We start from the raw sequence: 141,092 nt of genomic DNA, 5'->3' as shown, positions 1-141,092 counted from the left end.
ATAATAAGGCAGGACCCCGGAGAAATTGCTACGATGAGACTTATTGATAGTGCTCCGGGTTAAATATAAAACTGTCAAATAGAAATCGAGTAGTAATAAATAATAGAATGAAAATAACCTCTTATTATATTGAAAAATTAAACCCACGTGTGGCGTTCAAAAAAATAACATTTGAAACATAATAGGACTAAAATAGGTTAAAAAATTATGTTTACAGGGTAATTGGAAGCTCATTTGTCGGTAAAAAGCTTTAAAGCTTTTACAACTATTTTCAAATACCCTGAATAAAGTAGTTACTCTGAAATAAATTACATTAAATTATTTTTGTCGTTAGAATTCGTCAGAATAATAACTACTGGCAGTACAGTCTGCAGGGACAGATAGTAAACAATAGTTAATTTAAATATGTACTTTTCCATATTTAAAAACGGTTTTTTTACTTTATCATCATTACGTTTTTTAATATTTCTGAAACCATTTATTTTTGAATAGGGTGTCATAGTCGTCTATTCAATTCAGCTTATAGGCGTTCATTACAAGGTATAGGCCTCCCCAAAAGGTATCTATGGGGTGTATAACATATTCACTACGTGTGATGGGTGGCGTGGCGATCGCAGTATGGTATTATGGTACACGGAGGGCGCTGCTGTCCATCCCCAGGAAATTTGTTTGTGAACAGTGGCAATCTATAATGAATGCACAAAGTGTTATGTAAGGGTGTATCCCGTGAACAGAACCTGCGACCTACGATTGCAAGCCTCAGTCCTCTACTACTGCTCTAGGATAGGGTGAATATACATTGACAGTAAATGAGTAGACATTCATTCCTTTAAAGCTTTTACAAATTTAGATCTATGAGTATTATAATTTAATCATTTTTAGTAGCTTATAAAATGACCAACTTGACCAGCTTCGATCATCCTATATGTTATGGTGGAATTATGGTTTACGGAACAAAAGACTAAACCTGCTAGCAAAAATCGCCTTGAACTTATGCAAATACGTCGTCAAAAACTAAATTAAAACATAAGAGCCTAAAAGAATGTAACATCTACCGATGCATAATGGCCCCAGACCAGGTGGAGAAACATTTTGTTTGATCTGATCGCGAAAAATTTCAACTAATAATCTTGTGACGTGGTAAATAGGTTCATTTTGTGTGGTTATGATGTTTTGGCGGGCTTTATTTTAATAAAAATAAGATTCAAATTCATATAATATATGATTCACCTCTAAAACTAAACAAAGAAAGAAGTCTCAAGGATAAGTTTGTTATCTTTTTTGCTCAAGACGTCTTACCGCGGGGGGTAGTGTGGCGGCATTTCATTGATGTTATTTTAGTAGAAAAAGAAAAGAGCGTCTAACATTAACACGGCGTCCAAGAGATCTATTGGGGGATAAAATTAGCGTTGGCGAAAATATCCGAAACTTCTCCTAAAAAGACAAGATAATAAATATTTGTTTAAAAAACAATCAAAAAACATAAATGGTATAAGATGCAGCAAATTGATGTTAGAAGAGTGACTTCATAGATTTTAAATAATGTTACTAATGGTTTTAAAATCAATACTTGACAGGCTTAATCTCGGTTATTTTATTTTCATGTTTCGACGTTCCAGTCCTACGGCATTAGAATAATCTGGTAAATATAAAGTTCTTTATTTTGTTTTTGCTATCAAATGTATGATATCGATTTTTATATTTTCAAATTACGAATATAAAAACATGAATCGTGTTAGCTTATACAAATTAATAGCTTGATTATGAATACCATAAACCCATACTCATGTTACAAGAATGCAATAGAAAAGACAAATTGTAATTTTTAATGCCACAGTCGATTTCTTAATACAATACATTAACTAATGTTATGAATATGCAATTCCCGGTGACGAAGGCTGGTTATCAGTAATAATTAAGTAATGCTTATTAATTTAAGTCTATTAATTTATACATATACGTAATACTCTATCTCGCCAAAAAACGCGTCTGAGTTTATGGGTATCTTCTCAGACCAGAGTGAGTTTTGAATACTCGTATCAAGTTGAAAGACGGGATTATGGAATAATTAAACTGATTCTAGTTTTTATCAAATTTAGCTCTACTGGTATTCTTCTTATTACATACAGAAGCGGTAATTGTAAATGATCCTATGTAAATAATATTACGAATAAATGAATGAATGTCATGTTTATAAATAATAACTTTTTAGCATTTTGAATAAAAATTATTGAAATTAGGTACAAGATCATTTTTAAAACAAGGCCGCTTGTAGAGTAGGCCAGGACAATTTTTATGGTTAGAGCAAATAATTTTTATTACAAATTTTTAAATCTTAGAGGATGATTGGTAATAGGTGTAAAAACTTTAAAGGTGTGAATAGATTGCTCACTTGTCATCAAAAATATTTAAAGCTTTCTTCCAATTTAGCTTATTTCCAATCACGTATATACAATGATTACTTTTAAATATGTTAAATTAATTGGTTTCTTCTATTGGAATGCGTCGAAGAACATCTGTCAGTACTAAGTCTTTAGGGACAGAAAGTAAAAAATAATCTAGTTTAATACGCTTATTGCATTCCAAATTTTAGAAACTGCTTTTCTTACCAAATTTTCAGTATGTTTTTGATAATTTCTGAAGCTATTGAATTTTGGATAGGATATACCACACGTTAATTGACAGCAAATGATCTATACATTCGCCCCTTTAGAGGTATTATACCTGTAAACAATCACCCTGTTACTTTATATCCTTATTATATTTTCACTGCAAAAGACTTTAATTCAAGTCACTACTTTATCTCCCTTAGGTTTCATTTTTCACCAAAATATTGTAAGACGTAATAAATTTTTCTTATAGCGTGTTGTACATTCTTAGTGATATCTACAAGACTATCACACTAACGCTGATTCACTCTGATTCATGTTGGCATGGTTTACCCGTTGCTCACCCTCGATTCTTTCTTCGAGCGACCTGAATCATTACGCGTTTATAAAAGGAGTTATTATGATTAATCTGATTATAAATAATAATTCTAATATTTCTTTCATCTTAGATATAATTTAAAAAAATCATAAATTATTATAGCCATAGGACCTCCACAGTTGGACATAAGCTTCTCACATAGACGTTCTAAAGAACCGGTCTGAAGCGGCCTTCATAAAGCGTCTTCCGATGACCTTAAAGTGGTTGTCTGCCTATTTTTTGGGTTCCTGCGCTGCGCTTGCCAATTGTCTTAAGTCTTTGTGTACATTTTTTGTGTTTTTACGCTCAAAAATGTTTATTAAATTATAGAAATAAACTTTTCTGTTCAATAGGCCTATATACATTTTTTAAAATACTCGGTTGACTAAAGTACGCGCATTAGGAAGAATAATAAAAGAAGAATAAAGTCTTTTTTATAAGGAAACATAAAATTTCGAGATATAAATAGTTTACTATGTTTATAAACAACACTTTTTTGCCCATATAAATACACGTAGTAAATTAAAAACGTATTAGTGCACATTTAAAAGGTATATTAGGATTATTAATTTTATATACAAAATTATTATAAACTTAAAAAAGAGACTTATTTGTCAATAATTGTTGTCCTATATGAATCTATAAATACATGTTTCTATAGAAATCTATAAATACATGTTTTTTCATCGGACTGCGACTACACAAAATCTGTCAAGCCAGATGGTTGAAATTAAAATATAAAATGGCCTCTAGAAGTTTAATAAAACTGTTCAGTATTTCCTAAAGAGCCCTCGCTTGTTCCTTTACATGATTTCATGTTTATATCATAGGGAATACTACATAAATTTAGGAGTCCCAGGTGAACATTAACTTAAAGACGGCAAAAAATAGAAGACATCTTTCTTGTTACTACGTCAATATCGTGTGTGTGTATCTCTACAAACAAAGATTTTTTTTCCCATAAACTATACAACGTCATTTCATAACGTAAACTTCTTAAATATAGTCATTACTCTAATACAATAAAAATCTTGTGAAAATATATTTTTACATAAATAGATTAACTTTATTTCGGTAAGACAGACTTTTATGAAATATTCTTTTGTTGTGTTTCTTAATTTAGTAGTTTAGTAAGATTTTTATAATAGTGGTTTTACTCTAATAAAAAATAGCGCCAATTTTTTTAGTGTAACGAAATTTAATACCGTTGATTGTTAATAATCTTATTAACGCTTGTCGCTTTCGGTTTTCGTGAAAAATTGAGACCATAAATTATTACCTTTTAAAGTAAATTTATTAATTTTATTATGCAAGTTGTTAGGTTTCTTTATATTTTATTCAAATTCAAGTATGTTCAAGGCAGTAGAGATTTTTTTGTTTACTCGTTGTCCATGTTTGAAAGATAAATGAATAAATTCAATATTTTTGATAATACTTTTGTTTTAATAAAAAATTTCAATAAATAAGTATTTAAAAAATTAAGAATTGTGCAATAAATTATTGTCCCTCCTTGCAATTGACGCGAGTGGCGTCAACGCAGCGGTTGACTTCAGGGTCGAAGGCGAAGCCGCGGTCGCAGACCAGCAGGCGCGCCACGTTCTCCATGCACGAGAAGAAGTAGCTGCAGCTGCCCTTGATGCTGCGGACAGCGAAGACGCGTTAATGACAGTTTTACCAGTAACACAACCCCAAGTGTAATTCGCATACAAGGCGATATTTACCTGAAGTTCACGACGTACGCCTTGCCGAACTCGTCGTAGGTCGCTGGGGGACACTTGAATCCGAGGAATTCTAGAACAAGAAATCTTCCAATTTATTATCCGCTAATGGCTTGTACTATTGATTAAGTGGTAAAGGAGAATGAGCACGCACCCTCAGCGTTGCAACTGGGCACTAGGTCGGGCCAGTCGCAGCGGCCGGACTCGGGGTTGAAGGCCAGGCCCATCGCGCACTCCATTTCGAAAGCTTTGCCCTCCACGCACATGCGGTACTTGCCGCAGTCGGAGCGGCTCGCCAAGGGCGACGCGAAGAAGCCGTATTGGTGCTTGCACTCCTGCGACGATATGGCGCGCTCTGTCGGAGATAACACAATAAGACAATGGCAGTTCGATATGCAGCTACAAGTGACGTGTGAAGTGTGGAGACGTGAGATGTGCAAGGATCACGTACGCGGCGCATCGTTGCCTTCGCACTGCGCGTCGGACGGGTACGCGCACGGGTAGGCGGGCCACTCCACGTCGCGCACGAAGTACAGACCGTCCGGGCAGCTCTTGTATGTCGCCTTGTAAGCCTGGAAGAGATTATTTATCCTGTATTTAATATAACACATCGACGTACAAGTTGTGTTCAATTTTCCTTACATCTGTAAGGTACAAAAATCTATGTAAACCGTGTGTACTTACGTTACATTCTATGTAGGAATCGCAGCTGCCCTGTATTTTGTAGTAAGTGTTGTATTCCCTGCAGACCTCGTCACCAACAGCTCCATTGAGCTGAATCTCTCCGGCGCCTTGAAAGAAAGTAATATTCAGATGATTTTTTATATCAAAGAATATAAAACACTGTGTTTAATAAATTTAATCACTTACAGGAAACTGCGAACAAAGCAGCAAAGAAAATAACGGAAACCATTTTTGTTAGTGACCTCTTTGCTGTCTCTGAAAGCAACTTGAATAATGATAGATATGTAATACTTCGTGTATTATTTATACCGATCCATTAATTAGTTTTAATGTAATGATATTCACGTAACGGTCCTAAAATCTATTGAACAATTAGAAAGCATTATCATTTTAAGTAATATCATTAATACTACTTACTCGTGTGACGTAATAATTGCAATTTATTCTACTGAGAAGAACAGTTGGAATAACTCAACAGGACTATAATAAAAAAAACTTTTCCTTTAAATTACATTTTTGTAACCTGCAAAGATGTGCTATCTTCGATAAAGACATTTACAGTATAGTAATCCGTAGTATGGGTACGGATAGCCCTCTGGTAAAGATTGAAGTTTCAGTGCGATTACAGATTTCAGGTTCAGTTCCTAACATACAATCTAATTCACAATTTTTTGCAAATTACGAGTATACATGACGCGACACATATGCTACTGCTCACAAACAAACACATATTCAGAGGATGTGCAACAGCGTCCTTTGCATGCCATAATACCGCACAGTGCCAACCCGCCTGCCAAGCGTGGTAATTATGGTATATTTCCCAATGGGAATCCAGGCTGGAACTATGAATCCGTAGCACACAAACATTCTTTGAGTTTTTTTTAATCATAGGTACTTTTGACTTTAAATTGGGTCCGATTGTAAAAGGTTTTACACTACTACGGATAATGTAAATAAAGAACAATTAATTATTCAATGAAATCGCACAAAATACAAAATACGTTTTCGCTATTGGTTTTTATATTGCATATACACTTTCTTCTTTCGTTTACTAGGAAACAGTAAAAGGTAGAAGAAATAAAAGCTGTAATATTTTTTTATGAGCATATGATATTTTTTCTTATACCCATGAGAAGTAACGGTCAATATTTTAATTTATGTAATTTTTTCTCTTAAAAATACGTTACGACCAAAATTATAATAACCGTACATCTTTTGTTTTATTAAAAAATAAAATAAAATGTAACATTATCATTTCCCGTGACTCCCCGATTGTTTTGTGTTAAATATATATTAGATAATCTGTACACGAATCTTTACCCTCCATCATACAATCAATATTGACAACATTGTGTGAATTATTCTTTTATACTTTTATACAAATATAAGATAGAATACGTATAGTCGATCTAAAAATATCAACATAAAGTATAACTTTAAGTTTTTGAATAATAAAATTTTACTATAATATTACAAAAATTCATCATGATAATTTCAGCCGAGAGACGTCCACAGCTGGACATTGGACTCCACCAAAAATTTCGAAGAGTACCGGTAGAAAGCCACCTGCATATAACGTCTCACTACTCGCAGATAAACTCAGCTCGGTCGTTTTTGCCATTAAAAAAAGTTAGACAATTAACAGACATTTCATACGGCTTGAGTTGTTTATTTTAGTTATTTCCATAGCATTTTGTTTTATTGTGTTTTGTTATGGGACAGCGGCCATCTTTTCTTTGCGCTATGTGGCCTGCCACTTTAACTTCCCACTCTTTTCTGTATCGATCTCGTAGAGAAATTACGAGTATAGCTGTCTCCATAATTGTTACCGTTGTATTATATTACCTGCATAATATTGAATTGTGTAAACTAAGGTATTATATTAAACGTTATGTTAATGGACGCCATTGTATTTGACCCTGGAACGGGCTATCCAAAATAACAGAAAAAATAAAATCTTCTAATGAAGTTACATGAGTTCATTCCTCACACCGCGCAAAGTCATTGTCCACTAAGAGAGTTTGATCGGGACCCCATATACAGAGTAACATGTGGTAAGAAGCAGAGTATCTTGAACATGCAGACAATAGATATTCTCCAGGGAACTCCGAAACCAAAAAAGTAAAACATATAGTTTTTATTTCAGGCGTGGAAAGACCTTTTTGTACTCTTTCTGGAGAGAGCAAGGACGGGTTATGAAGAATTTGCTGAGGCTAAATTGCAATGTTCCTATTTCATTGCTGTACGGCAGCGCGACAGGATTGCTTGAATATATGTAAGTACACACAAGGCCATGTCTATTGATATTGTCGCAAAAAATCAAAGACGTAGCGACTTACCCAGATTGCTTTGCAAATACGACAAAAATCAGCGAATGTTTTAGCTTTGAATGGAATAGGTCTCATAACTGTATAATTAAACAACGATTTTAAGATTTTCACAAGTTGAGTGTAAGTAAGAAATAAACTATGGGTCGCAGGTAACTAGAGTAAGTAGAGTTGCGATTGTAGGTCGCGGGTTTGACTCCCAGGATACAGACTTATATATAATTGACGCTATATGCATTAATTATATCGGATTTCGTGAGCAGTGCATAAACAAGTTTTTCATGATGGGCACCAACCAACCAGCGTTTTCTGTGTACAATTCCACACTGCGTTGGCCAAATCGCCTATTAAGCGTGGCGATTATGGTATATCCTCCTATAGATACCATTGAGGAAGGCCTAAGCCTTGCAGTAGACGTCTATGGGCCAAAAACAAACCAGTGATTTTTCATAGTTTTTAATTACCTCAAATGTATGCTAGTAAAAATCATTTTTAATCCGCTAGGTTCTCGAGTGGTGACCACGTGTCAGAATATCCGGTGTGGTTAGGCTCCTTCCAGGGGTATAGGCAACATAATCAAGGTTGCGGGAAATGCGGTGGGGCGTCTATGGGCTTACATGGTTGAATGAATTATAAACGTGGTTTACGTTGCTTACATAAAATATAAATGAAATGAGTTTTTTCGCTGTGGTAAAAAAAAACATGTGACACCGCCTAAGGGTTAACTGGTAAAGAATGCCTTCGGCATTGAGTTCGCCGTTATACATAATATGTATAAAAAGTGTTTTAAATAAAATATAACATAAAAACACGGTTTTGTTTTGAGTAAAATGTGGCTCATTTGTTTTTCTATATAACTTGAATAATATTGTATAGTCATGTGTTTGGATCATATTGTGTAAGCGTATGTAAAGAAAACATAGCGATAGACAGTAAAGCTTTTTTCATATCCTTAATTATTTTTACATTTATTAACAACCATATATCCCTCGCGCATATAATTGATACAGTAAACTTTAAGTTTCCCTTTTTTTGGTAATATTTAATTTATTTATTTTCCTCATATTTAGTCTACATTACTAAAATTATTTAAAAGCTTTACTTTTATCGTTATTTTTTTAAATAATGGTAAATTATGTTTCTGTGTTTTTTGAACATAAAAATGATTAAAAATTTAGCATCTTGAACACGTTCTAAATAGATATTGCAATAGCTTACCCACTAATAGATAAGTTATAATTGTAGTGACAGTTATAATTATAATTAATCTCTCATTAGTTTATTACACCTAATCAATTTGTTGAGTATAAAATGGGCACTGAAATTAATTCAATTATCACTTTCCATCTTTCTTTCAAAGAAAGCAGGTCACTAACGAAAATGGTTTCCTTCATTTATTTTGCTGCTTTGTTCGCAGTTTCCTGTGAGTAATTAAATTTTAAACACAGTATTTTATATTCTTCGATATAAAAAATCACCGAAATATTACTTTCTTTCAAGGCGCCGGAGAGATTCAGCTCAATGGAGCCGTTGGTGACGAGGTCTGCAGGGAATACAACACTTACTACAAAATACAGGGCAGCTGCGATTCCTACATAGAATGCAACGTAAGTACACACGGCTTACTCAGATTTTTGTAGCTCACAGATGAAAATTGAACACAACGTGAACGTTGGTGTGTTATATTTAATACTGGATAAATAATCGCTTCCAGGCTTACAAGGCGACATACAAGAGCTGCCCGGACGGACTGTACTTCGTGCGCGACGTGGAGTGGCCCGCCTACCCGTGCGCGTACCCGTCCGACGCGCAGTGCGAAGGCAACGACGCGCCGCGTACGTGACCCTTGCACATCTCACGTCTCCTGCGCACTTGTAGCTGCATATCGAACTGCCATTGTCTTATTGTGTTATCTCCGACAGAGCGCGCCATATCGTCGCAGGAGTGCAAGCACCAATACGGCTTCTTCGCGTCGCCCTTGGCGAGCCGCTCCGACTGCGGAAAGTACCGCATGTGCGTGGAGGGCAAAGCTTTTGAAATGGAGTGCGCGATGGGCCTGGCCTTCAACCCCGAGTCCGGCCGCTGCGACTGGCCCGACCTAGTGCCCAGCTGCAACGCTGAGGGTGCGTGCTCATTCTCCTTTACCACTTACTCAATAGTACAAGCCATTAGCGGATAATAAATTGGAAGATTTCTTGTTTTAGAATTCCTCGGATTCAAGTGTCCCCCAGCGACCTACGACGAGTTCGGCAAGGCGTACGTCGTGAACTTCAGGTAAATATCGTATTGTATGTGAGCTACACTTGTGGTTGTGATATTGGTAACACTGTCATTAACGCGTCTTTGCCGTCCGCAGCATCAAGGGCAGCTGCAGCTACTTCTTCTCGTGTATGGAGAACGTGGCGCGCCTGCTGGTCTGCGACCGCGGTTTCGCCTTCGACCCTGAGGTCAACCGCTGCGTTGACGCCACCCGCGTCAATTGCAAGGAGGGACAATAATTTATTATACAATTTTCAATGAATTTAAATGTAATATTTATTTATTAAAAATGTTTACGTCAAGTATTAAATTTTTATGTATCAAAAATTTGCTTTTTATTGATCGTTAAAATAGACGAATTGTTCTTTGATTTTAAATATCCTCAGTAGTCAAAATAAAACGTACTACACCATTAAACATTTTTAGCAATCAAAATAACGATTCTTTAATAGTATTATTAATCTCTGTTAAAACAAAAGAATTTCCTACAATGTCCAAAGAGTTTTACGTAAACAATAAGTATCGAAACGTATGGTAAGTTAAACCTTCATGATATAATATATGATAAATACTGTTATTATATGTCAGAAATAGGATCACATCCGAATACGTATCTTCTAATTGTTCTACACAAACCATGTTATTTATTCAAAAGAATTCGCGCTATTCAAAAATACCATCATGCTAATACGTGAGCTCAACATGACCCATCAGTTTTTGCTATGTGTATTTTATTAGGTCCTAAAAAGTAGGTAGCGCCTTATATCACCACGGTTTCGAAAGTTACATCTTATGTTAAAAGTACAATTTAAATCATTTGGACTGTGCGATCACATTAAAAAGTTTCATTGTAAATCAGATCCAAAATCAAAAACGTTTACACTGCCTATCTTTTTTGACAGTGAATTAAAGTGGGAAACTGGATTAAATTTAATAAATACATTAAAATAGAATCAATAAACAATTTATTTAACAATAACTAATATAATCGTACATTATACATATTCATTATGTATCATTACACTTTAGATCGTATATACATTGGACTAAATTGTAACGTGAGTTGGATGAACTCCGATCTAGTTATCTAAACTTAAAAATTTTCCTCGACTTCTGACGGCTCGTACGCTGTGGGTGAAACGTACTCTCCGTATAGCTCCGGAGTGACTGTGCTGAAAAGCCTTTCATACTTGGCGGGTGTGGATTCATATCTTTCATAGCGTGGCGGGATTGTGCTGATGATCGGTTGACCATTCAGCCACTTCTGATTGAGTAATTCCTCAGCGGCCTGCCGTTTCAGTTCAGCGGCTCTTGATTCTGCAGCGACTGTCCGCAGTTCAATTGGGCAAGCCTCAATCTCGTCAGCGGATACACAAGATGCTGTGACTTCGTCGTAGGCCGAATGACCACCGCAAGTTAAACTACGGGGCTTACCATCGATGCAAAGGAAATACCTCTGACAGTCTAATGGTGACCTGAAAATTAAAGCAATAAAAACAATTAATACTTGTACTTGCATCGTACGCTTATAACAGTTTTTCAGAGGATTGTGTCCCTCAGAGTGGCTGAAACTAGATCTTGAACAAGTTAATTAACAGCGGTTTATCATTCGACGTTAATGATATTTGAATACATAGTATACACTGTATATTGTTTTACCAAAGTATGATTATAGTTATAAAAGTTTTAAAGTTGAGTATAAATAATGTATTTATACTCAACTTTAAAACTTTTTGTTTGCTATCTTTTAAAGTATGTGCACCGTATACATAGAATCAATTATTTAAAATACAATAATTAAAGTAATGATAATATAGTATGAAAGTGCGTATTCAAAATTCGGATCACTATATTTTAAAAATAATTATTGTATGTTATTATTATGTATACTAATAGCAACCAGTATAAAGGAGTCAGTCTTGAAACTAACAGTTTTTAGACTGATCCCTTTATAATGGTTTATTCAAAATATAATAGATATAAAAGCTTTAAAACTTTTTACTGACAAACGAATTATAAATTCAAATAAATTATAAATTCAATCATTTAAAACTTTCACACCTATAATAAATCGCCTTGTATATTGAGTTTTAGTTTATCGTAAGAAAAACAAAAAGATAAAAGGTATTATTATTTGTAATATTTTGCGATAAACCAATAAATTTTTCGCATAACCAGTTTGCCTCTAATATAGTATTTAATTTTTGATAATAATATTACATAATAAATTATATTTAAGGATTCAAATGCGCACACATTTTAATCATAAATTTAAATAAATTAATGAAGTCCAAGATCGACATAATTGATTTTTACATAAATTGATCTTCATGGTTAAGTATTAAATATGCTATTAATTTTTCCTACTAATTTTTTTTACTACCAATTTACCTTAGGACCTACTTTTGAATTAAGATTTCCACATTGTAACAAATAAACATTTGTCACAAGCTGTAATGTGTGATGGGCTCCTTACATGATGCAAAATACCGGAATCTTATGCAAACATACAGCCCCTGGTATTTCTAACAGCGTGGTTACATAACCACAAGGTCGATTCTCATCCGTTGACATTTAGCGACGACTTGACACCGTCGCCAGTTGGGCAACCAGTTCTTATTGTTCAATAACATCGTTTTAATCAGCACCGAACATTTTGCGATGTTAATTACGGCATTTACATGCGTAAAATTTTGACACTGGTGTTATAATGTTTAAATAATCTTTTAGTACAGTAAATATATACAAAATGTATTTCCGGAAATCGGACGTATTTAAATACTGTAATTTTAAATCATTGGCATTTCGTAGTATAAACTAATGATTATTCGTAAAGATTATTAAATTTTTATGATAGATATATGCGCACATCTTAACCCTCAATCATCTTTCCTTGACATTTTAATTTACACATTTATTAAAATGTAAATATTTTGCTTTGTTAATAATGAACATCTTATCTTGTTTTACGCTTTGACGTAGTAATTATTTTGAGATGCAATTTTTTTTTTTTAATAAACTACGTAACGTTTGTTGTGTAAATCAATGAAAACCGCTACAACCTAAGTGTACGTTATTTTTTATTCAAATTTGGTAGTTGTTATAAACGAAGTCGATAAATTCTTCGTAAACAAATATTGTACAAGTATGACACTGTAATACATACAACGTTGTATGAGGCAAGTACTTTTGACTATTTTGAAATCTTTGACTCTAACATCTTATATTTATGATACTGACATTATGTTGACTTCACTAGCTTACCTGTAAAATCTGAATCCAGCAGGGGGTCCCAGTTCCTTTGTTTCTGGTACAACAGGACACTTGAATCCGAGGAATGCTGAAAAGATATAAATGTTTAGAAAAGAAAACTGACGAATTCTAGATTTGTGTTTTAAACCTTCCTATCTAGTTTATTCATCCTACGACGTTTTTGGAACAGTGAAACATTTTATGCATATATCTCTTTGGACGTTATTGATCCCCTGCTTTGTTTACAGTGGAATAACAGAAATTAATAGAAATTGTACCAATTTATACAAAGTTTACATAAAAATGAATTGCTATGCCATGGTTACGCCTTAAAAAGAATTTTCCGATTTCATTTATAATTTTTGTAAAAAAACAATTAACAAAACTGGCCAGAAACAAAAATACAGATTTTCGTTTGTGGTATATTTAATAAGTAAAATAATCACTCTGATGTACGCAGTTTAATTATTTTTTTTATACAGGAACGCGACAGGCCAATAACGTCAGGCAGTAAAAGTCTGTCGATACAAGTATTCTAATTAAACATATTTAAATTACTTAAAATACATGGCTTTGATGGTTTCTAAAGCAACCTACTCCGAGAATAGTCGCAAAAAAGGCAGTCGGATATTTTGTGATTTGTTTCATATATATATACTAGCTGATCCCGTAAACGTTGTTTTGCAAAAAAATTAAAGGGTTGATCGTAGAGGGGTGAAAATTTAGGGTTGTATGTATTTTTAATGCCACATTATAAAAAAATAAAAACCAAAAATTTCTTCACAAAACTAAAAAAAAGTTCAAGGGTGAACAACCCTTATCACTTAGGGGTATGGAAAAAAGATAGTAGCCGTCTCAGACCTACTGAATACGCATATAAAATTTGATAAAAATCGGTCAAGCCGTTTCGGAGGAGTACGATAACTAACGTTGTGACATGGAAATTTTATATATTAGATATACCGTAGTAAGAGCAATTCATTTCGAGCCTGTTATATCACTTGAAAAATCTTTTACACTACTGTAGGGATTATTTTACTAGTCTTTGTTTGATGAACAACTTAATATTTAACTAAAGTTTGAATGATCATTCATAAAGTAGGGTGAGAGCTCCAGTTTTACTCTAAGACTCTCCTAATGTCCTGGGCCATAGCAACCAATTCCGAAATTTTAGTAAAGTGCTACAGTCATCGTTGTGTTTCATTCTATGATAGAAAAACTTGACACTTTCATTGCTTTCGTAACGAATGAGTATTTCGAATATTTCTGCACGAGTATTCTTCAATATATCAATCCCAATAACCACAGATATCTACGTGTAATGGTAAAATTCACCACATATGTATATTAAACGTAATATGTGTTCACGTCTAGACCGAGATCAAATATCAAACATTGAAATTATTCGAGTTTTAAATTATAATTCTCCAATCTATTTTTACATACGACAGTAAGAACTCTACGCATTTGAATAATAGAGTTTTTCAAACCAAATAGATTAAAACTAATAGGTCAGTAGGATGTTATTTGTATTGAGCAGAAAGTTTTTTTTTTATGTAAATTTTAAATGTCATAGTGTGAATCCGGGTTATTTTAAATAAATACTTTTTAATTAATGTATTTAATTTCGCGATTTGATGTGACCGTATAGTTTATGGGGACTGCTTTAACGGCCTTATTAATAAATCGATAAAATTTGAATATTACGCATTAAAAATTTAAAGATTTTACCTTCGACATCGCAGTCGGCTACCTGGTCGGGCCACTCGCACCTGTACGTTTCTGAGCTAAATGCTAGACCTTCTGGACAGGTGAAGTCGAAGCCAACGCCGTTAACACAGTTTCGGAAGCTGCTGCAATTCTTTGCATCTCCGATCTTGAAGTAGCCGAACTGATGAGGACAGTCCTCCGTTGGTTGTGCGGGCTCTGTAATGTTTTATCAATTGTTTGTTAAAAAGTTCCTTTTTGACGCAAAAGAATATTATATTCTTTTCTTTTCAAATTTCGGAGAAGTAACCTGATCTTCATCACCGTATCGGCCGATGGACGCTTATTGCAAGACATAGGCCTCTCCTAAAAATTGCCAAGACGGCAGTCCTTGCGTTACTCAGTTCATACCGCCGGTCCACCTAGAGAGAGGTGTACTCGTGCCACCGGTTTCTGGTCGACACTTGTAAACTTTTCGACTCCAATAGCCTTCGGTTGAACGAGTGAGGTGCTCTTCCTACTGCCACTTTAAACGAGCATTTCTCTAACGAGAAATTGTAAAAGCTTAGTCGGAGATCTTAGTTTTCTCCATTTTTCCTTTTGCATATCTCCTTATTCCTAATTAGAGCTCGAAGTTTCGCTGCGAGCTTTATCCCTCTCCATTGCTCTCTGGGTGACCTTGAGCTTTCTTATAGGGCTTTACTAATAGTTTTTTTTTAAGTTTTATTGTCATCACTAACAAAATTCTTGTAATTACCACAAACTTAAAATACAAAATAATTTGCAAATTATGCAATTGGCCGCTTGAATTATTTCAGGAAAGAATGAACGTTATTGTAAGAAATAAGTAAATAATATTAGCCAAATATGAAACTGAGTCCTCTTCTAACTTGTTGTGTGAGACATTTTTTATCATGCTTTATAATTCATAAGACTTTAAAGTTTATTTTCAAGAACAAAGGCTGAATAGTCCAGAACTTCGCAAGATGAAGTGCCAACGGACATGCAACTTAACGCACAGAATAGATGGCTACTGGAGTTTTAAGGTTCTGGTTTAGAGACCACGGACCAGGAAGCGCAGCGTAAAACGTCCACCCACAAGGTTGATAGACGACCTTGTTAAGGTTGTCGGAAGATGCTGGATGTAAGCCATGTGAAACTGGTCCTGTTGGAAATGTCTGGGGTAGTCCATGTCCAACAGTAGGCGTCTGAAGGTTGAAATCAAGATGATTTGATGGATTTTCAAAACAAGTACTGCATTTGTAAATACTGTACTATGGAGTCTGTGAATTCCGTCTGTGAAATACATTCTTTATGCATTTTTTGTGAAGGAGACTGTGCATTTTGAATAAAAGGATGATACATGAGAATTACACAAATACTACTCGTGTACATTACGGTGTGAAAATCGATACTATAATACTACTAATGTTATTGAAGAAACCATGTAACTACTGCGCTAATCGAACCATCGATGTGTATGTATGATAGTTATGCAAATGTCTATCGTATAAATTATTTCACATAGTAATTAATTTAAAACACGATGTATGCCAATGAAAAATATTTAATCGTTTTGTATTTTAATTTTTTAAACACGTTTCGTATTCTTAATTCTAAAACATTAAAAAATAACTTAATGAGGATGCAGGCTTTAGAACGTATAATCAAATTGTACTTCTTGGAACACGAAACTCGAGATATTATTTTTTTGTTTTAATTCGTGTTTAGGTTCGTGATCATAGCACTATGTATTGGTTTTTTATTTCATTAAATATTCACCACTAAGCGTCTATCTATTCACAACATCTATTTAGTTATTTTTAAAATAATATTTTATTTCTCTTTTAGCTGCATAGTCAGGAATAATGAACTGTTAATTATTTGCAAAATAAAAAGACCAGAATATCGCAGCCGATACATTATCGGAATTCAAATGTTTCTATTTTGTTTATAAGAACTTTATGTTTTTAGATGGTCTATGGTTTATCTCAATTGTCCCTTACATAAGTTTTACGTGGACAAGGTAGTTTAACTAATTAGTCTTGAATATAATCATGTAATCATTGTCACAGTAACTTACAAAATACCATTTTGGTGTTATTTCTTTATATAATAAAATGTACTGTTAATCGAAGAATATTATGAGAAATTAAAACAATTAATCTCAAAAAAAATAGATAAAACGTAAACATAATTAATCCTAATATTCATTAAAATATAGCAAAGAGCTAAGTTGACTCGTATTACTTGAATACTATGATTTTATCTTATAAATATTGGAACGTTTAGTCTAAACAGTGAGACCACGATTATTGAAAGAATTTCAACGTGAGAACCACAACTGTTATTTTAATTCCGTGTACAAAACTATCTGTTGTTATAAATGCAGTCGTGTAAAACAAATAATCATTTTTATAAATATTATTACATTATTATGTTATTATTCGATGTTCACGCATTAGCCGGGTATTTTTAAGAAAATTAATGTGATCATTATGAAATATTATGAAAAATATTGTCATCAGATAAATGTTAAATTATCTATACTTACGGAGTGATGAACGTGCTAGACAGGGCACATCATTGGGATACTGGCAAGGGTACACGTTGAATCTGACATTAGGGTTGAAGCGAAGACCATCAGGGCAGAGTTTTTCTTCTGCTGTACCGTTCTAAGAAAATAATAAAACTAAAGTTTGACATGTTTTTGTCAAATGTTAATTTTTAAATAAATTAGGATGTATTTTTTAAAAAATAGCGACCTTTGGAGTAATCCCCAAAAGCTAAAATCAGGGCTTCAAAGAGAAAAACTATCTACATATGTTTTTAGTATGATATTATGAAATGAAGAAAATTAAGGAGATGTATAGAAACCTTACCAAGCATTCGATGTATCTGTCACAGCTTCCGGATACTGGGTATCGTTCATTTTTCTCAAGACATTTAAAGTTTGATGGCCTTGGCGCTGATTGTGACTCGTATTGGTCAGGCGACGCTTGTACGTAAGGTTGCGAAAGTCCACTATTTACAATACTACTATCGGTTACGCCGGTTATGACCTCACTGTCTTCGTCATAGTTTCTACCAGCGGCATCATATTTAGCTTCGTTTACGTCTTCTAGATTTGATTTGCTGCCAGCACCTTCATCTGTATTACTAACTTCGCTAAAACTTGCATCTCCGCGTGCCGGGTCGGGAATGTTATCGAAGCTTTCTTCAAGGGCTACTCTCTGTTCTTCTTCATTCGTAAGTTGAGCATTTACTGCTGCAAAGATATTTAGTTACATTAGATTGACTTTCTGTGATCATTATTATAAACGATTTTTTGAAGCTTTATATTATAAAGTTTATTTTACACAAACATCAAAAAATTACCATAAAATTGCATAACTATAATGTCAGTTAAACGAAAGAGAAAGCTGCGGGAATCATTGTGCAAGACTAAGGATTAAATAATGTTTACCGTTTAAACAGCGTCAGTACTTCAAGGACTGTTGTTATTTATTTCGAGCTTTTTCGTTTCAGTACTTGTTAAAGTTTTAAGGAAAATAATCTTTATTACTACTGAACTTGTGAAGTTGCAGTAACAATAATATTAACGCGAAACTTGTAAAGTTATGTAATGAATTTGAACAAGCAATATTTAGGATAATTTCTATTTCAATTGATGTACAATGAACAAATTGTCATCTATTTAATCTGAATATTTATATGGGAACACAACTTGCTGAAGAATATGTATTAAGAATAATTCACTTATCTGAGTTGATAGAAAAATATGTACGATGTAAGTTGCTAATAACATATTTTTAAAAAATTCACGTTAACGTAAAAATGCTCTCTAAACGTTATAAAATTGTGATTAATAAAATCCTAAAATCACGGCTTAATATATGTTAATTATATATGAATCAGGCATGTATTTTTTGCGTTAATTTTATAATTTTTATGTTTTAAGTATTATTTTAACTCGCAAAAATCTATTTCAAGCCCCCTTTGGGAGTTTTTTTTATTAATAACAAAAATATTTCTCTTCTTAACATTTTTATTATTATTAAATATTTTTTCCAATATCAATAATAAATCCTGTCCTATTATAAATCTTTGAGCAGTGGAAACTCATACGTCTAAGAATATGATGATAGTATTAGAAATCTTATTTCAAATTTTGATTGCACTATTTTGCATTATTATACATATCGACGGTAAACGTACATACAAAGAAGGAAAGAATTATGTGTTTAATATTTGGAAACTAATAAAATCATATTTCGATGGTTATAAGAAGAAATTATGTACTATTTAGTTTTTTACTTTTCTTTTCTCTGCTTTTTATACTCTATTAAACATTTTAACATGTATACTCAATTTAACTTTAATAGCAATGCTATACGAACGCGGTAATATAAATATATTGATTTAATAATATTGAATCGAGCGATGTTTATCTAAAAATAAATGTTAAAGATTGCGGCCATTACGTGTTTATGCAGATTTTACATCTGTCTTTTAGAATTCAAGGTTGTTTAACAAAAACATTTTTATTTTTGAATTAAATTTAAAATAGAATTTAAGTTTTTAAGTAAATATGGTTTGATGTAAAATTAATAAGTACATAACTATAAATAAATCCTGATGTTTATTAACAGATACCTAATTTTGAACGCATAATTTGAAATACTATTCAGGGATATGAATTACATATTCTTTTTTATGTATTATCTGATATTATTCAAATTATATAAACCGCAATTTATTTTTGTTGCCTTCACATGACGTTTAATTCGCCTAATTACAATGTCAATTATTTAATAAAGCTATTGTTTACAAATATCGCGTGTACTCAGTTTGTTTAAAAAATTATTTATGCTGTCTTAACTTCTTAATCTTCCTGTTAAGTTAAGTAACAATTTTAACTAGCGTATTATTTCTAAAACAGTTAAAGAATAAAAGTTTAATAAGAAATTCAAGTATTTAATTGAACATTCATGATATTCTATTATTTATTTTTTAAATTCAATAGGTGTTGTATTTTAAAAATAATACAACATTTTCTGAAGAAATAAACTATCAAAAAGGCTGGCAAACATAGTAACACTGTTGTTTGGGATAAAGTTCAGTCGCTTTACTTACCCGCTGCGCAGACGCAAAAAAATATCACAAAGGCGGTCTTCATCTCGACCACTCGGCTCACACGTTCGCGATGAGCTTCGAACTGGCTATGAATGGCGTCTCAATGGACTCAAGAAGATGCGACCTTGGGGACAGACCGACTTATTGTGAAACCTGGTCTCATCATTGGCCACACCCGATTACATCAGTCGCTAACACTTAAAGTTATATATTTACGATACATGAAGGAAAATGTAAGAAAAAAAGGGGGAATTAATTCGATGAATAACGTCATTATACAAATTAATTTATTATTCATTTACTCAATTCATTAGTTCGCGGTGATCCGGTTACAAATGACATTGAATATTATAATCAGTTCCTGGCAAAATTTGAGCACCATCTTCGCAAATGAGGCTCCAACTCGTATGTTAATATTGTAATTTTTTTCTTAAATTAACTTTTAAGTATCATATCAGCTTAGTGGTTAAAGATTGCGATTAACGATCGTAAATCATAGGTTTGTGACCCGGGTGGCACTTATTCTGTATTGTGTATACATATTGTCATTGCTAAAAAAGAATTTTTTGAATTATCATGTATGGTTATGGCCTGTGTACTTTCGTAAAATTTTCATGTTTTTTAATCAAATAAAATATTGAAAACTTAAAGTAAACTTAGTTTGTAGAAAGTCCCTAAATTTTATCATAGAAACATTTGTAGTTGAAAATAGAAATTCCTAAGGTGCATGCACCACATGTTTATCTGAAGTAATTGGAGTCCCATTGTAATCTCAAAATTACGTTAGTAACACAGGAAATATTAAAAATTTAAAGTAGGTAAAATAGTAAAATTGTTAAACATTATTATAATGTATTAAGTATACAGTGCGTCTCCATACATCTAATACGTTCGTGAAACTCTTTAACGAAATACCATGGAGACGAATTAAAAAATGTCAGGTACGAGGAAATGGAAGAGAAAGGAGAATGACAGGAGCAAGAAAGGAGGCAGAAGAACCAATGGAAGAGTAACGACCATGATACCTGACCTGTCGAAGAAAATAGATCTCCAAAAGTGGAGAAAGACATGTTTTAAGATCAAGAAAGGTGGAGCTTATTTATAACACAGTGTTATCCGACAGTTGGGAAGCGACGTCAAAAGCGACAACAATGTGCTAGAATGATGAGCTAGAACTAACTGAGCGATAGTAAAAGAGTTGCTCAAGATAGGAAACAATGGAAGCTTAAGGATGAGGCATTTGCCAATAGGCGCATTGAGAGACACTAACAGCTGGAATATATCTTATGACACATTTTATTAGTCACTAAAGCCACCAATTAATTTGCAAGACTAAATAAATAGCGGAATAAATCAGATAAGTCTAAATATAAATAAAATATAAGAAATTAAATGAATTTCAAAATGACGTAACTCATAAATTACAACACTGCTGTTAGACTATGGCAGTTGAGTTGGTAAAATACATACATATAATTCATAGTTACAAATGCAATCGTTAGTAATTGTAATTAAATTGTAAAATAATTGGCTGTGTAAGCGACTACTGTGCGAATTGAATTTCGACACAATGTAAAATAACATCAAGTTTAAGATTAATGTAATGAAATTAATATAAATTTTTAATGTATCCGATCATAAAAACCTAACTTTTCAGAATTCCATACATTCACCCACTTTGCGAGTTCTGAATTCATCGCGTTTAAGGAGGCCTCTTTATAGTTGTCGTCATTATCAATTCAGCCGTTGGATGTCCACCCGTGGACATAGCAACCCCCTCCCCCATATACATATCCAATAGGCTTGGTATGAAACGGCCGGCATTCAGAGTCGTCAAATAACCTCAAGACGTCGGCCCTCCTTGTCCATGGACCGTTTTTAATTATCTTACTAACGCTGCTTCGGAAGGCCGTTTCGTGAATATTTTTTATCGAAATTCAGTATAAAAGTATGTACCGTATCACTAACGATTATTAGAATATAATTTTCTTGAATATATTTATGAATGTTAAAATGATAACGCAATATATTTTTTTTATTTACATCTTCTACTCTTGCTGTTACTGACAATAAATCGTAAATATCTAAAGACTACTAGATATATTTTAAAGTTAAGTTTGACAGTAGAATCTTAAGAGAAAGGAGATATTTTAAAATGTAACGAAAATGTTTTATTATGGGGTACCAGAACGAAAATATATTGTCAAGTACTGGTAAGCAACGATGACATAGTCAATTGTACAGAGTGGTTATGGGTATAAAAGTTATAAAGAAGTGAATGTATAGCTCACTTGCTGTCAATTTATGTATTGATACATGTAAAAATCAATAATTTTAAAAATAATAATATATTAAGTAGTATAGTAAGAAGAAGCGTTTAAAAATTTGAATAACTGAATATTAAAAATATTTTCGGTTAACAATCTGCCCCGAAATATTTTGTTCTAGCAATAATTGCTTGTCGCATTCCAATATCAAAAATAAATTAAGATAATATTTTTGAGAGAAATCGCTTTATATATAGTTATTGGATATTGGTGTATAAGCTTTTAAACTCTTGATAAAAAAGCTACACATTCACTCCTTTAAAGCATTTACACATATTTCTAATCACTATGTATAGAGAGTGACTAGAGACAGAGACAGAACATCGATGTTTAAAGTACAATCGTGGTCCTCTCTAGGAGTTTACATTTCATAATGACGGGTGTCATGGTATTTTTATCAGACGTGCATCGTCCTCCATGGTCTGGAAGACTTGTTTGAATATTGTTTTTAACTATAGCACAAGTTATATTAAAGATTGCATGTGTTATTGTACCGTTCTTTTTTTATGAACATATAACAGACCCGTATACTTATAAAGAAACGATATTACCTTTATAACAAAGGTCAATGTCGCGTCATATAGAATTTTCTAGAACTATTCAACCTTGATTAATGACCTACATGTTCCTATAATTAGTTTTAGAACGAAAATTTATAAATGCGCTCTTGAACTTTAGATTTATTGGTTAAGTTTACGTTGCTTGAAGATGAGGCATTAATTTTAATAAGTTATAGGCTCTATGAGTGGATGACTTGATGACTTGATAAGGATAATAAAATCTTGATCAACTTAACAGCTTAGTCATCCATGGATAGGTAGGCTTTAGTATAATAAATAATTTACCAATTACGTGTCACGGAAATTGTCATAAAACTTATTTTCCTGAAGCAAAGCTGTCATTATCACCGGTTTTTAAATTTACTCACTCGTGTTGTTTAGTTATTAATAATCATTAACGATTTAAAATATTAAATAACATTGCATGCATAATCTAAGAGTCTTTGAAGTTTGTTTTGATTTCAAAATTATATATGATGATTTATAAACAATTAATGTTTGAATAAGATTGTAAATAGAAATAATTAAATAATAAATAGATGAAATAACATTTAACAAGTGTAACATCGCTGCCTCGATTTTTACCACTTCATCATTATCATCATCTTTTTAGATGCAGGTCATCATCTGCTACACATAGGTATCCCTCATAAATTTCATATAAGTCTGGTTGAAAGTGGCTCGCGTGCAGTGTCCTCCGACGATACAAGGTCGTATCTTGTAGGCTCCATTCTAGAACCTTAAGGTCTATTGTCTATTCTTATTCTGCGCGCTACATGGCCTGTCCATTTCCACTACAAATCCTAATCTGCTGTGCTAAGTCCGTTATATTGGTTCGTGTACGAATCTTTTAACTTCTGTTAAGAACTTCCTTATAGTTATAAGCTCACATTAACAAAAAAACTGAATTACTTTTGCGCTGAAGAGGCTTTTAACTTAAGGATTAACAGTTTCCCTTATTCCTTTTCTATAATAGTGCTGATTACTATGCTTTGAACTGAATATTTAAATGTAAATTTGAATTTGATGGAAATAAAAACGAATAATGTAACGATATGTCTTAAGTACATTTGCAAGTTAACGTATTGAATACAAAGTATTTAGTTAATACACATTTTTTGACAGAACGTTTTTCGTGCGTAATCTTTATAAATTTTTAATAATTGTTCTGTATTTAATAAAAAACAAACATAGTATCGATTTCTGATGTAAAACATAATATATAGGCATTAAAACTTTCTTAATTAGAAAGGTGAAACATTTGTTTCAGAACTTTTTTTAACATGAATTAAATCATATTTTGGTCAACATTACTGATGACGTAAAAATATACGTATAAATTTCTCGTCAAAAATATTTTTGGTAATTATACATTTATGTATTGCCGAAACGACTATTTTTTATTTATCCTTCCTCCTTACCTTACCTTAAATTATAATGTATTTTTGGCACCTATTATTATAGTAATAAAATCGAGGATAATTTTTAACATACAACGCAGAAATATGCGGATGTTGAAATGTCCAATAATTTGGAATTTTGATTCACAATTTTTACTTTCAATGACTACTATGCCGGATGTATATTGAATAACATGAATCAGTGACGAATGTGTGCCAGGGTATGAGTATGTTTTTACGGCGTTTCGTTAATTGGTGTGATCCAAAATAGACCGCTCAGATAAATTTACTTTTTATTGTACGAGTTATGTAAATTAAATTGTTGATTGAAATGGTAATTTCGCTACAATCTTCGCATCTCCATCACTGATTTTTTATTATATAGACATTTTAAGTCCTTTAGCGTGACTTCCGCCTCTCAAAATTATTTAGTTTTATTTCTTTACCATTTTGCTAAAACATTTTGAGCGAAAAAATATAAAAGAGGATTGGGCATAAATTAAGTGCGTAGTTTTGTAGTAATTAGACTGCAGAACCCCACTAGGAGATCTCGGCTTGGGCCGTCACTTGTCCATAATACTTGGTTAAATTCCGGGGTTTAAACAGTTTTTCATGACTACTACGGTGTGACGAATATAGCGTTCCACGCTTTGTAAATTTAAATCGTCGAATTGTTGCATGTGTTAAATTTGGTATCAGTTTCATGTTTGATATAGTTCATTTCTAAGTTATGGTGATCAAATCGTACTTAATTCACATAATTTGTCAAAGGTACTTCAAACAATTTTATGATTTTATATTTTTCTATAATTTTTACAATGCTGAATTTGTTGTTAATAAAACATTAGGAGCAGACGATGTTGATGATGTTTGATCTCAATGCCACGATACACATCACATATCGGATTCCCGTCGAATGCGATGCACCGAACACGCATCACAGTAGTACTTCAAGCGGGGCGGTCAGGAGAGGCCTGTGTTGCCTAGATTCGCAACTTTCGCTCCACTACATTCACAACACGATAGACATACACGGGTATATTCGATCTTTGTGCAAACGTCTTCGTTGTAACTGGAGTACTGGAGCGTAAAATTTTTAGGTCGCGGACCTTATATTTCGGCAAACTCGAAATCGATAAAGCTGTACTAAGCCTAAACCGGCTAGCAGCACAAATTCCGTCAAATAACATAGTAATGATGATGAATGTTAACGCGGTGTTTTGTTACGGTGGCGGATTCTATGTAGTTTATCGAGAGTGGCAGCTACAAGATCTATTTCAAGAAAAATTCTGTATATGTACTTGGCGATTGTAAATTCGTCAGAATTAGAAGGTTACTATGTTTTAAACTACACGTGACGCATATGAATAATAATTCCCTGTCAAAGTAGGTGTAGCAAATTCTCCGAAAATGATTCAGTTGCAGTTCTTACTGTTTTCATAAAGGTTATTGTTCGCAAAACTTTAATGAAGAATAAATGGCTCATTATTCCAAAATTTTACTATTTATTTTCGTAAAGTAGATTATGTTATATATTAGTATATTATATATTCTGCAGTAATTTTTTTTAATATTAATTTCAATGAAATTTCGTCTATTAATAAAAAGAAATTAAAAAGAAATGGTATTTATCATTCATTGACGCTATTATAGCAGAAAAAAGATCTTCTGAGCCAGCTACTAAATAGCGCTGGCGACCACATCCGGTAAAAGTGCAGATTTTACTAGTCACATAAATTCCTTTATGTAAATAAAAAAATCATAACTTTAATAATCGATCTATATAAAATATTGAATAACGAGTAACCGATTTTTTTCGTTGTGTATTATAAACCTTATAAACCTACTTTATTAATCGTAAAATCAAAGGGCAATATATTCTTAAGAAGGTTGATGTATACACGGGCTTTGCCAACAATTTATGGAAAAACAATGTTCAAACATTTAGCCAAATAGGAAAAACCGTTGCCATGTGATCAAGCTAACAAAACACGTACCGACCGGAGATCAGCTTCCTTATCTCGGTCCGCTAACTGATTGATATTCATTCGGCGTTTGGTTGCCATGTTCGTATAATTTGGGATTTCGCCTTTGTTGATTCATGCTGTGAGTTTGTATTGAAAATCTGATTTCTCAATTTTTTTTTATATCGTAATATTCTGTTTTTATGTAAGTACAAAAACTCTAATCTGATGGCATATGATAGGTCCTCCTCATTTTAATGCATTGTTACTCAGATTTTTACATACACAATTCTACATATCATCACGATTTTGTCAATTTATATTCCGATAGCAGCAATTGATTGCGCCGTGATTCAGTTGTTCCTTCTTGTGTACCTTCAAATCGGTGTACTATATGCGTTTTTAGTGACACTAAAAGCACAAATCTTTTCTCAGGAACCCTTAAATCCAGTCACACTATGAAGATCATCTAAACCACCTAGGAATGGCCTTTCTATTAGAAAGAACATTAATTGAAAAGGCTCGAGAAAAAACTCTCACATAGGAAGACCTCGATATTAGTTACTTGTAGCGGTTTACGCTAAGCGCCTTCGACGTTTTGCCTCCTGGTTAAGCTATAAATGCAATAGCGTTATTCATAGCCTATAGTCTTGATATCTTAAGCACGTCGTTATGCAGGTTCATATAGCGCGCAGAACTATAACTCTCCAGCGGCCTTTAAATTCTGAAGTGGATACGACAAACCACCGAGATGAAAATACTACTATTATATCCTTACTCCAAATCTGTTTTATTCTAATTACTATACTGTGTCAAAAATTATTATACATAATAATATTACTTTAAATAAGCAGGGAGTATCTTCCTAAAACAAGGAGTCGGCTTCGCCACGCTTTACCATCATCTGATGAACTCACCCCGAATGAGTCACTATATAGACTAGACATGTACACGCACAAATGGCCTCCAGAAAGAATAAGTCTAAGAAAGAAGAGAACTTCAATATTAAGAGTTACAGAAGCAGACAAAACGATGGCAACGGTTGCGGAATATAGACTGCTTTCTCCTACATCATCCGGAGGGACGAAGGAACAGTGTATTCGAGTCACATAGACATCCAAGTAGTGCACGACGGGCAACGGGCAGAACTAATAGTAGACGAAGTTGCAACAGCCCCACATGGATACCAGCACCGATATTTAACAGAAACAAGGTGCAGGAGACTCAGAATTTGTAGATTATAACGTATTTTAATGTATGTGCTACTGGTGTCCTTATTGTGAATATAATTTATAAAACGTTTCTGTGGTAAAAAGGTCATAAACCAAACTACGTTACATTAACACACTACTCTTTAGGAGCAGAAATGAATGCCGTGGTAGTAACCCACTGGAAGGGTTTTTGTAAAAGTAATCTGATCATCACCGTCACTATCATTTAAGTCGTAGATCATCCACTGCTGGACTTAGCGTCCATGCAGATTTTCAATAGGACTGGTTGGAAACATCCTGCGACGTCCTTTACGCTCTATGACACCTGTCCACTGTCGCTTCAACTTATAGTATATATATATATATATATATATATATATATATATATATATATATATATATATATATATGTATATATATATATATATGTATATATATATATATATACACATACATACATACATATATATAAATCTTTGTCAAAGCACAGTGACATTCAGCACCACCTGTTACATATGATTCATTAAAAAAAGATCGTAGTATGTAGTTACTTGACATGTTACGTATGTTGAGGATATTTTAAAAATGAAATCACGATGCCACGTACCTTAATTAAAAATTTAAAAAATTCTTTTGATCTTTGATAGTAGTTATTATAGAATACTAGTTCTGGCGCGCGACTTTCGTATTACATGTAATTCTATTTCCGACAAAAAAATCTTTGATTTTTAAATTGATGATTGAATTTTTTAGAAACACTACCAACGTAAACGCATATATATAAGAAAACATATTAGCAAATCTTAAACACAAATATAATAGGAACAACACAATACATAAACAATAGAAATTATATTATAATATATTGATATCTTTTTCTTAATTTCGTGCTCCGGTCTTGAAAGATAAAGATTAATTGTAGAGCTGGCTATTTTTTGTTCCAAGTTAGACGATAATATCGATACAAATAAAATCCAATATTCTTTATTGACTCTTTTTAATTTTTAGAAATATTCATTTGTACAATAGTTATAAACACTTTTTAAACACAGCTAAAAGTAAAAAGCAAACAAAGACCGCAGTATAACCTTTTAAGAATTTTACATGTTCTGCTTCAACATACAGATAAGCCTTCATAATGTTGTAATAAATATCATAGATAACAGGAAACACAATTGTTATATTGCGGTGTAGTGATCATGTGTCAGTCTTAGCGTACAGTTTCATGTTAAGGCTAAGTAACGTATCTAATTTCTTGTATTGTCTGCGTGGTTATCAATTACTTGTCCACAAATACACAGGCTGATTACAAATGTTGGTTGCGTTTTGTCATAGGTCAAATGCCGTTTGCCCATCCGCATTTTATTCATATTATTATTACTCGCTAAGGATCATTCATAGCGATCACTTGGGAACATCGAAAAGGAAACCAAAAGAATCCAATTAAACAGTAACTAGAATTATTTTGAACTTATCTATAATGGCATCTTTCAACTTAGATGATGATTTGAATTCGGACGCCATCAGTGATGTACTCGTTGCCGTTGCGTTAGAGTCGTATAAAATGTAAATAATCTGTATATATGTGAATACAGGATTTCGATCAATCTTGGCTATCACTTTTCTTCTTATCGTGTTCGAGTGGCAAATCAATTTCACCCAATAAAACATCATGGAAAGAAGATCAGAAGCGCTCTCGGAAGATAACTCACCTCCGCTCGTTAAAAGTGTACATGCCTTAAAAAACTTACGGTTATTTGTCAGTTTGAGAACTTGAAGGGATGTAACCCGATTACAATCATTATGGCAGCTGATAGATGCCCTCTACCAGACATAAGCCACCCCGTAATACGATACCGGTCTTGCTCTGCCCGTATTCAACGACTTACCACGACCTTGACATTTATTTATAATCTTATTAAATCCTTTGTAATAAACCTGAGACAGTCACAATCTATTATTTATGGTATCTATTTATAAGTGTGCATATATGACTTTTGCATATAAGAATTTTAAACTAAAGTATGTTTATATGTAACTGTTAAGTTTATCAAGTATTAATTCCTAGTTGACCTGACAAAAGTTGTCCTGTCTTAGTTATGAACAATAAATTCGAACCTGAAAGCAAACTGGTAAAAGCGCGAAGTTCATAACGTACTGTAAATTGCGCGAAATATAAGTCATTACTTTTTCTGAATTTGAAGTTTCGGCGTATTTTTCTTTTCCTTAAATTATTCCAAAATATATTAAGAAAAGTAAAAAAAGATCAATGAAATGGGTGAAGTCTGTCTCAAGTTATGGCGTGACCAAGGGAAATAGAGATTTAGCTTGTTTGTGACCACTCAGCTTATATATCCACAAAATTATTTACGATTTTTTAAATACGCGCCCTAATAATATGACCACGACTGTTTGTTACTTTAATTTTAAGAAATAACTATTTTAACAGAGAATTATAATAACAACCTAAATATAACCTTATTAGTTGTTTACTGGCTGTAAATATCAATGTTTGTAAACATAGAATACGTAATTATAAAAAGAAAGGTATACTTGACAATTGCAGTAGATAATGAAGGAAGAATTGTTCTCACTGTTCACCTTATTGGTTTTTATTTCAACTTTACGAAACAATATTATTCTTTATCATAGATCATATAGAGTTATTAACCAGTTTATATTGAATGAAGCGAATCAAATGTGGACAATGAATGTGATTTCTTCCGCCTCACACGCAACTTGCGACAGTGGAATAAAATTAAACTTTGCAACTAATAGAATAATAGATATTCGTGAAAGTAGTCGCCATTATTCAAACGGTAACAATAATAGCGAACAAAGTTCGGAAGAAAAAAATGAACCTGAGAAACAAGATGAAGAAACACAGAAAGCAAACGCAGCTACACAAACTGAGACACCTGAGGAGAAAGTAGAAACAGAGACACCGGAGAAGGTAGAAACACAGCCACAACCTGCCCAGCACCATAGTCGCATCGAGACTTACAATGAATTCGCTCGTTTCAGAGATTTAAATCGGCCTCCTGATACTCACTACCCTCCAGGTCCACTACCCGGGTACAGGAGATCCTACAGTAATTACCGGATACCGTTTAGTTCTTTAACTTTAGTAACTACATTGTTTTGCCAGTATATTAATAGGTAAATCTATCGAAGAGGCATATGTCCAACAGTGGGCGACCTACGGCTCAAATGATATTTATGATAATAAGGTCGATAAATACTCTCATATAACTATAAGCTTAGTTGTAAACATTTAAGCCGTATAATAAAGTCCTAAAATAGACGTCTTCAAATGCAGAATTTAATAAAAAAAGTAATAATTACAACCTTTATTATATAAGATGTTAAGTTTATCCAATACTATTTATAAAAGAACAAATTTTGATTATATACGTTAGACTTAATTGCTGTCATATATACAAAACTTTGAATAAATAAAAATGCATTGTTTTTTGAAAATAAAATATGTGAAAATTGGACATGTTTTTCGTTATGTCGTTTCCTTTGTTACAACAATAGTTGTAATATTTCCCCTTGAAAGTTACAGTTAATATTATTTCTTAAGTCGCAGAACAGACAGTCGCTAAGAACTAGAGAATTCTGGATTGGAGTTCACGGATGTCAAGTGCAGCTTAGGATGTTCGACGTCCAGATGGAGACGAATTTGTTGAGGCTGTCAAACGGCGCTGGCTGTGAGCCGCTTCCTACCGGTCCTAAAGAAAATCTGAGGCCTATGTCAAGCAGTGAACCTTCTATGACTGAAAAGGTTATGATAATAAGTTGTATGCCATCATACGGATTTTCAATTACTACACACAATTTTATTTACTGCTGTGGTAGTAGTGATGTGTTTATATTTTTAAACAGTGTCAGTATGTCGTGAATCGTAAATAATAAATAAAAAAAACTTAATTTGTTTCCATTTTTATTTCAGATTACACTTGTATACTCGTATGAAAATTTTACGTACAAGGTAAAATACTTAAGACGCTATTACATGTCGATAAATACATTTTCGTAAACGATCACATTGAGAGACTCTTCAATAGGTATTGTATTTAAAATTAGGTGGCACTTAATGCCTTAAGTGAAAACTCACCACATGCGTTTACCATAACCAAACCCCTTTGATATAACTAAAATAGTCTAAACGCTAAACATATACCATTAATTAGAAACACTATAATTAATCTTAAAATTAGGATTCGAACGTGGTGAGTTTAAGCACTTTACATTTCACTATCACCATAAATGTCGTTAGGCTTATCACATATCTTAAATAAGTATATAATCTAATTAGGCTGGATACAGATCGCTTAGCTTGATTATAAAATTTTGAAAATTCGATTTCTCAAAATATTGTAATATTTCATAGAATTCGTAATGATTACACCAGTATTTTAAAATTGCTTAAAACTAAGATACAAGGTTACTTTACATTTCTTTTATGAAAACAGTACCTTCATCGGCTAAGGCAATACAATAGATGTATGTAGGCAAAATGCAAAATAGGAATTTAGCTCACACGTCATCCTTAAACTATGTTTAATAATCGTATATAATTATAACTAAAAATAAGCATCACATTGTAATGACAATATTTATATCAATCATGATTTGAAATCATCCGAATAATAAATCAATGCAGTCACGATATTTTTAAGATTACAGCGGTTACTATCAAGAAGTACGCACTTAAATACAATGAGTCAAGTACATTCTTAACTTGCTTTATTCGCTGTTGTCGTGAAAAAAGTGACGCAAAATATATTTACATTAACATAAAGCAAACTTCAATCAAGTTTAGAAATGAAGAATTATTTAAATTGAATCCCATTTGATGTCATTTACGCTAAATTTAACCTAAATAATAAGTAGCCGGGTATAACTGGCACCCTAGTAATGTTGTACATATTATTAATCTGGACAGAAATGTAAGTATATACTTAGTATTAGACGGGAATTTCGCATAAGTCAGAATATAAGGAAGTCACATTATTGGTCATTTTTGCATGTCGCTACCTCAGGCACTTTATAATGAATATACAAGATACATTAATAAAAAACCTTAATTATAAACAGCACTACAGGGTACAGTTTAAGCAATACATATCCGTTAAAAGTTACAATATATGATATGTTTCGTTTCGATAAGTAATATCTTTTATATCTTTTTTTAAAAAAAAATACAAACTGCACCAGTATAAGTCAATCAAGTAAAGAGTCATGGTATTAAATAGTGCATGATTTACTTGTGCGTTTGTATATTTTAAATATGTATACAGGTCACAGTGCACAGCCATTCCTGTTTCCGTAAAGCTTCTTCAGTTCGGGCATGATGACTGTTTTGACGAAATTCGACTGTCGTGCTGCGATTGTATCTCTCTTTGGATTCTTCACGTAATGTTTGATGCCGGGCTTGTGTATAAGGAACGCATTATTCAATATCATGAAGTCGTAGTCCTTCACGCAGAGAATGTAACCCTGAAATAGATAAAAATAAATATTTATAACATGACTGTAATGGTTATTAATATTAGTTTAACTTTGTTCTTGTAAGAGAATTCCATAGTAGCCTATTAATTTCTGGCATGCACTCAGCGCGCTTTCCTTGTTAATGGTATAAGACAACATCATAAAAACATGAATATTGGGGAAAACGTAAAAACTACATGAGATATCTGCTCTTTTGCATAAAAAAACTCTCGAACTCGAAAACAGCAATAGGAATAATATTCAACGATATTATCTCCATAATTTTAACTGCTGGTTAAATAACTCTTAAAAATAAGACTTTTTTTCTCTACTTTTCCTTTAATTCAGTGGAGATCTATCTATGATAGTATCATTGGAAAAGACTACAAAAAAAGTTAAATTGAAATGGTTATTATACCATAAATTCTTTACAGTACGTACTTCGCCCATTTCTAGTGCCTGCCTTCTTTTGCACTTTCTTATTCGGGTGTAATTACATAACAGCCATTCTTGGTAATTTTTAACATGTCAAATATATTCTTGCCAAGTTCTAGATATCGTGATGCGTCAATATGTGCGGTGGAAATCTATTATATACATGTATAAAGACTTACATTTTTGCCATTGTATTCGGCGGTTAATAAATCGTCATCATTTCAACCGTTGGCCGCTTACAACTGAACAAAGAGCTTCCCTATAGGTTACCAATAAGACCAGATAGAAGCGGCCTGGTTGCCTTCCGACGACTTTAACAAGGTAGACGACCTTGTCCGCCTTATTGGTCTGCAAGTCGTTTGTCGGTCTCTAGTCTCCAATTCAACACGGCGCCAGCGGCTATATGTACTGAGCGCTATGTTCCTATTGCCATATAATATATAAGTATAATAATCTTTTATACCTGTGTCATTTTATCTTTCTTGCCTTCCCAGCTTAGTCTTTCGTCATAGTAGGGATCTTGGTGAGTGCCGATGAAGATTGGCTCCCAGTGAACGTATTTGCCTCGTCGTTTACCCACGTGGAACACGTCCATTTCTGCGAAGAAGAAACGTTTTTTTAACATTGATTATCAAAGAAAAGCACTAATAGATTTTTGTGCATTGTTTGATAAAGACTAGCATTTTATGTAAATTAAAAAAAAAACCATCGCTAAGCATTTCGCCCAACTGGAGAATAGTACGATCAATTCAATTTTTTTTCAGATTTTCGTTAAGACATGAGAAGAGTATGTATAGAAAAGACAATGGGAAATATTGCGTGAAAATATTAAAAATATCACATTTTTTTGTATACTATTCACCAGTAAAACAACTATAATTTTCTCTTGTTGTCAACCACCGCTAGCCCGAAAATGTTCAGGTAGGATTTAATAAAATAAAAAATATATATTATAATAAAGCATTACAATGGAAATATAATTGCATTAATACAAAGCATTGTATATATGTATTAATTAAGCAAAAAATAATATTTTTATAAGTAATCTTTACTTATTAAGTCATAAAATTAATCAAAAAATTGGTCTCCAGAATTACGCTTTATTTGTTTTTTTTTTCTTTTCATCTGTGACAGGTCAATAAACTTTGAATGTACGAAGTCCGGCCCAAGCAGTGTTAAAATTAATTTTGTTTTGAGCCTTTTGCTAAAATTTAAGTTATGAAACAGAAATTGATTAAAAGGAAGAATAAAAAAACCTATCCCGCTATGTTGAGTTTATTTCGCCTGTTCTTCTCAAGTCTGAACAATTTATAATCTGAACAGTAATGTGAACAGATCAACTTGACATCAATAAGATACGTATTCCATGCAGTTTATATTTTTGGCTGACTTAAAATTGAACAACTTTATTGTACTCGAGTCTATTTATTTTAAGACGTTGACATTTACATATTTTTTTAATGATGAAGGTAATTTGTAATCATTATCTGGGTTTAAAAAAATTGAATTAAGAATTTCAAGTTCTTTGGCAAAGAAAACAACGAAATCGTTGAACTTTTGGATTTTATGCTGTCGTTTGTACTTATTTGTGATGTAATTATCGCAGGAATTTGGTACTGTATGCGTAAGATTTTGCAAATTGGCATAAATGTATGTGCCGAACGTCTGGAAAACGCGAGCGAGGTGAGTTCGTTGAACCATAATACGCAATTAGAATGCCCCATACGACGACCATGGCTTGTTCCAGCTGGCATAAATAGCTCACGACGCTAACTGAACGAGATTAATTACTGCTCCATCGTAATTGTCAGTGATTAACAACAATGCTTCATGTCACAATACACTTGAGATTACTATTCGATGAAACTTCAATAATGGATTGCGAGGCTGACCGTTGTTAATAAGTACATGAAAGATATTAGTAAGCCTATCTGGTATATCTTATTCGAATCTCTATAATCTTTGACGCCTGAGAACGAATATAAAATCTAAGTTAACGTACGGAGGAAAATAGATATGAAACGATTACCGTAATTTATTTAATGGTCGCATAACATGTAAGTTTGTTACTTTGTATAAGTTAGTTTTATAACTTAGTGAATATATATTTACACAATTTATCTTATACGACAGATATCGTATAACAGATAACTGTCTACTTGTGTAAAAGTTTTAAATTGGCGAACGTATAATGTTTGCTGTCAGTCAAAAAATGGTACAAACTTCAAAACAATGGTTTCAAAAGTGATAAATAACGTAATAAATAGTAAGAAAAAGTTTTTCAATATTCGGATTACTATGTATTAAAAGTTATTGTTTACTATGTGTCCCTGCAGACTTTCAGGAGTTATTAGCCTATCGAATCCCAAAAGACAAATATATTAATGTAACATATTTTCGATCACTATACAAAGTGATTAGAAATAGGTGTAAAACCTTTTTGCTGATAAATGAGCTATACATTCACCCTTTTAACGCTTTTACACCTGTAACCAATTTTTCTGTATATGTTTTATTCGTCAATTTCGTATAGTACTGAAAACTAAGACTAACATTGCATTGAATAAAAATCTTAAAGTAATTTTTTTAATTAGTGCGTTTGCTTTATTTATCTGGGTTTCGGTTGGTGTTAATATCCTTCGTGAAGGTAATAACGATCTCCGTGGCCTACGTGTAAGGCTTACAAGGGGGTGCCAGTCTGGTTGGGCTCGGTGCCCACTTTAAGCGGAAAACGGGCTGCAGATTCGAGCTGTTACCTACCTTTCCTTCGACTGCGAAAGAGATTACGAAAAATCACTGCCTATCGAGGTGGTAAAAAAAAACATAACTTTAAAATAGTCTAAAAATGTATTTATTGTTAGATGCATCTTTTGTTTTTTTTTCTGTCAATAATTTTTCTTTTACTTTATTATGGAAATATAATTGAAGGGATGTATGAAATGAAATGAAGGAATTTTTATACACTGATTCGTTTAGGCAAAAACCTATTTCGAGTTTACTTAGAGTTCGTAAAATGAACTTTGAGATTAACTTACTTAAATTTACATTTTTTAACTAAACTTTGTTATTTATTTTTTTCACTAACAATTTTATTTAGACACATTTGTAGTGTTTTGTAGTTGTAGTTTTACACAATTGGCAGTAAAGAAAATCCTTAACTATTTATATATTATTTCCATTTCAATGACAGCCAACTACAATGTGCATTAAGATTTAAAAAAATAAATAAAAATAAAAATGTTATCAGCTAAGTTGTTAAAACATTAATTCGGAGTTTTTTAACAACTCGTAAAGTTTATACAAAGTTTTTTATGTATTTTTTCTGCTTGTTTTTAAGAGGTCAATAATCGCGATCCGTCATTAAGATAACAAATTAAAGCGTTCGAAGTGGTTGTTCGAAATATATGAGTAAAAAAAAATTGGTGCCAATCCGTTCCAAGAACAAAACAGGACTCGTTTATTTGTTGCAATTTAGGATTGAGCTCGTATTTATCCGGGTTCTATATTGATTTGTAGTGAATATTCAACACGGGTCCGTGCTTTGGAAGGCATTAAGCCCCTGTTCCGGCTTCTCGATACTAAATCGTAGTCATTAAGTCAGGTCGATAACCCGCGGAAGCCTTGATTACACTGACGTATGAGCGGACTAAAGGCTAAAGCTAATCCTGAAAATGGATAAGTATTTAGTAAAACAGCCTTAATAAGGGATTATCTATTTAAATCTTACTACGTTTTTCCCAGATCAGGACAAGTTTGAAACCCACGTAGCTTTATTTTAATTAGAAAAATGTTTCTAATTTGAATCAAATTTTTGTCTTTTGATATTCTTCTTTCGATTTTTGAGCACTATAAAGACTCAGAGTAGAATCTAATATAAATAAATTAGAATATAATTTGTAAAATGAACGTGTAAAATGTTTGTAACATTACATATTAGATGTCTGATATTCCACTGAGGCCTCTTCCATTAATTTCTAATAATATCAGCTACAAACGGCCTGAATATAGAGTCATTCGATGACCTTAATAAGGTCACCTCTTCACCTTGTGAGAGGACATTGTTTTTGAAGGTCCACTGACCACCAAAACCAGTTAAAATGATAAGACACACCCAGGCTGGAAGGCCGCCCGAAAGAAGAACAAATACGAGAAGAACCTAAAAGCTCTAAAAGAAACGGAGAGCGACGGCAGTAGCAAGGTCTACCGAGGTCTACTCCTCAATACCCGGAGGAATAAAGTACCTAGGCGCACAATAACACTCTCAGTAGCGCAAGATAACGTTAACATACAAATGTTAGTAGGAACTTTAATTTATAGCTTGCCGTGAGCAATGTGACCGACAAAGCTACGACATCCACGCAAGACTAACAGCAACAACCAGGAACCAGTTATAGACGGTTCGTGGTCTCCACTCTAGAACCTCAGAATTCTAGTGGAGATTTAAATTTTCGTTCATCTACAAATCTACTCAATCCTGATTCGATCTAAACGATCGTAATCTTTCCTTTGCGACCCAGAGTACATTTTTGTAGAACAAAAAACCACAAATATTTTATTTAAAGTGTATAGTAGTCTTAGGATATTGTCAGGACTTATTTTAGCAAAGTTTTGTAATAAGTTGCATTAGATTTGGATGTTTAATTCTAGAACGTTTAATTTAAGTATATAACTATAATACTTACGGTTAGTTTCAGTTGCATTCATCCACTGCTGACCTTGTGGTATATTGTGACAGTTTGGACACACGTACTTGTGGAACGGTATCGCCGTCTTTTTCGCCAACATCGCTTGTAACTCCGTTTTAGTTGATGGTACCTGAAACAGTGGATAATTTAAAATGACGGCATTTTTAAGTGAATATTATAGCGAATTATTAAGGAAGATATTTATAATGATAATCTCGAAGATCCACTAGGTTTTTTTTCCGCTGGACTTTAAGTTTTGTTCGACATTTATTGCCAATGCTCATTCATGACACGTCTACGTGGATGACAAAAATTTTTAAGTTTAAAAAAGGAACTGCATGTTATTTTTTATAATATTTTTTTGAACTAACTATTAGGACCTTGAATAAGTTCTCGCTGTTTTTTGAAAGATGGCGTTGCGGCACTCTGTGCCTGGAATTTCGTACGGTAACAAATCACCAAAGTAGTGCTATATGTAACCTCAAATTATAGTAGAATAGAGTTTACCACAGTGTCAACTACATATTTATTTGCCTTTTGTGAAAATGTGTACTTTTGTGCCAAATAAAGTGTTTTTGCGGGGAATTTTATTGCACTGCTTTATACAGAAAAAATCTGCAGCAGAAGCACACAGAATTCTCGTTGAGACATATGGTGACAATGCTTTGTCGAATACAACGTGCAGAGATTGGTTTAGGCGCTTCAAAAGTAATGATTTTGACCTTGAAGACAAAGAGCGTTCTGGAGCACCGATAAAATTTGATGACAAAGAATTGGAGGCATTGCTTGAAGAAGATCCATGTCAGACGTTAGTAGAGCTTGGGAAAACCTTACAAATAGATGCGACAACAGTTTCAAACGTTTAAAGCGTTAGGAATGATCCAAAAGCAAGGGCATTGGGTGCCGTATGAGTTGAAGCCGAGATACGAAGAGCGTCGTTTTCTCATGTGTGAATTATTGCTTCAACGACAAAAGAGAAAAGGTTTTCTGCACCGTATCGTCACTGGGGATGAAAAGTGGATTCACTACGACAATCCAAAGCGAAAAAATCGTGGGGTATGCCGGGTCACGCATCAACATCGTCGCCTAAACCAAATATCCATGGTTCTAAGCTTCTTCTCTGCATTTGGTAGGATCAGCGGGGCGTAATTTATTATGAGCTGCTTAAACCTAATGAAACTATCACGGGAGCTCGCTATCGACTTCAGTTGATGCGTTTGAGTTGCGCTCTGAAAGAAAAGCGGCCACTATACGAGCAGAGACACGACAAAGTGATTTTATTACATGATAATGCTCGGCCACATGTGGCAAAACCAGTCAAAACTTACCTGGAAACACTTCAATGGGAAGTTCTACCCCACCCGCCGTATTCACCGGACATAGCCCCCTCCGATTACCACTTGTTTCGGTCGATGGTGCACGGTTTAAGCGAGCAGCGCTTCCATTTTTTTGAATAAGCCGAAAAATGGCTTGATTCATGGATTGCCTCGAAAGATGAGTCATTTTTCCGACGGGGGATTCAATTGCTACCAGAGAGATGGGAGAAAGTGGTCTCTAATGATGGACAATACTTTGAGTAATGTCATTGTAAACATTGTATTTTTAATAATTTTTTTTGAAAAAAAAAAAAACAGCGAGAACTTATTCAAGGTCCTAATAATATGTCTTTATAACCGTTTGTTAAAAAGAAATGTTTTTTAGCACTTTTAAAAATACCTACGGACATTAAAGTTTACACAGAATTTATTATTAAATTTCACAATGAAAAGTTACAGGATTAACATAGTTTTGTGATGTTTGTTTTTTTTTCTAAGTAATTATCTCTACTGAGTTGGAAATTTTTATTATACAATTATTAATATTATATAAGATCTCCATGTAGAACTTCAAGACATATTTCGGTTATAATAATACGACAAATGTGTATTCATTTCGCAGAAGTTAACTTATAATGTATAACCTTGTAACATATTTGGATATACAAGTGTCCTTGGTAAACAGTTTGAAAATTAATAGTGAAAGTTTTATTGACTTACATGAACTTTAGCGTCCACTTCGAAAATACTTATTGGAAAGACCCTGGGTTTCGTGGAAGTATTTAACGGCTTCGTGTTTCTGGCAATCATGTTCAAGAACCGTGGTATTAGGTTTGGGCTCGGATACAGCTCTATATCAGATGGTAGGATGAAGTGTGTAAGAGCAGAATCACGGGCAACATTCCTCGCTACGTTCACCGGATATAAAAGATTTTTCGTCTTCATATAAGTCTTTGCCGGATTCACGTTGTATGGAGGCTGAGCTGTACAATTGTATGGAGTCGAAAGAAAGTTTTCTGGATCTGGAATCTAAAGAAAAATACTAAATAAGTACTTGAACACGAAATTGAAAATGATAATACTATTATTTATTTTAATAATCTAGCTGTCTCAACAGACTTAGGACTCGTTCCATAGCCTTCCTCAACGATATCTATTGGGCATGTACAAAAATATCATCATTATGCTATTATGGTACACAGAGGACGTTGCTACTTATCCTCCAGAAACTTGTTTGTGAGCAGTGGCAATCTTATACAATTAATTCATAAAGTGTAAATTATATAATATTGTATTCCGGGATTCAAACCCGCGACCTACGTTCTCAAGTCTCAGTCCGAGCTACCACTGATCTGTTGGCACTGAGTTTTTAGTGCCAAGAATTAATTTAAATGCAGTATCATTTTCCGATTGATGCATCAAACGCTAAGACGCAAAATTTACAAGATTACTGTCACAGATTACGTACTGTTCAAAGATATTGGCCTTTCGCATTCATTTTTATAAAAAATATATTAGTGTAACGTTTGTCTGAGTGTTTACTTTATTTATTGATTAAATTTGAAGCAAATTAATTATTTCGTGATCGAATAATACAAAATAACACATCTGTTAAAAGACAATATAAATCTACAGCATATGAACTGATAAACGTGTTATGTTTAAACTAACTTGCCAAACGCAAAAACTTTATAGATAATTACAATATTTTCTGAAATAACTCAAGCGTCTATGAAGTTTATAAATTTTTGTTTTATAAAAGAACCTTCGTATAAAGTATAAGGAAATTAGAAAATATCAATGAAATCGGTGAAGTCGTTCTTAAGTTATGGCCTCACCAAGGGAAATAAGGATTCATTTTTATATATGTTTGTCACTGTAATCGATAAACGATTTCTCCGTTGTCTCATTTCTGAAGATCGTATCCGCATTGAAACGCCTTGAGGGAATCGATGATCTTTTCATACTATCCTATCCTATTTCCTGCTTACTGTTACGATCAGACCAACGGGTAGGTGATCGATCGCCTGCGTGATCTTTCGCAGACGTATTTATATATGTATACATCTCTATAAATATTTAAAAAAGTAAAAATTTGTAAATAGAACACCACTAACCTTTAATTAAAAAAAAAGAATACAAAATGCACGTATATACAATTTAGAAAGTTGTTTCCCAACAATTTAATAACAAATATTACTAACCTTACTGGGTATATGTTTGTTTGAGAAGAACACGTGAAAGGTGACATATTGACGGATGAGATCGTTTCCGAGACAATCACGTAGATACCGAATACTGTCGACGGTTGGTGACATATCAGCTCCCGGGGCGTGTATGGCCAAACTCACAGGAGCCATCCATCTGATAACAAAAGAGGAAATTAAAACATAATTACGTAATTGAATTAAACGTCCCCGGTTAATATAATGGTTACAGTGTTCTGGGAACGAGTTTGCGTGACCAACGATGTTTACGTCTCCGCCGTAGGTTTATAGGATATCGTTGACACTAATGTAATTCTAACACGCATGATCGAATCGACACTCTTACAATTGAACTAACATGATATAAGTTTTAAATTGTTGCCGTGTTTACTTCTTGCATTGGAGTACATATATATTTATGATGAACATAATATTGTTACATTATTGTAAGGCTTTATGACTTGTTTGCTTCTCACAAATATTAAATATTTATTGAATAATATATAGGATGATTTACAATAGGTGTAAAGCTTTAAAAGAGTACATCAATAGCCCATTTTATATCAATTAATTCATGATTCCTGAAATTATAAACAAAGTAATGATCGCTATATATTAAAATTAATTATTGTTTACTATCTGTCCCGGCAGTTATTGTACTGCCATAAGTTATTGGTCTGTAGAATTTGTATAGAAAATAAATTACTGCGGCCCTGAAGTGATCACATTACATTGTACAGATGATTAGCATTAGATTTAAAGTTTTTTTTTAACAAATGAGCTATATATTTACCTCTTTAAAACTTTTACAACCATAACCAATCATGCTGTATATGCATGTGGACAATAAACAACTTTTGAAACTTGAAGCCTTGTCTGTTTCTCGTAAATATTAAATATTTGTGGAAAAATAAATACGTCATTAAGAGCATAAGTTTCTTCTTAATTGCTTTAACACTTGAACGCGATTGAATACATTCCTTTCTTTGTTCAATACGTTTGTATATATTTTACTAATATTGATTGTCGTAAATATTTATTTCAACAAACGAACCAAAGTTGCTTTGTTGATTTCCAGGGACTGGCCTTGGTAAAAAATCAACACTTCCCTGACACCTATAATTCAGACTCGGTTCTATTTAGAACAGAATTAATCTCTGTACTGTGTATTTGAATCAACTTGTAGCCCTGTGAGTCATTACAAGCCGCAAACGTTTGGACCTTTCCATAATTATAGTTAATTTTGCCGGCAGTTTTTTAAATCCAATTGGTGAATGTACACACCGTTCGTTTGATAGTACTCTACTATTATTATTTCATCAATTACTTTAATTCGAAACCTTACGTATCAAATATAAGGTAGTATACCTGCTTGAGTTAAACTATTATCGGTACAATTTCAACTGGAACACAACAACGATAACATACTAATGGTAAGAAGTGGAAAAGGTGCCCCGATAACATCGAAAGCAGGTCAAAATAGACCAACCATCAAAACAATCATCAGGACTTCTTTATATATTCACGAATAGTGAAGTACTGATGTCCTACTTGAATATAATTGAATGTTAGTAATAAAATATACTACTAAATATAATATACTACTTGTTTTTTTTTTTGGCTGATGCTTTATTTATGTATTTGAAATTGAATCGATTTATATATAAATTACGCTTTTTTGAAATAGATGGTTTGCAGATTTAAAATTTGTGCTAAAAAGATCTATTCAAGTTAGGGAGTAGTTTTTTATGAAAAAAAAAGACAATTGCTATATTTAAATAAAATAATATGGATCTGTTTTTGTCGGCATTGTAATCAACAACGATACATATCGTAAAAGAGTTTAGCAAACTCTGTTTGAAAAGCAAAATAAATTTTACGAAAATAAGGTTTAATACACATTCTCATTTCATGTTAGGAACATTTTTAGAAATTAATTTTCCTTTACGTTAAATCGTTTGAAATTATTAAAATTAAATTATGAGTAGCATCAGAGATTTTACGCAAGAGTTTACCCTTCTCGTCACACATTCAGCAGTGGGAAGTACAGTGCTGGACTTCCTCCCCCGTATATTTGCAATAAGACCGCTTGGAAACGGCCCTTTATTTCTTCTATATACATAGTTAAAATTGATAACGTTTTTGTAAAATATTGAATGGCTAAATAAAAAGGAAAGCATTAAAATGCAAAATAAACAAAACAGACTGTATACCAATGAATACCTTAAGGCAAGTTACTATTGTTCTAGTTTATGGTAAAAGTATTTGTTTTTATAAAAACGGGTACCTAGCAACAGACGCCATCGATAATGGACGAAGTACAAAGGAGGAAAAAGGCGCTCGTTGGTATGTTTTGCGGTTATGAATTTCACAGTTGTTCTCACTTTACATTTTGTTAGCGATGCTGTTCACGCTCCACTTTATGCTTTGGGCCCGACGTCTGTTCAAAAGGGGTCATCATTTATCCGTATCGATTCGGATAGCGGTTTCTTTTCAAATATTTTCCACTAGCATTATAAAAATCGCAAGCACACCTATTATTCTATGAATTGTTTAACTGGATTTATGTTATCGGCATGTATATTATGCTCATTAACACTTTAATGTATGGTAATAAATTTAATTAGGAAGTATTTTTTATATTTTAAATAATAAATTGTTACTGCCACACAAATATCTGCTATGCGGATATTAAAGCCATTCCCACTGTTATTACTGGTTTATTAGACTAATTTTGTTTAAAAGACTGATTTATCCACACGGTTAGCTATACCTGTGTAATTTTTAAATGTATTTTTTTTGGACAGTCTTTTCATTGTGTTACATAATTTTTTCACGTTCCTGTTTTTAATTGTCTTTCTCTCCGTACATTCTTTCACAATTTCATTCATTCGTCATCTATTTTTCGTCATAATCTCTTACACTCTCTTGGCTTACTTGTTTCCTTATACACACAACCTTCCTTCCTTCTCTTTCGCTCCTAAAATACTACAATAAATTATTTCTTTCTATCACTATACAGTTTAATCAATTATATTTTTTCTCCTTTTTATCTAATTTATCTGTTCTATTTAAATACATTTTTAATCTCATCATCTTTAATATAATGTTTACCTTCTAAAATACAAATACAGTATAAATTTTTGCAGTCTTGTAGGTCGTTGGGAATAAGTTGTGTTATCGATTGAACTCACATTTATTTATCTAAACTATATATTATATATAGCCATACCGGCAAGTGCAGCGTCCACCAAATGACTGACGATCTTATTATGACTGTATACAGGTCGCTTCCAATCGGTCGTATTGGAAATCTTTGGCCAGCAGTGAATATCCAATGGCAGAAATTTTAATAGTGATATACATTGTGTAATGTCTGTCTAAAAGGTGTTCCCTTGTTAACTCAGAATGGTGCAGTACACGTAGACAGATGTACTTTAGAATAAACTCCTACTCGGATCAATTTTTAATTAATTTGTTACTCACACATATTATATATACCGCTAATTTTACGAAATATATTAAAACAACATCTACACAAATTGTTTGAGAATAAAGTTCAATGGCATATGACATGAAAACAATTTTAATATTAATAATAGTAAAAAAAAATGATTATGTAGAAAATAAGCCGCAGAAAAAAAATTAAATAACTTATTATCTATTGTATTTTGAGTTGGTGAACTTTATAGCTGTTGTTAATTAGGAATATCTTATTATTAACAGTTTCAAAAAAATAATTATTTGTAACAAAAAATAGTTAGGTACCATTAATATAACAAAATTAAATCTTTATACAAATAGGCATTTATGTAGACTTTTGAATCGTTGATTATTTTAACACTATAAGTAGTAAACTACCATTGGAACGCTGTTTTGTTGAGAAGAGTTGGCCAGAAACTTAACAGTTTGAACTTCACTTTTATATTATGTAAATCAGTCAACAAACCAAGATACATACATCGATCAGCTAGGAAATCTAGAATGCTGTAATAAGATTTATTTAATAATGTACTCTTAATTATGGAAATAAAACTAAGATACGGAAAGTCTAAGATATTTTGTGGAGCCTTTTATATATGCGTACGCACACCCAGACCCATGAATTAAATTACATGAATATTCGATACTATGACATACGCCAAAGTTCAACAAAGATCGAAAACTAAATGCATTGCAATTACACAAAACCGTTACACGTAAAAAATTACTTTCGTTTATTTACGTAACAAACGTTTGGGTTATGTATAAACTTGAAAGTTTTGATATTTAATTCGATATTGAATAAAGTTTTGTAGTAAAAACTTTGTGAGTAATCTATTTGTCGCATTTCTATTTGTTCGTGCAGACGCTTCACTTGGCTTAGCATTAGGAGGGCGCCGACGGCAACAGCTGTTAGATCAATATTCTACACCTTCGCAACTTGCTCCTTACCCACTCCCTCATCGTCTGTGTGCCAAGGCTTACTGCAGGGACTTTGTTTTGACTGTGTAATGTTCGCAGTATCGATTCTTTGATTTCTTTTAACTCATTTTTATTTTAACCTATTCTCATGTATATTTTGAAGTACCTAGTGTTCCTAGGTAAGTCACCCTGGCTAAATTGATCTAAGTTAATTATTGTTAAAATAAGGAGAAAATTTAATCATACCTCATATAATTATTAGTTAAACCATTATTAAGCTAATAAAACTAGTTTAACTATAGCCGAGTGAATAAATTGTAAATAATAATTAAAATTGGTATTTTATTATATTAAAAATGCTTCAGGTGAAGTCCAATAATCCGGTATTGAGCCGTGTATTGGAATTACGTCCTACTACCCTCTATGTTGAACAGGGCGTTGCCCGGCTGTGGAATGTAGTTAAATAAGTTGTTACTTCACATTGTTTTTGGTTTTAACACGCTAAGGTGAAATAAAGAGGTTAAAGAAAAAATAAGTTTTTATTGATATCATTGCATCAATTTTACTTTATACTTTCAAAAATTATTACACCATTGGAGGCTGGTTATAAAAACAAATGAAACATATTAAAGAACCTTTGCTTTATCTTTATAATGCTTGATGTTGAATTATATTTGTTGTTTGAATAAAAGTTAACACGGCTTTTTTGATTTGATCCACGTTAATTGTCGTCTAGGGACAAGTGTTTTAATTTACTTTGTGGTTTGCTTTTTTGTAATTTTCTGTACTCATAAAACTTTTGTTTTTAGTATTCTTTCTGTACAAATTTTTCATTTTTCGTTTCTTAAATTTACTCGAACTGTACTGTCGAGTCCTACTCAAGCGAATCGTGTATGTTTCATATTCAGCTAATTATTTTTATTTATGCAAATAAATAAATGAAGCAGCGATAAAATAGAATAAAATATAGAAAAACGAATATTTTATAAGTGCACCATTTAACCAATAGGAAGAACCGCAGAATTTTTTAATTATGAAGAATGAAGGTACTGTGGGGACCTATAAAATGTGTAATATATTAGAAAAATCGTTTATTTGATTTTTGTATTCATATTGTTATTCGTAAAGTATCAATTATGTCAAAAAAGCTCAATTTGACATAATCAGATTGATCTCTCTTAAGTTGCCATGAAATTATGTTCACGTAAAAGTAATATGACGACCGTGGAGGTATTTTATTTGAACGTTTTCAATAGCTAGTTGGAACTACGCGACATGCCCTTAGGTCGGATTTTAAGAGAGGTTAATCAGAATGAGTTCACACGGGCGTGCGTCAGCGTGCGTGGCACCCGTGAGATCGATTGTAAAGTCAACACAAGGCTAGACGTGTTTGTAAAGGGTCGAGCCCTCGACGTTGTGCTTATACTGCTGTAGTGACGGCCTCAGCTAGGGTCGGACTGATCGATGCTTTGTTACCGGCACGTGCAACGAGACGTCTGATTGGAATTTAATTGCGTTACTTCAAACTGAAATGGCGAAGCAAAAATCAATTTTACGTTACCATACTGCTATTTTTTCTATTCGAATTTCAGCGCACATTTGTTGTCTGAGATTTAAAACTAAGGCAAGCATATTGCCTTAGTTTTAAATATAAGTTTATATTTATATTTCATTCAAGAGTTCTTTTAATTGTTAATCAAAATGCATGATACTTAGTTTGTGAAACATTTGTAGAGTTGGATATTAAAATATATATAAAATAATAATATATATAAACCATTCATTGTTTAATTTCATTAAAAAAGAGCAACTGTTTAGTATCTTGCTGGCTCTTCTCATTAGATCAGCATTCCGAGCCGGTGGTACATTACTCACTGACTGACTACACCGACTTTTTATAAAGTTAAAAATATTTGACGATTCAAAAGTACATTCAAATGTGCCTTCTGAACGAAGATAATTTGAATTTAAAGCATTAAATTCACGATTTTTGTTTATAAATAGTTAAATTTTTCATTTGTGTGTTCGAAAGAGAATGCTCCATATTACTAACTAACTACTACGGTTATCAAACCTTTACAGTGTTAATTTATTGTTGCACGTTCGAATTTAGAACGCCGATTTGAATTCGGACACTGGCTGTTACATAGATGCAGCCATTTTGTTTGAGTCAAACATGATTGTAAATATTCTCCGTAGAATATATCACATAAATCACAACTGGCTTTCATTTCGCCAACGAAGAAGGAAAAAATATGTGCATTTCTCCCTGCCACCCGCAAAAGGCGTATATATACTTTTAATATTTTACGTTAAAACGTTTGAATTAAATATCATATTAAACAAACTAATTGCTTTATTTAAGCTTTAAATACATGCGAGGAACTGCTTTAATTTATTCAATTGAAAAAAATCGATAATTCCGAATGCCGATTGCATACAACACTAGCCGTACATACTATTTTACATTGTTTTGTGCAGGTAAAACATTCCAACTAGTATGTAGAGGTGTTTAAGTGATTAGATAGTGTAAGCTCCTTCATTTGTTTTTATGAAAGGTTTTAACATCACGCACTTGGGACCTGACGATCCAAGATATGCAGAAAAAATGAAAAAAATGGTCATTTAAAAGCGCACAAATTACAAACCTCGCAGGATAAACGTATCTTTTTTTAGTTTTATTTATTTTTGTGGCAAAAAGATATCGCTCGCAATTTTAGGTCATAAATATTTATGTGGTTTACGTCAAGGAATGTATTTTAACATCGCAATCGGAACCACAGTATGTTTTATGAGCACGACGTTTTTTGCGCGTCGCGTCGTCTAAATTGAACAATTGAATGACTGGATGATTTCATACGTTGGCGACTCAAGAATGTACGCTTACTATCCCCGCCAACGCTGTTTCCTGTGCTCTTGTGGTTTTAAAAAACAATCGCTGGGATTCAGCGCTTATTATATTTTGTTTTATGGTCATTTTATAAATCACATTGGGTGAACTTATGTCTTACTAACCACGACTTGGTAAAATTTTTAGAAATACGTAGTGTACAAATATATTTAAAAATTGTTAAATATTATATAAACTTCTACATAAACAGGTTTTCTTTTTATCAGATAATAACATCTGGTTTATTTTCCAATAAACCGTAATTTGAATAGTTTAGAAACATTTATTATTAAGATGTCAATAATGTAGATATTAAAGATGAAGTCAATATTATTGGTTCATACTTAACGTGGTCGTAACAAACCCGTATTAAATATGCGAGATATTATGACCCCAAAGTAGCGTTAAAGTATATTTTGCTGAAGATGTTGTAAACATATATATGAATAATTTTGCTAATGGCAAAGTTAGTTTTTTTTTTTTTAAATCTGTGAAAACAGTCAAAAATGACTTTTATTTAACCATTACCTAAGTATTAAATAAAATAGTACACTTAGGTTTGTATGGTAAAAGATATTATGATGATGGTAATGGATTGTCAGGATGTAAGAAAATGTCGTGTACAGTACCATTAGAAAGAAAATATAATAGTAAAATATAATATTACTAAAATCTTGTCGTATACGAAACAGGATACTCAATTTTGTAATCAATCAAGAAATGGGTGTTTATCATTAATTATTAAAAAAAAAATCGTCACTGATGGACTAAGGATGCTGGCAGCGCAATTTTGAGCGTGGTTTATGTATTCCTGTGTACGTCTGTTTGTTGAAAAGAAGAAATTCATCACTTTGAAATACGTTTTACTCGTTTCATTTTTCACCTAAACTGCGACAAGCTTATAATTTTTGGCAGCACGAAGTCTGTCGAGACAGTTATCTTATATATTTCATTTGCGTCTTATCGTTCCGTGTCAAAAACTGCATTTAAATTAACGATCATAGCCTCCAGATAAAGTCTCTGAGCCAGATTTTTAACAAAACTTTGCCGGCAGTTTTTTGTATGAGATTAAAAGGAAGTTGTGAGTTGTTAGCGTGAATTTAAAAACATTTAATTAATTGAAAGAAAACAACAAAACTCTTTTGTATGTTCCAGTCGTACTTAAGAGGTGAATATTCATTCGTTTTAAAGAAATATAACATCAATTTTTTTTTTATAAAAGTAGTGTTTATTCAGCTAAAATCATATACATTTTTAATGTGTAAACAACAAAAACCTTGAGTTGTAATGTTTAATCATATCGTTTGTTTTAGCATATAAATGTGTGCATTGATTTAATTATATTAATTAATATTGCATGTTCGTTTAATCAACAATATAGCGTTTTTAATTATCGAGAATGATTAACTACAACGATAGTTTCGATTGTTTGTTTAGTGTTATATTTAAAAAAAAAAGAAAAAACTATATTAATCAAGTTAAATTTTTCGTCACGAAAATTATATAAATGTATTCTTTATGTGTAGTGGATCTTAGTCGTTTATTTCGAAAAAAAAATTGCAATACCCTGATAGATGGATCAAAATGGATTGCTTCTATTAATGATGAACGAGGGCTATTCCCCGTGGGGCGCGTTCATCGATCCATAGAAATATAAAGGTTGGGGACCTACATTGAAATGTCTACACTATAATAATAGAAATTCTCTATTATTAATCTATCTTTAGGTAATTGAGCTTTTCTCTTATGTACTGCCTCATCACTATATCTCTGGAGCCATAAGGTTCAAAGATTTCTAATTTGGTAGACATATTTCTATTACTGACTATAAGTCAACTAAGAAAGGATTTTACGAAATTGCACCCGCAAGAGTTGAGGGGGCGATCATTGTACCACAGTAAGAAAAAGACGACAAATATTGTGAAAATTGGCATTGAAACAAAAAGACTTACTTGCTAGATTCTTCTCTATAGAATCAACATTACAATACATAATAATCGAACCTGGCAATATTATATGGAGAATAATAATTGGGGACTAAGTTAAATATGTATTTTAACGTACTTTATGTCAATATCTTGACGTTTAGAATGTGTTATATATAATAGATTATTGTACACTTCCAACGTCTTTGTATTCAATTTCATAAGGCTATAGTGCAATAATAACAATCCATCGAACCGAGGCATCTTCGATTCGGAATGTTAAACGCATTTCGAGGGAAGTCCACAACCGAGGTTCCTTCTCGGGATTCCTTATTGCCTCCACACGGAGCCTCCGCCTAAGCTAACTAAAATCTTTACTGTTTTTCAACTTGATGAAAAATCATACGAAACTAACTTTTGCAATATACACGTCAACTATCCGGTATCTATCCTTTTTATTCTTGTACTATGGTTGTCTGTTAGATATTTCCTCTAGTAACAAAAAGGCACATTGTACGTTTTTGTTATTATATTGTTTGTTTTTTCGATGTTAAATGTACAATAAAGAGCATTAAATTAAAAAAAATAACGTAAAGAACAGCGGGCAGCGCACGACTGGTCATCGCGGCGGTCTTCGGGGTAACTTTATGCCTTGCAGTGGGTGTCAGTCGGCTAATGTGATGCTGATGATGTAACAAATCGAGCGGAGACTACAAAAGGAGCCGCCGAGTTTATCGTATGTTTGCGTTAAGAAAATAAGTGTATCTTTAAACTAATTAAAATAAAAAACTGTATTCACATTGACCAGTTGAATTACCCTTTATAGAAAAAATATTTTTTTATAATAAGTGAAGGGTAGTGAACCCTGAGATATTGAAGCATTGGGTCACTGCACGTTTTGACAGGTATCAACGAAGACCGTAGGGTTTAGGCAGAAAGAGTTCGACACAATACTTTCGCTGCCTCTGCAATGGAAGAATATTCCATGCAGAATTTTTTCCTAAATATAAAAGGTCCTTATGGTCGAGTCTCTAATTTACTACAATTCAATTCATCGTTCGTCAGCTGAGAGAGACATTGAGCTACTATTATCTTAATGAGATAGGCTACAGTAACTGGTATAAAATCAGTGAATCGCCTCCTTAAAAATGGCGCAGTTATCAATGCCGGACGAATAGAATTTTTCAACAAAAAAAAAACTTTTATAGCCGTTAACCAAAATGTACTTACTGTATTAAATTAAAAAGACACGAACAAAATTACATTAACGTACTAAATGAAATCGTCTCGGCAATTTAAAAATGGGAGCACCGAAACAAAATTTGGTTTGGAGTACTTACACACGATAAATTTAATTTCACGTTCAAGTGTTCGACCTACATGAACGACCGCGGTCGCTATGCGGATAACAGTACAGAGATGTTGATTCCGTAATGGGAGACTGCACTTGGCTGCGACTCATCTGGGTTGACCGCAACGCCTCACGCGACCGGCCCCCGCATCTACCTGTACTGGTGCACCCGTTAAACTTCGTCGCCTCTTAATATGTATGTTAAAATTCTTCTTTCCTTTTCTTTTTACTTTCGTACATTAATTACGTAAATAAGTAAAATGTTTATAACAGACATTGTTATGACGTAGTATATTGTTAACTTTGTAATAATATATTATTGATACCCATATTGTTAAACATAATCCTGATGTTTTAAATAACAAATTAAATTTGACTTTATTGTTTCTCTTGAGTGTAATGTAGTTGTGTTGAAAATTATGTTGTGTTTAAAATAATATATAATGTTCAAACTAGCGACACACTCAAGGTTTACGCCAAGGTCTCTCTTGTATAAAACGAATCATTTATATATTCTTCACAATCCGGCACGTATAACAGGTTAAATATAAATAAAAAGGTTTTGCGATTGATTGGAGCGGAAAAAAGTTTCGCATGTCTGTTACAATATATAGTTTTACACCTCTAATGGTTTCCTGCGTTCTAGAATCAATCGAGCATTGTTTTCAGGTAAGGTTGCGTCATTAGTAATCGGTTATGGCACGTACAACGGTTGGCCTACATCGGTGGTTCATTAAAATAAAACATACTTCAATTTCGTGCCATCTCGTCGCTTCTCATTATTCAATGTCGGCACGCGAACCGCACCTTAGTTTTCCGTACCGCCGTTTCAACCGCTTTTTACCATGCTCTTTCCCACGTAAATTCTTCGTTTTTAAGGACATTGAACTTGAAGGTTGCGTCACGTAAGTGTATCGTTCTTCGAACTGTAATAAATGTTAAAGTGTTGCGAATCGGAAGACGGTCGCATAAACGTATTTCACTTTTGTCCGAGGTCGAGACTGGTGTATGAATTAGTTCGCCCGCTCACGTCGCGAGACGATCTGAATTTTATTTAGACAGAACAGTATCGTCATTGCGACGGGCGTGACGTGCAATCATGATTCCAGATGGGTGTAGCGGCATAATAACACGCTTACTCGTAAGTCGCAGCCTTGTGGTATTTCTGCATACAATAACATATCAATTGAGTTGCTTCGGAGAAACGACGTCGTAATTAAGAAATAAAATCAGCTTTTTATTGTGCCTACATGTCCCTGGCGAAATATTCAATAAACTCACAACTACTGAATGCAATCAATTTATAAAAATCTGTATTGGTAAAAATTGTAGCCGAAGATGTATTTATATTTGTTGTTTAGCTTCGACGTTTGCCACCGTTGTTATATAGTCGCTCTTAAACCATTACATATTTGTCAATTAAGTATTGCTTTGAGATGTAAAAAAAAATATTTAAAAAGTTTTCGGAGCACTTGCTATACATAATTAGACTGAAGAAATTTTTATATTTATAAACTGCTAGTATGAAGCGATGTCTAATACTGTACCGAGACTCGATTCTATGAATGACTCAAGATAATTTGTACAATCACATAATATTAATGTCGTAAATGGACTCTTGAATTCTTTTCAAAATTATTAATGATGTCCGAATTCCCATATACTCTATAACAGACACGTTTAAACCTCTTCCATTTTACCTCTTCCACAGAATGAATTAAAGGCCCAATTATTTTTCGAGACAGTTTCACATACAATACTATATTCAATTTAATTGACGCGAAGAATCCTTTTCATGAAACAGTGATAAAAACAAATATTGTTGAAGCATTTTAGTTTTTAGCTTTTCGGCTCTGTCTTTGTTGAATATTTTTTTTTGTTTGTCAAGTACTTCAATTTTGTTACTAAGTAAAATTATTATAATAATGTCTGTCTTAATTTTAGTTATATTCATATTTTAGTTTTCATTACAATTGTAGTACCAAAGTGAAATTAATTATATTTGCGTCACTTTCATGAAAGACTTGTGCTTCTCTAAATGGGTTGTGTATCAGAGGACTATTTGTTAATAAATAAAATAAATATGTAATTCGGTCTGATCTGTACAACCAATGTAGTGTCAGTGAGAGTTCAGGGAAAGTGGTTTCGCTACGATACTTACACAATTATGCATCGCAAAGTAACTTCTTATAACAACTAAGCGTCATTGTAAACATCAATGACATATCAATAATCAAGGGCATTTTAGTTCAATTTAAAGATTTGCTTTATTCAAGTAAATCTATTTTAAATAAATAAATATACTTTAAAACAAAAAATTCTACGGCTTCATCAATCCGAATAACTTTATTAAATATTTTTGTTTAAGTCATTTTAAACTGACGACAATAAAAATAAACACTAAAATATATTATAATAAAATAAAACTTCAATTTTTTTATGAAATTTATCAAACATTTAATGTTAATCACAATAAGTTAAGGCTTATATGCCGGATATAAGGAAAAAATATCGTGTACCATAAAACATTACGAGAAAAATAAAATCATTACTTTTAAATACCTTGCAGTATACTCAATAAATAACTAAAACATAAATAATTTACTAAGTAGTCGTTGTTTATTATTCAGACAAATAGAGAAATCAACAAATAAAGTGATCATTCTGGAATACAATTTATTTCCGTCGTAGCAAATAAATTTAAACTCCCTATAGCCTTGGAATTTGGTCAGAAATGTATATAGAATAAACAACACGAGCACTCTTCGGTATTCAAGAAGTAAACGCATTCCGTTACCAAGACTTGTAAGTATGAAAATTTATTCAGAGCCTCCTCTGAACATAACTGGAACTACCTATTTTAATATATGTAATTTTCGCTTAACTGCCGCTCTATGCATGAATATGGAAAAGCCATTTTGTACCCTTTTGCCAGTTGGTTTAAAGGGACAAACAATTACAACATATTTATTATATTCTATACAATCAGTTTCATAATTTCAGCCGTATGACATGCACTGTTGGATGTATGCTTTGCACAAAGATTCAAAAGAAGACCGATTAGATCAAGCTTGTAAGTCGTTTATCCACCTTGTAGACAGATAAAGGTTGCGCGGATGAACGAACCCTAAGGTAAACCTCACTGGCCTGCCCAATATCACTTCAAGTAGATAATCTGCTGGGCTATCTCAGTTACGTCTACGGATATCCTCATTCCTGATTAATCTCGTAGAGAAATTCCACCATTTCCATGGCTTGTTAAGCGATTGTGAGCTTGCAAATGAGAAACGAAGTAGGAGACCACATCGATCATAGATCTTTACTTGAGGAACTAAGGAATTTTGGAAGATATCCATTTTAGCAGAATTTAAATCGTCAGTTCTTTATCAAGTTGTACTTACCTACTTTCATTTGTTTAAAATAATAGTATTATACTAAATGATTTTCTGTGCGTGAGCAACGTGTTTCATCCATTTTGTAATATAATGCACGATAACCAAAACTTTGTTACTACATATGTACACATCGCATTTTGACACAAACCTCTCTAAAAATGTAAACAAGGCCGTAGCCCTTAGTAGCAGAATTTACACGAGACAGAAAATTTCAGTTAATTGGTTAGATAAATGGGTTTCAGGCGACCTTTTTATTTAATGGCAATTACAACATCGATACTTCAAAAACATTTATTGTCATCATCATTTCAGGTATAATCAGTATATAGGCCGATTACAGGTATCTCCCATAGACTTCCAACAGGATCACGGAAGCGGCATACATCCGGCGTCTTCGGACGAACTTAAAGGCCTTCTATTTATGAATAGCTTTCTATATTAAAAAAAATAATACAGGATTAAAATACTTCGTAAAGATCAATACATAAAGTATTGAAATCCAACAAATACGTTGCGTAAAATGATGCTTACTTAAGTTAAATAAAACTACGGTAATATTTGTTTAGAAGTTTCACAAAGTTACACAACCGTCTGTGTATAGTCGTGCAACAACAACATAAAAGGAAAAGGCATTTCGATGGAATGGAATGCCGCCGTCGACGCTAATCATTTGTCGTACAGATCATTTAGCTCTTCTTTGCTTCAATAGAGCACAGCTAGTTACGCTATTTTCACTTTTCTCAGCGAAACTATGAATCATATCGAACGATGGACTGGTTTTAATTTACATAGTTATTTCATTATAATGTTATTGATGATTATTACAGACTCAACAATGATACCATCATCGTCATCTTTCCAATCCTAGAATGTCCCCTGCTGAACATGGGCGTCCCCTATTGATTGCCAAATAAACTGGTCGAGAGTGGCCTGCATCCAGCAACTTTCGACGAGATTAAAAAAGTCGTCTGTCCACCTTTTAGACTGACGTCGAACTCTGCGCTTGCCAGTCTGTTGTCTCCATTCCAGAAATTTGTGACCCCAACAATGGTCTGTTTTGCGCAATATGTAGCTTGCACACTGCCGATTCAACTTGCCAACCCCTACTATGGTATCGGTCATTTCGTTATAATCAAACATATAATATATATTTGGAAATTAATGGTGACAATTTTTACTTTTTATATTGGATTGGTTCAAATTTTTCTTGAATTTTATTCACCGTTCCGTTAAAAAAAATGTAGCATGACATGAGAAGTGAGTCTGGCAGCGAAATTGGAAACTATTTCATTCGAATATGTGCTTATTCATCCATAAATCCGCAGAGACTGCAACGTAGCAACGAAAGGGGGGCAGCGAGCGTGTTGGCGAGTGAATTGGTGAGAGCTTCGGCATATCGGACCGTACCACGCAACCGCGTTCATATCCGCTGATACCAATCACGGACAAGCGTCGGTGGAAATAGGGTGGCAACACTTTTGTTAAATTGGCTGGATAAATTGTTAAAAGAATATTTTGTAACACTAATAATTATTACTCTTTTATTAATCACGCAAATATGCTTATACTAGAGATATTTATTAAGAATTTATAATTTTGTGAAAAGTTTCAGAGTAGCAAAACTGACATGATTTTATATTAATGGTGTTCTGTCTTTCTGTCTTGTACAGAACTTCTTGAAATTATTTCTCGGCTGCTCTTATTCGATCAACTCGTGTGATGAAAACGGTTTATCTATTTTTAGGTCCATTTCGGGTGATTATATTTCTACATTAACATGCATCTGGATTGTAAACTGCTAAAGTATTCGAAGGTGTTCCTACCAAAGGTATTTTCGCAAAAAATAAAGAAGACCGTAGGGATTTAGCAAGTAGAAGTCCGAGATAACCCTTTGGTTACTAAAGATAACAAATATAAAATTTGCCTTCGAAACAATAAAAGGGATGTCGTGATCCAGACAAGAACTAATTTTATGTAATATAACTTAAAAGAATATGCATAGAAAGTCCATAAAAGCCGTAATAAATTGCCATCTCTAAGAGACCCTTGTACCGCTTGCGTAATTACATCGGCTGTACCATTTTTGACCACTATAATTTAAACGTGCAACGAATGACTGACGGCAACCTTGACTTTCATATTTAAGAACCTATTAATTCGTCGCTTGCTTGTAACTTAATAACTTCGATAAAAATCTAATCGGCTAATTTAACGGATTTGGATTGTACGTGAAAAATGTTATGTAATAAGCGTTTGAAACACTCAACAATATTATTTTCACAGTAAATATATTAATGTCTTATTTTAAGATATTCAAAGGATAATGAATTTATAAAATTGTCATTAAACGCAAGTTATTGTACCATAATTTTCTAACAAGATAAATGGTGTCAGTGTTTTTATTCATCAGCTAGCTGTCCCCCGCCCGCTTTGCTTGGCGTAAAATATAGAGAAATATTAAACAAACATAACAGGTACACTGACCAAGTTTTAAAAGACCAAGAGCTATAGTTTAAAAATATGCATTTAAATGAATACTCTTTCAAATGCTTTTGTAAAATTTGTAAAATCATAGCTGATCTCTACTAGGCGGGAGGAATATTCTATCAAATCTTAATTTCTAAGCCTTATAGCTCCAGAGAAATCGTGATAAGGTATATAGGTGGGAACCTCATATACATGGACTGGAAGTTACGAGACTATTTTTTAAAAAAAAATTTCAGTGTAATTAAACCGAAATTTAAAAATTACTAACTTAATACGAATTTTTTCATTTCTTTTGAAACAACTTGAATAAGCTCAAGGTTGTTTTGTTTAATGAAATAATAACGGTATTATTTCTGGCATTACAATCATCGCTTTCGTAATAAATTCCTCCTTTTTCTTCTTTCACATTCCGTTATACGAGATTTGTTTTATTTATTACCGTTTCTTTTTTTTACTGAATATAAGTCTTTTTTTCCTCACTGTACAAGTACAGCATCGGTGGCTGTATAATTTTACCGACATTTTACATCCTGCAACGGTGTATGCACCGTTAACAGCAATTTATGGTATTAAAAGGATAACCTGACTCATATTACGTTAATCCTTGATCGGAAATGTTCTTATAAAGGTCGTGTGCGTATCGTGAAAGAATTCAGACGAACGTGGCAATTACCTCATTAATATCAAAAAAAAGTTGAAGATTATGCCAAAATGCTTTTGCATCGGTCACAAGAAACGATTCTGCGGTACTGCTCTGCATTTATTTTAAAAGACGAATATATTTTTTTAAAAGTAAACCATGTAAAAAGAACAATTTTTTTAATATGTTAAAATATACAATTTTGGTGTCAATATAATTAATAAATAGAAAACAATAAGTACACATTTGGGTCTTAGAGAAAAACACTTAAAGAGTAGATAAACGAAGAGCTAAAACTTTTTTAGCTATGAAAGCAGCTTTATAGTTACTACGTTCCATATTACTGGCGACCACAGTCACCGATATTTTTGAATATAGATTTATCATTGCCAGTTTTATTCAAAATTCGAACGTTAAGCTAACTGTCAGATAGCGGCTGCTATTTTGTTTGGGTCTATCATATTCAAATTCTATAACTGTCACCCGAAAAATGCGTATTGAAAATGTTATTTATTTTAGGGATTGAAATAATAAAAATTTTAAATATTTTATTTCCATTTTTATCAAATTAATAAGATCGCAAAATGATTAACTAGTTTTATATCGTAATTAATCTGCTCCAAACGTAGTTGTGCCAACTATAAACTAGTATATATTAGATATTTTCAATCAACGCCCAGTTCTGTAATTAAATTTAATTAATTTGCCCGTCAACACCCATAAATTAATCTAATCAGTAAATACCAGTAGCTATGTATGTTAACTAATTTAAGTTCAAATATCGAATTGTGGACTAAAACGTAAAAAAAATTTCAGTCATTATTAAAAAGTTAAAAACAGATATTTCATCTAAATGATACTGATAGATATAAAAGGGTAAGATACATTTTTGTAGCAAAGTACTTCATCATCATTAATAATTCAGCCGTAGGACATTTAGTGCTAGATATAGGCCACTCTCTATATTTTTCGAACTGGACCGGTTAGAGGCGGACTGCAACCATCTACTTCCAACGACCTTAACAATGTATTTAATTGTTAATAAATATGTAAACTTTGAATTCACAGAGAACTCATTGTACATGCAACATAATTTTGTTAGCCAATTACTGTCTACATTGTAAAACCTACTCATATGCAATCATATTTGATTATTATATATGGGAGCCTTTGTTACTAGTAATAATTATTCAAAATTAGAACAGTACTTAAAACAACTTTTAAAGTTCAAGTTTGATAAAGCCTTTATAATAAAATACCGTGCACTTATTCTAAATGTTTCAAATTTTGTAAATTCCCAATAAATCACTTACTCTTTGTGTCTTGTAACACTTTTATATATTTAATTTATTTGATTACAAACAAGTAAATTGCTTATGCATTAACAAGTAAACGTAATATAAAACGAACAATGAAAAAAACCTGTTGTAATTCGGTATCGTCATATTCTCTCGCCTTTGTTTGTATTGCAAAAGTGACCGCCACCGCAATCGCACTCCTAATTAACAAACCGCCAAATCTAAGATGAGAGGCATACCATAGACACAAGAGATAGATAAAAACATTTTCGTCTTACAAAATTTCGACTCATTGTTTTCGGAATTGTACAAAAATGGTTTATTTAGTAATATATATATACTAGTTGATTGTTTATAAAGGCTTTGAAGGAATGAATAATTAGCTCGTTTGATGTCAATTAACATGTGATACAACGTTATGGTAACATAATAAAAACAGCCCTTTCAAAATTCTGATTACAATATATACTAAACTAAAATGCCACTAACAATTGGCTTCTCGCATTCTTATGGAAAAAATTTAATGTAATACAGGCATTTCAGGGTGATCACTTACTACAGGATGATTGGAAATCGGAGTAAAAGTATTAGGCGTTTTGCTGACAAATGAACTGTTAATTCGCCTTCTTTTAAGCTTTTACCTATAACTAAACATGCTATATATTAAGGTAAAGGGAAAAAAATGATTTACGTAGGTTTCATATCATTTTACGATCTTGATTAATACTCAACTCATAATACAGATTCTAGAATAGTTTTTTATGAAATAGAATATGCAAAATAAAGTTCTAGTTTATTATACAACCATCTATAATAACATTAATTTATTAACTATTTTTTCTTCCAAATTAACTCAAATTAATTCTTCCACCGGAAAAGGAACTGGTACTTCTGATTAATAGTTCAATAAGATTTTTAATTAAAACAAACAAATATATAAACGAATAATTGAAATGAATGATTATATAAATGGAACAATTGATTATAAATAGGTGTAATTGCTTTTAAGGGGTAAATAACGACATTTGTTATCAATTAATTTTTGGTTGCACCCTGTCTTTAAATTAATGTTTTCAGAAATAATAAATAACGTTATAATATTGTAAGGCATTTTGATGTTTCAGATAATTACATAAAAATATAACTATTGTTTAGTGTCAGAAATTATGGTCCTGTCCTATCCCAATAAAAAATAAAGTAATGAAACCTATTTCACAGTATTCAGAATGATAGGTGTAAAAGTTTTGAAAAGTTTTTGATGACATATTAGCTATCTATTGACCTTTTCTAAGTTTTTGCATCTATAAACAATCAGCCTGCTTAGTTACCCTATCAAGGATGTATTTTAATCATGTAAGAGTTTTATGAATATAGAACACGGTGAGTTCATAACAAATTATCAGGCTGCATATATAGGTATAAATAAAATATATGTAAAAAGAGTTACTGTAATATGTTTTTACTGATGCACTAGAATATTCTAAGACAGCCGTAATTCGCTCATTGAAAGTAAACGCACGTAGAGCCAGATGTCATTAAACCAGTCTGCGTACCCACGCGTTACGGGATTTAAAAAGTTACAGCAATGGCCACACCGGGTGGACAAATTGCAATTACGTAGCGCGTAATCTCCGACAGTCAGGGTCAGTCGGGGAACGGCGGATACTGCACTAACTGTCCGCCATCTTGCATTCGTGTAAAATTGATTTGACATCAATTTAAAAAGTTACTATAAACGAAAAATCTTCATAATCAGCTACGTCAATATTTTTTTTTTTTGGAACGTGGGTCACAGAAAACACTCCTTGGATCCAAACCTATTTGATGGCCGCTAAACGTCATAAAGAATAATAATATTTATAACGGATATCCTGATTTTTCAAGGTTTAAGAGTAGCGGTTGTGAATTAACATATAATTTATTACTAGACCCACCAGGAATTTATTATTTTAAATTATTAAGAGTTTTTTTTACATTCCAATTGTATTTAAAACGTCAGATAATAAACTATAAAAATATGCATAGTATCAAGTTACATTAAACTATGCTATATTATTTCATTTGTTTTCTCCTCGTGAATATTATAAATGACAGCTCAATTTATGTGGATGTTATTTCAGGGCCGTTTTGATAAGCATAGTTGAAAAATTATCCCGATAGAAAATAAAACATTAACCGTTTATATGACTTCATAGACTTAATTTCTGCATGATCTTATGTATCATCGGAAGCGAATATTAATAAGTCATTTGACAACATACGAGTTTTTGTAAGAAAAAATATTGAATTCTAGTAATGATACTCAAACATAATAAAATACTATCGACGAAAAAAATCGATTGGATTATACATGTGTGTAATTTCTGTAACGTAATATGTGTTTGCATCGTATTTTCCTCTGAACTGCCCGCAAAGCATGTGCCCTATACTCACGGGTTTCTTTTATGGCATTAAGGTTAGACGAAAAGAGGTCGCAGTAGTGACCCAAACGTGAAACTTTCCAATACATTAGTAATGACAGGTGTAAGAAGCACGTACATACAATATCTCCGTAATTCCAATGCACTCGCATCATAACGCTAGAGTACTTACTACCCACTGAGTAGTTTATAGATATATACAGGGTGATTGTGTAGTATAGGGTGATAGTTTGTTGTATAGCTTATTTGGTGTCAATAAATACATGGTACATCCTATGCGAAAATTAATAGTTTCAGAAATAAAAAATAACGTGATCTTAACATAAGTTAAAAAGTAGGAATACTACATATTAAAAAGTATTGATTCTTGCAGAGTTTGTACCGCAAGAAGTTATTGATCAATCGCAATCGAATAGAAAAAAAAAATTAAAATATATGTACAAGCCCAAAAGATTTTTGATTATAAATAATTTATACATTCATCCCTTAAGCGCTTTTATACCTATATCTTGTCCTTCTGTATTTAAAATTCTATTTACTTTATCTAATATAACAATAGTTTCTACTTTTTACAGATTTTTACCGAAATGCAAGGTTATACGATACAATGAACAATTATGTCTTGAATTTGAAACAAAAGTTAAAAGAAAAAAATTTGATCAACGAAATGATAAATTCAAGAACATGCTGTTTCATTTTAAATATATTTAATTTTACACTATGTTATTCATAATACAAAAATTAATAGAATAATTGATGTTTTTTCATAAAAACATCAAACCATGTTTTTATTTTAATAAAAGTACAATATTTATTTTAAAGTTTATATATCATTCGAACAACTAAAGTAAACAGATAATTAAAAACAAATGTAAACGTTTTTAATAAATGTTTGCGAAAACACTTTTTCGCTGCACCGATACTTATAGTATGCAATTCAAGTGATTGTAACATACATGGCCGGTTGGTCTAGTCTAGAACCTGGCTAGCATTGTGACAGGTGAAGGTCAGGCCGGACGGAGAGCAAATTGGAGCCATTTGAAACGCTTTATTATAGGGTGCGCTAAGAAATTGAACGGTTTGCTGCCCACGATGGAATCGACGCGTTACATAAAAGAAAAAAAAAGAATCTTAATAGTACCTTTGTACAGGTTTTTGATGCATATAATTTATTGAAAAAGATTTGAAAAGGATATTTTAACCTATCATGGTTCTTTGCGCTTTTGAGAGTTATAAGATTTTACTATTAACTGTATAAATTTATAATTAATTAAAAAAGATCGGAAACTAATAAACCCTTCATAATATTGTTTTCAAAAGATGCCTACTGCAAGATGCCTACTACCTTGGCCAAATTATCTACGCGGAAATATACCGTAACCGCTTAACAGCACGTTTGGTAGGCTGGTTCGAGATCTGCGTGGTATAAAAGTGCGTACATAGCACAGAGGAAGCTGCTGCCCCTTCATCTGGTAACTTATTTGTTAGCAATGGTAATCCTATATAATCAATACACACATTGTGAATTACGTATGATTGTATCCAGAGAATTGAACCCGCGACCTACGATCGCAAATCTCAGTACGCTACCGCTGCCTAATGTAGCATATTAGTTTAATTACAGCAGTTTTGCTGTTTTCGTAAGATGTATAATTGGACAAACATTAAAATAGTTACAACTATACCTTACAAATAGGCTATATTTTTTAAGTAGACACGCTAACAGCAAAACGATATAAGAAAACATTAGTCTCGTTTAACATAATAAAATGTGTCTGGCCATAATTATCTAATATATATCTAAACGTTAATAAATGAATAAAACAGAAAAACAATATTAACCGGCTCTCTAAATTATATTTAAACAAGAATCACGAACAATCTCTTTTAAATTATAGCCTAGATTTTATACTTTCGTTACAATATTACAATGATTAACACAAAGTGTTAAAGCATTTTATCCCCGAAGAGTCTAAAAAATTATCCAACTCGGATATTATTGCATTAAATCTATTTAAATAGTTATGTTTATTTAGTTTTATATAAGACGTCCATGTTAGACGGGAAAGGAAACCACAAATGTGAAAACAAATAACAAGCATCAAGAAACCCCAAAGCAATCGATGTTTTCGTAACACCTTTATAAGAGTGGTTCGTCGCTACTGTGCCGCGTCGTGTGGGGCAAGTCAACGCCGAGATGCCGTGCAATTTGCGCTCGATTGTTACCCAATTGACTGTCGACAGGCTTATTTGTGTCTGTATTTACTAGTTTCCTACCGTTCGATATTTAAAAATTACAATTATTTAGGAGAAGTAATATATATATATTTTTAGGTGACATTCCTAATTTTATACGAGGTGATAGGTTACAGGTGTAAAAGCTATAAAGGGGGAAAAAAAGCTTTGAAGCTTTTACACTTATTTCTAATGAACCTAGATTAAATGATAACATTGAAATACGACAAAGAAGTTCTGTCAGCGCTAGTTTTGTAAGGACACGTAGTAAACTATAAATAAACGTTGTTATCCTAGTGTTGAAAACGCTTTTTCTAACATAATTCATTATTCATAATGTTTACACCTATTTTCCCTCTTTCTTTTTTTAATACTTTTGTGTTCTTATTATCTTTTGAATTCTTTAATACTATTTATTGTGTTTTTCCTTAACAAAATATCTAATATGTATGTAGTTTATTATTAAATATTTGTGACATTTTTATAAATATTATCATATTAGGGGGTCCGGAAAGTAATGTCGTTTCTGTCGACATATTTTACAGAAAAACCGATTAATTTTTACCGCTCCGGCATTGAAAATTTGTATACTAAATGGGGAAAGGTTGTTGATAACGTACGTGAATATTTTGTTGATTAGAAATAAAAAGCGATATTACTTTCCGGTCCCCCTTATAGAAGGGACTTTATTATATTTTATATTATATTTTTTAAATAACTTGCAACTTTTTAAATAACACACCACAAGCATATATATATATATATATATATATATATATATATATATATATATATATATATATATATATATATATATATATATTGTATAATTTTGAAAAACCCTATACGGTAGTTTTAAATCCATTTTGAAGACATTTTTTTTAAAAGCCAACAATGACAAAACTGTGCAAATTGAATTAGAGTTATTCGCACAATATTATTTGAGTAAAGATGACCTTAATTTCGTCACCATACGGATCATTTGACAATGATGACATACACCAAACGTTGTACTAAAGGTCGCAGTAGTGTCTTGCAATTGTTACAGCTTGTCATGACATAATAGAGCAACATTGCAAAATCTGTTCAAAATCAAACGTAACACTATGACATAATAAGGACAAATACATCTCAGAAAAATTGATCGACACAATTATTGCATAAATACACATATTGATTAATTTTTATATGACTGTAAACTTTCACTGTGATAAAATATACTCTTGTATCGTTTGATTTTTCACTACATGTTGTTGAAAAATAGACTTGTATTATTCTATAACATTGGAATTACCACGTTGCCGAACAGATTTAGGTTTGAAATATATATAGAATGCTCCATTTAACTGTGTACGTAAATATCTTGATTTTTTTCGTGACTCAGTAGCGTCAATGAGGAAACAATAAAATAAAAGTGTAAATGCTTATTGTGGTTTATACTGATGTTATTTTAAGTATTGTTAAGGAAAGACACATAATAATATGTAAATTGTATTTCCATCGACTTCGTGAGATTAATTGTGAAAATAAGTTATTTACATACATACGTCCCATGTTAAGCTATTTTTTAATATTAAAAAAGTCAAAGTAATTCATTGTGTCTAGTTTTATATTAAATTCGTCTAAGTACTAGAATCTAACCTAAGTAAAACACATAACGAGTTTATAAACAGAACCTACAATTGACTACCAGCAAATTAGATATTGCCGAGGAGTTGCTCAACAAAGAATTCTAGAGTGTCGTGACGACATTTTGATTACGGCCTATTAACATGCTAATGCTATTTGCCGTGCCATTCGAGTTTAGCGTAAAGAAATATTTACTGCAAATATTCGTGCCCTCTGATGTTTATTTTTCTTAATAGCATAACAAACGTATTTTCATTGAAATGATTCGATTTATGAAGGTCAACAATTTCAACAGTCTTTTCTGTGACCTAAAGTGATGACATCATTTTCCTCGTTAGATTCAGAGAAACATGTATCGTAGTTTCCCTAACGAAATTAGTTTCAATATATATATAAAACTTAAGCTTCAGTTATATGTATTGATTTTACAAGTCTGCTTTAGTCAAAGGATAACTTTTAGTATTCAGTTTCCTCCGCTTAAACATTGTAAAGGATTTTTAAACAATAAATCAAGTTACCGCTTACCTTTCAACAAGGGGCTGAACGTTGTCCAAGAATTCAAAACCTGCGTGAGTTGTGTAGGTAATTGTTTCGTGGCATAAAATAATTCCGTGATCTGCGCGCACAAAATTTTTTAACACCCAAAAGTCACCTCTTTGTATTGTTTGAGGAAGGAAATCTTTTTCGTTACACCCAAGGAGCGTGCGAAGTCGCACCAAAGTCGCGTCTGTCAAGGCGTTTTCATCGACAATGTCTAGCATTGTTTCATTCGTTGTATCAGGTTCCGATGGCACTACGCTAAGTATTTTCTTTTCCAACTCAGCAATGGATGCGGTGCTGGAGGCTGTTTTATTTGTCGTAGCGACCGTGGAAGGAGTTTTTTGAGACGTAGATTCTTCTATGTTTTTAACACTCGAATCGATTGAACGCGTTTCTGTTTCGTTCCTAACATCCTCTCTGTTTATGTACCGGAATTCAGCGTTCCTTTCCGATCCGTCCACTGTTAGTGGCACCCACTCAACGCCAGGTGCACTGTTCCCAGAGAGGTGCATAGCCGCGTACAATAGCACTGCTATATTGATGACGATACTGACCCTAAAGATAAAATTACGACGATTTCCCAACATTATAAATGGTTTAGGCACTTGATATTTAATATGTAACTAGCGGTTGTTGTGTTACAACGTCCTTCGTCGTCCTCTAGGACGCAATTTCCTATAGGGTCCTGTTCGTGTCAGCATCACAATTTATTGTGTCATCAGCGAGCGTGTGGAGGTGGGCGCCACGCCGGCGCCGCAAACTTGCACTGCCTCTGTAACAACGAAAACATTCATATTTATTTACGATACAAAAGATATACATAATCTAAAATAAATATACAACAAATAATTACCAATTTACTCATATTTTGCCAGATGATTCAACAACTACTTCTAATTAAAAATATTTTAATAGTGTTAAGGAGCGTTAATAATTTGGCTTATACGTTTTACATAAAAAAATAAAAAACAGGAAAATAACACCAGAATTCCGTTTAATCACCCGAAAGTCGCAAGCAAAGAACCTTATTATGTACTCCCTATACTATATCCGAAACCAGAACTTTTTCAAAAAAGCATTTTCAAAATTCGAATCACTATAAAAAAGTTATCGCTTACTGTCCGTCTCTGCAAACTTTATACTGCCATAGGCTTGCCGAAATCCAACAGAAAAAATAAATATTTCAGAATGATCACCTAAGCAGTATTTTAACTTTAGTCTTTTTTTAGACTTAGCTTATTTTATTAGTGGTTAAGAGAGTTAATTTAGAAGAATTTATTACTACTATAATAAAAATAAAAAGACTAACGTATTTATATATAAAGAATGCAATAGAATAGTTTGAAAAACGCAGCGGTTGAACACAAATATAATTTAACGTTAACACAGTCCTTTATTAAGCATTCTAAGCGCGTTACTAGATGCTTAGTCCGGTGTTGCAACGGGTTTCCAGTTACTGGTTAGTTTTTAATTAGCAAGCAGTGTCCTGATTAGCGTTATCAGCGCGAGATCGTACTTGTTTAGATAGACATCTCCGCGACGCCGACGGTTTCAAGTCTGAAATTATTTATGTACTAATGACGTATCAACTTCGTTCCTGCTGGGATACGGTCGCTCGCGGGCTAGCTTTAAATCAAGTTTATGCCTGTATGTATTTATAGTTTTTAATTCATACGGTTTTTCTTAGCAAAATACTCATTCATCATTTCAAAATAGCTCTATACATACCGAACTAAATTATCGAAAATAGCTGTTAATATCTCTATAGTTAGTCATGATTATCATAATTATTAGCTTGCAATATCTAAGCACTACCAGTATGCCCATCCTTGACGTAAGGCTTGCGAAAATCTTTGCACCATTACCAAGAGCCATCCTCGTGAACTACCGATTTCATAACTATCGATAATATTTTTAAATTTATGTGTAAAGTATTCAAATTCAAACTCTGCAATAGAATGTCAAATAGTGATAATAACAGAATATTTTAATAAGTTATTTTTTTTTCTCATAAACCGTCTAGGTAATCGGACTGTAAAGTCTATTTCCGCCGAAATGTAACGTCTAATAAAATGCACCTTTTATTATTAAGTGCATAGAAATATATAATACTGCATTTTTATGTGTGGTATGTTTTTATCTATTTAATTTGTCGAATTTAAATACTGGCAAATTTCACATAATTGTGGATCGAAATTCGGAATTCAAATTTATTTAATATTAAACGTGACAAAATGCATCAAAATTTGGTATCCGTTAGATTTTACGTTCTTCTATTTTGTGTATCGTTATGTTTGCTGTGGATAAAATAAAATAAAGCGTTAATTGGTAAATATGAGTAATGGAATGATGGCAGAAATGCTTTGTTACTAATTTATTCGAAACTTGCAATTTCACGTTAACTAAAAATACGAATTTCATATATTTTTTAAGTTCGACAAAAATCATGAAGAACATCAAGAAAGAACGTTATTGTTATTCGTTATAAAGCTCTACCCGTAACTATATTTCCAAGGATTTAAAAAGGTACTGTATACTAAGACGAGACAGACAATATAAAAAAGCCATAAAGGCATCCGTGAGAAATGTTAAAAAGAAGTATCACGTACAAAATCCCTTATTAAGTCGTTAACATTTGCATTTTAAAATTTGCCGTAAACGGCTTAAGAATCAACCGCCGACTTTAACTAGAAAATTATCTATTCGAGCTACCTTATCAGCTATTAAGGATTATAGATATTATAAAAACCGGTATAAAAATACTTTAACACCTCTCTTTATAGCAAGCTATCTTTTTTTCTTTATTTTTACAATGGTTGTCATAAAAAATTTAAGTCGGTTTGGTTTTTAACATAAATAATTTTTATTTTCAATTATGAATAATTTTAATTAGTAATATTAATTAGTAACTCAGGATTTAATTTTTTTCGTTGTGATCGAAAAGTTTTATTATCATTAAATAACTTATTATTATTTGGTTTTACTTACAATGTTTAATATATTAAAATGGGTTCAGAATTTTTTGTAAATATTTTTCCATTTACCCTGTATATTTACCTACAGAGCCTTTTAACAATTTTTAGTTAAACCGACTGCCAGGATGCACGTCCTTATTCCATACAAGGTAGAGGTTTAAGAATTAACGACCTGATATAAGATTTATGTGCAAGCTTAGAGAAAGAACCGCGCTCAGGGAATCGACGAGAGGATACGAGTTCTTTTTTTTTTATTCAAACAGTTTAAGAATCCACAGCTTTTATCCACCTTTAAACGTTTTCTATGTGATGGCAACATTTTTATATTTTACCGACGTGCTTAGTAATATTTTTTTTATGTCAATTTGTATGCTTCTTAAAGTAATAAATATTACTAAATGTTTCTCAAGTCTATTAATAAATCTCTCTAATAAAATGATATAAAGGTACTTTAAAAAGAATACGAAAAAGTAATTAATATTACTTAATTGCATGTGAATTATGTAGAAAAAATATTTATGGGATCATTTATAAATTCGATCTCCGACATATTATTTTTATACGCATATATACATATTGTATTTATTAATACCGATATTAAAGCTCTCGGACGGTAAAGAGAATTATCATGTGAAAATCGAAAGTTGAAATCCCTTATTTCAACATAGAGAAAATAACAAATATACTAGTTAAAAAAAAATATTACTCTTGCTAATTCCTTAGTATTTAAACAGATCTTACGTTATGCAAATTTTTTGTATTTACTATTATAATTATATCTTATTTTAATCGGTAAAGAAATAATGAAAATAAATGCTATCAGCTAATTAGCATCGCTTAAATCCGCCGATTCTAAAACCATTGAGTATCTTTTTTTATCTAGGTACTTTTTTATCTTCGGAGCGGTGAGATGTAACGCTGGCCATCATTAAATACTAGCCTTGACTGCACTAGCACCGAGGTAATAGCAGTCAAGCGTGGAGCCACCGTTGTCGGTATAATAATTATTAGATTAGATGACCACAAGTTAGCGGTTAGAAGTAACGAAGTAACCGTGTCATAATCTAGCCGATATTACCTTACATCACATATACGTGAGACAAGTGCAGTAGTTTCAGACGATACGTTATATTGATCTATTTGCGTCAAGTTCATTTATTTATTCTTATTATTATCAAAATGGAATCAGATGGAGAAGAACGCCAAAAGAGACCAATTTGGGCCCCTCTATAATTGCATCTTTTGGCTAAAAACGTAAAGCATTCTAAATGCTTATTAATCAGAGAAAAACCCATGACTGAAACGGTGTTTTAATACAGTAGTAGATGAATTTATCCCAATCTTTATTATCATTTTAAAAACCTTATACACCATAAAAGATTTTTTAACACTACTTATTACATGATAATTTAGATATACAGGAGTGTATTGCAAATGTTCGATTAAAAGAATAACGCTTATAGTTGTATGTTTTTTACAAACTATAAAACTATTAATGAAACAATTTGAAACACGAATAGAAGTCAAAAGCTATTGTTAGAATATTTTAATTCAATACTCGTTTAATTAAATATTATTACAGGTGATAATGTTTCTAAATTACGATATATCAGTCATGTTTAAAACCAAAACATTTTAAAAGCAAGCAAAACCATTTTGATCGAACAATGAATATTTTTTTATATCTACTGTATCTTCACTACTTAAATTATACCTATGTTAACTTGCGTTCAGTTTTTTAAAGCTATTCTATGACTCAATTCTTATTAATATAACGGTACGCGTAGAGACTATTATAGACTTAAATCTAAGTATATGTTTAATTTCACCTAAAATTTACTGGCTCTATTTTACCCCATGTTATCTTAATCAATAATTATCCGTAGCTTATATCTTTTAAGTCCACTAGGACCATAGCGTTCATGCCTTCATATGTTTAGTGTATGTTCGGACTATTAGGTAAACTTGCATTAAAAAAAATTACATTTGGAACTTAAGATCCATATTTGCGTATAAAAATGTGTTTTTAGTCTGAAATGTACGGTATGTGCAACATAAGATTTGCTACAAATTTCCGTTAAATTATAATTTCATAAACTCTGCATACAATAGCCCTTTAGCGGTCAACAAATAAAGGGGCGGCGGGCCTTCCTACTTCCCGGGGTTACTTTGTCGCGTATGGCCAGTACAATGGGTCGTAAGGCGTTCGCCAGGAATTTGCCTAGAGTGAATTCAACTATTCAGTTTTCTCAACAACGTAAATGTATGTAAACGTTTGCGGTTTCACTGCAAGGGGGTTATGCTAACTGTATAGACTTTTAAACTAAAGAGAAATGTGCCATTTTGAAATACCTAGGTCAGTGCACTGAATTAAGGATTTCCGGTGGACTTTACTCTATTTATAAATTACATAAGGTTAGTACTAGAGATAAAGATAGACTGTTATACCTTTTCCTAGGCTTCATAAAACTAATACTTCCTTTGTGGTCATAAAGTTATATATCTAAAAACATTATTAAACTAAAACTCATAGCGCGTAGAATTCAAGTGTTAATAAAGCTTGGAATTGGATTGTTCAACGGCTGTATTAAGGATGTATAAGTGTACACTAATAACTCCGTTAGAGTTTCTTGTGGGCTATTATCAGATCAGAGTGCGTTCGAAAACTTCATAACTTTGAGCTGAAGTATATATGAGTTCAATCTAATTCTATATTCCTACAAACAGGGTCTCCTTACATTTTTTTCCAAGCGATACTGTAAATGATTTTAATTGGATAATACATTATTTAATAAATTAATAATAACATTTTTTTGAGTCAGATGTTTTTATATTCTTTATATTGTACACGCTAGAAAATATTTAGCTAGTTTCATAATAATAAACAAAAAAGTGCAATGAGCGGTCTCATCACACGAGGTAATTTCTTCCGAACAACCATGTACAAAGCATACATATATACAAACATACATACTTATGTATATAGCATATACACTTATATTTAATAAGGTATAATACATATTACGGTATAAAACATATTATTATTATAATAACATTATAAATAAAAACATCGAACTGACTTGATCGCAATTACCACAGAAGTAATAAAAAAATGAATGAAAAAGAAATTAGCTCAAGGATAAATAACAATAGCTCTATATCTTAGCCATTTTCTTAAAAATAGGTAGTGAATCAGCGCGTCTTATATTTAGCTGTAAATTGTTCCACAATCAAATGGCCAGTGTTTGAATTGAACCTTTTTATTTTCACAAATAAATAACGTAAATTCAGATTATTATTCATTTGTAACGCCAGTGACTAAGTTCTTATTTAATATTAATAGGTTAAATTAAATGTTTTTATCTGCCTTAGTATCCCAATCGTTAGTTCTTGATCATCTGAGAAAAGGATAAATAAAATATATAATTTGTACAAAAGTAAAAAAAGTATTACAAGTTTGTACAGAAATTATAGAAGTGGTTTCAATGTATCATTATTACAATTATACGACATCCTCTACTGGACATAGGATTCCCACGTTTATTTTCAACAGAACCGGTGGCGAATACAGCATCGTAAACAAGGTCGTCTATACGCCTAGTGGGTGGATGTCCTACGCTGTGCCTAACAATCTGAGGTCTCCACTGCGAAACCTTAATGCCCCAACGGCCTCACTGCCACTTCCACTTGCCAACGTGTCACTAAAAGGAGAATTTTCCCTGAATACCCCCACGGAAGCAGGAAAACTTTTTTTTTTCTCAAAACAAAAGTTGTTATAAATATTTTTTTTGATTTAAAGGTCATTTTCATAATAATCCAACACTTCAACTTTCGAAAAACCTCCAACAAAATATTCTATCTTTGTTAAATACAACACCAACCTGGTGATACCATTTAAATAGCTTGTTAGTGTAGTTTGTTAAATATTTATTTTTCCTTATCATTTATTAGCATTTAATATTAGCATTAATAGCACTGATTAATAATACGCTATTATCTAAGAATGTAAGAACAGAGACGTGATTACATAACTGAAATAGTACAAACAGTTGTACTTTAATATCAGCGCAATATAATCTGAAAGGACACCGTTCGTCTCTATTTAACACACTCGATCTAATTGTGGTCTGTGACTACACAAACATACGTTCACCTGAACACTTGCTAGCTTCGTTATTACATTGTGAATATGTATTAATGTATTCATTTTGGCGTATTCTATAAATGTATTAAAATCGAACTTATATGAATACCAAATGTATAACGTGTAGTCAAACTATCTAAATATTTAACTGGTCACTTATATATACTCTTATGTTATTTTTAACAGCATAATTGTTTGGATTTCCCCATGCGTGTCGCGTTGCGTTTTCTTTGCCTTGTCGATTGTTCGTGGTAATTTGTTTTTTTTTTTTTTTTAATGTAAGTATATTAAACAATGTGCTGAGATATAAGACATTGTTAAAAATCACTTTTATACAATGTACAGAAAATATCTGTAATTACATAATAATATAAAACAAAAATCCATAAAAATTAGAATATTATGTACGAGTAGATAAGTGCAGGACATTTATTTACACGCCTGCAAGAGGCATTAATTTGAATTTATTATTAAAATTATTTAAATATTTTTCATAAATCGTAGATGGGTGTATTTTTATAATATAATTTTAAACATTATTTGTTTGCTACTAACCACGCTAAAATAGTAGAACAATTTCAAATTTAAATTGAATATAATCATTTTGGAGCATAGACATATATATAATAATCAATATTTATAATGACGGCTTTCAGATATTAACGAGATTTAAACATTGCATCCTCAAGTACCACGGAATAACATTAAAAACTTGTGGTTGTTGCATACACAACTGCCATTGGATGAAACTATCCGGTTCCGCAGCTTCACCTGTTGTTAATTTAGTGGTCGTATGGATATTTTTGCTGATAAACAGATTTCAGAAAGCTCTGATTAGACAAGATATACAAGTACCTTAATTTATTTCGTATTATAATTTATTTTCATAAATTTCATTCGATATATATGTGTGTGTGTGTATGTATATATATATATATGAGTGTTATTATACATGTGTATTTTTAAATAATCAAAACGAGTGTTGTATTTGCATCACAGTTACACCATTCGCTGTCAGCGATGTATTCGAGTCGAGTCAACCTTCAAGAAGGGAAAGTGTAAGCTTTACTCCCAATAAAAATATTGTCTGATAATTATCGACTACATACTAGAATACCCTAAACAGAATTGTTACTTATGATAATGAACAGATGGATCCGAATAAATATTTTTGTTAATATTTACGCTATTATTAATGAAGCTAGATAAGTACATAAAAATAATACTGTTTCCTTTCGTCACATATAACTTGAGGACGATTTTCTGATGTCATCCACCTTTAAGTCTCTTAATAACTTTTTTGAAAATTCTTTTAGAAAATAACACATAAAATAGCAATGAAACTTGAATAACTTCCGAAAATATAATAACTATTGAAGCTTTCTGTATTTGACAGTTTGATATGAAACTCGTGCGTTTAGTACTTCACTCACTGAAAATTTATTTTTTTACTTTGGTCTGTATTTATCGACTAAACTTTAATCAATTTCGTCAATGAATAAGGTTATCACTCTGGAATACATTAGAATTATTTAATCTATAGAAATGCGGCAGCTTAACTTCTCATAGTATAGTTTAAGTAAATATTCATTTATTCACGAATTAGCATAGCGTATTTTTTTCTGAATAGATTTTCTTTTTTCCATATACTGTGACTTATTTGTATCACACCATTTTCACTCGCTTTTAATACGTATATTAAATGTATAATCTGTGAACAACGTTGTGAGCTATGCATTTTTTTGTAATTTTTATTGTGTGCCTGTTTGTTTGTTTCACAAATAAATAGACGTTAAATGAGGTACATTTCTAATTTCAAATGATTAAAAAATATTAAATATGTGTTGTATATGACCGTTTACATATCTTTACTTTTTATTAGTTCATTCCGTATTAAACTCATCAAAGCTCTGAAAATGGTGCCAAATACAAGTATAAACCAACCACGATCCATTTCCTCCCAACATAGCCATTAATCTATTATCGGTACGCACTATTCTGGGTTTCTGGGACAAATCTGTTTATCACAAAACAATTGCGTGTATTTAGAACTTTCAAGAACATACTGAAATTATGATTAGATTTCTATGTTAGATAAAATTTTAATAATTATAAAATAATTTAACTTGTGATTATAATAAACGCATAACAATAAAATAACGAGTAATGATAACTTTTGGCCTTTTTTTAAATTATTCGTGATTTGACATATATAACTAAATAATAAAACTTCTAATTCGAATAAGCGATTGTTAAGGGCGTTGTATGGAAGCTCGTGCAATTTTTTTTAATAGAATAAAAGTGATAACAGCTAGTAACACCGGACGGTGTCATGGTCGCAGAGATAAGGAAATCATAACTTTAAATACATTTATTTAAGCAGTAATGTCTCTAATAGTAATTGCGGGCACTGACATAGCACGTCAAAACAATTGAATTGTCTTAGCCCTAGAAGGATGCAAGCTACATCTTGAACACTAAGTTAAATTCGTTTTTTTATCTTAATAATTTTTTTCCTTTCTATTTTTTAAAACTACAATGTTAGCTTATTGAACCTATCTTAATATATTACTGCAACGCCTAAACGGTTAGCTGGTCGGAAATGCCTTCTGCATTAAATTTGCCATTATATTTTGTATAATGAATGTTGAATAATAATAAATGAATTTAAATTAATGATTGTATATACCACGATCACAGCCGCAAAACCGATGGTACAAAACTGCTGTTGATTTCAATTTATCAATGCAAACTTTTACTGCCAGAAGTTATTGGCCTGTCACAATCCAATAGAAATTATAAATATTTTAGAATGATCAATTTATACAGGTGATTCTAAATAAGGGAGAGCGTATTGCTGTCATCTGTCAGCAAAAAGATTTTAAACCTTTATATCTAAAACCAATCATCCTGTATATAGCTAAAATCGTTTAAACCATATTTGAAACAATGGGCACATGTCGATGACTAATAAACTTTTCTATAAAAGTTTCAAGAATGCAATAAAAACATCATACAAAAATACAAGAAAAGGTCTCCTTTGATTATTTCTTAGAGTTAACAATTAATCTTACTTCGATTAAAGCAGGATAAAGGCTGCAATGGAGATAAATTAAAATAAAAAATGCGTCTATGAATCACGTCATCTTTTTAAGCCTGATAATCCTTTGAATGTCACCACGGCCGACTTATCCCGTCGCTTATTATCTTTAAACGATTTTTAATTAATTTTTTACATCGAAAATTTAACACACGAAGAACGAAGACGGATTAATTTTTTATTGTATAAAAAGGGCAAAGAGAATTCACATAATTGTGATATCACAGATCATAGTGGACATCTATATTTGATGATAAAACATACGAGTAACAAATAGGATTATTCAATGAATATCGACGACCAGGAAGACTATTAGAGAAAGTTAGCGTGGTTTTATTACAGCCAATTCCGACACAAAATGAGCGCAATGTCGCATAGCGGAAATCAACCCGTTATTACATACAAGTTACAGAAGATCATATTTGCTGTAAACTATATAATTAGTAGTGAGCGGTAATAAGTGACGGCGTTAAAACGTGGTCTCTCATTCTGGGTTTACAGCTTACGGTCGGCCAACGAGCTATGGAAAGCCATTTCTCTACGAGAATTAAGAGTTCTGCAGACGAAAGAAAGTAACCAAAATAACCAATCGAATTATTAACTGGAAGTGGCACTGGGCAGGACATAAGTACGCACGGCAGTCGCTGGAATTTTAAGGTTCTGGAATGGAGATTACGGAAGCGCAGGACATCCATCCACGTAATGGACAGACAACTTGTAAAGGTCGTCGAATGACACCGGATGTAGATCGCTTCCAACTGGTTTTATCGTAAATCTCTCAAGAAGGCCTATGTTCCGAGCATTGGACGACTCACAGCTGGAATGATTATAATTACTAAAATAAAAAATTAATAAAGTTGTCAACAATTACCACTATACTACAAATTACCTTTTAAATGCCTTATTGTTGCTAATTGTCAAAGTCCTGACGTATTTTAATTTATTAAAAATCTCAGTGTTCATTTCTTAACGCTTTTTGATATCTATAGTAAATCATGTATGTAATAGTTTTTTTTATTTAACTCTAGTAACTCTTTCCTATTTTATTTTACACTACAATTAAAAATAAATAATTATGCATGTAAGAGTTAAAATTCTCTTTGTCGCACTTAGATCGAATGAAAAGCTTATCGAAGCCCAACAGTTGTTGAGACATCGACAAGATCGCTTTACACGTACTTAACAATGATCATTATCGATTACTTTACGAAACGTAAACAGAGGTGTCGGCTTCGTCGATTGAAAATTGTTCACTCATTGAATCGAAAGACAAATGAAATCTGAACGCGGCTACGCGGTTTAAATGGAACTGATTTAATAGTTGAACGAATTTCCCTGGTGCTCAATTCTCAATCTGCTACTATTTCCAAAACCATTTTTTGTTCTTTTTTCCAAATACTATTTTACTACATGCGTATGATTATTATTTTTTACCATACACTCTACTAAAGTGACTTTAATAGTGTGTTAGTGACTTTAATTATTATTTGTTAAAATTGCCAGTAGATGGGGCACATTGTTAGTGCAACCGACCATTGGGGCTGAGAGGTTCTCGAATGATGACCACCAGTTGGTTGATGTAAGTGAAAGCCTCCCAATAGGTGGAACGCCGTACTATGGAGTTAACGTCGCGGACAGTCGTTGGATGCGAGCAGCGCATGACCAGGCCTTTTTCATGAAATGATGTAGAGGCTCTCCTACATCATTCCATGAAAAAGGACTACTACATAGATTTTAAATAGGACCGGTTGGAAGCGAACTGCATCAAGAGACTTCCGACAATATTAACAAAATCTTTCACTAACTAATAATACGAAATAAAATGTCTGTACTACATTTAAATTTATCATATCGACTATATATGTATAAAAAAGCAAATAATCAGTGAAAATAAAAGAGAAATGGTACAGAGGGGATAATAATCTAATTTAGCAGACGCGGCGGCTTGATTTGGCTATAAGGCACGGCATCGGCTAGACAGGGGCACCATTAACAGGAAGCGACAGACACGCCGTGCATGCGCAATATCACGCCAGCCACCATGTGGATACAGCGAGTCACGATCCGAGACGCACTCGGGAACAAATAGTTTAAAACTCACGAGCTCATTTGAAACGTTTAAAGATAATTAAAAGAATAAACAATCGTTTTACATCGATTCCTCGAAGTTGAGTCAATTGGTATATACGTAAATGATTCCACAGTCTGCAACGATTAATGTACCGTCTTAAAAACCGCATTCGAATAACAAAGTTGTGTAATAAAATCGTGTTTGTCTAATTAATTTTTTATATCCTTTAATTTACATTTATCGCTTATTTCCAATTACTACTATATATTTGTATAATTTAAAAGTCATACTTTGGTAAAGTTGATGGAAGTGGCAGTGAGTAAATCATATAGCGTGCTATTGGAGGTCTCTCGTACCCCTAACTTATTTATGGGTTAGAGACTTATGCCTTTTTAATAATTTTATCAATTATATTTTTGCGCTCTTCTGCCATGCATCTTAAGATCTTTCATTCTTTCCTTACATTCTACATTTTATCTGTCTTGTCCTTTCATTCCATTTTCCCTCTTTTTCGATGCCTTTCATCCATCACCTCGTTTTTCGGTTTTTTACAAATTTTTTTATTCTTTTACATAATTTATTTATATACATATTATTTTGCTCACATTCGTTTTATTTTATTTACTTTTTTCTTAGATTATTCATTGCTTTTTATTTCTTTTATCACAATTTTTCTACATAGCCTAAGAAACTCTGGTCGCATCTCATTATTATCGATAAGCGAGGCTATAGCGTCCTCGCAGATCTTAGTGCCTATCTGGCATTCGGAGCCGGCTCGGAGACCACAGTCTGGCCCACGGCCGGTTCACAGAAGCGAGGCTTGAGGTTCTGAAGTAAAGAACACGGACCACCATCCGGACAAGGTAGACAGACTACGGAAAACTATAGAGTAGGCTTTAGATCAATCAGTGGATATCCTACAGAATCCTACCGAAATGATGATGATAATCATGATTTTGGTAAGCCGTAGTTTCGATAATGCATCAATGATTTTGATTTATCATAGATTCACTAGATTTAAGGTGACATAGAGCTAAAGGTGATTTGTATAAACTTTTTAAAAATAACTATAGTTTAGGACTCTCTCAGGAATGTCGTATACTTATTAAATCGGTATGGGAAGCCATCTAGCTCTTAGGTCGCATTAGCGGACGCTCCCCCAAGTAGGAACCTCGGCTTAGAGAGGCCCGAGGGAGCCGAACCTCGTCTAGATCGGATATTATTATCAGAATATCCAATGAACGTTGTGAGGATGTTACAGAAGAAACTCCAGCCACGTTTATGACTTTAATATGAGAGTATTTACATTAAAAAACCGCTATAGTTTTGAGGAAAACTAACTATACTTAACATGTTTATAGACTAAACTTTTACATATACAAAAGCTTCTACGCTGTAATATTATGGGAAACATTTAAAATAGATTTTTAATCTGTTTACGTGATGAAGTCATAGACATTATCTAAAATATTAGAAAAAACCACTTAGGTGAATCAATTTGTAATGGATTGTAATTCACAGTGATTATTTCATCTTTTTTAATTATTCAATTACGTAAGGAGCATACGTTTAATTATAGAATATTAACTAATATTGGTGTTATTGGTAGGTTAAAAATTTCACGGCAATTTTAATGTTCTTAATTGTTAAAACAGTGTTAAATATTAAATATTTGTAGTCAATATTTGAAGTATAGCTTCAATATTGTTTTGTAGGAGTATTTTATGGATAATTTAATTTAAAAAAATATATTTTAACATTTATATACACATATATAAAAACGATCAAAAACAAACAAATAATAATTTAAATTACAATGATTTCATAAAGTTTATACAGTTTGGTTTTTGTGCGATAGTTTAAGTTAAAAATTAAAATGTCTCTAGGGCCAGATCAGACTCTTGATGCACGAGAATAAAGTTGTACAAGCTTTAGCTTCGTAATATTGAAGCATGACGATAATAAAATATGGCAGCGATGTGAACATATGAACGGCATAAAACGGATAAGAAGAAACTCGAGTCACGACAGCAAGGACAAGTCCATTGTCTCAGGGAGGATGTACTATGAGTACTCATATAAGTATTAGACACGTTTTTATGTGATGTGGAAGTGCTTTAGATAATAGACGATTTCTTTAGTCATTCATGACAACGGAACCCTGTACAAATTACTCGTTTTTAAACTTTGTAATATTTTTACGTAACGTAATAAGTATTAAACAATTTATTTAAATAGAAATCTTCGTGTTTATGATAGTAGTTGATATATAGGTAATCCTCCGAAACGGCTTGATCGACTTTTATTAAATTTCGTATGTATATTTAATTAATCTGAAAATATAGACCTTAAACTATATTTCTAACCCCTAAATGGTTAGAGGGGCCACTCCATTATTTTAATATTTACAACAATTTTTGTTATATTTATTGTATTTATCATTAAAAATACAATCTCAAATTTTAACCCTTCAACTATCATACCCTATTTTAAACAGTAATGTTTATATGTCTCCACATGCCTACATTACGTTAGTTATTATTCTCTACTCCAGAAGTAATTTATATGGCACAACATTTGTCGGGTCAGTTAGTTAATATACTCGTATTATTTGAACTTTAAAGGTTGCTTTTAGCGTTGTTCTAGTATTGAATAATTGTTACCAGTTACAATGGCTCTCATGCGTAATAATGAAATTTGATCGTATTTATTGAGTTCTCCATTCTAGAGAATAATAGAGAGAGAGAGAGAGAGAGAGAGTATAATTCTGCTAAGGGTACAACATAATATTAATTCTCCATAAATTCAAAGTTTACATATTTATTAACAATTAAAAACATTATTAAGGTTGTCGCAAGACGCTGGATACATGCCGCTTCCAGTCATATTGGAAATCTTTGGGCTTTCCCCATCATCATCCACCAACCCACGTACTATGGCTGAAATGATGACGATGAACATTTCCTTAATTTAGAGAAAATTTTTTATCTATTTTTTTATTTGTTCACCATAAGAAATTGTCATATATGAATATATATAATTTAAACAAGAAACTGAGTTCTTGTTTTATTTCTTCGCGTTTTAATAAAACCCATATTTCTACATCAAAATCACATAAGAATCCAATGATAAGTTACATTATTCGTCCATTATGGTGTTTATTATTAAAGCTGAATTCCAATGATTGTGGCAGGTGTTTTAACTCATCCCATAAGCAACGCAGTTTGATTTATATGTGTGCGTAAATCACCAGTCACGCATGCCTTTATAGCCATAATCGTTAACCCAGAATAAATGAATTTCGACACAAGATTCTCTTCCTGAATATTATCAAAAGCCACTTTTTCGGTTGCGATAGAGTTGCACACCGAAGTTCAAAGACCCGATGTCATCTAGATTGAGACACAGAATGGGCGCCACGATCGAACACCGAAATCACGTAGTCGTGAGCGATCAATCATAACGAAACATTCTATTATCCGACGATACGACTTCCGTCAATTTATTTCAATCACCAATCGGTCTCGACCATCAGTACCTTGTCACCACTCACCAGTTTCATCGTTACTGGAGACTGATCACAATTTTCTTATATTGATAATAGGTGAAAAAACTTTAAAGAGCTGAATACATAGAAGAGTAGAACATTTGTTGTCAAATATATATATATATATATATATATATATATATATATATATATATATTAGCCTGCTATTAAATAAATATTAGGGGGACCGAAAAATAATGTCGTTTCTGTCGTCGTATTTTACAGAATAATCGATTGATTTTTACAACTCCGGCATTGAAAATTTGTATACTAGATGGCAAAAGGTTGTTGGTAACGAAAGTGAATATATTGATGATAAGAAAAAAAAAACTTGTTGAAAAAGTCATCGTGTGAATTTAACTTAAAAAAGGGACATTACTTTCCGGTCCTGTTAAAAAAACTTATTTCACAGTGATCACTTTACTTATGCTGATTCGAAATAGCTTTTACAGCTTACCAATCACCCTGCTGCAATCACTATGTCGTTGTAAAACTAATATGTATTATGTGCAATTTTTACAAAGATTATTTCACTAATAATATATTAGTATGGCGATAAAATACAATTTTTTTCCGTGACAGCGCGTCATTATTTGCCTCAGTTAGTGCCATTTATGTGTTATTTCAATCATTTATATACCTTTTTTTTCATTTATTTCAAATGAGTTGTGTACATGAGATATTATACTGAAGTTACAAAAGGACGCTTTTATTTAATATGCTTAAGGTTAATTCAGTATTGGTCTTATAATTAAGACTCATTACATTCAAATTAAAAAATCTTTATTTCAAAGTCCAGCTTTCTACCACTGTGTTAGGGAGGCAGGTATGCGTTAGGAAGCGGCTAAAACTGACACTTGCTATTTTTAAAAAGCTAAGAATATTTAAATCAATTTGAATTAATGTTGCATCAATTTTCATTACAAGATTTATTTTGAATTTTAGCAGATTGCAGCGGAGCCGATTGTCTTCAAGAATTGTTTCCTCAAAATGTTAAACTTAAAAAAACGTTCCACAAATAATAGAGGCAGTAAAAAAGGGCCTGAAATCGGAAAAGTGTTGTGATTTTACTATAATGTCATCAAATATGTTAAAGGTTTCAAGAATGGAACCAAACATAATTTTGCTTCAACCGCAACACTGACTCCGTCCCAACATTGTATCACTCATTTCCATTTACTGAGTACGTTACTGATTTTAAGTACATTTTCACCAGGAAACCGAGAACTTAATGTGTGGGTGCGAAATAATTTTCGAAAGCATGCGGGTCATTTATGCTTTGAAAATTTATAACAACGTTGTTACATAAAAAGTATACTAAAATTTATAATGAATTTAAAAATGTTCTTCTATTTGGCTCTGGTCGATGTAATAAAGTTTTCTTTATAATTCAGTAACCTTTAAGCACCTTTATCTATTACATGGTAGACTTATGATGATTTCCCTCCCTCTAGAGGCTGTTTCTTTTTGAGGGCACAAAGTTATTCATTTGCAAGAAGAATGTTAATATAAAGCTTTTTCATGCACACTTCTACAACCTAACAAAAGAGCGACGAAATGTGTTACATATCGGGGTTTAAATTATTTGATGTTTAATATGACATCAGTTGTAAATGGGGTTAGTAATACGTATAAAAATACTTGCTAAAATAAAGAACAATAGGTTAAATATATTTCATAATTGGGTATTCTCCATAGTTAACATAAGTATTCCTGAGTTTGTACTTATTAAAATTCTGTTTTTAATGAAAAAGTTTTTAAATTAGTTGAGAAGTTATGATTGGATAAACGTATATTGAAATGGACAAATGAAAAATGTTTAAATGTATTCGTTCTTGACACTTCTCACTTCTTTCTACATTCTGTAACACGTAAAGCGCTCGACAACGGGTCACAAAGGTTGCGTGCATATAATTTGTTGCCCACGCATTTTCAACTGCTGTCTTATCCAGCTTGTCAGTTTTTACGGCTGCCGCCTTGTAATATTAAGCTATGTGACATGATAAACGGAATGCATACTTTCATTTCTCTCTCGAAAATTTGAGCAGGAATATTTAAATGTCAGCTGTTATAGCGGTATTAATTGCGGTCGACCGGCATTATAATTTTAAATGTTTAATAAGATGAATGTTACATATTTTTTTGTTGATTATAGGTGTCTAAAATTAATTTGTACAGATAATTATATTATTATTAATTCCTAAAAATGTATAAATTTAAAGTATGAAAATTGATTATGTATGTTATTTTTACAAGAAATCGACGTTATAAATTTAAAAACTAAAACATATTCTTTAATATCTTTGAGTTTATATTTGCGGTAAAATAGATGAAACGTAAATATTAATAGCCTTATTTTATTTACATATATGATAACTTTGTCTTAACTGCTATGTAAAAACTAATAAATAACATGGTTTAAGAAGCTTTATAAATAATATCAAGGATAGTAAATAAACTAACCGATGATTATGTTTGTGCGTATTTAATACTTAGTAAGATCAGTAAGAAAATTCAATTGGACATTTAAAATTGATTATATATATTTATTTATGTTCGTGTACATGTGAGAATTGAAGATTAATACTGAACATTATTAAAGTCTAATCACAGCACTCGGTGAGTTATACGATTGTGGATACTAGATGAAACTTCCTGTAAAAACACTAATTTGACGCGGCATCGCCACATAAACGGAGGCAGGCCAACGACCTTCAGCACGATGAATCATTTGTGCTGCGATTAAGTTAAGTTCTCGGAAACAATAATCGGACAATGGTGAGCTTAGCGTGATGGCCGACATGGTGTCGATCGTTTGGCAACTACCGAGAACATCACCCCAATAAAAAAACTCCCGGATGCTCACTAATTTATTGCTAAAAAATAAATACAGGATGATTAGTGTAAGTGTTCTCGTAGTCTTCTTAAATTGAAGCACATCTATGTTCAACACTGGACAATGAAATAGCTATTATTACAATAAGCTTTGTTTATTTCTCACAAATGTTAAATATTTATAGAATAATACAAATTTAACTGTAATCTTTATATGAGATTACAGTCGTAAACGTTTTAAAAGGGTTAATGTAAAGCTTATTTACTGTTAATTTATGTATTGTACCATACCCAAAAAATTAATGGTTTCAGAGATAACACCTAAAGTAATAATAATATAAGTAATAAAGAAAAAGCGATTGCGAAATTCGGATTGCTATATAATAATTATTGTTTACGACGACCAGGAGCTGATAGACGTGGCTTGGGTAAGCCGACCACTTTGTGAACCGTCGACATAGTAAAAAGAGTTAGGGTGCTGGCAACGCAATACCGATCATGTTAAGAAAAGGCCTATTCTTTGCAGTTGGCGTCTATATACAACACTATGATGATGAATTATTATTTACTATATGTACCTAAAAACTCTGTCTACTAGAATTTATTGTAATTATGTTTCACAATAATGTCTGATTGACCTATTCATACAAGTGATTGGAAAGAGATGTAAAATCTTTACATCTTTTTGCTGACAAATGAGGTATAAATTCATACCTTTAAATCATTTCCACCTATATCCAATCACCTGTATTTTAGGCTCTAAATTCAAAAAACGTAAGTATCGGATTCCATTAATGCCGAGATTTAGTAAATAATGCTTAAAATGTTCAAAGGTTTTCCGACTACGATTTCTAAATTTGCATATTTTAAAACTGTACTATACTGCTACTGGTAGTATAAATATTTTTTTTTCTGGAACTATATGTCGCGATCACTTGTGACCGTTCAGTCATTAACATTTTCTATATCTAATTTTAAAAATGTTTTATCAACAGTTACTTATTTAAATTTTCATAATTAAAAGGCACTGCATTTTATTAGTGTTTACGATTTAAAATTAAAGAACTTAATTAATAATTCAGATCCGTATTGCTTTTGACTTTATCTATTTGGGAAACATAATTAATTTTATAAATTATTATCATACTCGGTAATTACTGTAAAAACTGTAGTTGAGTAATAGATTGTTTTTGCTTACATATATAACATACTTATGCGTAAATTTTCAATTACATTGATTTGCATTGCGGCGTATTTTTGCTTTATTTTGCAACATCGTTCCATCGTTCAATCCTGTGTAAGCAACTTCGCAATAACTAACTCGTGTTTAATAACGGTCAAATAAATTAATACCATGTTGATAAATTTTGCATACATTATATTAAACATCGACAGTTTAGTGGTATTAAAAATAATAATTATTAATATATTTTTCACTGACAATAATAGTGAGATATTGTATGCGATACAAGTATGACAGAAGAGTCATAGTTTCAAAGGTATTATTTAATAAAGATCCCATTTAATGATAACCTTCAACTTTAAAATACGTGGTTAACGCAAAACTTTATTAAACATCCATTAAGACGAAGGTATTTGAAATACATGACATTAATGAACCCACAATAAGTAAGGTGGAATTTGCTTTGTATCATGACAGTGGGTATATGTCGTGGTACATATATTTAAAGTCATAAGTTAATACTCATGACCTGCGTAAAACAAATATTTACAGTTTCTAAGAATCTCTGAAGCTGATTGATTTTACATTTTAAATGCACTATGTACTATAAAAAAAAAACAAAAGCTGTCCGGACAGACTGTATTGCCAGAAGTCATTGACCATTAGCGAAAAAAAAAAACGAAAAAATGGAATAATGGACAGTATTTCAGCTTTATCACTTTATATTTGATCAGATATCGTCGTGGTCGAAGTTTCCGCCCATAGACGCCCACTGCAAGGCATGGGGGAGGCCTATGCAAAGATACCTATGGTATGATATACCTTAATTGCTTGGCAGGCGGGTTTGCGATCGCAGTGTGGTATTATGGTATGCAGAGGACGCTGTTGCTCTTCTTCTGGAAACTTCTTTATATATAATACATAAGAGTTAAATATACAGGATTGTATGTCTAAAATCGACCTGCGATCGCAAGTTTCCGTTCACAAGTTCAAAGGGAACTGTCAAAAGTGTAATGTTTCAATGGTTCTGCACGATTTTCTATTTTTTTCCGCAATTTATATAAAAATATGTATATAATAGACAAATTACTTCTCAAGTTATGGCGTGACTAAAGGTAAAAAGGGATTCGTTTTTATACTCATAAATGATAGAGGTAACTAGCGAGTTTCTGGTCGTTTTACGGATGACTGATTCTCACCCAAGGCATGGTGCATAATAAAATCGTTGGAGCTACAGAATAAAAACGTACAAGAATAAAAAGAAACACAGTTCTAGTTTACCCGGTTTTAAATATGCAGGGTAAAACAAGAAGAGGTTTATTTAAAAATGACTCATAATTTTCGTTAAATAATTTTAAAAAAGTGACGGCCGACGTCGATCTTGACAGAGAAGCCGTATGAAGAAATAAAATTTTGCTTTCTACGTAAATACAAAAATTAGCTATAATATTAACAAAGAATCACATACAGTACACTACTTATGTGACCTTTTGTCAGTCGTGCGATAGAGATAACGACTACGAAATTAGCCGATTGTCTCTTTCCAAAGATCGATGTGCAATATTTATCGCCGGGTATTGTACACAGGTAAAAGTTGTTCTGTTTTTAGGATTTGCCTAATCCGTGTAAGTATTCATTTCAACATCATCATTTCAACCATAGAACATCCATAGGACATACTGGACTTGGACCTCACCCAAATAAATTTCTGATAAAACCGGCTGAAGGCGTTCATCCAACATCTTCAACCTTAAGGTGGTCTGTCCAGCTTATGGGAGGACGTCCTAGCCGTGGTTTCCAACTCCAGAAAAATTAGGCCCCCGAACATCTGTTTTGCACGCTATGTGGCCTGCAGTATCCATTTACATATATAAAAAACATTTGAATTAATTTCGATATTGGTATTATTAATGCGTATAACACATTTTTTAATGTTTTATTCATAAGTATTGGTAATATACTGCAATGCGAACTGATGACGCATCGAAAGAACTGCGCGGAAAGCGCCGCAACGCAATTCCCAGCAAGCAGAGGATATATTAAAAAAAGCAATATCTAATTCATAAACCTCTTTACATTAACTTAAGATCAAAAACTTCTTCAGAAGCCTTTCTTACACCGAATTGGTAAGAGGTAAAGTTCAATGATCGCTTAGGAGTATTCTCCGTGTTGTAACTAGGCGCATGTGCCCCTAAGACGCAACCTGAACTTGAATTGTCCGTTTGTTCCAACTTATAGGTTACTATTGCAGGACTAACATTGCTACCACTTTATAAAGCGTTAGTGCTGGGAGAAATGGCGAAAGAAACTCAAGCAATGTATCTATCTGATATGATTAGAAGTTAATAAAAAGCGTAATCCTTTTCAATTTCAGGGTTTCTGATGGCTGAATCAGAATTAGATTATAGACTGTTAATGCGCATTCTTTTACATTTTCAAACTGCGATAAAAAGTAATAACTCTTAATAGGTTTTTCTTTTAAAACCTATAAAATGGATTCAGGTCCTTGATAAAATAGCAACAATAGCAAATTACTTTACGGTACACTAAGTGCTACATTGTTACACCTTTCTACAATAGTTTGTTAGTTTGTTTACTATCTTTCATACTACGATTAAAATAACTGATTTTTGGTGATTTTAAGTGATGTGGTCCAAATGTAGTTTGCTTTGTTACTTTTACGTCTTTCTTATACATCCTCGTGTTACTTTGTTTTCATTGTCTACGTACATTGATTTAAAAATTATTTGTCTTAATTTCACATTTCCGAATATGTATAATTTACAGGGTGATTGAAAATATGTGTAAAATTTTTAAAGGTGTGAAAGTAAAGCTTACTTGCTAAAAAATTAAAATAATGGCTTCCGAAATAATTATATAATGTAATAATATTATAGTAAGAAACCACGGTACAGCTTTTCAAAATTCGAATAGCTAAATATTAAAACCAATGGTTGTTTACCCATACCTTCCAACTTTATACTGTCAAAATTTATTTACCTGTTCAATTCCAACAGAAAAAAATAATGTAACATATACCATAGTGATCATTTTATTCATATATCCCTTAGAAGTTTTAACCCCAATAACAAATAAACGTATATATAACTCATTATTTACTTAATCAAATACACTAATGGTACTTCTATTTAAAGGTTTACAACCTAAACGCAAGGTAACGCGATACAATGAACAAGAAGTCTTGAATTCGGAATAGACGACATTGATTACGATTTCACCGGAATAATTGATAGAATTAATCAAATACAATACGTGTATATAATTTCCAGGTAGAAACTCAATACGACATTGTCTGCCTGTGGTATCATCGTACCATTCTATTGTTAAATCTTATTTGGTAACAGGTATGACAATGACTAACAACTGGTATTGTACTTTTAAACCTGTACTTAAACGCAAATCAAAAAATTAAACATTCATTTTAAAAATAGTGAAAGTTTTTAAAATAAATTGGTATACATTATGGAATTAGTTTGAGTGTTTCTTCTTCTACCACACGGTTGCTTTCTTTCAGTCAAAAATAGTCCACAAAGCGTAGCATAAAAATGTTATGACTTCAATTTTCTTTATCTAGGAATGGGTAAATACATAAAAAAATGCCTTACGGAACTAAAGATCGTGGAGATTTTATATCCGAAATTGTCCTCGAGTTTTTCATGTTGTTTTTGATATTAGATAAGATTTCTAACGGAAACCCTTTTTTTTAAATTTAAATATCAAAAAGGTCTAAAATTAGTTAAGTTATTTGATTGCTTCATTAATAAAGTTCGAGCCCAAGCATTTGTTTTCGTTTTAACACTTAACAACTGATGTGTGAATGATTTCGCAATTTCATTCATGAAATGCAGCGTACACTTATAAACTGCAATTGTTTTCAAATGAATAACGATAGGGAGTTTACAATACATTCGACTACCCACACATTGTAAATTTGGAACACAGGCATATCAAATATCGACATGTTTTATAAACAGTGTTACTCCATACACTTATCATGTTTCAGCGTCCATTAACGTCTCTTGTGTGCATGATACAAAATAATATCGAGGCAATTGCGTCAATTGAAATACGTCACTACTTTGAAATCCATGCAAATATATTCAAGGACAATAATCGCCTAGTGTTGGATCCCTCTCGATTCGTTGGGCCAACAACGAACTCTTTAGCTTTAGAATATTATAAAAATACCTATTTAAAGCCTTATACTTACTTCCTATATGTCTAAATCAAAATATTAATGTAAAAAAATCCTTCCAATTCCTCGCTGCGACTAAATTAAATGAAAATTAATATTTTTACGCAGTAAAGGATAAAAACAGTTTAACGATATCCGATGAATTCATGCCTTATTTGGTTCCACTGTTGTGATTGACCTATGTCATTATTTATGTATCAAAAATGTATTTACTATAATAAAATAAGATGACTATACCATATTCGGCAAACGTAATTATTACAACGCTCATTTGCACATTCGCTAACGTAAGCAAGTGAAAGGGACAGATGTTGTTAGTAGTCGTCAACAATAAAAAAATTAAAGGAGAGTTTACATATGCGTAATTTTTCAGAGCAATTCAAATAACATTTTTTTTTAAATAAAAAACAACAATTTATCATTATCTGAATCCTGGCAGTTTATGTTTCTTCGATACAAATTATATTTCAATTCAAAATCAAATAAAAATCAGTCCAAAAACATGTCAAATCATAAAGTAGGCAGCAGCAGTTGTTCTTAATGGGTTCAAGTAAAAAAAACATGGGGAAGAAAATGATTACAATATAATTGAGCGAAGACCATTTCTAAAAAAAATACATTTGCTTTTAAATGTCATAAATAAAAATTATTTAAAAATGGTAATTCGAATGAAGCTTCTACTGCGCAAGTGTAGCGCTAGTTGTACATTTGGTTATCACACTGCCTGTATTATACTTGAATGATATGTAACTCCATAAAAACACCGTTAATCTTCAAAAAAACTTGTCAAAAACTTGAGGCGGGTCAACTACCACGCGGAAGATGGTCTAGATGGCTATCTCCATAGCAACTGTTACAGGTAAAAGTCCACAAACTTAGGTTTGTTTCAATTTAAAGAACGTCGGTGCCTGTGATCTGGTTTCTGAGATATACCATCTCGTAGAGAGGTCGCAGAAGCATATTTCTTTAAATAAGACAAAATTTTCAAACGGAAATTTTGCGAGTCATTGTATATGTCGTCTGATAACAAAAGTTTTTAGGTTCGGCACAAACCAACTCCAAACTACAGCACCCGATTGCTAGTGTGTGCAACACTATACAACAATCGATATAATTCAGAAATATCAAAGTTTTAAAAGTTTCTAGGAAGTGCTTTCAAGTAAAATAGTTAAGCCCTCTTGATGATGATATTTAACAACAATTTCGTTGTAATGTATGTAAAAAATGATTTAACTTACATTATCTTTTTTATAATGATTTTTTATAGATTATTTGTATCCGGTCATATTATTATTATATTAATTTATAAACGTTTAGTTAAACGGTAACATAAAAGGTCTGTGTACGACTGTAATATTAAACATTAAAAATTTATGCAAAATTAAAATATATGGAACCGTGTGCCGTATTAGAAAAAAATACTTACATACCAGCTACTACCAGCGGGCAAAAAATTTAACAGTAGCCATGTACTCTGATGCCATAGCCACAAAAGTTTGGACTACAGACAAAAGACAATGTGATATTTTGACTGTATTATTAATGATAATTCCTTTTTTGTAACATTTATATACCTTAATAATTTTGATGTTCTTTTACATAAGAATTAAATGTAACAGTTATACTAAATCTTACATATCTTACATATCTTTTATAAAATTTTTGTCATGCAGTCTGAACACCGTTTTATGATATGACATTATTGCTAAAAAAAATTACAGCTAAAAAGTTATGTTAATATAGCGTATAACAGTGAAAATGTATATTTATAAAAAATAAGTGAAAAGGCTTTTCATTGTTGTCTGTGTAATATTTAGGAGATTTATTGAAGGTGGAGTCCAATTCTAGGGGTTCAATGAACGCCTCGTCTATATCAATAATGTATACTTTTAAAAAATAGCGTTGCGATAAAGTTTTGACAATAGTACATTTGAAGTATACCACTAGACAGAAGCTATTTATTACAAAGAGTTTCTTAAACAAAGTCTGTCTGGCTAAAGCCCAACCCTCACCTGCACTCTCATATCAATATTTGACATTTTACGTATATGAATAGGTGTGGCTTCAATAGGCACATTCTTGACCTTTGTATAGTTAAGGGCGCGTTCCACTTTTAATATCTTGACTTTTTTTGACGACAAAACCATATAAGAAAATATAATAATTTTTACTCAAAAAAATTAAGGTTTTAGATCGTTAATTTATTCAAGTAACTTAGCAGTACATATATAAGCTGCCATATAAAAATGATTGCGTTGTGTTCCTTTATGTATGGAACATATGGTTTACTATAAGCATTATTATAAAATGTAAAAATAACATCAAATGCCGAGAGAAATGTCGTCGCACGTAAAAGGAAACATGGCTTAAGACTCATTTACAACGGTTAGGAACTAAATTATTCGAAATTTAAAATTAAATTTTTCGTCATTACAACAGATGTAACATATTAATAAAAGCTATAATTGCAGCAGACATTGTTCAGTATAATCTTTAACAATGTTATAGAAAAAATAGTCCATTATTCCTAATTACGACATAAGTCCAACCACAAATTATGATAACCCTTTTTCTTTCGTAAAAAGAATCTAAATGGTTAAATTAACACATCAAAATTTCTTTTTAGTACATCGAAATGTATTTAAAATGTTCTTAAATAATGTTGAACGCTTTTTGCCAATTGTTACCGTTTAACATTGACTAAATAAATTATTGCATAATAAACACTATAATTGCATTGTTCTTAAACGTACACAAATAACACAAACAATAATTAGTTTGTAAATATATGTGTTACGAACACGTTGACGTCAATTTGGCATCTGTACTTACCCGCAAATAGACATGCTTTTCATATAAACTTCTTTTAAAAAACTAAAGATAAATCGTGGAGGAAGACAGAAAAAGGTGGCAAGGTAACGTCCGCGACCTTTCCTGTGTCAATAGCATCAAGGTAATCACGTTTTTTATGGTCAATAAACGTTGAAACTTTGTGACAATCCGGTATTCAGAACTGATCCGCCCTGGTCAGATTCGAATTAACTAATTTTACCTTGACATATCTATAATGTAACATTATCTCAACCAATTTAATTCTAATTTGCTACTAATTATAAACAGGAAAGAATTGATGTCAAAAGTGATTTATTTATCGTTCCGTTTAACAAGTTTTTTAATTTTTTTATTCAATAGGTATAATGCGGCCTCTTTAGCTGTATAAGGCTATAACAAAACCTTAACTAGAAATATAAATATGTACTGATCATTTTAAAAGGCCTAACGCCCTTGTGATCAATGATTGAATCGCTGCCTTGAGTACCATTGTCGATTAAATTGTATCAGTATTCTATGTCATGACATGGTTGGAAACAAATTTAAATTAACATTTTTTCGAGGCCGTTGCTTTGGTACCACAGCTTTACGAGTCTTCTTCTAAATTAATAAACAGTACACATTCCGCGAAGGCGAAGACGTGGCCGCCCAAAGCAAACCTGGCGGCGGACGATCACTGCAGAAGTGAAGACAGTTGGAATGACGTGGAGCGTAATAAAGCGCGAAGCTCAAGACCGCTTGGGATGGCGACGTAATGGGGACCCCTTCTGCCTCATTTTGGAGAAAGGAATAAATGACACATTCCGTAATTTAACTTAAAATTCTAAATTACGAAATGTTTTTAAAGTTGCAATTTGTAAAAAGTAAACGTAGTTAATTCGAGATAAAATTTCACGTGACAGTTTGCACAACCGATTTTTTAATTACACTTCTCTAGGCTCAAGGATAACTGGTTGAAACTTTAAGCTTCCTTCTTGTTTTTTTATTAAAATGCGAATATGATACGTCTTGGCTCATTTTGCGGTTGTTAGCTTCAAATTATAGGCACCGATGATCAATACTTATATAAAAGAAGTCTGAAACTTTTATTAATTTTATATTGCGTGTTATACAATTTTGTTTCGTATGATGCTGTACTTAGATCGAAGCTCACCTGTTCATTTGCCGTAGGTAATTTAACTTTTTTAGTAATGCTACCTGCACATTCCCAGGTCTTACCAATGACGCATTTCTTAACCATTATTGGCGTGGTTAAATATGAATCACATTTTTTTAATTTACCCAGGGAATTTCCAAGACTCGAACGTGAGGGGTCGATTGAAAGTTTTTTTTTTTAATTATACTCTGTAATCATTTTAGTAACATATTTAATGTGTGCGGGTAAAAAAAAACCGTAACAGGAAGTCGATAGATACGTGACGTATTAATTATCTGTTCCGGAGGCTTGATAATAAATGTACTATTTTATTAAATGTAAATTATTCGCTCGAATAACCTTTCCGAGCATGACAAATTAGAATCGTCAGAGAGTATCGAATTTTGTAATTTTTGTTAATCGTTTTTACAATCCGTATTTCGACGAAAATAACAAAATTTTAAAAATTATTTACCGAAACTGTTTACAATTTGGACAGGAAAACAAATGTTATTGAAAATAAAGAGCAATGTGTAATAAACATCCTTCTTCAACCTACTTACACAGCTGCACCATTCAATAATCATAATAATTGTGTTAAGGAAATAAAGGCGTAAACATTACAAATATAAATCATAAGCTCCATCCTTGTGTGCACTTCTTCCTTATAAAAGAAAAAAAATATTTTACCTATCCACATTAACGGCGATATATATTTTAAATTATTTACCGGAAATATCACACGAATGCTTTTTAAGGATAAACAACCCAGACAAGCTATGGTACATCTTTCTTTTAAACGTCGCTCCGTTTGCCTGAGGCAGTAAATTTACCTATTTTAAGATCTTTTACACTGTAAATCCATCTTTTCTTCATTTTAACTCTAGAGAGCTCTAGACAAGTATACCCATAGATAAGTCATTGATCCTATATAAGGACTCGTTGCACGACAGACAGACGTTCATGGTTTTTATATATTATTATAGAACTTTGGATACTTTTTAGTTATAAGTAGTGCAAATATTTTTACATTAATTCTATTCGCAAGAAAATGGTTAAATGTAGCAATTTTCCAAAAAAAAAGGTTCGTGAGGATAATAGTTTATTTTTAAAATATATTTATGGAGGAAGAAATATACAAGTTATGTATCTACAATACACTTTATGCCAGTTCGGAAATTCAAATAGCGTTATTGCCGCAAAACGCACATTAACATGGAGAAATGATAGGAAAAATATATCCAGAAGTGCGATACCAATGCATGTTTATGGACTGTGCTGTCGTTGTATCCGAACAGGCGAGGGACGATGCAGTAAAATTCGTATTTCTTGGATCGCATCCAATAGTCACAGCAAACGTTTTTAAGACTCAACATGGGTTTATATATAATATGTACTACAAAAACAATAATTTTGGATAGAAAATTATATTTGAAAATCAGTAAGAGTTGAACATAAGTAAGAGAAAAAAATCCTTTCTTAATTTAATAACAAACGCAGGACTTTCTGTCAATATTGTCGGTAAAATTTTATACACTTCATATTATAAATGTCGTAAAGTATCATCGTAATAAATCCTTAAGTTATGGGAATCGTTGAAAAAAAATGGCGTTATATCCTTTTAATATTTGAACGGTATAGCATAATTGCTTTTGTTAGTACATCTTGGTTTTAAGAATGTAACACCGGACATGTATTACAAATGAAAATGCATTTATAATTTTAGTTTTGATACATTTCGTCGTTTTATTCCATAAACGCCCACTGCAAGATGTAAGCCTCTCCCAAAGATATCTATGAGGGAATATACCGTAATCGCCTTACTTGGTTGGCGAGTTGACGATCGCAGTTTGGTATTATGATACGCAGAGGACGGTGATCCACACCCTCGCGAAACTTGTTATTGAGCATTGTCAATCTTGAATAATTAATGCATGAAGTTTGAATAATATTTGATTACTGATAATATTTCATAATTTTATTGTATCCCGGGAATCGAACTGGCAACCTATGATCGCAAGTTTCAATTCTCTACCACTGGGATATCACTGCTAATATAAATGCTACAGTTAAAGTTGTATTTTTGAAACAGTTTACTATGGCCTCAAAGTACAAATAAGAATCATTCATACAGATAGTAAATGTTTTGCAGAATTGGTGCTATTAAAAATCATGAATAATGAATGTCAATCTGCCTACTAAAAGTTAACTCATAAGCTTACCTTTGTGTTAAGAACCTAGTACTCAAACTTAATGACCTAACAGTTACCTGTGTCAAGCACCTCAATGGTACCGTTAATTTTAATTAAGTTTTGAAACTGCAATAAAAATGTGAATGCTTTTACGCTCTGCTTTAGTACATTAAGCAAACATTACTTGTAATGGATATCGGTACGGTCGATTATTATTTGCAATAACTTTAATTGTAAATGAGACTTAACAAATTTTATTGTTTTTCACTTCTGTCTAATATTTACTTCATTCCTTATAGAATATTACGATCAACTAATTTATAAACTAGCAAAGAAGAATATTTAATAACGTGTTAAAGCGTTTACTCACTTTTTATTATATTTCTTGACTTATTACAGTGCTAATAAGGATAGAGAATGATGGCCGATATTAGGTTTCCAATCAAATTAAATTATTTATTACATGAAATATATGTCAAATATGCTGATAAAAAAGAGAATAAATAGTCCAAAAGTGTTCTCTCTAGTGGCGTACAAATTTTATGTACATGTGAAAAAAAAAAAAAAAGAATGTCAATAATTTGTTCAAAATTAAATTTACATTCACAATAGAATAAATGAATATGTTATTAACAATAATATGCGATTGGTGTTTTCAAATAAGTTGTAAAAACTCTCTGTGTACATCTTGCTCACTACTCTTTGGTTTTGGTAATCGACGTAACAATGTTTCTTATCTACACGGTCCCTTAAAACTATGAATTATACTACGAGATAAGGAACATAATCACCAATCCATATTTTATATATCCAGATTAAATCCTAAATATAAGTGAGTCCTATTTCACTCACACCGACAATTGTACACGGTCATGAGTATCAACCCTCCCCGGGCATCTTTACAGGGTAATGCTAAAGATATGTGACAGTCAGAGCCCCGTTTACGTTCGTATAAAGTCCTTTGCGTACAGTCTTTGAGTTTAGTTTCTGTATCAGAGATTTAATCTAAGCGCGTTTACAGTAATGCCAATCCGTAGAAACTAAATGCAACTAAGGTAAACAGTGGCTTTCTGTTATGAAAAGCGTAAACTAAATGAACGGTTATAAACATTTTGTAAATATTAAATAGTAATTACGTGTGCCAGTGTTAAACTCTTTCGGGTGAAACCGGAAATTATTAGACGATTAAAAAATACATGTTCTGTAATTTAAAAAAGTTGAAGTTGACGCGTGAAATTTGTTTATCAGATAAATGGTTGAAAATTATAAAACTAAACTGGCTTTAAACGACAATGTCTGAGTAGCAATTCGCGATACGCTAAGAACAGCATTATAAAACTTTTACACTGCCTTCATATAACACTGAAACTGTTGTTTTACGACATTGTTCGCGAACTATCTCATCATAGATAAATTGTTTTCGCCATTTTATCACCAGAGTAACGTCGTAATGGCTGGAACTCATCATCAGATCCAACTGCGGATCCAACTCGAAACTTAAACATTATTTTTAATGTTCCCATAAAAAGTTTAACAGAACAGTGTATATATAACTTAATATTAGCATCTTAATTTGGAAGACGTAATTTATATGGACTCTTATGTTCATGCATATATTAAAAAAATATAAGATAGAGGTAACCTACATATTATTCATCTCAATTAAAATACTAGATTAATGACGTAAGTGTTAGAATTTATGATATCTTCGTAAGACACCGATTTCATGTAATAAATTTATAAAGCCCAATATAAATTGTGATTGTTTGTATATATAAATGATTGAGTTGTCAATCAATGCTTTAGAAATAATAAGTAACATAGTAAAATTACGTTTTCATAATTTTGATAACAACATATTAAAATTAATTATTGCTTACAATCTGTCCCTGCAGACATTGTACTGCCAGAAGTTATTGGTGTATTGCATTCAAACAGAAAATATAAAACTTTCATCTGTTTATACAGGGTCATCACTTTATATAGGTGATTGGAAAGCTTTTACACTTATAAAGAATCATCCTGTTTACTTACAATTAGCCAGTAAGCAATTGAAAAAAAGTTCTTGTTACCATCTGCTTAATGCGAGTAAAATAAAGAAATCCATTTTGAACGGAACCATCTTTGAACATAAACCAATAATGTACAACACGCTTTTACATTTGTAAGAAGCTATGTGTATGAAAGCATTAGGTAATTAACTTATCCACTTACGTCACCACATGTAACTTGAACCTGCGCATACTTACCCGCGTTTCATAACCTTTGTTGCGAGCGCAACGATCGGCCCCATAGCGACTCATTCTAGAGGTTTACTCAAAGAGAATTCTCCGTATATGTATTATTAACTGTCTTACGTTTAACGTACTCCTTATGAGCATATATTAAAGTCATAATAACTTATATGGTTATTATTGTTTAATTTTATTACTGAGCAATTTAATAAATGAGCGTAATACGTATGAGCAAGCTTAAATAAATCAACAAGTCACGGGGAAGAATATGCTAAGGAGTTCTCTAATCGGATAAAAGATGAGGGGATCCGTAAACCACCGAAAGTAACCAACACAGTTCGCTGGAGCCTTAAATTTCTGAAGTGGAGGCCAAGGACCGGCTACCGCGGACCAGAGTGTCCACCTATAATATGTTGAATATAGACCATGCTTATTTTCAAGCTATAAGAATAACCTATGTCCGTGAATGTCCTACGGCCGAAATGTTAAAGGATAATGAACTTGTCCTCTTTCTTGAACGCCATGCAAGTTGGTTCTGATTAATTCGTTGAAGATTATTTTACCTTATTTTTTTTCTAATAACTCACTAGCAAAGTTTCCTAAAAGAGCGAAGGCTACTATTATAAGTAATACCATATATATTGTATAAAATAAATGTAAACTATGCTAGTTAACGAAATAAATTTTTCTTATTTTTTCACGGTTAAAACCGTGATAACTTAATCGAAAGATCTTAACTACTGCAATCAATTTTTTTTTAAATTTTGTGTTTGTATTATGTAACATGAAATCAAAACATTGATACGTATTATGGCCAGAATATATACCGTTGAACCAACTCACTCAGCTAATCATCGGGTTATTAAATTTTTTTCACGATAAAAAATTAACTACAAAGTGTTTAAAACACTGAGTATTTAAATATATATCGTCAAATGATTTTTTAAGTGTTGATTTATTAAGTCATAAGAATAATAGATTTAAGAAAGTTATTGCCCCTTTTCTTTTTTTTTTAAATGGTTAAATGACAAACGTCAAAACAACTGCGAAAATTAATTATGAAAAAAATTATTAAATTAGCTCATATAGAAAAAAGAATTGGGAGTGATAAACATTCTCATTAAGAATATATTTGTCCATTGCCATTGGAAGTAATAATTAAATTCGTGTAAGATGCAGAAACACTTCACAACTAATTCCCGGGCCAGCCAGATGGCTTGGAATGCAGTCTGGCGCATTGTGTTCAGTTATCTAAACACCTCGCCTCAAACCCGCCACGATTGCCATTAAATACTATTGACTCGTGTACCTCTTGGAGACTAAGCCACCTTAATTACCGACCATACGTGCATACCTCCATATCCACACGGACGTTTACCTTCAACACAATCGTTTTTATACATTTCCCTATTTGCATTTTGATTTTACGTCATTCCATTTGCATATTCTAATACAAGATATAATATGATACAAACGATAAGTTCATTTAAAAATCTTTTAACATGGTTGTTTGTATATAGGTGTAAAAATTTTATCAGTATTGTTCTGTAGAAAGTTCAAATGAAGATTAAGTGAATTTCATTTTTACCATATCTTTTTTGAAGAGATGAATATATAGTTCATTTGTCATCAAAATGCTTTTATAATTACTTTTAATTATCCTTTAAAAGGTTGGTCACTTTGAAAATATTACGTTTTTTTTCTATTGAAATGCAACAGTTCAGTAACTTCTGGCAGTACAGTCTACAGGATCAGATAAAAAGCAATTATTAATATTAATTTGTAGTAATTAGAATTACTACAAATTAATATTAATTGTAGTAATTGTAGTAATTAATATTAATTTTTAGTAATTAATTTTGATAATGCATTTTCTTGCTACATTATCACAACGTTTCTGAAAATATTGATTTTTGGACAGTATATACAAAATGATCATTTACCTGTATAAAGCTTTCTACCGGTGTACTATAATCAATCATCCTTTATAATTGAAAATGAATTTAAAAAATATCTTTTACATAAAAGTTACATTCTTTTATGTAAAAGATATATATTCTTTTACATAATTCTATTTTTTCTATACTAATCCAACATAAGCTTACCTGATTGAATTAATAAATATGTAATTTATTTAAATTTTTATTAATGTTTTCATGCTCCCAATTACATTGACTTCCGAGCGACTTATATAATTAAACACAATCTAGAATTTATGTCATAAAAAATAGAAGTTAAGAAATAATACTATAATAATAAAAATCATATAAGTATAAACTTGACGTCTCTTATGAATGTTTGTGTTTGGTATTTTAAACAAGTAAATGTAAAAAAAAACGTAAAATGTTTGTTATAGCAATTGTACGTTATGTATTTCAATTTAAGTAATCTTGATCGAACCGCAAAAGCGAAAGGCAACGACGTACTTTGTCTGGAAGCAGGGGTTCTACGGGGCAAATCATATTAAGTATTCCCCCTAAGCCCTCCTTGTTACGGACCCCTGAGTCTTTGTGCATTTCCAAAGCAATTTAGCGCACTCATAACACATGTTTAGGTATAAACATCTTTCAAACAGGGAAGAGTTTATTAAAAATAACCGTTGATTTTTATTAAAACGTTTACCGACCTTTATTCACATGTTTACTCGTTTATTTATCAATATTAATATCCAATATTAATCATTTTTAGTAATCAGTTGTGGACGTTAGAAAAGAACGCCAGAAGATCCCAACGTATGGTGACTGGCAATATGGCGACAGTAGGTAGGTCACACGGTGCGCAGAACATATGACCGCTGAGGCCTTAAAATTATAGAAAGAAGACAATAAACAGCCAAGCACAGCGTTGGACATCCACCCGAAAGGTCGACAGATATCGGTAGACGACATCCTTGGGCTGAAACGTTGATGATTAAAATAATAGTGAAAAACGTCAATTTCAAATACGTGTCTGAAATGCTTCCAAACTCGTCTTGTTTTAAGAAATGCCTACAAACTAAGTCGACTCGACGAACGAAGTAGCTGTGCAGCTTAAACATATTCCAGTTTTTAGACCAAAACTTTAACAATTATCTTTAATTAGACAAGATACGTAAAGATCGTTAACTCCACGATTATGTAAGCAGCCGTCTCATCAGGGTTGCCATATAAAAACTAATAAGTAAATTAAAAATCATGTACATTATTCTCGATAACTACAAAACTTACATTTATTTTAGGATTAAAAAGTTTTACAGCTGTTATAATGTTACCAAGTTAGGAAAGAAAAGAGTTTACGTGGGTGTCCACATAACCGCTTGTTTATCACGTCCTTTAATGAAGGGTAAAAGGGATGGAAAACATAGGATAGGATAGTATGAAAAAAGCTTATCATCGATTTCGTCCATGCGCTTCAAGACCGACATGATCTTAAGCAATGAAGGAACGACTTAAAAGAGAATAATATTAGAAACAGTTTATAATACTATACAAGACATGCCAGTATTATATGTTTTATGGACGTAAAACTACTACTCATAAGCAAACATTTACGAGCATCCGGTTAAATTAAAATACACGTTCAAATGAAAGATCGTAATAGGGAAAACAAAATAATACTAATATAATGATACACAAGATATACGGAGATAATACGGAAAAAAACGCTATATCAACTATATTCCCGTTTATGTTTTATTACGATGTATAATTATAAAAAAAAATAATGAAAATACTATAAATTATGTGTTATTAGTAACATTATTAATATATTAAAATAACATTTTATTTATAGTAAATAATGAAACAAATTAAAGTTTAAAATTTGCTGTAATTTCCGTCAGAAACAGAACTGAATATATTCTGAAGAGCGCAAAAGCAATTAGTGGCATAGTTTAGACGTAACGATAGTAAAAGCGACGATGCGCTTTTGTTTGGCAACTTTTTCGAGTGAAACTTCATTATAATGTTAATAGAGTGAAAGATCTTCTATTATCGGAGAGTGTCAGTCTAAGCAGAGGTCCTCTTGCAAAAGCCCCTGAACCTAATCACACCATGTAGCGGTAAGACGGTCTTTCCGTGCGGTGAAATAGTGGTGTATATCGACCTGATCCGCGACTTTCCAAGCTCAAATTTACCACCTCAAAAGAAGTTTTAAGCTAAGCGTCCTCTGCGTTAAAGGGGGCAGCCTTTAACCTGCAATTTGCAAATGTCATTTTGACAGCAGAGGAAAAAAAATGACGTATCAAACTTTTTGGTATAAAATATAAATCAAGACATTTTTTCGTTAGATATACGCAAGCGTATAAACGCATATTGTAATGCATAATTCGGAGGCGGACGTTGTTTTGACATTTGTATAATAAAATAACTATTAGTTATTAAATTTCGAAATATAATGAGAGCAACCATATTTGAGTTAATCAGGTTCGGTTAGTTTTTATTTTTATATTAGTATGACAAGGTAAACGTATAATCACAAATTCAATTTCAAATTAAATATGTAAACAAATATGTAGAAACATAATTTAAATTGCTAACCAAGGTAATGTTCCTACAATCTTGGTCTAGAATTATATACATTTTATTGCTTTTTCAATGTATGAAACCAAGCGATACCTAATAAACCGCAATTCAATTATTGCGTCCATTGGACTGTTTTATTATAATTACTACCATTTTATAACTGCGAATGAAGCGGTAATCGAATCATTTTCACGGGGTTTTACTAATCAATCAATCTAAAATGTTTTACAATGTTAGTATTTTAAAAAAGTTAAAAGGTTCCTTTCTAAGTTATAAGGTTTTCAAACTAATTTTAGATCAAGATGTTGAACAGAAATCGCAACGAATAATAAGTTATATTACTTTATTACCACTAATCCTTAAAGAAAAATAAATAAGAATACATATGCATGTATTTCGGTTTTTCCAAATAAATATAACATCAATTTTAAAAAATGAATAATCGGATTAATTATTTAAAAAAAAATTAAACAAAATCCTTTTACCGTAACATTAAAAGTATGCACGTTTTAAGGCAATGAATTTTTATGTGCTAAGGATACTTCAATTGGTTAAATTAATAAAAAGAACTGCTAAATTTTAACTTTAGTGCGTTATTTAGCAACTACTACTTATATTAGGTTAATGTTATATTAAGTTTGCTATTTTAAAAGAACTGTTTTATTTACTTTTAAATATTGACTAGCAAACTGTCCAGTATTCCCGGTCATTGTCTTTAAGTATTCATTATTAGGCGTTACACTTTATGAAATCTTTAATTTTTAGTTTGATTGGCAAAAAAATTTCTTAATACCTTTTATCGACCAGGGCGTCACCTTAAAATAAGGCAATACAATACAGTATTATAATTAAACGTGTTCTGGGTAAGACATGTTTGAAAACTTGTTTACAATCATTTACATTAACTAGATCGGTCATATTTATTCATACTATTGCCATTTAATAGTTACTGAGCCGCAAATCGCCTCACATTTATACGAGCAGAGAGCAATGTTAAGAGCATAAATAGGTTTTTAGACGATGCGTTATATTAAACATTCAATTTACTCTTTCCTTGGTGAAATGAAGACATTTGTTATTTAAGGTATAATTGATATAAGATATAATTTCGAAAAATGTTAGTATAAATTGTGACAATTGTGTTTTTTTCTATTGTTTTCTAAATAAAAATGCGTCACCAAATGTGTTACTAAGCATAAAACTCAACTCAACTCAAAATACTTATTTAAGGCACAAGGAAGATTGTAGTTGAGAGAAAAATGTAAAAAAATACAAGTATCTTTCCTCGTAAAAAGCACAGAGTAAATAAGAATGATATTAAATTTAAACCAAAAAAGAATTCAAATGTAATTAAGAAAAAAATATATACTGTAGAAATATAAACACATTATTACTTCAGTCTTACAGTGTACTAAATAAAAAACTTATTTATAATCATTGTTTATTAATAAGAAATTAAATAAAAATGAAGCATATGTCATTGTAAAATATTTTTTATATCTGTGGGATTTCTTATCTGTACAAACAATTGTACATATTTGAATTTTTTAATTGATACAATCCAATATAGTAAAACATATACAAAAAGTAAAAACTTTATTGAATATATATTTAACTTGTAATAGATTCGAAATCCGGACTCGCAGACCGTTTTTTGCGATCGACAGTAACACATCACTATACGTCAAACGGGATAACGGATTGATCCTGTAACGGTTCCTTATTTACCTTTTATGAATCGTCCACTTGAGATATGGTCTAGAAATGAACTACCTACAATATCAAGTATTTAATTTAAAAATTAAACATTACATTCAGTTATATTAAACGTATTATAATTTGTATTCGACGCCTTCATATAAAATATATCGCACAAAAACTAATTCGATCGAAGCAAATTTAAAAAAAAACTATCTTCGTGGATCGGACGATACCAGTTTTTGTTGAAGTGTTGGTATAAATAAAAGTTTTAGACAGTGATAGTAACACAATAGCAACTTGTTCGTAACAAAGCTTTACACGAAAGTAGTTTAGTAATGTCTCGCTTCATGCTCTTGATTATACGATAGTTCAATATGAATTGCATTAACGTAATTATATAATGTCAAGATTCCTGTGTAATAGCCGAAGTAAACGTAACATATAATTAAGACAGCATTGTTGAAGTTGCTCAACAAAACTGCTTGCTGCATGTCATTAAATACATATATCGTGTAACCGGAGACCACGTTAATTAATAGATGTATGTACTAATAATAATAATTTTAGTAGGTGAATTATTATATATTTGCCGAGTAATTATTTTGTGGGAAAATGTGTACGGTGTTATAATACGGAGTATATTGTGTCTCTTAATTATCATGTAATAAAATACAGAAGATTTTCAAATTAATAAAAGATCGTATTATAGTCTATAGTATTTATTTTCTAGTCATAACAAAGTTTGAAAATGAATTAATGTAAAAGTGACCACAAAAAAAATCTATTTCATTGTAGATTATTCTCCGAACAGCGCGCGTTTGGAACACCCGTAGATTTAAGTTTAATAATATCATTATAGGGGAATTCTATCTGATTTTAGTTTCTATGAAGTTGAGCTTTTCTGGCATTTTTCTAATGACGTACACAAATGGCCATTAAAGGTTCTTTATGAATAATATTAACTTAACTTGTTTATGATAGAACAATAAAATAATTTGTTTTTTGTAATAAGCACTTTAAGTAAATTTCATTTTATAAAATTAAGATTGTTTACACGGTTTACTGATAATGTTATGATATTATTTTAAAATAAAAATGTATTTAGATCTCGCGTACACTTTCATTCCTTTTTAGTTAACATATATGGATATTCATTTGAAACGTAGCTTTAGTAATGGTCTCTTTGTAGACCGTAACGTTACTTTTTTCTACTGGCAACACATACGGGTTGATTGGTTTTAGGTATAAAGCTTTGAGGAGGGTTAAGGTATAGCTCATTAATCAGCAAAGAGTTTTTACACCTATTTTCAAACACTCTGTACAAAGTGAACACGCTAAAGTATGGTACGTAGATTTATTTTTTCTAGTCCACTATAAACAATTTTAACTGGTAGTAATAATAATCATTACGTTATTTATTATTTCTGAAAAAATCGATTTTTTGATCACAGGTGTAGTTTACACCGTGCATTAATTGACACCTATATCGATTTATATAAAATAAAATTAAACTGAAGAGTCATAGTGTGACTGTATTTAGAAATGTCTGGTTCGATATATAAAGAGTGGGTAAGTCTATTGATCTAAAGCTGCGACAGAGGGGTGGCGAATCGACGGCAACACACTTTGATAATCCACATTATGACATTGATAATCCTTATGCAAAATGACTGAAACTGCTTAATAAACTCCTCATAAAAATCTATCCTTTTAGCAATCTTTTAACACTACTTTTTTGCTTTTTATGTCATATTTTTTTACAAAATACAATTTTGAATGTAATACTTAAACTAGATAGAGTTTTGTAAACAGTTTCAAAATTATTATCGGTTATAATAAACACATATCTTATAAACGTAACACATACAGGTTGATTGATCATAGCTGCTCTTTAAAGGAGTAAATGAGTAGCCCATTTGCTGTCTAATACATGGAACACCCTAATCAAAAATAATTGGTTTTAGAAATAATAATTAATATAATACATGTATCATTATTTTGTTAGTTATTTGTAAGTAAAGGTGTTTTTAAAATATGTATTACTACATGTTGAAATTAATTATTAGTTCTTACGTGTCCCTGTAGATCTTGTATCGTCAAAAGTTATTGGCCTATCGCATTCCAATAGAAAACCCTAATTAATATAACATGTTTCACGGTGATCACTTTATACAGGATCTAAAAGCTTTAAAGCTTTTTCTGACAAACTAGCTTAACATATACTCCTTTAAACCTTTTACACTTATAACCAATCATCCTGTATATTTACACACATTTTCCATTGAGTATAGTTGATGAGAATATTGCGAAACTCCAGATTATTCGTACTCCCACTAATCTTCGCCATTCAGGTGTTATTCGTTTAGATTACACTCATACAAGTAACTAAAAAGTTCATGACTTATATGCACCTACATTCATGCAAGCGTTTCGCAAGCTTTGTAAAGCAAAACGTGTCGGGTCAACCATTATGGATGGTCTTTGCGATGTCTCACAAAGATAAATTACATTGTGCCATCAATCTGAAATGCCAACAGGATAACGAAATAGTAATCTAAAATATTCTAAATATACCAAAAAAAATTTCACTGTAACCTTATCACAGTTTATTTTATTTAAGACTACTAATTAGTATTTTCATAATGTTATCTAAACGGGCAACCCTTCGGTATTTCGGTTTTTTACTTGCAATGAATAGCGCGTTCTTTTTTTGAATATGACGCACGGCTTAACGTTACTCACTTCGTAATATAAACATAATAACAGATTTACTACTACAAACTTACAACAATTAATAAACAAGAGATTCAACAGGTTTTTTTTTCCATGGTATGCACAAATTTGTGTAAATTAATGACTAGATTTAGTTTAAATAAAATATAGATAAACAAAATCTTAATTCCGCGTTTAAACTATTGTCTTATTACAGGTCTGTTTAATCATAGTAAAAACCGCTAACCGACACATATGTATCAGCGACTACGTAATTGGTATATAGTTAAATAATAAACAGTAGTGAACTTTTATTGTTCTCTAAACTTCGATACGAGTTCACAGCATCCTGCGTCCTGCGCGTACAATGTATCACAGTTTAAAATGATAAGAAGATTATACATCCAACGAACAAACTTACCGGGTCGCTATATTTATTTTTCCCTCCACAGATGTCCCAAACCCGCATTTGCGAGAAACGTAAGCCAGGATGCGGACTATCGCTCCGTTACACGGTTTAAATAGTGCCACTCTCCGAAAATATACGGGTTATAAATCTGTATACACTTGTATGTTTAAGTTGCGAGACAAATGTTCATAACGCACATGCGCTACAACACGTGAACCACAGGCAACGGCTCGCGGCGTACTGCTGAATGTTCTATAGGTTATACTACAGTTGCGTGTTGTATGTCGAGTTTGGGTCGGAAGCAACGGGCAGCGAGCCGCTCCGGGACGAGGGACCGTGAAAGAAGGGCCGCAACCCGACGTCGGCGCGTTTTTTGTCCCGTCTAATATTAGCAATAGCAAGTGTGTTGTCGTTCTAATTGTTCGATTTTTGAATCCTCTAAACATTACATCGTATAGCATTGACCATCACCATTTACTAATTAGTCGTTAATTAATTAAAACAATTGTTTTTTTTTTTTTAATTCATGACGAAATATTTTATGTACATAATTTTACTGCACATTACACAACATATTTATTAGATCTTTAATTCATTCTCAAAACTATTTGGCAATATTTATTTACACCGAAATATACTTAAACTTCATTTAAATTACTACCAAATATTATTATAAATGTAGTACGTATTAACGTCAATTTTTACTAAAAATATTTTTAGTTTATCATCGTTTAAATCTGACCATGTTATGTTTTTTTAATAGGGCTATAACAATATGATATATTGTCTGTGGCATGGTAAAAATATTTCGATCTCATAATTAATTGCTTATTTATAATCTTGGCTTAGAGAACAGTCAATTACAGGCATAATTAAAAAAATTATTAATGTAATCGTTTTACTCCGAAAAGTACCCTTTTAGATATTTTATGAGTACACGGCTTGTGTAGTTTAAGACATCTGGCGTTTTGATAACTCGTTGCTAGGTCTCACAAATTACTTTCGCGGCGCCATTCTCTGAATAGCGTAATATCGGCAGATGTTAGCTGATGCGATTGCTCAATTCAGCAATATCTAATTCCAGCATAGGTCGACTATCAGACGTCCGGAAATATACCGCCAACAAGGAAGCAATTTAAGAGAAGGAATATTGCACAATTTCCTGATCAGGGTACAGATTGCGGCCCACGATATTATTATGAAACTAACGAATTATTATTAAAATACTACATTGTATTGTATTAGTTGGTTATAATCATTTTTTATAAATTTGTTATACTGTTGTAAACTACGCCAATTTTATTGTAGAAAATATTGTCCAATTTTTACATTAGCTTTTAATTTTAACATTTTTTATGGTAAGAACAAATTGTTGATTCTATAAGCATGATATTTCTCGGTATGTATACAATTTAATGTATTTTTTAAATTATTATAATTAAATGATTGGTTTCCTCCTCCTACTCGCATCGCATCCTCATTGCAGTTCCTCTAAACACGGAGCTATCTTCATTTTGAACTAGCTGCGCCACCTGCTCCTAAATTTGGCACCGTAAAGCGAAGCATATAGCTTATATTAATTTGGTGCTAAGTGTCGAGCGGAAATGGTCCAACCAAATACACTTGAAATGCATGAAATACTTTGTTCAGGAATTTCAAAAGTAAGTTACAGGGCATAAAGGGCCACGTAAATAGCTTTTCAATTCCAAAAAATGTAGTATTTTTAAATAACTATATCCATATTGTTTCTAAAAAAAATATTTGTAGAACTATAGAAGTCCCTAGTAATTTTGATTGACTTAAAAAATATAAGAAAAACAACAAACAATTAATCATTATTAATATAACGACTTATTACTTCTTACTAATGACTTGACATAAAAACTATACTCAAAAAAAATTATTATGCTTTTGGAGATGACGTCATACTGTTATTATTATCGCTAATATTCAACGTATAAACTTAAATTAGAATCAACACAATAGAAAAACAGAAGTTACAACTGCTAGTCTTATCGTATTTCGTGATTTATTACTGGCGGCTTCTAGATTCATTGAAAGAAATTTGGAACTATAACAATGCTATATGCTACTTCTATAAAATTTGAAAATTTAAAGTTGTTCTAAACGTTTCTTTTTTTACCGTAATAATGACTTAAGGTTGTGCATTCGTATCTCCCGAGAATGAGTTTATAAGTTTATAATATGTAAGTAAAAGTTAGTACTTTTCTAACGATCTTAGGTCGCTTTTACAAAATTCCGTAGCCGGTAAGTTAATAACTCGTAATTTATTAACGCAGGGAAGTGCAACATTTTATGTTTAAAAATCTTAAACTCTCGAATAATGTTATAGGCACAGTGTATTATTATCAAGCTATAGCGTAATAGCAGGAATAGATCCAGAAAAGGTTTTGCTTCCTCGGAATTATATTACTATTGCGTATCGAATGACAGACTCCCAAAAACACCATAAAACGTTTGTCTGAACGATCTTAGAGATCGGCTTTCCATTTCGAAGAAATTTCGAATGTCAGCCGGAGCCAGGGCTACTGAAAAACTCCGTCAGCTTTGGTGTTATGGCTGAGGCCGTTCGTCTTCATCGCTTGATCACCTTTAATTCGACTAAACTCACGACCAACGCGCCTCGTTAATTTCAAATAACCGTCAGAGGAATATTATACAAGAGGATGATGTACAAGCTTCAAAAGGGTGACTGTATAGCTCATTTGTTGTCAATAAAAATATAGTGAACTTTATCTCAAAATCATTAGTGTCAGAAATAATTAATGACGTAATGACATTAAAGTTAAAAAACCGTTTTCAATATTCGGGTTAACATATACTAATATCAATTTCTGCTTACTATCAGTCCCTGTAGACTTTGTATTACCAGTAATTATTGATCTGATATATTCCAACAGAATATATTAATATTCTATATTTCAGAGTGATAACTTTATACAATACGATTAGAAATAGTCGTAAATGCTTACAAATGAACTAGATATTTATCCATTCAAAGCTTTTACGTTTATAACCAATCACCTTGTAATGTACAGATCATCGATTGAGGAGTTACAAAAAAAGGTCAAAAAAACTTCGTATGGCCGACAATTTGGATTATATCCATAACGAGCAGCGGTAATAATGAGATGTGTACAGGAATTATAAATGTTGTTATCAAAGCAGGCCAATTTCTGCAACTGGGCGACATTGCTTACATTTCGCCGCATGAGCTTTAGCCTTCTCGAGAATTCCTAATAGTCCTAATACCAAGGGTGATATCGCTCGATCTCAGCAAAGTACCCCAGTGTACCAAGGTGGGTGGCCCCTTGGATGCTATTCCCGTACGTGGAGTAGTACAACGTAAGTGGTGTAGCAATTTTTTGTAGGAACGCACAGACAACAATCCGTAACACATAAAGTAAACAGATTGTTAAAAAAGACTACATCCAGGTAAAACCTCTATCACCAGACTCAGTCCGGACCGCCATAGCTGTAGTGGGAATCCGGGGAACTGGCAGTTTATAATAGGCATTGCTTCCGTAACTTGACGACGACAGATTAATTATAATTTGAACAAGGTTTTATATAACCAGAGATTAAAATTGCTACAACGTACAATTTTTATTTAAGAAGTTTGTAAACATTGTCACGATATCTTAACGTCTATTTCGCATTGTTTGTAGACCTTGAAATGATATTTGGCAACCTCGCTAACCTAACAATGACGACCCGTTACGCTAAGCAGACGTCTGGTTCCGCCTAATTAGTTTTTTTTTATTACCAGCAACCAGCAACCATCTCAACTCTAGCACCACACCGTTGCGATCATAATACTTGTATAACTATTATGGATTATTTTAAATGAGTATTATTTTTGTAATAAAATATTAAACATTTTAATGTTTATAATAAATCAAAAATACTTTTATTATACAACCAAATCTGAGTAAATTTAATCATAGAAACGAGGAAGCCCAAAGAAATAACCAGAAGATTATTTAACATAACTTATTACTTTACTTAAAACGCTTTGAACACTGTGTTTGTAGAAAATTAAGTTTATAAAAGTAAGTTATAAGTAATACAGAAAATGTACACACATATTACGTACATAGTACAGAAAAACTGTATTAAAGATAATAAAATAGCGTACGGAGTAATGAAAATACAGCGTGTATATTGCAATTATTTGGCTTTTTTATAATCAAATTGTTCTAATGAATTTCTTTATCATCGTTTCATGTATGTAGTTGCAATTTATTACAGCAATAATAGATTGTTCCATTCTTACGTTACACCCTAATATCCATTATCCTCGGCAACTATTTCCACATGTAATACCGGTATCCCTATATTTATAAATATAGGTCGACTATTGATGTTTATAACAGTCACTATAATATAATAGAATGATTTAGAATGAGTCCCTAAGCTTGATTTATAAATTACTCGATTTTTCGAGACTTAATATGGGTTAATTTATTTTTGATAGCATTTATATTGCAAATACAAATGTTACCAACCCTTTATAATACATTTAAGTTGAACATTTTATCGCAAAATATTATAAATGTAATATAACGTGTTTATATTAAAGTATATTACAATGGACAGTGGCAGTAGGCAGGCCACGAAGATGGCCGATGGAGCCTTGAGGTTTTGAAGTGAAGACTACGGACCAGCTAGCGAAGCGTTTGACGTCCGCCCACAAACTGCACAGACGAACTTATTAAGATCGTTGGAAGACGCCGAATGCAGGCTGTTTCGAGTCGGCCTTTAAGGAAATATGGCTTTAACAAAACCTTCAACACTTCTTGTATCTAATAGGTCTTCACGTGCCACTACAGCTTTCACGTGCTTTTGACAAAACAGTCATAAACAGCGGGTCTTTGGATAGACATTTTCATACTCCTTGTCACCTATCCCTCTATTGATTTAAGAATGATTATGTGTGAGTTCAGATTATAAACTGTGGTAGCAATGGAAGACTGAGACTTACGATTTTCAGATGCGGATATTATGTAATTTACAATTTGTGCATTAATTATATAAGATTGTCACTGCATATAAACAAGTTTCTTGAAGATGACTAGCAGCGTCCTCTGCGTACTTTAATACTATACTGCGGTTACCAATATGCCTGCCAAGCGTTAGATATATATCCTCCCATAGATATCTTTGGGGGAGGCCCATGACTTGCAGTGGGCGTTTAGGGGCTGAAACCACGGCGTCATATTTTCGTCTTGATCGGAAACCATTTACAATCTAATCTTCCTATTTGTGTCACTCGTAATTTTTGTTTTTGTGATTTAGAAAAAATGTTTGAAAATGTGGGAGTCAACGATAGCCGAGAGATTGATTGCGGTTCCAATATTAGTATTCAAACCAAAAAAAGATAGACGGTACGAAAACCATAAGCCTGACATATATTTTCCTAATACCACTGACTTTATTTACGATATATTACGATAGCACAACCACTGTATCATCTTTAAAGTAATTTACGGCATATTAACTGTCAAATAGCATTTACTGATTTTAATTTATCGTATTCATAAATATATCTCAACGGCCGATCTTTTCTACAAAAGTGGCCCAATTAAAATGTTTTTAAATGGATTGGTTCCGGGTTCTATTTTTGTAATATGTTATACTTCTATGCTTTTTTACGTATTTTTTTTTCTTTTTTGGTTAAAGACAGATGCTGTTTACTTATTGGCATTTATAGATTCATCGGACGTGAGAAGGTAGAGCGTTGAAAGAACCTGGACTTTTACAATACAACTAATCTTAAAGGATCCCTCAGTTACTTTGATAGTATTTAATTTACGCCACACTGTTTACTTCACCGTACCTTCGAAATAGTTTGGCATTCATAACGCGTTTATCATTCTAGTTCGACGATACCCTAGAGGGCTAAACCTAACTTCACTAGCTGGGACGCTCTTAATTCAGAGTATGTTACTTGCATACGACTGCCTGGCGACTAAAATAGACGCTGCGGCATTCACTTAAATCACCTCTTTCAATAGACATCTTCCACCTGGTGGAATATAAGAATGCATTCAAAGATTGAGACTATAGGTTATCTATTTACTTGCATATATCGCCCCCTAGTAGGCTCTGCGGGCTCTTTTAGAGCGATAGCGGATCTAAGCACCAATAGGGAACGTCATAAAATAGCATTACGTTCGTGAAAAACAATATTACACTATTGTATATATATATATATTAAATTATATAATTTGTGTATATTAATTTCTACAAAAATTTTAGCTATTATGGGAGAGGTATGTAAAAATAAAATGTAAAAGAAGAGTTTAATAAAATACACGTGGTACATGCGTGATTTACACGCAAAATGACGTAAGTTAAGTCATACAGGATGCTATTAACAGTGAAGAGATTACATGCAGGCTTTACGGCTTTATTGAGCATTATATTTTCTCTTAAATATATGATCCGGAGATGTTAAGAGGTGAATGTGCCAGTCTATTCAAAATTTATGACCACCTCCAACACAACTTTTAACGGAATTTTGTTACATCATGTGTAAATTATATACTCATTTCGTTTACCAAGCCATTCGTAATCTCATAAATACGATATATCTCTATAATACTTAAAGCTTATTAGATTTATCCATAGATTAATCAAAACTTCTGCGTAATATCTTCTCGATTATAATATAGGATGAAATAAAATATTTACGGAATATTGCGATCATAAGTTTGTATTGAACGAAAATACGGCGAAACGTTTATTACTTCGGGTCCCGTTGACATGCTCACAGCCGCTAAAGTCAAGTAGAAGACTTCGCTTGGGATTACTCCACGAGATCGAAAAAAAGATTAATAGATAAAGAAAGTTGTGGATTCCTTATTAAAACTCAGATATTCGGAATCTACTTTATTTTTAAGAAACACAAATTATCATAAAACATAAATTAGCATTGACACGTAAAACGAACTGAGTTAGAAAAAGTCATGTCAAAAACGAAAGAGGCCAGGCGCCCACAAAGTAAAGTAATCTATATAGACAAATGGATAGGAATGCTAGAGTACCAGCAGGTCGACCACATAGCACTCAAAATAGATGGCTGCTGGAACCTTAGGTGTAGAGATCACAGATCGGTAAGCATTGAAGGATGTCCACCCACAAGGAATATCTCGCTAAGGTCGTTGAAAGATTTTGAATGCACACTGCTTTCTACCAGTTTTATTGTAAACGCGCTACGGCTGAAGTCATGATGATGTATGTGACGATGATGTAAGTATTATACAACTTACTTACAGATTTAAATATATTTTATGTAAATAATTTACGTTTAGTGAAATTTCATTCACAACATAGACTTTTTTATAGGTTATTTAGAAGTTGGAATACTTAAATAAAAATTAAAAGGTGTTGTTTTTTAACAATCTTTTTTACAACTGGGTTATATACAATACAAGTTACTTAATCTTATTACAATACTTATAATTCTTTATAGAGACTAAATGGTATTGACATTATCAAGAAAACCTTAATAAAGAAATGTTCTAATAAGGCTTGCTTTATAGGAATGTGGTTTAAAAGCCAATAATTGATCGTGAACAAGTTTGAAGACGGAATAAAAAGCAAGGTGAACTATTTTTTATTCGTACAACAACCTTGTATATGTATGGGTGCGTTTTGACACATCTAACCAAACATGATACAATTAAAAAAAAGCGTTAAAATTAAAAAATGGAACAGTTTTATTTTTTATCTGTAGTTTTTTTTTAATGTAAGTACATTACAGATAAAAAAATACGAAATGATTTCTAGCTGTAGACATACATAGCTCCTTGACTTAGTATTTGTTTAGCCTAGACCTCTTTACAGAAACTAAACTTGCGGCTTCATTACGAGCGTAGGCTCGGATATATAAATTATAAAGGGAGATCGGTTATAAGTGTAAAAGCTTTAAAGCAGTAAAAGCTTATAACTTAGCAAAAAGCTTCATAGCTTTTTTCCATCTATTTCCCATCACCGTATATAAAGTGATCACTCTGAAATATACAACATTGAAATGCGATAGTGGAACTTCTGCCAGTACAAAGTCTGTAGGGACAGACAGTAATAATAATGAATTTTAATATGTAGTTATACGAATTTTAAACACGCTTGCTATATACTATTACGTTATTTGTTATTTCTGAAATCATTGTTTTTAGATGTATAATACAGTAATTGAAAGCCTTATAGATTCAACTTTTTAAAGATTTTACACCATTCATCATTTATATTATATCCGAATGGGGAATCAAAATATTTTTATTGCAAAAAATATTTAACATTGCTTGAAGCTAGAAGTCCTTTATGACGCGTTTAGGTCGCCAGAAGATGCTACTAACATAAGCCGCTTTCAACTGGTCTTATTGAAATTCTGTATTGGCGGCCTATGTTTAGCAGTCAACGTTCTACGGCTGATAATATAATGATGATATAATGGTGATGACAAAAAGTCGCAATTCCATTATTTAATTTCGATATCTCGTAATGAAATGTATATAGTGACCGAAGGATACTTGTAGATAATTAGAGTGTATTGACAAAAATAACGATAACAGTACGATGAAAATCCGCATCTTCAATGACTTAGCATATAATTTGAAAATGGAATAAAAGTACAGAAATTTGCTTTCGGTTAGCCAAATCACAGGTATGCTACAAAACATCTCATTTTGGTCAAATCATCATAATCATCTAGATCATTTCAGCCGTAGAATTCTGGACATACTCTTTCTCCACGGATTTCTAGAAAGACCAGTATGAAGCCTCCATCCAGCATCTTACTTGCAAAGTCGTGTAACCTGTGGGTGGACGCTCCACGTTGTTTCCACTCCAGAACCTCTAGGATCCAGGCGCTATTTGCCTATTGCCACTTTAACTTGCCAACTCGATTTGTTACGTCGTTCGTCTACGGAACTCTTCTTTCCTGATTCGATCTCATTGCAAAAAATCCGATCAGAACCCTTTCAATGGCTCGTTGAGCGACTGTGACCTTGGCAATGTGCCTCGAAATGAAAAACCACGTTTTACTATAGTAAGTTATCACCCATTGGTCGACCACCTATATTATATCTAAGATACACAAGGTAACCTTAGTTAAGCTTCTTGTATTTTATAAATGTTGTTCCAAAAATTAACGTCAATCTGAATTTAGGTTTTTACCCCGGACAGAGAGAAAAACATAAGAAATAAAAAGAATTTAAAAAAGAAAATACGACTACGCGCCATCTCTTGATATCACTTGACAACTTTCGCTGATAGCTTTTTTTATTCAATGTTATTGGTTAACATTGGATATAGAAACAAATTTAAATAGAAATCCGCCCATCGCATGAAATTTGTTTTTGAGCTTATAAAATTACATACAGTAACAATAAAATGAAAATAAATCAAAAGATTTGTGATCACAGTAAGGAAAAGAATATTTTAAAATATAAATAATTTTCAAAATACGCGTGGAAGATTTCTTAAATTAAATTTCTGTGAACACGATATGGGACAGTCTGTATAACCTAATTATCTCGCTAAACTCCATAAAGCTAACAATGTAACGCGTAATGGCGTGGCCACGAAAAATTACGCATGTTCTTAACTAAGTGAGATCATCATGTTTATATTTTAATAAGAATCGCGCCGTGCGTGATGGGAGCCTAGGTCTTCGATGTCACGATCTGAATATTTTGTTTAATGAGGTTTTATATTTTGTCGGATACATATGTTTTCCTATTGCCGCCATTGTAACAAAAAACATCGAGGCCTTTACACAGTGTTTATTTACACATTTTATGAATTTATTGATGATTCGAAATCATTATTGATGAATGCGTAAATTGTTTTTATATACATTTAAGCTAAGTAATTAAATTTATAGGTTTCAATTTGTTTTGTTAAATGGGGTATTAGGTTTTATAGACTTAACATTCTTTAGTTTTCCTATTGCTCAAAATTGTCGGTCTTTACATGAAGTATAAATATATGTCTTTACATATGAATTGTTTCTTTTTTCTTCTATTTATTGTACATTGCGTGTAAAGAAGTGTTAAAAAGTAAATTAATAATTTTCACTAAAAGTTTTTCATAAATTGACGATTTGCTAAAAATCATATAAATCGTTTTTACTAAAGTCAAGATGTTATTAGAACTTAATAATTAAATTTCAAATCAGAAATTTCGAAATATTTAGTTTGATGAGGTTTTATGTTTCGAGGATCACGTATAGGTTATCCTTTTAACCGCATTATAACAAAAGATGTTAAAGCTTTTGTATATCGTTTACAAATTAATGTTATTTGTACATTAAATGACGATTTTTCACGTAAATAATTTTACTAAAAGCCGCGCTTTTATTAAACTTAAGTAATTAAAGATCAGAATTTTCTTTCAGGTAAATAATCAACTAATTGAAGTTATCTTTCACTGGAACAAGACAGCTTTGAACTATCATCACGCTACCGTTATCAATCTAACTTGAATAATGGATATTGCGATTTAAAACCCATAAAGAAAATTATTGCTAATTTTTCTACTGCTTTTTTCACGTAATTTCTTAATTTGAAAATATTTTTAAATCATGTAGACGTGATAAGGGTATTTATTTATATTAAAAAGAACAAATACGAAGCCAATTTTTACCAAGTAGTAGTGTTTGAAAATTGCTATGTTTATGTTAAAAGGAAGTAATGGTGTTGTGCGTATTAGTGCTTGCCACCTAATAAGGTACGAGTAGCAGGACGAGGTAATTTAAAAGTCGTCAAGTAAAAGAATTCTCCAATATACTACTGACATATGACAATAATACTGACATATGTAAATAGTGAGGAGAGGTACACAAACGTCAAGCCGTCTAAAATATCTCGTTTGCGTCGTGTCAATCGCGCCTTATCCTGTCACACTGTATCTATTTGTACATATTTTCGTTTTTCAGACGAAAGAATAGAAGAAACTTTTTGGGCCATTTGAAAAAGGAATATCTTTGACATCCTTTTTTTAAACTGCAGTACGATATGTTATACATATATTTATTTATATATATTATATATTTGTTGTACATATATATATATGTGTGTGTGTGTATGTATTTTTATGGTATTATATGTATGATAACGTTAACTATGCCGTTAAAAACGTTAAGGATAGAAACTATCTCTTAACATGAACATTTCAAAAAGTAAACTTATTTGAAATGCCTCTTATATTTTCTATTATCATTTTATTATCTGCTTAACGAGTCTTTTTTAATGATAAATTTAATAAAACGTAAATGATAAACATTGATGCAATTTATTTAACGTGATTCTAATAGAGCTGGTTATTAACAAAATTAAATTATTTAATGTATAGGCTGTCTTCGCATTTCCTTAGAAAGTAAGGAGGAATTAAAAATATTTACTTTTCAGAGCTCCTCGCATTCGGCACGCCAGCCTCGGTTTCCAACCTTTGTTGTATAGTTTGTCCATCTTTGTCTATCTTTGTCTATATGTGTTCTGCATTGCAACATAGGTCCGTATATGGAGCGGAAGCTATTTTTATTTTGATAACGTTCCTTTATCGTTTTAAAAATAAAATAGGAAGGAAACTTGAAAGGTAAAATATAAGAATGAATTCTTGGATAAGTTCACCGAAGAATTTCAATCAAGGACTAATTATTTAATACTGGTGTGAATGGCGCAGTTTTTACTCGCCCACCGTGACTTGACTACAAACGTCCATTAGCCATTAATGATGACCGATCGCTAATATGACCTCAATGTACGCAACTCGTCGGACATTGTTACTAGGTTAAAGTAATAGACTTATTTTTTTGTGTTGCCTTGCAAAGGTGAATTTCAGGTTTAGTTATAGGTTTACGTTTCTTCTGTGTCAGAAATAACGTCACCGAAACGAAACATAAAAAAATCGATATCGTCCAAAATTTCGAGATATTTGACTTTAATTTATCCGAGACGGCCGAATCCGCGGGGCCCGAATGTTAGGGGTCTTTATTTCAACAATAGAACGCAACTTCTTAGGATTCCATGCATTCACTGTGCGAGTACTGGGTCCATTGTGTTTTAGGGAGAGGAGCTAGATACTACACTAGGGGCTGACTACTGATTACAGGTTTAAAAAAAGCCTTATTACAATGCATTAGTGTTTACCGTCACCGAGGGGTCTGCCCTTTTTAAACCTACTATGATCTTACTAATACTGCTCTGGATATCACTTTTAGGAATTTTCTCTCAGTTGAACAGGCTCTTCATGAGTCAACATTACCATTATTCCAGCCGTAGAAGGTCCTACCTGACGCAACCTATCCCAGCCATCTTCTGAGGTTTGCTAATAGGGCCGGTTGGAAGTGGCATGCTCCCATTTTCTTCCTGCGACCTTAACGCTTTAAAAATTGCCACTAGCTTTGAGTAATTTTAATTATTTGCTATAATAATAATGTGATTTAATCAATCTTATAGAATATACAGGATTAGTTATAGTTATATGGTTGATTAAGATGTAAAAACTTTATAAACAAGCCTAAAACTTTCACGAGGTTATAGAAAAATTTCGCTGTTCCATCTTTTCATAGCTCTGACGTCATGCATATGGTAATACAAATTCACAATTCATTTATTCCTAGTTACATCGTTGACTAAATCGTTATACTTGTTCAACTTAGTTATGACATCTTTAAGTATATTTGTTGTTCACTGAACAGTATTTTCACAATAAAATATTCTTGAAAGTATGGATAAATCCGGCCTAGAAGCCCACCGATTGAATATTGTCCTCAGGGATTCTTTAAGCTTGATAGAAAGAGACTAGTTTTTTTTTTGTTTTGAGCCTTCTTTCGAATAAAGGAAGTTTTGTTTTTTGTGACTTTTTACTGTGCTGTAGTCTAAAATAAACTTCGCTTCACGTATAATGTCTGAAATTTTATGTGATATTTTGTAACCAAAATTATCGTCGTTTAACAGTGAAAAGTGACTACGTTTTATTTTTATTTCTTATTAAAAGACCCAGATAGAAAGGGTATTGACGTCAAACTCTTTAATTTGATTTATAAATATATTCAATAAACTTTAACGGAATGTCCTGTAAGTTGCACGAAAGTTGGTATTCCTACTTATCACGTATGTTGTGCGTCGGGCGTAAGTAGGAACATATACGTATTCCTCACGATATCCACGCTTTATAATTAATGTCCTCGACGCGACCCTGATTCCGTACAAATTTAAATTGATTATTTATAAGCGTGAAATACACAATTACTTATAAAGGTTGCCTCGAGTTGAATTAAAATAGTAAGGACCTTCTCCTTACACACAACATTGCCGCTTTTGTTTTTTATTAATATCAAGCTAAATGTGATAACCGCGAACCTCGAGAACAGATAGATCGGTTCGGGTAATTTTTCCTTCGTATATTTTTAGCGTACGTCGAAAGTTATTATAAAGTGAACAATGAAAAATTGCAAAGTAAATAGTAAAAACATCACTTTGTTTCCAACAAAAACCTTAGACCAAATTAAAGCACATGAACCTTGCTGAAAAATATTTGACGTCAATCAAAATTATAAAAAGCCTGTTAAGGTTCTTTCAATCGTGTACCATAACGAATTACAATGATAATATAATCGCTTTATTACTCTTAACTAAAAATAAGAAAAAAAGAAACCAGATAAAAATTATTTTGTAATGTCCGAAATAGAAACTCAAATTTAAAAGTTATCTTTGTGTAAACAATTATAACAATTAGACGAGAAGTCAATAAATAAAGTTATCACTCTGAAATACGTTTTTTTAGACTTTTTATTATGTTTTAAGTAGTAACCGTGTTATGAATGAGAGAAACCAAAGATGTACAATGGTAACCGATATATTCCGCTCATTAGCATTTTGTCAGGGTGGGGCCACGTGAATGCAGAACTGACAGCTACTGAGGCTGTAATATTCTGAAGAGGAAACCATGAACCATCAAGTACAGCGTAATACGTCTACCCACAAAATGGGCGAACAACCTTGTTGAAGTCGTCAGAAAACTGCAGGAAGTCCAACTGTGGATGTCCTGCCGCTGAAGTGATGATGTTTTTCTATTTATTTTGTGTTTTACTAATTAGTTTAAAATAAGTAGCCTGAACAATTGTACAAAAAAAGTTAATACCTAAACTTAATATCATGTTTACATTTTAGTCACCGTGGATACAAAAATTTCGAAAAAAGAATCTAAAACCTCATTATATAATAATTTAAATCTTAGGTACAGTTACACACGAAGCTGTTCCAATTTCATTTAATCACTCGGATTGAACCGTTACATATGACGGCCTACGACAATCTACCATCAGTACAGTCTATGTGTACATAGGCTTACAATCAATTTTTATTTAAATCGATTGCTTGAAAATGTTTCTGTTGCCGATGTACGTAAATTTTCATTTAAAAAATCAGATAAGAAAAAATTATATGACTATGTTTTGTCAAATAGTTAGAGATGCGCAGTCTTAGGTAGCAATTAGAATTTCTTACATTTTGTCATACAATAACACCTTACTATTTTACTAATACTTATTTATGTTTCCTAACATTTATTTGTCTGTTATGTAACATTTATCCACAATTTTCGTTAGATTCTTTTATCGTCTTGACCGACCTCTTGTTTCCTCAATTTCAGTTTTTAGTGCCCCCAATAGTATTAAAGAAAACAGTAATGTACTGCTATAAAATTTACTCCAATAAATCGATTCGCAAATTATTTTTTGCAATTCGAATCTTAGAGAACATACTTTCTCACTAATTAAAAGTAAATTCTATTAACATAATCTACTTTAAAACCGTTACGCAATTACCAGTAACAAAATTGCCTTAGAGCATTGTGTGAAATGGTGTCAAACTAAATTGCAGCTAACTTCCATTACAAATTTAATATTTGTTCCGTCTGAACACGAATTGAAGCACACTCTTCATTGTTGATCAAATGGAGAAGCTTTATACACCGCGACGGACTGTAACAACTCGATTGGTAAAAAACGTAGTAAACATCGACCATATTCGGAGTGCATAGTAAAAAAAAGTCTTAGGCGCCGCACCCGCTATGTCATATCGAATACTTATTGAGATCTTGAATTAACTGCAAAAAAACTGTCCAGTTAGAATCTGAAGCCAACGAACCTTAAATGGGGACAACAAGCAAAAACATTGGACATGATCATAAAAACTTGTCATATGTAAAGGTAATAACAAAAATCTTCATACTTACATGCAGTGGTCCAAAAATTTGTCTTGCTGTTTTATTACAAAAATATAGCTGTTTGTAATAACATTTATTAAAGTTCTTGAATTAGAATTTATTTTTAACCATCATTTGTTATTTTCATTTAATATAGGTATTCTAATATAATTACAATATATAACTAAACTAACTAATGGACCTCCACGGACTTTCCTTTTTGTTAAAGTTTACGTAACAAACCGAATTAACCATTAGTGCTTAAAGAAAATATCGTTACGATGTTAGTGCGATCACTTCTGCAGCAAGCGGTAAGGAATATCGAGTCCAGATTTCCCGACGAATATTAGCATAACTCGTCTTTTTAATTTTCACTTAAATAAATGTTTCATTCAAAAGTGTTTTTTTTTATTATTTGATATAATTTCTGCCCCGGACACCTTTTGCTTACCACCAGCGAATGCTTATATTATTTTTAAAAATTTATACTATTATTATAAATATATCAAACAACATAAATACACCAATTTTATTAAACAATTATAATATATTTTTGCCTATTGGTACGCCTTAAGTGAAAATGCACAATACGTGCATCTGTCAGTAGAATATCGAGGTAATTATTACTGTAATAACTCTTTATTTCGCAAGCATTACCGTATTTAGGATCCAGAGACGCGAGGAAAGGGCTATTGAAGTTCGGGCTGTTCTATAATGTTATTGAATGATTGCATAAATATGTCACTGCGCCAACGGACTACCATTGACAAGTCTATATTCTCAATTTCCAAACAAACATCTTTTTATTGGGGAAATTTTAATGTACTACAGTCACTCAACTTTTGTTAACTATTAAAGTTTTTTTTTTTGAAAAAAGAATGATACAACGCCTTCATAATAGGCACCGATGACCTCAATGTAAACCTCCAAACATTACGTGCACGTTAGAATTATTTTCCGGTTTAAGAGCACAGTAGTTACTAAAATCGTCAGGCTAATGAGATAGTACCTTTCTTTGGTATTTTATCATACAGTGATAAATGCAGGGACAACGATGCATTGGATTTTTTTTTACAAAATTTAAGAGCATTTCGGCGATACCTGTAAATCAAGTATTCAGTGGTTAGTACCTTTGAAATTAATTATATATCATTATGTTATTGTCTTTATGGTTCCGAGGTATGCCATCTCAATGTATATGTATGACCAATCTTCGTTGATTCTCCTTTATTAATTATTTCCTTACTGAAGCGAGTGCTGCCCTTTTGTACGAGTACCCGTGTCAAATTATAAAGCAAGGCAATTTACTACTAGTTCCATCTATCGGGCCCATCCAATGTTACTGATGTTCTGATAAAAATAAACATTTGGCGTCAAATGTAAAAATCGCAAAACTCGAGAAGGGCTCGACCAATTCAGTTAATTTTCCTTCTTAAGGAACAGAAAGAAATGTAATGGACAGACAAAATAAAAATTTTATTTTTTTCCATAAGAACTACAGAGTAAATTAAAATACCTATCTCTAGCGCTCATACATTTGTAATCAAAACCATTATTTGCGAAATTAATTAATTTCATATTTTGTATTATATGAAGTTACCAAACGGTTATTTATATAAAAACTTTTCTTAAATATTGATAAATAAATATTAAAATGAAAGAACAAAAAAAATAATTTACCATGAAAAACATGAGTTAAAACATAATTACATTATTATATATAATATTTATAAATAGAAAACTATTTGTAAGTATTAGTTTATTATTAAAAAAATTAATTTAATTTATTTTAACACTTCTTGTACAAAGTATAAAGTTGAACTAAGGCATTTTCTATCAATTTACTAATTGGCGTTGCAGAGATAAATTAATAAAAGCAGATGAAATATGTAAATGTCATATAGAATAAAAAATACTAAATGAAAAAGAAAAAAATGAGTAAGATTGAAATTGATATAAATGTACTAAAGACTACTGATTATAATATATAATCAATAAATAAAGTGATAAATCGGGATCGCGATTTATTAATTTTGTATTGTTCGGTGTCTATCGTTGTATTTACTATGTAAATAATTATATTTTTTTTACTAAAAAAAAAAGGTTTTAATGTGAGGAAAAATATCAACTCCTCGGTATAATTAAATGATGTACAAACCGTAACACCACAAAAACATGTTAACAAAAAAAAACAAGTCTACCGTTTGGAAATAGTGAACGGCATTGCATTGTGATCTCTTTCGAATTTGATTTTAATCGCGACGATTACGGAGCCAAGTGAACTGTTATTGGTTATAATATTGCTTCTTGTTACGTTCAATTCAGGTCAAACACTAAAAGACGAAGTAATTTCGTATTAAAAACATGGCTTCTAAATGTTTTGGTATCGACGTAAAATATAAACGTAGTTGTTGAATTGTTGAAGAATTGTTATAGTATGCGCTGAAGTGCTAGTGTTGCCGCCTGGAATATGTCGTCGGTGAAATCGAGAAGTATGCGATGGACAAAACGCACATGAGATATGTGAAAACAGGCTTGATGTTTGTCTACCTCGCGTCTCAACGCGAGATATGTGACCTCAGAATGTAACTAGAACGCATATTTTAAAAACGTGATTAGATTGATTTTGTAATTTAGTGCTTGTGGTGTATTTCTTCGTTAACTAAAAAAGAGCTTAGTAAATGATAAGTGTTCAAGATGTAACTGAACAAAATTTGAACCCCTTTCAATTAAAAGGATTTTTAAAGAAAGAATACAGTAAAATATTTTAAAATATTATTAAGGTAAAAAATAATTAATAGGCTGCTATTAATGCTTGTGTGTAACTTAGCTTAGTTATTGCTTTACTTAAACTTATGTTAGACTGGGTTTAAATCTTATAAACGGTGCTCCTACAGCACATTGGCATGGCGAGGAAAAGGGACGAGTAAGCATGTAAAAAGACAATTAACAGACGCAACACGGCTTAACTTGTATATTTTAGTTATTTTCATAGCGTCCTCTCTTACGGTATTTTATTATAGGTAAGTACTGCCGAAATTAATTCTGTAAAAAAAGATCTGTAATTGATTCCTCGAGAGATGTTTTTTTTTAAATGGTAATCTTACGGTTGTTTCCGAATATATTTATAATACCATATTATTTAAGCGAAATAATTTAAAATGTTATATGAAAAAATAGTGAGAGTCACATGGTAAATACAAGAAATAAAAATTAACGTCTCACATAAATAAATTTCGTCTTCATAAAGTAACACATCCATCATGGGTCTGAGTGTACGCATATATTATAAAATTCCATAAGATATTTAGGACCTTCCCTTTCTAAGTTTAATATCTAAAACAGAACTCTTGGATTCTGTTTTAGATTTTTTTTTTGTAGTTGATTGAAATATGTGGAACCTGGTTTTTGGACTCGTCTATATGATCGATATTATAAAAAGTATATATGGAAAATAGTTAAATTTCATTTCAAAGAGCTACTGTTAAGTTTCCAGCCGACACTTGTCAACAGATGAGTGTTCCGAACCGGTGGTATTTTATATTCAAAAGCGCGTATCCATTCCTACTTGAATAAAGAAAATTAGATTTTTGAATTTTCAAAATTTTATAGGCTTACTAGATAGTGGTTCCCCACAATTGTGACCACATTTATATTAATACTAATTGCTATTTCATAGTCATTATGATGGCCATCTTAAAATTAATAAATAGTACTGGCAGACATTTTTCCAGCATCTTATCGTCTGTCGCTCAATAGACTGTCGACTAATATTCCGGTATATTGCTAGGATACCTCGTACCGTCAATATGTTCGTTTAAAAGATTTAGTAGTAAGGAAACCTAGGTAAAGATATAAAATGTCAGCATAACTTTAACATCTACGGAGTAGTTCACATATCGACAAACAAGTTTCATTTACATACACATACTAATCAAGTTTAAGTCCACCTTTACAGGGTCTGAAGCCGTTAATAAATGGTGACAATATTGTCAACGATTTCATAACACTTGCGGTATTTGAGTGGCATTGTATTAGCAGGTTCTGAAACGAAAGTGTCGCCCGACAGGCATAAGGAGTGACAACATATTTAAGCACCGACTTATGCAATATGCTATAATATATATAAATTCTCACTGAACTTTATAGCTGTTTCATTTCGATTTTATAATAAGCTATAGTTATGTTGCTAAAGCTATATTACCCACGCAACACTGAAGCTATAAGCGAATTATTATGTTTGATTAAGCCGAAATTAGCCAATTGTCTCTTTCCAGAGGTCGATTTGCAATATTTATCGCCGGGTACTATAATGTGTTTTATATGAAATAAATTGTTGTTTTTTCTATTTTATACCTCCCTTTGGGCTTTAACGAAAATATAAACAATTAATTAACTAGTTCAGTCGTGCCGTTTCCAAACTTTACGATTAACATATGGCGATATAAACCTAATTATATATGTTTGTCCAAATTTAAACTAATAATTTGAACCAAGTAAGCTATACAGGATGAAGGATACAGCCCGGTTCCTACTGGTTCTTTTGGAAATCTATGGAGGTGGTCATGTCCAACACGGACGTCTATAGCTTAAATGATGACGATGAAATCACTACAATAATAAAACAAAATGTTAAAAAATAATCGGCGATATATTAATTCTAAACACTAGTCGATAATAAATTTAACTTTGTTTTTATATACCAAAATTTAATAATTATTTTAGGAATTCTGTGTATATATAAAATTTTACACGTTGATTGTAGTAAAAAGCTACTTGTCAGAATCGCATCATGGTTTAAAAAAAAAATTTCTTTTCAATTTATCTTATGTTGAATTATATACAATTATGCAGTGTAACTTTATACACTAACCCTGTGGTAATAAATCGCCCGTCCTAAATAACAAATGTAATGAAATTGATATTTTCAGAAAACTGGTTGGCAGAAAAGACAAAGAGGACATTGACACTAATGACAAACATAGCAAAAAAAAATTATTGATGATATTGAAATGACATTAACGAATGATCCAGTCTAGAAGCAGAGATAATAGATATAAGTGAAGAGCATTAAAGATGTGTGAATAGAAAGAGTATAAATAAAAATACGGCTATCCATTACACAGATAAAGTATTAAATATTAAACACATATATTATAGTTTTTTTAAGCTTGCCAGCTTGTGTTATTGTCCCGTTACTGGAGAAAGGATTTATATTGTCTGTATGTGTAAAAATAAATTCTTATACTCGTTCAATAAACTCAAGATCATCAACAAACAGTCATTGACTCGTTGATTATTTTATATTAGAATTAAATATTATTTATATTTATACATATTAGAAGACAATTTATGTTATTTGTACATAGTGGGAACCGGTAATAAATATGTTTTAAAAATTGCAGAGATAAAATATTGTAACTTCTCTAATTTTTTTTGTGTTTTGTTCCAGTTACATACAATACAGAATGATTCGTTATAAGTGCACCAGGTACATTTATTTTTAATAACCTTGTATGAAGGGATTACTCGGAAATTTGTTACATTAGTTAATTTGTTACAAAAATTAATTGATTTATTCTATTTCATTATATATATTTTCATATTTGCGACAGCCCAATAACTTCTGGTAGTACACAATGCAAGAACACAGTGAACAATTAGTAATTTTAATATGTAGTAATCCAAATTTTAAACACGCTTTTTCTTACTATGTTGCTGTTTCGTCATATATTATTTCCTTACCCTTCGATTTTTGGATAAGGTGTACTATTAATTGATTTTACGCCTACTTCTAATCACTTTGTATTTTATTATATATTTAAAACCGTGTGCACGTCAAGTGGAAATCGGGCACGCGGCCTAAAATCTAAATTTTAATTAAAAATAAAAAATTCTTCACATAATTACTACCATGGTCCATTCCACATTGTTTTTTTTTTTTGAACAAATGACTTTAACTGTTACATTCCGCATAGGCTTGGATGTACGAGTATGTATGTACGTGTGTATAAATGCGGCTTAATGCGACGAAATCAATCATGACAAAACCAGCAGTTACTTTGTATTTTTTACAGTTCGCTTTATTTTAACTTGAGCTAAAATTTATCACAATTATTAAACTAACTAAATTACAATACGAGAAACCATAAAATCACGACAGTTTAATAAGCGCGAGTGTTCTTTAAGTATATTACTGAAGCATAACTTTATCTAATGGAAATTTAGAGTAATTGTAGAGTAGATACTATTTGATTTTATAGTATGATTCTTGCATATTGTGATATAATATAATAAATCTTTAGGGAAGATGCATTGTATTTTGCATTACAATTTCCCTTATACAAACTTTTAATAAATGTTTAAAACTCTTCAAAGTAACTTTGGTATTAATTTAATCTGACTTTTTTAGATGTATTAAAAAATAATAATGAGCAAAAATTACTTTTAAGGAGAAATTAAAAGCCTGAATAGTAAGAGGTAGCGGTCTAGGAAATTAGTTTTATATTTAAGAATTATAGATTCCAGAATCTTTAATGTTCATGAATCGCGTGAGTTGATACAGGAAGTGTAAAAGGTTTTTAAGATAAGAAGATGAATACGGAAAAAATAGCACACTGTATAAGAGATCTAATTATAAAAAAGGAGCCAAGTTGAAGTAACAGTAGGCAATTCACAGCGCGCAGACAGAAAGCCGCTTGGGCCGACAAAGGATAGTGTGGGAAATCCATCCACAATGACAGTCAACCTTGTTAAAGTTATTGGAAAATACGTCGTGCAGGCATATTTCGACCTCTAAATCTATCTATTTGGGGAGGCTTGTACTGAGGAGGAATGAACGTTCTAGCTGAAATTAAAAAAAAATAAAAAAAATACGAATAAATCAAATAAACTACCTGTTCATTGAGGAAAGGCAACATAAGTGTGACGAGGCGTGAAAGGAATACAAAAAATTAAATGGAATGCAAGAAGTTGTGACGAGCAAAAGAGGAATGAATAGATGAAATTAATATGGAACGAAGAAGAGTACAGAAATAAAATAATATACTGAATAAATTATTATTGTAACTGTAATCCCTGCGTACCCAGGACAAGAGAAGTACGAGATGCTCCTAATAGCGACAACCATTAGAAAAGAAGAAAAAAGGAATCAAATTAAGAATATAATGACGTCATACCGTCTTAATACGTACGACATCGAACTTTACGGCTGCTCTTCATCAGAAAAGCTCACTTTGACGCGCAAAGTACATAATACCAATATAATAATAATATAATTTTGCTGTAACAAACTCCATCGCTAAATTGTCAAAGCGAGCGCTATTTTAGAGCTATCAAGAGGCTTCGAAAGAACATGTTATAAGTGAGATTCTAGCCATAATGTATGATATAACTCTTTTATTGTCAACGGTATCCCACACAGGATTCACTCAAAAAACTAAAATATTTAAGCAATAAAATTGATTGGAGTAATCCAACTGAGCGCCCATTATATATTATTTAATTCTTTGTTATCAGATACGTTGTTATGGACAGTAAAAATAGGCAAAATATTTTAGGCGAAGAAACTGTGCATAAACAAAACGTGAATTAACATAAATTACTTTCCAATCAGGTTCATGACCCAAAGAATGTTCAAGGATGAAATGTCATTGACCGAAAGTTTTGACAAAAAATAACATTATTCTTTTTGCTTATTAAAAGTTAGCGAAAATGATGTCCCAGATAATTTTTCAATATAAATGGCATCTTAAATATGTCGAATGAGCGCGAATATGTATTACAATGGTTTTTTTTATTTACAATTTATATAAAATATCACACTATTTTACTGATTAATATTAAGAAAAATAATAATTTCTAATAATATTTTTTAATGATTAATGTATGCATTTAAAATTACATTTTTGGGTAAAATATGAATGCAAAATAGTATTTAGCTTTTACGCTAAAATTAGTCGTATAGCATTCATTTACCCAAACTTAAACAGCACTGTTATTTTCAGCCAATTTTTAATAAAATGTATACTTTTGACTATAGAGTGATGAGAAGTCCAGGTCTTTATAGTAAGTGATACACTAACCGATTCCGTAATATAATATCGTACATAATATCACGTCTGCGCTTATCACCTTGAAATATGAGAAGATAGGAAGGTATAAAGGCGGCATCAGGTTGACATATAGCTTTAAATAACATATTCCATATCTCCTAAATAACATATATATATATATATATATATATATATATATATATATATATATATATATATATATATATATATATATATAGGACCGAGTCAAACGAAGGCAAGACTTTACTCGACTCTTAATATAGTATATTTCGATGACTTTAATATACTATGTTGACGATGAAATAATATTTATTGTTTTCCGTTTGTGCTATATCAAAAAATATTCGCTGCCTCTTTAATCTTAGTTACGAAAACAGAATCACTGATAAAAATATCTAAGAACCGTAACAGTAATAATAACTGGTTTCAGTTTGTTAGACGCCTTAGGATGCTTTAAAATGAAGGAGGCCGTTATAGTTCAGTCTGATTCCAGGCATTTTTCTCCTGACGTATACAAATGATCATTGTAAATAATTATAACTGGTTAATATTCTGAACATATTTATAAATTAATTAAGAAGATATTACTAGAATATATTAAGAAGAAATTCATTAAAAAATATAAGTTTCATGATTTAGATAATATTTATTATACTTGTATACGTACAGATATTTAAAACATAGATAATAAAAAAGTGTTAAATATTTACAAATAATTAAATTAGTACATCAGGATCGGCGTCTTCAAATCCACTTATGAGATACAGCGGTGGTATATGACTAAAATTAAATAATATCGCTAATCAGAACGCTAAACGTGTTTCGAGTGACAGCTCTTTTTTTAAATGGTCCCCACTATTGGGGACCTCTCGTTCCACCCCCTGTTTTGTTAGGAACGAGGATGTACTTTCTTTAGTAAATTTTTTACGTCCTTTTTATTATTTTCATACTCTTCTTCCATTCTTAAAAATCTCTATCGTTCTGTTCTTCATTCCATAATTCAGTCAATTTTTCTCTTCCGCTCTAATATCCTTACGTCCATCCTCAATTACTGCAGCTTAGTTTATTTATACAATTTATTTATTTCACAGCTTTTTTAGTTAATTTTACATCTTTTACCTATATATCACAGTTCTCTTTTTTTAATATTAGTATTTACATATTTAATTTATTTCTTTTATGAAAAGTTCTTATATACATTTGTGTATTGCACTGTTTATCTTATCATTTGTCTATCTTATTTGTTTATCTTATCCATTCTCTGTCATAGAGTGATAGCTTTAGGACCACGGTTCTCCTACGAGAGCCCGTGCGCCTCGTCACTTCATGGAGTGTCCGCATAAGCAAACTAACAGCTCGCCGGCCTAATCCGCTAATGAAAATAATTGTGTAGCGCCCTGGACACCCTCCAGCTTTGCTGGTTTAAACAAGGTTGCGACTCTGCGTCATTTACGCCTACGTCGTCTAGCTTTACTTTGTCAATCCATGGAGTTCCTTTTTCTCTCGATCACGCCATCTTAATAAATCATTTGCAACGGCAACGACTGCCGTGTTAATGGCATCCATCTTGCAAGTCCATATTTTTCATATGGCCGATTATATGGTGCTTGTTCTGTGTTGGAAAAACATCATCTTATTTTTTATGCCAGAAAAAAAAAACTAAAGTTTTGTATCAAAAAAAAACACTACAATAAATACTACGTTTTCTAGTTTTTAATTATTAAGTTCGGCAATGATTATGCATAGCTAAGACGGGACAACGTCTGACGGGTTTTTAGTAAAATATGTATATTATTGATTATGACACCTCTTTTTTAAAAAATATTAAAAATATGACAGTGAGCTGACTCGAGAATCAGTTAAAAAGTATGAATTATGTCATTATTTTAGATGCAATAGATTAAAGATAAATACTACAAAATCACTAAATAAATGATATAAATTGTCAATAAAATATCGTGCAAGTATTTAGAAATCAGAGTCAATGGCAAGAGCAACTAGAATAGCTCTGGACATCGCTTTGGGTATGTTTGTTTCAAATTACAAATTCAAAAAGAAACTGTAGCAAATAAGATAGCATTTAACATTACAAACTTTACACATCATCAAATATTTTAAAATTTAAGCGTTGTTAAAAAATGAAAACAGTTTCTTTCTTTGCATTTATTAATAATTGATCTATTTGTTACAGTTTCTATTAAATATATTCGACCAGCTGTAGTAAAGATATGGCAAGGGTCTAAAGACTATATCATAACAACATCCGCTAAACGTCTTGTAGAAAATACATTCGTGGAAAAAGCAGAAAATACACTTAACAATGTAACGGATTATTTAGAGACTAAAATAACATCGCTTCGTGATCGTCAGATACCAAAAGAAATAGAATATCTACAAAAAGAATTAGAGAATGTAAAGGGAAAAATTAAAAAAGATAAAACTGGTTAAAATGTCTTTCATTTTCACTGCCTGACCTTCATCCTTACCTTATTATTGCTTAATCGATATTCTTCTCTTTTAATATACAGTAAATAAGTCAAAAGACTAAATTGATATATGTTTATGTAATTTTAGTTGCAACCAAAGCTATAAAACCTGCTGCTGGCACTGCATGGCAGTATGCGAAGATAGAAATGGTTCCTCCGCTTACTGTTGCGTTCTTCACTGGACCTGCTGGTAGAAAAATAGAAAATGCTGTCTCCAACGCTGCCAGTGGTCTAATAACATCTTTAGAGAGTATGATACGTGATATGGATGCAGAAGAAGCGAGGCAAATACGACTTAAAGAAGAAGCTATTCGAGCCGCTCAAGAAAAGTTAAAAGCAGAAGCTAAACTCGCAAAAGAAAAAGCGATGCAAAAAGCACTAGAAGCACAAAAAGCTAAAGCCAAGGCTAAAGCTATGGAAACTAAGAAAGAAGAGCCTCCAAGTCCACCACCTAAGGCTAAACCTGCTAAAAAGAAGCCTGTGAAAGATAAAAAGAAACCTAAACGAGGCGGTAAAAAGTGAAAACTTCAACTATAAAATAGAACCGTTGCTCTTTTATTCATGTAGATGTTTTTAATAAATTATTCAGAATGCTTTTAAACTAGTTATTAAAAAAAAGGCTAAGGAAACCCAAACACCTAATTTTGACAAATCTCTTATCGTTTAGTTAATTTATTATTTAAAATTTAATATTTACAGTTAAAGTATACGAAGGGATTAGACTTTGCCACGATTACTTTTACAAACAATTTAAAAATGGTTGATTCGAAATGTTTTCCTTCATTTCGATAAAATGCTTAAAAATTAAAGAGATACATCGTATTGCCTATAATTGAGCCACGCTAGGGAGTTGTGAGTAATCCGAGAAAAGTAATCGAAACGTGGAGGCATGAATTCATAGGCATTAAAGTTTAACACCGGCAGTTGGGTTAGAGATGTTACCAAATTTAAGGGATTATCACAAAGTCTGAAGAAGTATAACAGTTTTAGCAAAACATTAAGGAATTTTACAACGTTACTACTGTTATTCTTTTGACTATTATATTAACACGTAACTTGTTTATGTCTAGACTGTATTAGATAAAGTATAATTATTTATTTAAATATAAATCAAGATTATTTATATAACAATTAATTATATTTTTATCGTTGGACAATTTTTTAACATAAGCCTGGAGTGGTAAAAAGTGATGGCAATATTATCGCGTCATCCGTAGTCATTTTTTAACAATCTGAGTAACCAAACCCACAGGCTGAAATAAAAAAAAATACTGGCCGAATGAAAAGCCACATTTATTTAAAACTATTAATTCGTTGTTTTGCTTTTCATGACACAATAAATTTTTGACAATGTAAAATTTTATGCTTGCTTACAGTAAATTTCTCTGGTAAGCAAAAATGAATATCGCTAAACTGACAAATAGTTACTTGCGTAAGTATTACTTTTATATTTAAATGTAAATTGTATATTGTAATAATTATTATATGTAATTGTTGTGTACTGGTATACAAATTCTTTATTTTAATATTTACTTTAAATTTTAAGGAAAAACTAATGAGTTAATCTTCAATTTAATTTAGCGGAACTCTCATATTCATTAATACTAACGAATGGAGACAGTCAGTTTTTCTAAAACTTTGATTTAATGTTTCTATGGAGGCGATTTTATAACAACTAAATACTCCTTAAAGCAGATAATTAACTCGATATCATATTTTTAACCAGGTATCAGGGTCATCCCAACTGTGACAGATATTTATGGACATGCTTTTAATAGGAACAAAGAAAAGCTGTCTAAACTTCTTGCAGGTATAACATTCTTATTTTGAAAAACTGATTACTTTTTATTTGTTTATTTGACGTTTGTAATAAATTATTACATTTTTACTATTAAAGAGAAATCACGTAAAGTGATGCAGTCAGATTTAGCAGAAAAAATGAGAGTTGCCAAACATTACTATAAAGTAGAAATGAAATCGCCTTCCAGTAGCGAAATACAGGTAACGTTTTTTATATCGTCTAGTCCTGTTTGTCTTTCTATGACATAAAACTTAAAAAAGTTTTAGATATTTAGAGTTATTAATTATAAAAAATATTGACATAAAACTTTTTTGGTAAGTATTATTAAAGTAAGAAAATTAAGGAATATTTTTTTTTTTGAATTTAGCCTTATATTTCATTTTTACTTAAAACCAAAACAAAATGCCGTTTAATGGAAAAACAATTTACAAAAATTTTAAGTTAAGTAAACGTAAGTTTTTCAAAAATTAGTAGGAGGTTTAAAACAATAGTTGTATTTGACCTTAAAATTTATAATCTAGCTGGTAAACAATTATAACCCAATGCCCAAAGACCAAGTTTTTTTAATGTATTTAACTTACATTTTTGTTAATTACAGGCATTACGAGAAGACATTACACTCGTACAAGAATTTATTAAAAATGGATGCTATAATTTTTTAACGGTCAGGCAGGCATGGCTTTTATTTTTAGTGTCTGTCGAAGTCGGTTTATGGTTTTTCATGGGAGAAACCATTGCTAAAATGCGTATCGTTGGCTATAAAGTTTGAAGAAATTGTAATTTTTAAAATAATCTGCATTTATTTATATTTGTTACCTTTGATGCCTGAAAATGTGATAAATTTGTTTGTAGTAGGTTTCTTTTTGAATAAAAAAATGAATTAAAAGCAAAAAGATTTTTTTAAAATCTCTTAATTTCAGCAATTGTGTTATAATGTAATAATTGAAACTTTGACAAGTATGGGAGTTTTAATATTTAAAATTACTGCTATTACTATGCTTTCTTATCTGTAATCTTAAGTCTGACATTAAACTGACAGCTGTTACAAATGTGTTTGACATTTGAACGTCATACTTGCAAAATGGTAGTGAAGGTGCAATGCGGTGTTTCCGCGGAAACGTTAGGACGGGAATCATGATTCCAAAGCAAAAAAAAACTTTTAAAAAATGATATTCAGTGCATCTTGTTAATTTTTATTTTGGAATAAATTCAGTCAATCTTGTAAATTCTCAGTGATAAATTTTTTAGTTCATTTTATTAGTAATGTTGCGGCGGATTAATTTTTATTCAATATGTATAGCATTTGGTCTCAGTGTTCTCTTAATTCTTGCTGGAAGTCGATATACAGATAACACAAATTATCGTCCGTCCTCCGAAAATCGTAGAAATATAAAAAATTTTTTGAAAATTGAAGAAGGAGATGAAAGTTTAATTCAGCCCGTACCAACAAATCCCTACGATGGCTCTCCAAACGTAGAAAAAATTTTCGAAAGGACGAGATCAAAAATCAAATTTGAATTATGGAATTATAATTACACTGCGTCTGGAGTTCATCGTCTTGAAGACCTTCTCATGGAATCGGGCGGGCGACCTTTGAAGAGTCTAATAATTTCAACTTGGAGGTCTGGTACAACTTTTCTCGGTGAGATTTTAAATGCAATGCCGGGAAATTTTTATCACTATGAGCCACTTTTAAAATACGAAATTATACAAATAAGAGGTCCTCCACATGCTGACAAAGCTTTAAAAACAATAAAAAGTATGATGAAATGTGATTTTATTGGAATGGAAGACTATTTTGAGTACGGGAAAGGACACTTGCATCAATTTAGTCACAATACGCGATTATGGGACCATTGTAAATATAAGAAAGAATTGTGTTTCGATTCTGAATTTACTACAAAGTTTTGTAAGCTCTTCCCCTTTCAAAGTATGAAAGTTGTTCGTGTCAGATTACGTCTTGTTCGGGAGATTTTACAGGATAAAGAGTGAGTATGGTAAAAAACAAGAAACTTTTTAGAAGTTCAATAATAATTACAATAAAAAAGTTTTTCCATTACAAACCTTTGCAATGTCTGTCAAGTCTCTTATATCTCACTTTCATTAATATCATATGTTGTATAATTAGTAAATACTAATACATGAAATAGTTACTTATATTTTAGTTCATTAGCTACTCATTTAAAGTAATATAAATTAAGGCCCACAAATGTTAATTAGATTTTTATTAATAGATTACTATTTTATAAAATTTCACCCACAAACATATTTGATCAATTAAGATTTTTCATTATAAAAGTATCATTGATATGTAATAAAATAAGCCATAAACATGAGTTATAAAACTGTATTGAGAAAACAAATTTATTTGTTTATGCTGCAGTAAAACTACATAATTTTTAAATATACCTACAAACAACCACAAAAAGGTCTCCTATTATTCTGTGAGATTGTTCATAATATTTAATTATTTACATTTAATTGTTGTTTCTAGATATATAAATGTTTAAACTCAAAATGTAATGTAGTTTATCATTTAATACCAAAATGAAATGAAAAATTTTATTACAGAAATAATGGTTTTTATCTTATGGGAAACTGTTACATTGTTCACAATACAATTATTCACAATAAATGGAAACTTCTATTACACAGATTTATTCAATGAAGGATCTGATTACTATAAAAGTTTAACAACATTATACACAAATTTCCATTACAACATTCAATGCTCATTTTATACAACATACATCACAGTGGGTTTCTAATAGCAAGATATATGCCTGAATAAAAATCTCTGATTTAGATTAAACTAGAACATGATTCCTGGCTTTTTTAGATTAAGCCTGTATAACTTACTTTAACTAATGTGTCTTTTTGCAGGCTTAATGTTAAAGTGATTTTACTAATCCGTGATCCTCGAGGAGTGATGCAGTCAAGGCAGCATCGTAACTTTTGCCAACCAGCGCCAGATTGCTGGAAGCCGGAGTTGTTGTGTGCTGATATGATAAGTGATTATGTAGCAGCTGGGCGTTTATTACAACAGTATCCAGATCGTCTAATGTAAGCAAATTGCATTTTTTTGTCTTAAATTACAACTCTGACAGGTGATATTACATTACAATATTTAAACAAAGGTACATATGGTCAAGTTGTCAAATTTTAAATTATACTCAGGTGGCAATGGGACCATGTGTGTGAGAAGAACACCAGAAGAGTTCAATTTAATAGAAACTAGAGTAAAGCAATACATTCCTAAGCTATATAATCTTTTAGAAAATTATTAACTGTAATTTTTTCAAGTTTTTGTTTGATGATTAAAATAATATGATTATTATACATTTAATAAGTAATTCCTGTATTAAAACTAATACCATTTAGCAGGACATGTATAATAAGCCCATGAAATAAAGTTTCTTTAATGAATATTGTATATTTAAAAATTAATGTATTAAGTTTTCTTTCAATAACATAAGTATTGAGCAAATTTTTGCGATACGGTTTAAATGCCCTGAAATTAAACAAAACTATAAAGGCTTAATAATAATAAATACTGAGTGTTATAAATTAATAATAATCATTGTTAAACACATTGATAATTATTGACAGAAGAAAATGGAAATTCAAATTGGAATATATTTATTAGAGTAGGCATTTACATGCAATTTTAAATTGTTGATTATTTTAACATTACATAAGCTATCACTAATTCAGATGCTGATCTACTGAGGAGAGCCGACTAGAAACCCAAAAGGTGCTCATTTTAAAAGTACTTTTAACAATCTTTGTTATGTAATGTACACATAATATGAACTATATAAATGAGTCATGTACAAACCAAGATCCAAGATTTATTCAATAATATACATTTAATTTTAAATTTGAAACTAAGACAAGAAAAGTCTAAGATAATGTGGAACTTTATTATGTATGTGTACAATCAGATCCATGGAGAATTTGTTAAATTTTAATTAAGAAATAATAGGCGTTACATTTCATTTCAATTCATATATTTATCATGTGTCTGTCACTATTTTATATGTAAAATTTAAAATTTTGGCACATCAATAATATGTTATTCAACATACTAGCTGATCCTGCAAATGTTGTTTTGCAAAAAAATTAAAGTTTTTAATTAACAAATAAAAAATAAGGGTTGATCGCAGAGGCGTGAAAATTTAGTGTTGTATGTATTTATGCTGTATCATAAAAAAAATAAAAACAAAAAATTTTGTTAAAAAATTTAAAAAAAATTAGGCGTTGACCACATTTAGAGGGATGAAAAATAGAGGTTGTTCTATTCGAAAATCGGTCGAGCCGTTTTGGAGGAGTTCAGTCACGCACACCGTGACACGAAAATTTTATATATTAGATATTGAGAAGCAACCATTAGAACAATATATAGTAAATTACAATATTTATTACAAGACAATCTTTTGTTACTTTCTCATTGAAATCTTATTTTTGAAAAACGCAACAAACATTTTATTTATTAATACCAAAATATTCTATGATTTGAGCACCCTTCTATGTCGTGATTTATATTATTAGTTTGTGTTTTTGCATTAAATCTATTTGTAATTGGAGTTATTCTGCACCACACTTAAAAAAATAGTTTTGTCAACTGCTACTAAATGTTAGCACACGAGTATATTCATTGCGCTAACTAATGCCAATTTGGGTCACCTCAACATTAGGCAGCTATTCAATAAATAGAAGTAATTCAACACTAACAATTATAGCGGTTTATGTGAATGGTATCATGAAAATTGAAACTTTCTGAAATTGAGTTAATATAACTTATTTTTGCTTTTTTGTAAAGTAACTACATGACTAA

At 31.8% G+C, this 141,092-nt stretch overlaps 7 protein-coding genes across 7 annotated transcripts in view; 4 read left to right on the top strand and 3 right to left on the bottom strand.

The window, feature by feature from the left end:
• Positions 1-4,389: 4,389 nt before the first annotated feature.
• Positions 4,390-5,660, bottom strand: LOC137929787 (protein obstructor-E-like). The gene is made up of 6 exons (XM_068772892.1): positions 5,556-5,660; positions 5,370-5,476; positions 5,137-5,257; positions 4,840-5,040; positions 4,689-4,758; positions 4,390-4,606 (listed from the first exon to the last, which is right to left on the bottom strand). The coding sequence occupies exons 1-6, from the start codon at positions 5,596-5,598 to the stop codon at positions 4,465-4,467; spliced, it is 684 nt and encodes a 227-aa protein (XP_068628993.1). The 5' UTR covers positions 5,599-5,660; the 3' UTR covers positions 4,390-4,464.
• A 3,370-nt stretch (positions 5,661-9,030) lies between these two features.
• On the top strand, positions 9,031-10,282 carry LOC137929586 (protein obstructor-E-like). Its single transcript, XM_068772609.1, has 6 exons — positions 9,031-9,119; positions 9,197-9,303; positions 9,411-9,531; positions 9,619-9,819; positions 9,901-9,970; positions 10,053-10,282. The coding sequence occupies exons 1-6, from the start codon at positions 9,077-9,079 to the stop codon at positions 10,192-10,194; spliced, it is 684 nt and encodes a 227-aa protein (XP_068628710.1). The 5' UTR covers positions 9,031-9,076; the 3' UTR covers positions 10,195-10,282.
• Positions 10,283-10,903: 621 nt separating this feature from the next.
• Positions 10,904-20,226, bottom strand: LOC137929413 (uncharacterized). The gene is made up of 6 exons (XM_068772345.1): positions 20,051-20,226; positions 17,797-18,182; positions 17,469-17,589; positions 14,939-15,133; positions 13,220-13,295; positions 10,904-11,430 (listed from the first exon to the last, which is right to left on the bottom strand). The coding sequence occupies exons 1-6, from the start codon at positions 20,091-20,093 to the stop codon at positions 11,049-11,051; spliced, it is 1,203 nt and encodes a 400-aa protein (XP_068628446.1). The 5' UTR covers positions 20,094-20,226; the 3' UTR covers positions 10,904-11,048.
• Positions 20,227-31,462: 11,236 nt separating this feature from the next.
• LOC137929578 (beta-1,4-glucuronyltransferase 1) lies at positions 31,463-108,876 on the bottom strand. Its single transcript, XM_068772596.1, has 7 exons — positions 108,666-108,876; positions 66,851-67,637; positions 41,649-41,808; positions 40,165-40,473; positions 38,126-38,258; positions 33,907-34,040; positions 31,463-33,017 (listed from the first exon to the last, which is right to left on the bottom strand). Exons 2-7 carry the CDS (start codon positions 67,450-67,452, stop codon positions 32,820-32,822), a joined length of 1,536 nt encoding a protein of 511 aa, XP_068628697.1. The 5' UTR covers positions 67,453-67,637; positions 108,666-108,876; the 3' UTR covers positions 31,463-32,819.
• Positions 108,877-133,952: 25,076 nt separating this feature from the next.
• Positions 133,953-134,976, top strand: LOC137929849 (uncharacterized). The gene is made up of 2 exons (XM_068772966.1): positions 133,953-133,992; positions 134,543-134,976. The coding sequence occupies exons 1-2, from the start codon at positions 133,953-133,955 to the stop codon at positions 134,974-134,976; spliced, it is 474 nt and encodes a 157-aa protein (XP_068629067.1).
• An 835-nt stretch (positions 134,977-135,811) lies between these two features.
• On the top strand, positions 135,812-137,024 carry LOC137929934 (ATP synthase subunit g, mitochondrial-like). The gene is made up of 4 exons (XM_068773074.1): positions 135,812-135,886; positions 136,181-136,264; positions 136,352-136,455; positions 136,854-137,024. Exons 1-4 carry the CDS (start codon positions 135,853-135,855, stop codon positions 137,022-137,024), a joined length of 393 nt encoding a protein of 130 aa, XP_068629175.1. The 5' UTR covers positions 135,812-135,852.
• Positions 137,025-137,362: 338 nt separating this feature from the next.
• The window catches only part of LOC137929468 (carbohydrate sulfotransferase 4-like), a 14,194-nt gene continuing 10,464 nt past the window's right edge, over positions 137,363-141,092 (top strand). The window contains exons 1-2 of the mRNA XM_068772435.1: positions 137,363-138,243; positions 139,139-139,318. Coding sequence (XP_068628536.1) covers positions 137,519-138,243; positions 139,139-139,318 — 905 coding nt within the window. The 5' untranslated portion in view covers positions 137,363-137,518. The remainder of the gene's footprint in view (positions 138,244-139,138; positions 139,319-141,092) is intronic.

Source organism: Battus philenor, unplaced genomic scaffold (genome assembly GCF_028537555.1).
Source record: "Battus philenor isolate CCGP_79_NKW_IND1 unplaced genomic scaffold, ilBatPhil1.0.hap1 SCAF_5, whole genome shotgun sequence".
Lineage (NCBI taxonomy): Eukaryota > Metazoa > Arthropoda > Insecta > Lepidoptera > Papilionidae > Battus > Battus philenor.
This window is presented reverse-complemented; position numbering and strand designations above follow the sequence as displayed.

What these genes read in the sequence shown, in the direction of transcription:
- LOC137929787 (XM_068772892.1), bottom strand. Translation starts at nt 5,598, where the DNA reads ATGGTTTCCGTTATTTTCTTTGCTGCTTTGTTCGCAGTTTCCT. An exon ending in CGAAGGCAACGATGCGCCGC is followed by an intron (nt 5,041 to 5,136) that starts GTACGTGATCCT and finishes TATCTCCGACAG; the next exon opens with AGCGCGCCATATCGTCGCAG. An exon ending in GCGTACGTCGTGAACTTCAG is followed by an intron (nt 4,607 to 4,688) that starts GTAAATATCGCC and finishes CGCTGTCCGCAG; the next exon opens with CATCAAGGGCAGCTGCAGCT.
- LOC137929586 (XM_068772609.1), top strand. Translation starts at nt 9,077, where the DNA reads ATGGTTTCCTTCATTTATTTTGCTGCTTTGTTCGCAGTTTCCT. An exon ending in TGCTTTGTTCGCAGTTTCCT is followed by an intron (nt 9,120 to 9,196) that starts GTGAGTAATTAA and finishes CTTTCTTTCAAG; the next exon opens with GCGCCGGAGAGATTCAGCTC. An exon ending in CGAAGGCAACGACGCGCCGC is followed by an intron (nt 9,532 to 9,618) that starts GTACGTGACCCT and finishes TATCTCCGACAG; the next exon opens with AGCGCGCCATATCGTCGCAG.
- LOC137929413 (XM_068772345.1), bottom strand. Translation starts at nt 20,093, where the DNA reads ATGAAGACCGCCTTTGTGATATTTTTTTGCGTCTGCGCAGCGG. An exon ending in ACAGATACATCGAATGCTTG is followed by an intron (nt 17,590 to 17,796) that starts GTAAGGTTTCTA and finishes TTATTTTCTTAG; the next exon opens with AACGGTACAGCAGAAGAAAA. An exon ending in TCTAGCACGTTCATCACTCC is followed by an intron (nt 15,134 to 17,468) that starts GTAAGTATAGAT and finishes AAAACATTACAG; the next exon opens with AGCCCGCACAACCAACGGAG.
- LOC137929578 (XM_068772596.1), bottom strand. Translation starts at nt 67,452, where the DNA reads ATGTTGGGAAATCGTCGTAATTTTATCTTTAGGGTCAGTATCGTCATC. An exon ending in AAGTGGACGCTAAAGTTCAT is followed by an intron (nt 38,259 to 40,164) that starts GTAAGTCAATAA and finishes CCACTGTTTCAG; the next exon opens with GTACCATCAACTAAAACGGA. An exon ending in AGAAAGATAAAATGACACAG is followed by an intron (nt 33,018 to 33,906) that starts GTATAAAAGATT and finishes TATCTATTTCAG; the next exon opens with GGTTACATTCTCTGCGTGAA.
- LOC137929849 (XM_068772966.1), top strand. Translation starts at nt 133,953, where the DNA reads ATGGCAAGAGCAACTAGAATAGCTCTGGACATCGCTTTGG. An exon ending in AGCTCTGGACATCGCTTTGG is followed by an intron (nt 133,993 to 134,542) that starts GTATGTTTGTTT and finishes ATGTAATTTTAG; the next exon opens with TTGCAACCAAAGCTATAAAA.
- LOC137929934 (XM_068773074.1), top strand. Translation starts at nt 135,853, where the DNA reads ATGAATATCGCTAAACTGACAAATAGTTACTTGC. An exon ending in GCTGTCTAAACTTCTTGCAG is followed by an intron (nt 136,265 to 136,351) that starts GTATAACATTCT and finishes TTACTATTAAAG; the next exon opens with AGAAATCACGTAAAGTGATG. An exon ending in CTTCCAGTAGCGAAATACAG is followed by an intron (nt 136,456 to 136,853) that starts GTAACGTTTTTT and finishes TGTTAATTACAG; the next exon opens with GCATTACGAGAAGACATTAC.